Genomic DNA, 144179 nt, shown 5'->3' on the forward strand with positions numbered 1-144179 from the left:
AACATTTTGTGAATCTAGTCATCTAGGTCTCAAAACCTGTTTTTGACCAACCCGCCCACCCCCCCCCAAAAAAAGCAAAAGCCCCCAAAAACAAACAAACCATGAAATCATGCATGGACTGAACTTTGTGAAAGCGGGTCCCAGTGCATGCAGAAAGAATCAAAACATTAATTTGAGGATCAGGATTAGGAGCCCTAACCTAAAGTCTACTGCATTCATTGGGGTCTTTCCATTGACTTTAATAGACTTTATATCAGGCCCTAGGTGCATTAGCCAATTGGGGTAAGCATCAAGTGCAATCACTGGACACCCACAGCAGCAAAGGTGTCATCAGGACCTCTCCTAAGCTTCACAAATTTACATGGAAACTTTGAACTAGGGAGAGTGAACTAAGTCAGCTCATACCATACCGTGTTTAATTTACTGTTAAAGTCAACTGAGAAAATGATTTTTTCCTTCTTCTATACTGTCCTTACTTGTTTTTTTCTTTACAGTTCTGTCTCATTAGTAGGTGCCTTCTGCAGAAAAAAATCATGACCTTGCTATATTTGGTACTTTTTACCATGCTGCAGTATGCAATCTTTAATTACTTTCCTCTTTGCATTCAATGACACATTTTATTCAAAACCAAAAAAACTAAGCAAACAAAGGGTGGCTTTGACACTTGCTTTCAACATAACAAAAAACAAATCCAAAGGGTTTCTTGAGTTATTATTCAATGTTCTGTTTATCTATTAATGATGTCTCCCAATTGTTCACCTTATTTTCCTGCTAGTGTTGTTTTAGCATTGACATATGTTATGAATCAACACAGAAAAATAAGCAGCAATGGAATGGAGGGAGAAAAAGTAAAATATAATGAAATCTATTAACAAAATAACTAAGAGACGTGCAGCTGCTGAATACTGAAAAGTTCCAAGATTCAGTTCAGCAAATGCCAAAACTAATATTAAAACACTGCTATATATTTGCCACTGCAAAGATTGTAAATATAAATGTAAATGTTGTGCTAATGATTTTAAATAAACCTAAAATCAAAGAAGAAATCACTGGAATAACTTACATTAACCAAACAAGAAATTATAACAAATAACACCATGTCAAAGCTCCAGTGCAGTAATGATTTTAAATTAGAAAAGCAACATTTACAGGATAGGTTGCTCATTTAGCATTTTTAGGATCTGTCAATAAGATCACTTTTGGCATGAAATAGCCTATTTATTTTGATTAAAGGAAAATCCCTCAATGAAAATGCTCGTGAACAAATACCAGCAGGGGTTCCTGACTTATTCAATGCCTAGTGAATTCCCACATAAGAGTTTGCAGGAGAAGCAAACAATACTAGAAGATCTGAAAATGTCAATGCAGTTTGTTGATAGCCTGTTCAGATTACTAAAGAGTTCTGTTCTACAAAGGTTGGGAAGTTAAAGATCTGATTAGGTGCACTGTTTCCAGTTATTTACAATGTGCTGTTTGATGGACAGCACCAGTGCTCTCACTTCCTGAAATGAACTTTTTAATGAGCCATGCTGACTAGTGCAGATATCAGATAAAGCTTGACAAAGGTTAGCTTTTTTTTCTTCCTTTTTTTTTGTGAGAAAGCAGATATCTATGAACTGCTTTCCTCCTGTGCACAACACATGTTCTCAGCTATGAGATGTACATTGGAGACATCTGGAGGCAAGGGAAATCTAATTTATATTAGGAAAATCATGATTGTTGTAATAGAGAGACTGCTTTGTCAAATGCCACTGTACTAAATAGAAATGCATTATACTTAATATTATAATTGATGTTGGCTGTCATGAGGGTTGTAAGGTGACCTTCAAAGAAGTGAGGCATTTTGATTCAGTTCAGCAAACTGAAATTTTTCACTTAGATTGTTCATTGGGTTGACTTTACCCAAAACTAAATATTTTGTTTTGATTTTCACAGTGGAAACTGTCTGGTTTGGGCCAAATTTTTCATTTTTTCCTGTTCTGTTTTAGTCAAAATTTTCCTTAGGGGAAAAAAAAAATCATTTTTGACCAACTGTAGAAAACACCCTTATTCCACCTTGACATCCAACCAAATGTACTCCATTTCTAGTAGCTCTGAAGCACTTATACTGCTATGAATCTCATTATTGGTTGCTGTTAGGGCCTCAGGGATTAAGAGTGCTGATTGGCTAGGGACAGTTTAGTGGTGCTTTTAGAAACTAAAGTGTATTTTGTCATGCACTCTAAATACAAGCAGGAGCAGCACAGGGCTCCTATCTCATTTTGGTGCTGTGCTCACATATTTGATGGACTGAAATGATGAAATTTCATCCTGGGTTAAATCCTCAAATAGTGATACAAAGCTTAGGCCTTGACCCAGGAAAGCATGCGGTGACTGTCTAAGTTATAGGAGCCTCTGTGAGGTCCCCTATGGGCAGCTGTGCTGCCCACAGTCTCCATCCACAACATGCCCCTCCCACACGCCCTAATTAGGGCTTGCAAGGGGATCTTCAGAGGACAGCCTGCAAAAGACAGGCTATCTTCCTCAGTTCCTGTGCTGGAGGATTCTCCCCCAGCTATACTCTGCTCCCACCCATTACACTGTAATGAACAGACCAGAGCAGGGATGAGAATCTCACTCTTAGTTTCTGTATTTTGACTCTTCTAATATGAAAATGGCTAATTTCATATAGCTGAGCTTTTACTTCCTGCTTCAGCAAAGTATTTAAGTATGGGCCTAACTTTAAGACTATTTTGAAATCAATGGGACTATTAATACTCACAGTAAGACATCTGCCTAAGTACCTGGTAGGGTGACCAGATGTCCCGACAAAATCGGGACCATTCTGACATTTAGGTGTTTGTCCCATGTCCAAACCAATCTTTGTCCCAATATTTTCTTTTTTTTTTTTCTCCGCTGGCAGCACTCGGCTTTTTATTTTCCCTCTGCCGGCAGACCCCCCCCCCCATGTGTCCCAATATTTTCTCCCTCTCATCTGGTCACTCTAGTACCTGGTTAACTGGGGCCTATATACACAGTATATATTTTAAATGATCAACCACTACATTTATGTTTAAGGCTGTTGAAATCAATGGTCGTATTTCTACTGAATTCATTAGGTATTGCTTAAAAACATCATGCCTGATTCTAGTCAGACCTATTCTAATTATGGAGTGCTTATCACCATAATTTCTTGAGCAAATGTTGGTTTACATTGCTGTAAATCAGGAGTAACTACCAGAAATTAATGGAGTTACCACTGTATATGACTGGCATCAGAAACAGTCCTATGCTGTCTATCAGAGTTATATGAACAATGGACAACATTTTGCACAAATATCCATTAGAATTATTATATGAACTCTTTACAGTCATACTAACACCTCTTTGTTTGTACCTAAAGGCATTTCAAGGAATGAGTTTTACTAACAGAAATTGTCACAGTTACAGGTACCTGTACCTGTATTCCAACTTCATGATATACCAAGTGCACCCACTCTAGATTCCTGCTCCTCCACTGTCACCTCTCTCAGGCAGAGACCTTCATCTCTCTCCCTCCTGACTGGCGTGTTTTCCAGGTTTCACAGTTCCCTGACTACACTGTGTTATACCCAGGAAGCCAGACTGCCTAAACAGTCCACTGTCTGCACTTTGCTTTCTCTCTGAAGGCTATGAACAGCTGTAACTGCTAGCAGTTATAAGTTACCACACAACTCTTTATAAGCAAGCACACAAAGATTCTTATGGTGAAGCCCTTGCAGAGAAAACATATTAAAAATAATAAAATAACCTACATACGTATTGATAAGATTACCAGAGATCATTTCCCAGCTCCAACAAGGGCTCTGGTAGGTGTCCATCCTTCATACCCAACAAAGCGATTTTCCTGTGGTTACCAGTTCATGACAGTGTTAGCTCAGAACCAGAACACCCATAAAGAGTTCCATCTTTCCTTTGTATAATGTGGGCCTTTGATCTTCAGATTCCATGACCAGATAATCAGCAAACTGGTCCTCTCCTCAGGGACTAGCTTCAAAAGCCCTTTGCATAAATGGGTTTTTGCATAAATGGAGGAGATTACATATAATCCCGACGCATAATAATACATAAACCATTAATTCATTACAGTAGACTCCAAAGCCACTTAATCTTAATTCAGTAAGGTCTCCCAAGGATATGGCAGGAAATGGCCCTACCTGTCACTGAAATGTTTGTAAAAAAATATTTTAGAAGTCTCATGTTTTTAACTGCTCATGTGCAAATGTCTGTTTTTGAAGTGCTAGTATAACAGAACAGAAATCCTTACCATCTGATTTATCTCACTAATCACAAGTAAACCACACAGCTCAAATTATGACATTGGTCACCAATTTATGAGTAAACTAGACACAATATTTCGTTTAAAAATATGCAGAACTGTGATTCATATATAACGTTTTGAGAGCACAAAAAAGGTTATTCTGAATAAGTGATTTCACAGAGATTAGTCTCTCACATGCAGTTTAATAACTTGGATCCAGTTATTCCCTTGCTTTATTGGCCATACATTGAAGCTTGCTACATACTGGCAAGTGGACTCGCCAACTCATTACATGCTCAGCAGGAACCCTGCATTCATACTTAGGTTGTTAGCCTGTGCAGAAGTCTGTGCTACCATATATTCACTACTGTCATTACCCATACTAGCTAGATGAAAGCTTACACAGGTATGCCTACCTCTGCTACAATCACATCATAATTTTCAGTGTAGATATACCCTTACATAGCACTCTGCTTGTCTTTCTCAGCAAGGAACCTGAACTCTGAAAAAGGTTTGATGGTCATCTTTGTATTCTGAAAATCTGTAATCACTTGATATTGCTCTAAGATGTCTGTTTCTTCACGTTCCTTGGGGAATCTACGTATATTAATGCTGTCCACCTCTTGCTGACCAGCTACAACTGTGGAAACTTAACTGTCCTTTAAAAGTGCATTTGTGTATTGTCCTTCTTGATCTGTTTATGCACTGTGGCCCAGGTATCTGCAGTTCCTGACTCATCTGTAGTTTCTTACTTTTTACTTGACTGTTTGTCTTATTATCCCCATTCCATCTTATCTCCTAATTCACAATTTTCAACACTCAAAAAATAGACCTTATTATAGTTCTCTTGCTTATTGTCAAAGAGATTATGCTAATACAGCTCTGGCCCTCCATGAAGCTTTACTTTATTCAAAGCAACATGACAGATGTGCCTACAGCCAGCAGTCATACCCTTAGGTCAAAGTAGTGATTGTCCCTGTCTGAACTGATTGGCCTTTTACTCAGACTTTTAGTGTGAGGGCAACTGAACTCTTAGTAGCAGGTGAAGATGAACATTGTCTATACACAGTCATCCTGTATAAGATAAGAATCAGAATCAAGCAACAGCTGGCCATGGTACACCAGTGAAAAACATATTTTATACAACATATATGTTCATTTGCCTTGTGTTTAAAATTCACATTTCTTTCTATTCCCAACACTGACAGACTTCTACACTTTATATCATTTTACACAGATTTTACATGTGTGCAAGCAATACATTCAAATCTTTCCTCTGTTCTACCAAACATGAACAAAATAAGATAATCAATCTTATATGGAAACTTGGGTGACACAACAGCATAGTCATGGATATTTAAACTCATTTGGAGCATCACGGTTGATGTCCATTTATCACTGATCCTGGTACAGGTACAATAACTATAAAGGATACACCTTGGAACAATGTGAAATTATATATCCTGATCTTCTACTATTGCTATTACAGGCAAATTTGTGTTAGTAAAATTCTATCAAATATCTAATCTCTAGTCCTTATGGTAATCGACTGTAATTAGACTGAACCTTGCATCTACAAACATGATTCTGGCTGTTTGACTACAGTTGCTATCACTTCACTACAGTTATTTTAAAGATATTAATACACATGGGACCAATTTCTTACCATATTTTGGACCAAAGTCTGTTTTTTTATTTTCCCACTTCTACCCATCAAACATTGACACAGAGACCTGTCATTTACTTCTGTATTTGCTGGACCCTCCAAACAGCTGGTGCAACACGGCATTAATGGTATAAAACCTAATTAGAAAGGGTCCAACAATACATAATTTGTGTTTTTTTATATAAGATGATTAACATTGTTTAACTCCAGATTTGTTTTTGTTTAAATAATTTTATAGCCCGTGTATTAAGAAATTCTGCCTAAATACCCTACACTGTAGGTAAGAGGGCTGCTTTACAACTTCAATTTGTGATCTCTTTTTGGAAACATGTTGGCCTCTTTGCTGCTGTTGTTGTTCTTAGATATCATAGCACTGCCACTGAAAAATGGAGGCTCCTTTGAGGGATCAAATGAGACAGAGGAAAATGTACAAGTTACAATAACCCAAAGTCACTTTAACATACTCAGTTCAGACTTTCTGTTCCCATGAGAGAGAACCTCACTATTTTGTATGTGAATGCATATTATAAAAGGCTATATGCTCACTCCTTTTCTTCCTGTGTTCTATTGCATAAACCCTCTTTCTTTGAAATTTCATACTGTATTTCTAGGTTCTAAATCATGCTGTTAGGCTTCTCGAGGATGTATTGAGGTCTCAGCGATTCACTTCCTAAGACAACTGGGCATACATTAAGAAACTAGATTGAAACTCTCAATGTAGTTTTACTAATCCTATATTTAATACTAAAAAACATTATTTTGCTATTAATATTACCATAGTGCCTAGATGCCCCAACCAATCTCCAGGCCCTGCTGTGAGGGTGCTGTAGAAACACAGAAGGAGACATTCCTTGTCCACAAATGTTGATAGTCTATACCAGGGGTCGGCAACCTGTGGCACGCAGCTCACCAGGGTAAGCACCCTGGTGGGCCGGGACAGTTTGTTTACCTGCCGCGTCCACAGGTTCGGTCGATCACGGCTCCCACTAGCCACAGTTCACCACTCCAGGCCAATGGGAGATGCAGGAAGTGGCGCGGGCCGAGGAATGTCTAAACAGACAAAATAGTTGAAGGCTGGGAGAAAGAAATGATTACAGATAGGCAGCTGAAGTCTAGAGTAACTTTCAATGGGACTTAGTCACTTTTGAAAATGCTGTCATAATTGACTTACCCAAGGTCTCACAGAATGTCTGTGGCAGGGGCTGGAATTGAACCCAGATTGTCTGAGCCCCAATCTTGTGCTTTAAACACAAGACCATAATTATTCTAATTTAAAAAAATCTATTGATTTATACTACATATTTTGAAAAGCCAACCTACAATCTTACTTGCCCTTTTTGTGCAGATAAATACAGAAAACATTTTTCTAAGATTGTTTAATGCATTGCATTTCTTTTTAGACAGTAGCTTCTGTCTGTGAATATTATCACTTCTGAGTTCATTGCATTTCACTTCTGTAGATTGAATTCCATGAGCCACTTTTCAGCCCATAAGTGTTTTCTATCCAAATCCTCTTGAATGTGTTAGCTATGTTATTCTGAATGTGATGTTACTGCAACAATCTTATGTCAGCTTTAAATGTGGACATGTTTGAAATTTTACCCTGCTCAGGATCATCTATATACTAGGCAAACAAAAAGTGGTCTTAACATGAAAATGGGGAAATATTTACTAACTAAAATAAAATTTGTATTTTCCCCCTTTTTGCCTATTTAATGAGAGGGCAAATATGATCCCTCATCATTAAATAGCCACACTTTTAATTTAACTTGCATCTGCATGTCAAATAAACTGCTAGAAAACAAATTGTGTTTGTTTTTATTACAGCTCTATGGGCTGTGGGTGAAATTTAAATGAGGGACTGTGGGAGTGAATTGTTTTTCAAAATCCAAGAACTCAAATGACAATACATTTTTTAAGCATCTAGGAAAATCAAGTCAAAGTAGTAATGAAGCCTTCCTTGTCATTTAGGGAGTCTCCACATTGACTTTGCTGGGAGTTGGATCAGGCCCTTGTTTCCCAATTCCGCAAATGCTAATGTATATGCCTACTTTTAAGCATGTTTGCAGTGTTGTTGTAGACTCATTGACCCCAGGATATTAGAGAAACAAGGTGGGTGAGGTAATATCCCTTACTGGACCAACTACTGTTGGAGAATAAGACTAGCTTTCTTTACACCTAAAGACGAGCGGTCTGTAAGCTCAAAAGCTTGTCTCTTTCACCAACGGAAGGTTGGTCCGATACAAAATATTACCTCCCCCCCTTTGTCTCTTTAATTTTAAATATGTGAGAACACCCATATACTGAAGTGTTTGGCGGACTGAGGCAATAACAATCACAGTGGGCTAAAAGTAAGATAATGATCCCGCAAGCTGCTCAGTGTGGGAAGTCTCAGGTGTCCTTAAGGACCCAACTGGAGTCAGTGGGGGTCTTTTGTCTTAGCATAGAGGTCCACCTGCACAAAACAGTTTGCAAGATCATGGTCTTAATTGGTAACCAGCTACATTACCTCCCGCTTTTCATGTCATCTGAAATGTGTTTAAGAAATTAAATCTCTCTTAGCTGCACATTTTCTATGCTTTGTGTAATCATTCACCTACCACTATTTCACACTCCATTTCTTTTTTGGCTATGTGGTTCTACAGCCTGTTCCAATGAAATACCTCCAGTTTTAAGCTTTCTCCAGCTGGAGTCTAGACCCTTAGGGTTACTCTGAAATACTTTAATAAAATCAGAAAATGGTTAAAAGATGGGAACGTCAAAAGAATGTTACTTAGGGAAAAAACATGTTTTGATTTTCTAAGGCACATGGCTTATGGACTGTAAAATGTCAGTTCAAGCTTCATATTATGTAAGTACAAAGAATGCAAGTCTTCACTGAGAAGTTTCACTCATATGGAAAACTACTTGTAGTAAAATTTTATCATTTTTAATAAACAATTATCAAGTAGGATCTTTAACCTACAAAAAATACTAGAGGATTATAGGTATGACTAGCATCTCAGAATAAAAAAGTCCTTAACCCTTGATGAGGAAATGTTATTGAGTGAAGACGGTTTTTCATTTTTCAAATTTCAACTTTTCTATCATAATTTTTGTCAATATTTTAATGAAAAAAAGATTAAGTTACTTGAATGTAAACTGCAAAATAATTTACATTTTGCATTAACACAATATAAAGGAGTTTTCACATTTTTTTCTTTATGTATGAACCCACTCTATTTTTTTTTCTATATACTTTTTGAGGCAAGGAGGCCAGAACTGAACACAGTAGAATTCAACCAAAATCTGAAAAATGCACTGACCCTCATATCTTCAATTAAGGTTAAATACTAAGACGCAATAGTGCTGTAAAATGTTAAGATCAGATCCAAAAATTCATTGAAGACAATGGGAATATTCCCATTGACTTCAGTGGGCTTTGAATCAGATACTTAATGTCTACATTTAAATAGGAAAAGAGCTAAACATCTTCATATCCAGGCTGTCCAGAGGATTCAGGAGGCCTGGGGCAAAGCAATTTCGGGGGCCCCTTCCATAAAAAAAAGTTGCAATACTATAGAATACTATATGATCATGGGGGCCCCTGCGAGGCCCGGGGCCTGGGGCAAATTGCCCCACTTGCCCCCTCTCCCCCCCTGGGCAGCCCTGTTGATACCAATCTAATTTAATTATCAAAAGTTTTATACTAGATAGAAAGAGGAAAAGAGCAGAGTAAGGACTATGACCCAGAAAAGCAAATGAGCAGGGACAATCGCAGCACAGGCCAACAAATCAAGCTTTCAAATCAAGTTCATCATTTCACAGGGTGATGCCAAGGACAAAAATAAAGAAAGACTTGATATTTTCTGTAGCATCACTGGTTGGAATGTCCTTTGCAGTAATCTTGTGGTTTTATTGGCATTGGGTCAGTCTTAGGTCACCTACTCATGTCAAGTCCCCTTAAGAATGAGGCCTAATGTGTCTATGCTGAAATCATACAGACCTTAGCCTATAGGCCTTGTATTACAGCCCTGATTTACTTATATACCTAATACACACTCATCACTCATCAATACTTGTCAGTATTATACTCCTATAGTGATATCCTACTTCAGGGTCAGCAACCGTTGGCACGCGGCCTATCAGAGTAATCCGTTGGAAGGCTATAAGACATTTTGTTTCCCTGACCGTCCGCAGGCACGCCCCCCCCCCGCCCACAGCTCCCAGTGGCGACGGTTCGACGTGCTGGCTGCCGCGTCCTGCAACTCACATTGGCTGTGAACTGCAGCCACTGGGAGCTGCGGGGGGCTGTGCCTGCAGATGGTCAACATAAACAAACCATCTTGCAGCCCACCAGTGGATTACTCTGATGGGCCACATGCCAAAGGTTGCCAACCCCTGTCCTACTTATATCTATTCATCACACATTGTCATGAGTTAACCATGAAAATAATACAATTAAATAATAAAATGAACTAATTAGCTACAACCATAAGGGTTAGACTTTCTTTCTTTTTTCCTTTCTTTCTTACATAACCACATACATAATCTTCTTTCTTTCTTACATAATCACATGACTCCAGGTGTTGCAACTCTAGGCATGTGGTTTTTTTTGTACCATGGATTAATCTGGCTCTGCCAGAGTGTGTGAACCCCGATGGGTACGGTCAAATAGGGGAGCCCAGTGGAGTCTAGCAGTGCACATATGGTCATACCTTGAACAATCTACGGTGAGTAGATTGGACTGATTGGACTGATCATATCTCAAAAGAGTGGAGGTTAGAAGACTTACATTCCTTCCCCTCCCCAAATTCAAGTCCTCATAGTAGAATTATTCTATGGCACTAAAGCAAGGAAATACTTATGCTGTACTCCAAACTAGTAAGGTCTGACCTGGAATTCTACATTCAATTTTGAGCACTACATTTAATAAAATTAATTGGAGAGAGTTCAGAAAAGAGCAAAAAAAATAATAAAAGGTTTGAAAACTAAGACACACAAGAAAAGGTCAAGTGAACTGGGCATGCTCATTCTAAGGCCAAAGAAGACTGAGAGGAGATATAACTGTCCTCAAATCCATAAACAGACATTTTAAACAGGACGGGGACCAATTATTCCCTTTAGTCAGTGAAGACAGAACAAGAAGTAATGAGCTCAGGCTGCAGAAGGGAGATTTAGATTAAATATTAGGAAAAACTTTATAACTACCATAACAGTTAAGCCACAGAATGAGCTGCCAAGGGATGAGGTAGAATTGCTCTCAGTAGAGATATTCAAGACTAGGATTTGACACCCATTTATAAGCATGGTCATGAAATCAATCCTAACACAGTTCAAGAGGCTAGACCAAATTATCTTTTTAACCCAAAGCATTACTGTGAAGGAGGAAGGGCAGTCATTTTGGCAGTGACAAAAACAGTTTTTGAACAGCAGGCTGAGCTTTGTCCATGCTGTGACAAAGCTATTGCTGCAGCTTTGGTAGGTGGGTCACAGTAATAAGAAAAAATGAGTGCAGAGCACAAACCTGATATTTCTTCTTGCTGTTATGAAGTGGCTGCCCAGATACATACTGCATCTCAGCATACTGCTTGAATTTTTCTTTTATTTGTAATTAATGTATGACTCATGAAAGGTTCCAGACCAATAACCATAGAGACCGAAGAGCTCCTTTTGAGCACAGAATAGATACAGCAACAGAGCTCTGAAATCTTCCCCATAATGTTCACCAATGTGTTTCATCCCCAATTGAGAAGATGAGATGGAATTTCAGTCTCCATATACATTCAACTCCCCTCTGAGGGGGCGTAAAGGATGTTTTAACCCATTGTTCCCACTGCCCTTTGCATGAAAGTTTTTATCAAACACAGTTTTAGGAGGAGGAAATGGGGGAATTTTAAAATATAACTTTGCAAACATAGGCCATAGTCCTGAAGTTAGACCCATTCATGCAAACCCCAGAACCCACGTAGAACCCTGCTGAAGTCAGTAGGGTTCCAGGTGGGAAAAAGAGTGCTTCCACACCAATCTCATTGCACGACGAGGGCCTCACTGGTTCTGTTTTTGAATCATTCCCTTCTCTCTGGGTATAGAGCTGTACAGTTGGGCCTCAACCAATATCCTGCATTAAGTCCCTAACACTTTGACAGGACTCAGAATCCAAACCCAGATCCTGATCTGATAGCCTCTTTTTCCTTTCACTGGCACTTGTTTTACAATTGAGTAAATCAATTCCCTTCAGTAGAGTTACTCTTTATTTGTATTGGAGTAAGTGGAATCAGACTCAGGTTATTCAGTTTGGAGCTAGTCCCAATCTCTGTAATGAGGTGAACCAAAACCCCACACCTGAACACTCCTGAATTGGTTTTTGTATCATGAAGCCATATCTATTAAATAGATATATTTCAGTTATTCAGCTACATTTCATTTCTGACATCTGGCCCACACAGTCGGGCATCTATTGGACAATTTTATTCTATTTTCCAAGTTTTTACTTTTCAAATATTACTTTTAGGTCCCCCGGCCCCTTTTCTGTTATTTTCAGGTACTAATACAGTTTCATCTGAGTTCACTGTTCCACATGTTGTCCATCTTGCTGGAACTCTGTCAGTGATCTGTGAGGCAGGCAATTCTGCCTGTCAGCTTACCTCACAGATCCAGTGAAACTGAACACTTCAGAAGCTGAGCTCAAGTGATTCTTACCTCTGAATTGTTCATTTCCATGACAGACATGGACTATGCTGCAGTACGCTCTGTTATTTTCTTTTTATGCACAATTCTGCTGCATGGACAAAGAATAAACTCTGGCCTTTTAGATGATGCTTTGAACCACAGAAAGCTAGAAATATACACATTTGTATTTCTTTTTAAGGGACACCCCTGGCAGCATGCAGTGGTATAATTCACAGCTAAATGAGTGTTTGGCTTTCTTCTACTATATTTCATCCAAGGCAGCGGGAAAGTGTTTGATTTTTTCGCAAAATAATTTTTTTTAATCCTACTTCACAGGTAACACTTTTCCAATACAACTTTTTCTTCCTGATTTTGTAGCCTATCACATGGGCCTAACACATGATGAATATACAGGAAATGAGGCAGTAACACAAGAAACCTATAGGCCCAAACATATAAGATATTAGTTTCAGCTCTTAGCATAAGAATGAAGCCTACCAGCTTTAACATAGTTATTCAATAGAGTTGATATAAGTGAAGTAACCAGCAGTGATCCTAAGACAGTGGTGGGCAACCTGTGGCCCATGGGACGCACGCGGCCCATCAGGATAATATGCTGGCGGGCTGTGAGACAGTTTATTTACATTGACTGTCCACAGGCACGATTGCCTGCAGCTCCCAGTGGCAACATGGGCTGCAGGGACGTGTTGGCCACCCACCAGTGGATTACCCTGACAGGCCACAGGCGGTCCGTGGGTTGCAGGTTGCCCAAACACTGTCCTAAAACATAAGCTGGCATAAGATAGGTTTTCAATCTATGATTTTGCTGGAACAAAGTACAAAAATACTTTTACACTGATAGGTAATTGCAAAAAGTCAGTTGGTACCAGTTTAGGTGCTTTTAGATAGGAACATCAGTAGATGCCCCACTGCATATTGCTAGAGCAAACAATTGATGTATATGCTAATATGCTCAGGAAAATTAATATGGTAATTTATAGGATGAAGACACCCAAAAAAAACCAGAATCTAGGGATATTTCATAGCATGGTTTTGCATCCCTGCCCACTCTGGCTAATAGCTATTAATGGACCTATTCTCCACGAACTTAACTCATTCTTTTTTTGAGCCCTGTTATAGTCTTGGGCTTCAAGGCATCCTCTGGCAAAGAGTTCCACAGGTTGACTGTGCATTGTGTGAGGAAATAGCATACATTCTGGAAATTAAAATAATGCTATCATAGTCGGTTCAGCACAAAAGCTGGATGAAAAGCAACAGAAAAAGGGCTAAATTAAAAAAAATCAACTATTGAAAGAAGCGGAGAGAGAAGAGAGGAAAAATTTGTTCATTGAGAAGGTATCTTTTCAAGAATGCCGATACATCACAATAATGCAGTCATCATAGATATCCTAGACATGTAAGAGTGGAAGGGACCATGATAAATCATCTAGTCCAGTCCCCAGCACCAAGGCAGAACTAAGTATTATCTAGACCACCTCTGACAGTTGTTTGTCTAACCTGTTCTTAAAAAGCTCCAGAGACGGAGATTCCACAACCTCCCTAAGTAATTTGTTCCAGTGCTTAACTGCTCTTACAGATAGGGTGGTTTTTTTTCCTCTAATGTCTAACCTAAATGTCCCTTGCTTCAGTTTAAGCCCATTACTTCTTGTCCTGTCCTCAGTGGTTAAGGGGAACAATTTATTACCCACATCTTGTTAACAAACTTTTATGTACTTGAAGACTATCATGTCCTCCTCTCAATCTTCTCTTCTTCAGACTAAACAAACCCAATTTTTGCAATCTTTCTTTGTAGGTCACGTTTTCCAGACCTTTAATTATTTTTGTTGCTCACCTTTGGACTTTCTCCAATTTGTCCACATCTTTCCTGAAGTGTACTGCACAGAACTGGGCAAAATACTACAGTTTAAGAATGCTGAATGTGACAATTCAATACCAGAATATTGTCTGGGCTCAAATTATGATGTCTCAAGACCTTAATCGATTATTTCTCTTTGGAAATAAAATAACTCACATATGTCATGAGAACTCAGAAGAAGTTGTATATTGTCTCACATCACTATTATAATTCTCAAGGGTCAACAAATCTCAGATAAATCTCCCTTTCCCCACTGGATCATGAAAAATTACTTCAGAAACTTGTCTATGGCTCTTCCCTTTTTCTACTGGACATAGTCTATTTTTTTTCCTGATGCTTTGGACTTTTCTTTTCTCTTCTTTTTTCTACAGAAAGTGCTGTACTAACTTTCACACAAAGATTCACAAACCCACCACCTTTTCCAGGTATTTTGCAGATCATAGTTGTCTAACTACGTTGGCTTTTTTTTTTTGTTATCACTGTAACCCGTACCCTCTGTGAATTTTAGAAAGATAAATAAAGCACTCCATTAACAATTAGCCATATAAGAAAAACAAGAAAAAGTAATAATGCTCTGATATGATTATATCATTTATAAACCTCCTTGTCCAGCATCAGTCAGCTCTTATCAAAAGGCCATTGGAGTCAATGGAAAGACTGTCATTGGCTTTGATGACCTCTGGATCAAACGGGTTCAGAAGGAGAACAGTGAATTTAAGGGCAATCTGTTTCTCCTTGTTTTAGGTACATTCCAGATTCCAATTATTATACTGGACTTCTGAAAAACTATTTTGAATCAGGAGTACCTTTAGAATGTGAAGTATATTTATTCATCTTTGCTTATGTCAAAGACGAAGCAGATATTTTAATTTTCCACCAACCGTGGTAAAGAACACTGATAATCAAGGCCAAAGTCTGGCTTTCTACCCTTAGCCATGCAAGGTGTGAGTAATTCAGAGAAGCTTGTGTACTTAGCAATGGCTCTTACAGATGCTTCAGAAAACAGCAGTGTGTAGTTCCCCAGCACATGACACTACTCACCAGTAGATACAAAGGGGCAGGGAGTCTGATTTAATCCCCTAACTAGTTTACACATGCCCCTAGGTTAGGGCTTGCAGAAAACCTCTGGTTAATGTTTTGTTGAGCCCTCTCCTAGAACTTAGGGAATGTTAAGTGACAGTCCTATGTGTCCAGGTGAGCTGGATGGTGAAGAGCCACCCTGCCTCCATCACTCCCTTGTTCATACCTTCTGCCCCCTAGTTTACCTCAAAAGCAAGCCACAAATTAGCTCATAGAATCTACATATAAATACAGAAAATTTTAACAAGTGGCTAAAGAGATCTATCTTTGGATAGTTTTATTAATGTTAATTAATTCAACATTTTTATTAATGAGCATATTAGAATATAATTATTAATCTTAATAATTGTAATGGGATCATTTAGGCATTGCCTTAAATACCATCTTAATGTTCCAATTCCACTTTTGATCTCTGATTCATTGCCTATGTATACTGACTAACAATTCCTTAATTTCTGCCAAATCCCAGAAAAAAAGTACTGTTGGCTTTTATAACAACTTCTCAGTTTTGGTGAGGCAACAACAGCTGATTCTATTTTCTTTCAGAACAGTATCTCTGATGGAGTCAGAGTGGGGGGTTGAGAGAAGTGATCAAGGGTGGGATATATCATTTGTTCTTTTTCGGACCTGTGTAGTATTCTCACATCAGGGAGTATTAACATGCTAGCTCTTTTGTATGACATTTTTCTTTGTTAGCATCCTGCTTTGAGAATTCTGTCCTTATCCTGGAAAGATGACAGTTGGCATATGATTGTTATGGCTTGGGGATTGGTTGGATTCATCTTCGTTTGTCATTCAGTAAGTGCTGTATGATGAGTATTCCACATGCCTAAGGATAACATTGAAGGTAAAGAACTCTTTCTGTTGTCATAAGGTCTTTTCCCTACAACAATTTTTAAACTGATCCCCATAGCCCTTTTAGAACATTTGACTCAAATTTGGCACTCCAAAAGTTCAGTTTTCCCTATTACCATTTTATTCTCCTTGATTGTATTCTTTAATACAGAATGTCCTTTACTAGATTCCTCCTTTCCTCCTCCCCCATGTCTTCATGGAATAAATATAATGGTGAATACTATGTTGTACTCACACAGCTTCTTCCAACCAACATTCTCAGAGCTCTGTACAAATATAATCTCTGGCCCTTTGCATAGGCTAACAAGTGGTGGAAATGGATAGGGAACTTGCCCCAACCCTTTAAATACCCCATGCAAGGGCTACGGCCCATGGCAGCCCTTGTGCTTGGAGGAAGACAAGCAGTATTCTCTCCATGTATTCCTAGGGGCACACAGTAGTCAAAAAGGGACAGAGAGGAAGAGGATAAAAATAAACTTTCAAAAGGTTTCACGAAACAGAATTGTATCAAAATGGCTGATTTCAGATAGAAGGTCTCAGGGTTTTATTTTTCCTTTTTATTTTTTTCTTACTATAGTTTGGAAAGACTGGAGAGCCCTGCACTGCAAAAACCTTCTGGACAGAACTTTCTCAAAACTGATATGTCTCTGGTGAAACATTTCAGCTCTGATGACATATTTCAACAAAATTTCATTTAAACGAAGATGTTCTGACCAGCTCTAATGTCATCCTTGCATGTTAGCTTCAGTGCTCCAGGCTGTAAATACATCTGCTCTATCATTTTATTCTACTTTGGGGCATTCTACTAACCCAAAGCCATTCTCACAGTTCTTATGGTTTTGAAAGTTCAACTTATTCCTTATTTTCAACATATCTTCATATCATGAGTTCACTCCATAAAGCTCTAATGATGCATGCTAAGCCTTACTGGGTAACAAGCCCTGCCCCCCTACCATTGAGGGCTTTGAGAGTACTGTATATGCAACCAAATCTGTATTTTCAAACCTGTATATAGCTAGTTTAAATGTAAAATCTCCAGGAATGCACTAAGTGCTTGAATCACGATATAAACCTGTAGGGCATTCTGCTTTTTTCACTGTTGTTTTATTTAATAGACTATCTTTCCTGACCACAATCAATAGAGACATAATATCATCATGCACTTTATATGATAAGCTGGATAAGGTGAATAGATATGTGATAAGGTGAATAAAGGACATAGAACTGTCTTTATAATTATTATAGGGGTTTATTTAAGATTTCTGTCTGCTTGTTATCATCTGAACTCTGGTTCGAGATAATGAATACATATTCAAAGAAGACAGTTTCTGGAATTATCATATTTGTAATATGTCTCAGCTATTTAAACCTAAACAAATCTAAGAACCAGGTCTTGTCAATCAGTGGACAGTATGTCTGCTCCTAGATAGTAATCATAATTATAAATCATACCTAATGCTGATGTACAGTGCTGAGACAAAGTAATTGGACTTCATGATCTGCACTTCCGATAAATATCTAATTAAGGATTGCCCACAGACCACTTTATATACCAGAGTGAACAGAAATAACACAGTTTGGGGCAGAAATATTACTCAAACACGATAAAAATAACTTTGCATGGATATTGTTTTCCCAGAATAACTCTGGTTCTGTGGTCACAAAACATTTCTCCATTGCTTATTTCATTCATTGACTCACTCACTGATCTAAATCATAGGGCTGAATTATACGTTAGCTTTGACATACGCGTCACAGAGAGAGTTTCTTATCCCCAAAGTGTAATAATAATATTATAGTCATGCTTGAGTAATCTCCCCATAAAACATATATACTTATGGAAGACCCTCTTTCTTCTCAGGAGTACAGGGACAGTCCCACTGACATATTAATTGCCCAACACAATTGAAAGCACTAATTTCTGTGGCAGTATATTCATGTATACAAGTATTAAGATGAATTTCTTCAAGCAATCTTTGAACTTTCTTTTTAAGCCAAAGAACGGTCATATGGCCACATTCATAAATCAGGAGTAAATCCTTATTCTACTAGTAAAGCAATATGACTGCCTTATTGTTCTCATTCATAGAACTGATTTAGTGAGAGAGCCAGAAATCATAGCTTAATCCACACTGTAGGCCAGGTCCTCTGGTCCACTTGAGCTGAGTTCAGTCTAAGAGGTGGGAGGAAAAGATGGCTTTACACTGTATCCTTGAGATGATTCTGCACTGTCCCTATCTTTTGGAGTAGTGCAAGGATGATGAAACAGCAGTATGAAGGGATGTCCTTCAAGCACCAATGCCTCAGAACAGAGAGAACCTTGGAAAGCCCCCATCAGTTCATGGGGACTTAGCTGTATATTTACTATAGTTATTATTTTAAATATTCTTAAAGAGTTATATTATGATGGCAACCGAAAGGTCCCAAGTAAGATTAAAGCTGTGCATTGACAGGTGCTTTACAAACACAGATAATCCTTCTTCCCGAAGGCTTACAATCTTTAAAGCTTTATAAGCTTATATTGTTAAAACAAACAATAACTCCCCCACATTTTTTTCTAAATTAAGGATAAGTTTCTGTGCTGTGCCTCTAAGCACAGAATTTGTAGCACAGTGGGAGGAGAGCTATGGTGACTTTTGCACCTTCCAATCCTGAGCTGTTTCAATGGCTGGAGAGTCCCATGAGGTGGAGATCTATGGAGGCCTGTCTAAGTTACAGAATACTCCTCAGGCTTCCTTATGGGTGGCAGCACTGAAGAGATTCCAGGCAGCACTGCAAGCTGTGTGCCCACCCTGCCATCCCCAGACCCTCTCCTGGCACACCTGTGAGTCCCTACACCAGGCCTTGCAAGAAGGCCCTCAAGAGGCAGTACTCCTGATGTTCTCAAAGACCATGGACTGGGAAAATCCTCCCTTAGCTCCTCTAAACTGTCTTTTTTCTAATTAGCTTATGCTATAGATTTTAAATATTGTTTAACTGTTGGTAGATAAAATTTGAAGTTTTAAAATTAAGACACCATGTAGCTAGTGGAACCATTCCATAATATACAAAAAGTGATATGTTAAGCATCTGTAACTTTAAAGATGTTTGATATGGGCAAAATTATAAAGCAAGTGAATATAGGGTTAATAATGGAATTCTGTCTGCATCTTCAATTATGGAGCTATGCGGTGGCTCCATATTCAGGATAACATGTAATCTTTGGTAATTCAAAAACAGCTTGACTTATTTTCTGAAAAATAAAAATCAAAACTACAGTCAGGTACCATTTTGCAACAAATCCCGTGCTACCAACAATAATATAATTATTAGATAAACCACGAATTAAAACCTTATGAAACTGAGACTAGAACCCAAACCTATATAACCCTCGACATGAGCTAAGGCAAAAACTTTCTCAAATTAATGAAGTATAAGACCTATATGCTTCCAAGATACTGTGTGCCCAGAGGGCAAGTTCCTCTTGCACACACTATAGATATTAACTGGTGTATTCAACTGCAACAATAAATTTGCTGAATCACAATCTATTTTATTCAAATACAGCCTATGCATGACTTTGTGAGGCGATTTAACAATCTGCAAAGTATGAAGAAAGTAACAAGCATTTTTTTTTTGAAGGAGAGGAAAACAGCTGTGTGCCAGGACTCTGCTGGGAGTAAGGAAGACTCAGGATGGTAAAATATCTGCTTTCAAGCTTTCAGGGGTGACAGAACTGATTACTGGCCTGGGTGACCCAGATGGCTGTAAAGCAACCACTGGGGAATTAAAGAAGGAGGAAAGGCATACTTTAATCTATGGGTTTAGGAATGTCATTTAACATGTAATTAAGCAAACAGATGGGTTGAAGAACTAAGTAGCCAATGCCCTATCCAGAAAAGCTAACATCATGGCCAGTGGCCAAAACTCTAACTTCAAACTCGCAAGGCTCCAGGCACCCCAGGCAGAGAACAGGGGGTCTGAGCCCCAAAGAATAAGCAACTGAATCAACTGATTGCATGCAATTTGATCGTACTGTGAAAATGTATTGAGTAAGGTAAGTAAGAGGCGATCTCTGGGGTACATTGAATGTTACCTTCCAGGAAAGGTTTAGGCTGGCAGAATAAAGGTAATAATTAGAGATATACCAATCTCCTAGAACTGGAAGGGACCTTGAAAGGTCATTGAGTCCAGCCCCTTGCCTTCACTAGCAGGACCAATTTTTGCCCCAGATCCCTAATTGTTCTCCTCAAGGATTGAACTCACAACCCTGGGTTTAGTAGGCCAATGCGCAAACCACTGAGCTATCCCTCCCTCAATGAGTTTGCTGGTAAAGCTGACTAACTGGTGTGTCGTGGAGCTGATACACAGTTAAAGCTCCAGCAAAACTTTCTCTTGCCAATGCACAGGGATAACACAGTGCCTTATGGTTCTGATTGCCCCAAGAGAGTGTCACAAGCTCTCAGATGGTGGGCGTGTGAAATGTTCTTGACTGCTTGCCCTTAATGGAAACACTTTGCACATCTTCAGAGAAAGTTATTGAGCATGCCCCTTCCTCTAAATGTCTCTGGGCCAATCTAACTGAGGGTCCTTCAGAGATATAGATATGTGCAGAGATATAGATGGTTCTGCAAAAGTCCATGTCTCCTCCCCACTGTTTCTCTCCCCTCATTAGACTAAAGAAAATCAGTTGCTTCATTACAAGTACATGGGTTACACATGCTTTATATAACTCTAAAACAGGGGTCGGCAACCTCTGGCACACGGCTTGCTAGGGTAAGCACCCTGGCAGGCCGGGCCAGTTTATTTACCTTCCGCGTCAGCAGGTTCGGCTGATCGCAGCTCCCAGTGGCCGCGGTTCACCGTCCCAGCACATCCCTTGTCCCACATCGCTTCTCGCAGCCCCCATTGGCCTGGGACTGTGAACCGTGGCCAGTGGGAGCCACAGTTGGCCAAACCTGCTGACGCGGCAGGTAAACAAACTGGCCCGGCCCACCAGGGTGCTTATCCTGGTGAGCCACGTGCCAGAGGTTGCTGACCCCTGCTCTAAAATCAGTGAGTCCAATTCTCCATTGCATGAAAGTAGCTCACATTTACTTCAATGGGATTTCTTCATATGCACATGTTGGAGAATCAAGGACAGCAAGACTTGCACACTTGGTCCAAGTAAGTGCAGCAATCCAAACTTTGATCAGCTCCTAAAGATCCATATTATCATCAGAGATGTTCAGGCTCTAAAATGAGTACATCAGTCTTGGGACTAAATTGAGGTTTCAGTCAGTCCACTATAAATCCAAAGTAACTTCTCAATTAGGTTAATGGAGTTAGTGTTGGTTTGCATCAAAGTAACTCAGAGCAGAATCAGGCCCCTTGTTTTTATATTTGTTGCAAAATATATTACACTTTATACATTATGTTACCAGTAGAACTGGTCAAAAATAACAACTATTTTTCATCAGCATTTGCCATGAACATCTTTTAGTTTTTCTCTACTAGTTTTCAAGGAAAATCCAAAACTGAACAATGTTTGCTTTTTTTTTAATGTAATAGTATTTAGATTTTGGTAAAAATCTCTTTTCAAGAAATATTTTCAATAAAAATAAAATTTACTGAAAACTGATTATTTTTACTTTTTTGAATTTTTGGTTTCTGTTTTTCCACTGTGGGGAAAAATAGACTACTTAGTCAAACATGATTTTTTTCTGTCAAAATTTCCATCAAAATTGTTTTGATGAAATTAATTCACCTACCAAAAGATGGCTCCTTTCCATTCCTTTGGATATGACCTTTTATGATGATTTTTCCCAGACCTCTGGACCAATCATCACTAAAATGTTAAAGGTGGACTTGCAAAGCATAGGACATAGTTCATTCTTGTAGCATGCATGAAACCCAAACATGATTTAATTTCCTGTTTCTTGCTAGTGTATTAAATTTTCTCATCCTTTGCAAAATAAAACCAAATAAAATATAAACCTTATATATTCCATTTTCCTGGCTAGTATGTAAGCCTCTCTCTCTCTGTCTTTCTCTCTCTCTCGCTCTCTCTTTCTCTCTCTCACTCGCACACACACACAAACTTGTTCTCATTTTTAGTATTTTATTAGTGTATAATATTTTCAAATACTTCACACTGCTTCAGGGAATTGTATTATGTTGTACTGCAAACAAACAGAATACATTGCTATATTCTTACTTCTGATTTGTACACTAACCTGTGCCATTATTCAGTTCCACAACATACTGACAGAGGCAAATACTTAGTTGAGTAAGAAAAAAAACTCCTCTTGTACTAAACTAATATTTGAGGTAAATCATACCAGCCATCAGTTCTTTGATGTGTAAACAGTAAGGACTTCTGGGAATTCCTGTTAGAGCAGAATGTGAAGGCAGCATGGTGAATTCTGCTCTGGGAATAAACAGGCCAAGCTTGGCTACTTGACACTTAAACTTATCCAATGGGCTTTAGTTCAGCTTGTCATCTGTCCATGAGAATTTTGTTCATATTACAATAGAAACACATATAGTATTGTTCAAACTGAATTAATTTGGTGCAGAGGACTAATACCACTAGGAAGATTAGATCTTAGAATATAATTGCTTCCTCCACACAACTCTGCCATTCATCATTTCACAAGAATATGGGGTGGTTGTTTATGGTGGGTTGATGAAAGATCATTCACTTAGATCAATCACTTGGGTTTCCCTCAACTGGATTTGAGGCTTCATTTTACCATCTTCTCTCCCTTTCTGCTTGGAGTGGGCTATGGGGGAGTGCCCTCTGAATATGTTCATTTCTGTAAAAATATATATTCAGTCTGGGTATAACTTTTCCTCTTTAGGACTCACTTCTCCCTCCCAATAAAGATGATGATTTCATAATAAAATAATCATTATCATCATCATAAAAAATAACACATTTATAAATGGTTAGTTCTTAATTTTTCCTCAAAAATATTACACAATCCGTTCCTCTAATGATAATTCAATATTAACCTATGAATGTGCTGGGCATATGCATGTTGATGGTGATTGGTGATTGGTCAGGCCACACAGTAATATTCTGAATGGATGTCAGTAGGGCTGCAGGAAGCGGCATGGGCTGAGGGCTGTGCTGGCCGTGGCTTTCCGCCAGCCCTGTTGGCCTGGAGCAGTGAACTGCGGCCAGTGGGAGCCATGATTGGCCAAACCTGCAGACCCAGCAGGTAAACAAACCGGTCCAGCCCACCAGGGTGCTTACCCTGGTGAGCCACATGCCAAAGGTTCTGACCCCTGTTCAATCCTGATTTAATGGTGTCCCGTTTGCAAATTAATTCCAATTCTGCAGTTCCTCATTGGAGTCTGTTTTTGAAGTTTTGTTGTTGGAATATTGCGACTTTGAGGTCTGTAATTGAGTGACCAGGGAGGTTGAAGTGCTCTCCAACTGGTTTTTTAATGTTATAATTCTTGACGTCTGATTTGTGTCCATTTATTCTTTTGCACAGAGACTGTCTGGTTTGGCCAATGTACATGGCAGAGGGGCATTGCTGGCACATGATGGCATATATCATATTGGTAGATGTGCAGGTGAACGAGCCTCTGATAGTGTGGCTGATGTGATTAGGTCCTATGATTTTTGTCTCCTTCTGATAATAGTCCACCTTAATTGATTACTCTCAATACAGTTGGTATGGCAACACCCATTTTTTCATGTTTTCTGTATATATATATATATATATATATATCTTCCTACTGTATTTTCCACTGCATGCATCCGATGAAGTGAGTTTTAGCCCACGAAAGCTTATGCTCAAATAAATTTGTTAGTCTCTAAGGTGCCACAAGTACTCCTCGTTCTTTATACTGACCAGTGTACAATTTTGTTGATCCATTTTGTCCTCCTTTTTAAAAATAGATACTATGTTTGCCCTTTCCTGTCCACTGGGACCTCACCCATCCTCCATGATTTCTCATAGATAATTGCTAATTCCAATACTGCTCCAGCTAGTTCCTTAAGTATGCTAGGATGAATTTCATCAGGCCCTGCTGACTTTAATATAGCTAACTCATATAAAAATTCTGTAATTTGTTCTTTCCCGAATTTGGATTGCATTCCTTCCTCTTTGTTGTTAATATTAATTGTATTGAGAATCTGTTCACCATTAACCCTTTTAGCGAAGACCTGAAGCAAAATAGTCATTAAACACCTTTGCCATCTTGATCCCATCAGTTATTAGCTCTCCTTCTCTGCTAAGTAGAAGATTCTTTCTTTCTTTCTTTCTTTCTTTCTTTCTTTCTTTCTGAAACAATACATTTGATTTTTTTTGTTTTGTTGCATTACTTTTTCCAACAGATGGTTTATAGTACCCATGATGTCAGCCCTATTTTTCACTCCTTTTATTTTTACCCAGAGACTAAACTGGTCTACCTTTCACCTCCTTCTGGGCCCCGACACAAGTGAATATAATCTTGCTGTTCAATGTAACACCTTCTCCCTTGTCATCATGCTGTTCTTTCTGAACAGGCTATACCCTTCTATGCCTGCATTCCATTAATGAGATTTATTCCGCCAAGTCTCTGTGACACCAATTAAGTCACAGTTTAGCTTATGGACTAGTACTTCCAATTCTTCCTGTTTATTCCACATACTCCTCGTGTTTGCGCATAGGCATATCAGATGATGAGCAAATTCCTCCACTGATTTCCCTTTTGTTGCTCTTATTGTAATTATTCATGTCCCCCGACCCTGCTGCACAACATCTCCCCATTTGTTAAGGTTGTCATTTTATGCTTGCCTGTGGGATTTTGTCACCTGCTCCCTTTGAACCTAGTTTAAAGTCCTCTGCACTAGGCTGGCAAGTCAGCATGTGAAAATGCTTTTCCCCTTTGTGGTCACATGGAACCCAATTCTTTCCAGCAGACATGCTTCCCAGAACATCATTCCATGGCCAATGAATCCAAAGTCCACCCATCAACACCATCTGTGCAGCCATGCATTCATATCCAGAATGCATGTATCCCTACCTGAGCCCTTAACCCTCAGCTGGGAGGATGGACAAGAACATAACCTATGCCTCTGCCTCCTTCATCCTTGCTCCCAGAGCCTGTAGTCACTGCTGATCTGCTCAGGGTCATATCTGGTGGTATCATTAGTGCTTACATGGATGAGCAGCCCAGAGTAACAGTCAGAGGGATGAATGAGACTTGTCAATCTTCCTGTAATGTATTAGACTTGGGCTACAGGCAGGCAGCACACTTCCTGGGACATCATATCAGAATGGCAAATGAATGACTCTATCCCCCACAGAAGGGAATCCCTGACCACCAGCATGCTACAGCCCCTCTTGGGTGTGGTGGCTGTGAGTCTCCCAGCTTTAGGATAAGGTGGGTCCTTTTCCTTGACCATTGGAGTCAGCTCCTGACCTCTTGTTGCCAGTACAGCATACTGGTTATTTATCTTGATGAACAGGGGACCTGAGTGAGGGGTGGGGCAGAATCCACTGCCTGAGGTGGACAGCAAGCAGTCTCTTCCGGGGAGAGCAGCCAGTTCTCCTTCCTTTTCTGGTGCTGCTGTAGTCATTGGTAGTCAACTAGCATCCTCCATCAGAGATGTTTCCATGTGCATCCTGTCAATGAAATCCCCTTTTCCCAGTGTTCCTGTTTCCTATTCCTGCCTCCTCCTTCTTAGCAGGCCCAAATATACCTGTAGTGCATGCCCCTGGTCCCACCCCTTACAAATTATGGCCATGCTGTTTTGGAGGGTCGTGAGTCTGGTGTTTTGGTGCCACCTCTTTTGTACCCCATGGGAGGGGTAAGGAATGAGGTTGTGTACTGGCCAAGGCCAGGCCTTTCTTTGGCTTTTAGTGTTTCTTATACATCCCTCCCCTTCCCACCCTACTTGCCCATCCTAACTGCTTGCTTGACCTTGGCTTGAGAGGGAAACCAGGCAGCCTTTCAGTGTATGCTATTATATTACACTCCTACCATACTTAGTATCACTTTTAATTCTATCCCCTATCTTTTCTCATTGTGCTAACAAACCCATCTGGCTGGGCAGAAACAACACACAATGTCTTTGTCCGTTGTTCACACATATTAGTAAAAATATAAAAATATCAAAAAGTCAAACCCAAAATTCTACCTCAGGCTAACAAACAGGCCTATATACTAACACCATGTGAGAAGCCATAAAAATAAATATACCCAGAACCGAAGTCAACATTAGCTGAATGCTCATTTGCAGAAGTAATAAAAGATTCCATCACCAGGTATATAAGTAAAATAAACAAGGCCTACAGGCTTTAAGTCTGAAACATGATTGCATATCTAGTTGAACGAGAGATATACCTGTACCAGTAAAGTGCCGATATTCTGGAAAATATGTCACAATGTATCAGTTAATATCATAAGACGACCAGTAGTAGCATCTTGGACAATTTGTTTGAACGCAAGTTGCTATAGTAACTATTTGACGTAAATGCTAGTGAGTAACAGAGGAACTAATGAGGTAGTCTATGATAATGGGGCACCCCTAAATTAGTGGTATGTGGACTTATGTATACAGAAAAGAGGATTGTAATTCTTACACATATGTATGAGTCTTATAGACATAAGCATAACTCAAGATCAAAATTATTGTCTGGCCTTTGTGCTGGGGGGGAAGGGAAATGTTAGGATGACAGCCACTGGTGATGATGACAACAATGACGGTAATGATGAGGAAGATAATGACTCACATTCCAGGGTCACTCAGTAGGAGATATGAAATATGAGATATGAGTGATGCTAGTCATAGGACTAATCATTTAGCTCTCCCTCTCTCTTTCTCTCTCTCTGCTATTGTATTTCAGTGTTTGCAGGATGGTTTATTTGCTTAGTGGATTTGTTAATAAAGGGATTTGTGATAAATTGCAAGTCTTTCTTGTGTAATCCTATAGTGTCTCATTCGTGATGTTGATAACAATATCCCTGAGGTGGAGTCCTCAGGAAACTGAACCTTTACAGACAACTGTGGTCTAAAGATTAATCAATAATCGATACATCAACCCCTCAGTAAGGCTACCAAACTGAATGGTAAGTACCCAGAACAGAAAGGGCTCCTCTTTTGCCCCCCAAAGTTAATAACGATAAGACATAGACAGTCACCAGAGATAGACACCAGCTGGCTAGCTCCCTTAGTCTCCTACCTGCCTTTATCTTACCTGGAGCAATTTACCTCAGAAATTTAATGAGAAAACACAACTTGGGAATAAGGGGGAAAGAAGCAGAAAAAAGTACTGAGGAACAACATTTTGGCTGTTCAAGGCCCTTTTCTGGAACATAGTCACTAATTATCTGATCATCCGAATATCAGTGAAATATTTTTCTATCTGAATATTTTTAATAACTCATAAAATACTCTGCCATATTTGGTTGTCAGAAAAGCATTCAGCAACTTATTTTAGTCATTAAAGTCTATTAAAGAATACCCACAGCTACCAGACCACTGTTTCAAAATTATGGGTCATGTAGTATCATAGTACAATGATGGCTCCTAATTCCATTCAATTGCAAATGAATTTTCAAATGGACTATTCAGACATACATGGGTAAAGAATCCCCCATGGTTTCCACACTGCTCAGAACTCGTAGTAGATAAATACTTTTATCTAGAACTCTGTCCTTTCTTAGTTTTAGATAGCATTCAATGTGTATACATAGTTGTGTGCGCGCTGTTATTGAAGCCTTTGTCTCTGTACGTAACTGCATCTGTTTTGCTTAGTTGAGTGCTTTTAAAGCAATATTTTTGTGCGGTGAAAACTGGCTGTAACTTTTTACATAAGGCACAGTAGAAAATAATTAATACATACTTATTATTATTTACTCTCAACTCAACACCCTATGCACTGGAGAACACAGCGCTTACCATTTTAAAACCACTATCCCATTAGTAAACTGGAAGTTGCTGCCCACTGGAAGTAACTGCTAAGCCCCCTGAAAAAGACTGAATTCTTGCTGCAGACCAACCCATCTTCCTTTTGAGGCAATATCCTTTAAAGCATTGGAAGTCAGTCACTCATTGAACCCTCCCTGAGTATGAAATGGAACCGTTATGCAGGTGCTCCTTCATACCTTGCACCAGAAAAGCAGGTGGGCCTTCTCTGTTGATACAGATTCTGTGAAGAGCCACTCCTATTCTATGACTCACTTTCCCATATGCAAGATGGAGATGATATTCCCTGACTTCCACACTTTGTCCTGGAATCTATAAATTCTGGCCAGGTGGGGCTCATGTCTCACTATTTTTATGTACAGCACCTAGTATGATGGGGACCCAGTCACAACTGGGGGCCTTTGGTGCTAGTGTAATATAAATAAAAATAACAACTATAAGAAGGGGGAAATGTGTGTGTATGAGGAATGAGAGAGGAGGGAAGCCAAGGAAAAACGAATAGAGTTACTGAAGTTAAGCAATACATATTTCAGATGGTAGTCATTTGCATTGTCCACTGTACTACACCATAAGTGCTTCCAGAACCATATAAATCATTAGTATTAAGCAAGACCATTTATACTCCATAACATCATGGGACCCAATTCTATGTTAGTGACACCTCTATGCCATGGCAGTGACCTGTGATGTTATTACTCACCAAAAAGTAAAATACATTAGTGTCCTTCTGACCTTGATTTCAGCCAAGTCAATGGCAAAATACCCACTTGTCTTCAATAGAAGAAAAGTCACAAATATCCCCTCCATCCCACTACCCTAATAAAACGAGTTAGAAATTTTCCTAACTTTCACCCTAATCATACAGCTAATTTACTAATCATACAGCTCCACTGACAAAGCTCAGTAAAATTTCATTCATTTGGTTGACAGTTGTGAAATTTCACTTTTGCTGTGAATTTGCTGAGAAACTGAGACCTATTTTCCAGATGCTCTTTATTGTCAAGGATTCTTCTGCAGTATATTGGTGCACATAATTCTGTTTTAATGTGTGGTTTTGTATTAGGTAATGGTAGAGATTAATGTGATGCGAGCATTCCTTGTAATCCCAGGGACAAGAAAGAGGGTGTGGGAGAGAAAAGATGGAATAATAGAATCTTTCATTTGCCTTAATTTGCTTCTTGCCAGAATAAAAACATCAACAATGATATTAATCATCATTATAATAACATCAACAAGGATAATAATAGAAAAATAGATAAATAGTAGTAAACTAGGATGACTACAGAAAAAAAGGAAAGACAAAACACATGACTTTTTTTTCTGGGACACCACTTTCTTAGTTATTTCTGCCCAGAGTACAAGAAAAAAAAATGTCTGGATAGTAACATCTTTTAGATTATTAATTGTGGATATGTATGACATGTTCACTGAAGCAAGAAATGTATTCTTTGCCTTAGCATTCCCTATCCTTGCCCAAATATTTAAGCCTTTGCAACACAGACCTATGTGATTTGACTTTATTGGGTATTAGTATGAGATTTGGGTTTGGCAATATAGTGGTAGAGAGACATCCCTATTGTTTTTTTGGTGTTCCTTGTCAGTTATTCACTTCTTTGCTTTTTAAGCATGAAAAGTATGTAGAATATAGACAGCAACATATAGGGATATGGATCCTCATTTTCTAATAAAAGAATAATTAACTACAATATTTGCAAATGCTGCTGTATTCACATCATGTTTTATTGATATAGCTTAGGCAAATAGCCAAACTGTATGATTTTTGGATTACAGGGACACAACCTATAAAGATTTAATAGATCATTTTCTCTTTCACATGACCTTCCAAAATTATTTAGAAAATCAGATCCAAGTTCTTTACAGAGCGGCATCAATTATAACTCCTTTCACGTACTTGTGCTCTTTAGTTCCATAGTGCTTCACAGTACCTAAACACAGTAATTATTTATATTCCAGCTAACTTACAAAGACTATAAAGCTTCTCATTTACCTTCCTGATTCCCTGGATGATATGGTAATCCAGATGCTGGTTTCAGTGTGTCCTACGGTGACTCCTGTGGGAGAGGTCAGTTGCTCTCTTGAAGCCTAAACTTACAAATGCTTGCATCTCCTTTCATAGCAAGGAGGCAGATTAAATGAGGAAGGAGTGTACTGTTTTTCTCAGTTTACTCCTATAAATCACAGAATTGCCTTTCTTCTCTCCCTTTGCGTAAGGAAGGTAAGATCAGAGAGCCTGATCTGCCAAACCTCAGTCATGTGATCACAGCCTCAGACACACAGGCGTAGTCCCCTTAAAGTCAATGGGGTTACCGGTGTATATAAGGACTACTAATGTGAGTAAGGTTTTGGAGGATCAAGCCCCAAAACTTCACTACAACTTGCATATGGGAGAGCTTGACAAATGTATATTGCACAATGACAACAGGTACTGAGTGACAGGTTTCAGAGTAGCAGCCGTGTTAGTCTGTATCAGCAAAAAGAACGAGGAGTCCTTGTGGCACCTTAGAGACTAACAAATTTATTTGAGCATAAGCCTTCATGGGCTAAAACCCACTTCATCGGATGCACACAGTGGAAAATACAGTAGGAAGAAATATATATACACAGAGAACATGAAAAAATGGGTATCGTTATAGTTGGTATGGCAACACCCATTTTTTCATGTTCTCTTTGTATATATCTCTTCCTACTGTATTTTCCACTGCATGCATCCGATGAAGTGGGTTTTAGCCCATTAACGCTTATGCTCAAATAAATTTGTTCGTTTCTAAGGTGTCACAAGTACTCCTCGTTCTTTTTGCAGTTACCCAGTGATTTCCCTTAAAATAGTTTTGCTTAAAGCTCTCAGTCAGAAGACTCTGTAATTATGCTTATAGGCTGTTGCCATTTGAGCTGCAGCATGAAATTATGAAAGAGGTTCCAGAATTATTAGCAGCCTAATTGCAATTGTATGTATTTGAATTTTAAATGTGTTTATTGGTCTGAATCATGAGTTTTATTAGGGCTAGACTGGAACATTTAATTGAAGTAAATGAAAGCTGCCCCTGACATGTCTGCAGAAAAGTCCCTTAACCCAAGCAGACAGCAGCTGCTTCTATTCCTGCTGGAGTCCACCTTTTCTGCACCATCAGTTTTTATGCCTGTAAAAGCCAATCACTGACTGGTGACAATTTTACTTAAAAAAAAAATCACCAGAGTTGTGAATAGGGATAAATGCATCATTTTATATTTTGAAACAGTAGGAATCCCTGCAATCTGAACATGTAAACCAAACTCTGAACATTAAAAACATCTGAGAACAGTTCACATTTCTAAGTATAGGCTATGAAATTGATCTCTTTCCATCCTGCCTGATGAAGTTCCATTTCATATAGCAAACTGTGCCTCTGGCACTGCTGGTTTATGTGGGTACTTTGATGTACGAGTGTGAGAATCCCATCAAACACTGGAAAAGAGGTTCTTTGTGTGGGTATATTCCTAGTACTGAGTTGATGCTCAAAATTTACAGGCTTTTTACCCTGGTTTTATCTAGTACATGACTAAGATATTGGCTTTCCCCACCACTTTTCCCCACCTGTTTCTCAGTAGCAAAAGAAAAAAAAACAGTGGGGAAAAAAGGGTAAAGTCAGAGGAAATATAGCTGAAGATAATGGCATTAAATCAGGCTTTTCTTATATTTTTTCACGTTTGAGCCTGGAATTTATCTAATCTTAGGAATCTTTTATACCGGTACTAACAAAGAAGAGAAAACATAGGAAAGAAGAACAAAGGGGTAATTAAGTGATTTTATAGGCACTAGGCATGAAAATGCTATTAGGAACCCCAATTAGCATTTCCTCCTGAAAGTATTGTCAATTATTTTCCTTGTAAAAGGCTAATTCCTGCTTACCTAACTCCCACAAGCAGTACTGATAGTAAGGAGCTTGTTTACCTGTGTAAGGCACAGAATCTAAAAGAGGTGGATAAACATCAGAAGCTTCTGAAGGCCACATAGCTTGTTTTAGAAGCTTATGACTGGGGGAGGGGAGTAGCCTCTTTCCTAGTGATGAATTTAAGTGAACAAAGCTATTAAAGTTCTCAGTTCACCTAATAAGATTCAGTGTTAGGGTTATACTTTACTGTAAGTATCAATGTGTCAGCCATGAAACATTATTTTTTAAAGCACTGGGAAAAGTAGAGAAAGAGTGTATGAGAAAGAGAGTGGGGAGGGGGCACAAGCACTGAGGAAAAAAAATCCAAATCATAATTCTAAAGTGTAGTTTTTCTTCTTATTTTTCACTTGAATGTCAGAGAAGAGGATAAAGAGGAGTACTGTGTGGGGTGCTGTCCTGTATGGTAGACTGAGTAATAAAATGTTCATGAAACTAACCTTACAGTTACCTACACTGATTATTTCATATTTTACCATCAAGTTTTGTGAGCATCAGCTAAACACTTTTCACTGCTTAATTTTTCTCCTCTGTTGGCTTTAATTAAGCTTGCCCTAGGGGCAGGCTCAGCAGCCTGGCACATTTAGAAATGTGCTTTTAAAACAAGTGAACTTTGCTCACGACAAGACAGGCTTTCTCCATATTACACAGCTCACTTAATCGGCACAAATAACAACCGTAATTTCTTTTGAAATGTATCTGAATGTGAGTATGTTTGGAAAGGTGAAGAAGAGGGGAAGACATTTGAAAAGAAAACATTAAAACATGAAATGGGACTTGGGTTTGTACTATGATGCTAATCCAACGGCAGTGGGTTTACACTGCATTGGGATAAGTATAAATCAGAGTACAAAATCTATTTGTCAAGGCTTTGCTGGCAGTTTGGAAACCCAGATGAATAAAGCCAGATTGCCTGTATTACAGAACTTCGATACTGCAATTAAAAAGTCAGTTTTTAAAATCAAGGAACATCACAATGATATTGGACATATCTTATCACAACATTCAAAATGACACAGTGAATTAAAAACACAAGGAAATTTTACCTATCACACAGGGTTTCTTGTTATCTTAAGAACCTTAATACATTTTGACGGTCTGTCATCAAGCAACCAAGCTTTTAGGATAGCTTTCCTGGCTTAAGCTTTCACAGCAGCTGGAGTCCTACAAAAGGAACACCCACTGCACTAACATCACCATTCTTCCCTTTAATGTTCTCCACAGGTTACCAACATGAAAAAGCAGCTACACTTTCTCGCTTTGAGAGTCTGATTAAACTATCTCATACTGTTTGTATGACCAAAAATGTGTTAAAAAAATATAAAAGCCTGCTACATCAAGGGCTTTCTCTTCACTGTATTCATATACAATGGAAAAATCAATGAGACGTTTGACAAAAAAAAGTATACTTTCAAACATTTTTTATTGTGTTTAAAAATTAATCTAATTTAAAAAACAGACTTAAAGGTTTCTGGTGTTGGATAAGTTTGCCACTTACAAAGAATAGCAAAAATGTCTTGACACAACAAGTTGAAAGGCATAGTCCAGGGGTCGGCAACCTCTGGCACGTGGCTCGCCAGGGTAAGCATCCTGGCAGGCTGGGTCAGTTTGTTTACCTGCCATGTTGGCAGGTTTGGCTGACTGCGGCTCCCACTGGTCAAGGTTCACCGTCCCAGGCCAATGGGGGCTGCGGGAAGCGGTGCGGGCCGAGGGATGTGCTGACCACGGTTTCCTGCCTCCCCCATTGGCCGGGGCCGGCAAACCATGGCCAGTGGGAGCCATGGTCAGCTGAACCTGCCGACGTGGCAGGTAAACAAACTGGCCCGGCCTGCCAGGGTGCTTACCCTGGCGAGATTGATTAGACTCTTCCTGTTGGTATGCATACTTCCACCTTTTCATGTTCCCTGTATGTATAAATATCTCCTGTCTGTGTGTTCCATTCTATGCATCCGAAGAAGTGAGCTGTAGCCCATGAAAGCTTATGCTGAAATAAATTTGTTAGTCTCTAAGGTGCCACAAGTACTCCTGTTCTTTTTGTGAATACAGACTAACACGGCTGCTACTCTGAAATCTTCATTAATGATCTGGGTGATGGGATGGATTGCACCCTTAGCAAGTTTGTGGATGACACTAAGCTGGGGGGAGAGATAAATGCGCTGGAGGGTAGGGATAGTGTCCAGAGTGACCTAGACAAATTGGATGAAATTCAATAGTGAGAAGTGTAAGGTTATGCATTTAGGGATGACTAACAAGAACTTTAGTTATAAGCTGGGGACGCACCAGTTGGACGTAACGGAGGAGGAGAAGGACCTAAGAGTCCTGGTTGATCGTAGGATGACTATGTGTAGGCAATGTGATGTGGCCGTTAAAAAAGCTAATGCGGTCTTGGGATGCATTAGGCGAGGTATTTCTAGTAGGGATAAGGAGGTGCTAGTCCCGTTATATAAGGCGTTGGTGAGACCTCATTTGGAGTATTGTGTGCAGTTTTGGTCTCCCATGTTTAAGAAGGATGAATTCAAACTGGAACGGGTACAAAGAAGGGCCACTAGAATGATCCGAGGAATGGAAAGCCTGTCGTATGAAAGGAGACTTGAGGAGCTCGGTTTGTTTTCCTTAACTAAAAGAAGGATAAGAGGAGATATGATTGCACTCTTTAAATATATCAGAGGGATAAATACCAGGGAAGGAGAGGAATTATTTCAGCTCAGTGCTAATGTGGACACGAGGACAAACGGATATAAATTGTCAGTCAGGAAATTTAGGCTTGAAATTAGACGAAGATTTCTAACCATCAGAGGAGTGCAATTCTGGAACAGCCTACCGAGGGAAACAGTGGGGGCGAAGGACCTCCATGACTTTAAGATTAAGCTAGATAAGTTTATGGAGGAGATGGTATGATAGGATAACGGGCTTAGTCAATAGGTCAATTAAGTGCCACACTGGTAATTAGTACAAGGGTCAATGATAGGATATTGTTAGCCTTTTTCCAGAGGGTATGGCTGGAGAGTCTTGCCCGCATGCTCGGGGTTCAGCTGACCGCCATATTTGGGGTCGGGAAGGAATTTTCCTCCAGGGTAGATTGGCAGTGGCCCTGGAGGTTTTTCGCCTTCCTCCGAAGCATGGGGCAGGGGTCGCTTGCTTAAGGAGTGGGTGGATCGGCTTATGTGGCCTGCATCTTGCAGGAGGTCAGACTAGATGATCATAATGGTCCCTTCTGATCTTGAATTCTATGATTCTATGATTCTATGAACTTTCTTAGAAGAGATTCATTACGTTCATGCAAATTTTGGCATCAGTAATACATACATTGCTTAATGACCAGGGATACGTGTACTCTCCCCACATAGACACATACAAACAAACATGAGTTTCAGGGAAGGGTAGCTTGTCACCAGCATCAGCAGATCATCTCCCTGGCTCCCAAGATCTCCACAAATTAATTATTCTAAAGCCATTCTGTTCAATTCACATTTCTGGCTCCTTCTACTTCCTGGCTGCAAGTTGGGCTCCTCCTCTGATTCCATGACCCCCTTCTGCATGGTTCTACGGAGAAATGAAGACAGCATGAACTGTAATTCAATTACCTTCTCTCCTTGCATAGAACACTAAGGAGCCAGACACAGCTGTAGGAAGGTCCTAGCAGGGCAGGGAGACAAAAAATAAAACGTTTGGTGCCTGACTGAAACAAAATGGCCAATTCCATGACAAAAAGCCTGGGTTTTGAAACTTGGAAAATGGCTGACTTCTATATCCTTCAAATTGTGAAGCTCATGAGGCCAAGTAAAATGAATGGGGCAGATCACACCTCTCAGAGCCATTGTTCCAGCCAAACTGCAACCTCGAGTGGGAACATTGAATTCATGTACACTCTCTTCACATTTTCTCTGAAACCACATGGGCCACACACACACACATACACAGAATATGAATTACAATTCTGTGAGAATAAATTGTACAGACTGTGGGTTTGAATTTCAGAATCATGGAATGCACAGGGCCCTGCTTCTGCCTAAATACTCAAATAAATATTTGGGGAAGTTCTGCATTACAATCACTGTTTTATGATTATGCTTGGCTGAATTCAATTTATATTATTTTATTATTTCAGTGGATAAAATTGATGTTTATTTTAAGCATTTTTTTCAATTTTTATTGATTTAAATTTTCACAGACATGGGAAATTATGGAGATCAGATAATGGGAGGATCAGACAATAATTTAATAACAGTAGACATAAGATTTAAAAATTAAAGCTTCATAACTGTTAAAATGCAAATTATCAACATCACAAGTCAAAATTTACAATGTAAATATCTTTAAATCAAACTCTAATAAGTTTTCAAGCAGCATTTTTCTTACTTTGTCTATCTGTATATTTTGATTATCGTGGAAGGAAATATTTTTCATCAGTTTGGGTGTGTGTAAGGTGAAATTGACATTTACCAACATTGACCAATAAAAAATCTAATCCTTCCAAGCTTCCTTATGATAAATATGAAAAGCAAGAATGTGTGGTAGAGACAGCTGCATGAAAAGAACATTGCACTTATCCTCAGCACCCAATACTCTTCACCTGCCTATGATAAATCTATTCCCTCCCTGCCTCTCCCTCTATCTCAGCTCATACCTTATTTTATTTTGATGTACATGCATGAATTTTTTTTAAACGGTGAAACTGAAAAAGGGAATTGACTGGAACAAAATTGTTATCAAATAAGAAAAGGCCAGGGAAAATTCATTTAGTTTTTTAAGGACTAAAGTACCAACACTGTCATGTCTACGAGTGTCTTCAATGTAATATCTTGTGACTTGCAGGTAATATGCACTGCGTGTGATGCAGAGGTTGTTATGGTTTCAGGGATTGCTATGACTTCTGCTGAATGTAAAATCCCACATAAATACAGCACATAGAGATGATCCTTAAGCTATAACTTACAAAATGTAACAGCCTGCCTGTATGTGTGTGTGTGTGTATCCTGTTCTCAGTTACACTGCTGGTGTAAATTCAGAGTAACTGCACAGATTTCAAGGGGGATATTCTGGACTCAGTGTAAATGAGAGCAGAATTTGACTCATAAGGTTCTCTCATTAGAATATAGCATTCTTATTTTTCAGCTGATACTGACATTTTTGGGCTTGTGTGGTAGCTAAAGCTTGGTGAATTATGCAGGTAAATAAAAAGGAAATGACTAGAATTTGTGGTGTGTTTTGCTTTTGGAAAGGAATGATCACATACGGTGTGGATAAATGTTATTGAATTATGGTTTTAAAGTGAGCTTTTCAAATGCACGAATGGGAAGTTAGGTGCCTGGCTGTTATTGACATCCAGTGGGAGATGGGTGTCTTACTGAGCTTTCAGATTTTGATCACTGAATCAATGGACTTTGGATCAGACCCTAAGGGCCTGATTCTGCTCCCACTATAGGCAATGTCAAAACTCTCATTAACTTCAGGGGCTAGGATAGGTCCCCTAAATGTATTCTTCCCTCATATAATTCATCATTTACATTAACACATTTATTTTTCAGAAAATAGACACAGTTTATGTTTTGCATAGTTTACATGTAAATAAATTATGCATTTCTTATGAATTCATCACCACTATTACCACTCATTTCTAGATAATCAGATTGCATCTCTAATGTTCAGTTTAATATTCTGGTAGTTTTCCCTCCTCCTCGCTATGTTAGTTATTATTGCAGTGCATAAAATACTCTTCCGGCTCCATCCCCCTTTTCTATACAACACTTGCCATACACTCCTGAACATTTTAATAACTTTCTTTCCTCATAAAAGTTTTGTATTACACCCTGAAGGTAAAGTAAGATAAAAAAATCTAAAGTGTAAGCTGGAGGGAACCTACAATGAAAACCCATGTTTCACACTATAATGTACTCACCTCCTTTTCCATAAAAGGCCTTATTTTCTGCTCTTCACTGTTGACAGTACATTCTTACAATAACAAGAATGAGAACAGTATTTGAAATGGTTGTTGTTCTTGACCCTTTCCTCTCATTGATTTGCCATTCTATAGCAAATTGTTTGATTATCTTATCATTCAGTGAAGAAAACACACAGTTCCAGATGAACAAAGTTGATTTTTTTTCAATCAGTGGTAACTGTCTGAATGGCAAGAGTTTAATATTCATACTGAGTGGATTGAGCAAAAGGGTTGAATGAAAAAGAAAGGCACCGAAAATTAATTCAGGTTTTTGGTTTAAGTATTTTTTAATATAAAATGAAATAATAATCTATTATTGTTACCAAGTATATACTCATTAAACCTTCATGAATTGAAAACATAATTTTCAGAGCACCTTGCTTTTTTGGGGATGTTATCTACAATTATCAGAAAAGTAAGCATTTCTTGACAAGAACTGCATTTTTTTTCTAAGTATAAATCTCATGTTTATAAATAAAATATTCATTTATTTGATGACCACTCAAAATTGAAATATGAGTGATGATCAGGTTACACCATATTGCTGATCCTCCATATATTTTATTGGGATGTAAGATGCTATTATTATTAGATCACTTTTCTGTACACTGTCAATGAAAAAGGTACATTAACAATGAGATGCCCATATCTTTATCATTTTTCCTCTATACAAAGCTGGATTTTTATATAAACTTTGTGAAAGATGACGCTGTAGATTTCAGTTTTTTTTCCTAGTTCAGTTATACAGTATGTGGGGAAAGGGTATTATGAAATCAAATATTTAGGTATTGCTTCATTCAGTGTTGCAGGACTTGACTGACTTAAGACACTGAGGTCTTCTGCATGGCCCCCAGAGTGCAAACTATGTAAATGTGAGTTGCAGCACACACTAAAGTGTTGTGTTCTAACTGCCCAGTATCAAACCTCCTATCTCCGTTAATGCAAACTAGGTACCATCTAGTTTGTGCTACAACAGTGCAACACTTTAGTGAACGCTTCAATACTCACCCCTGTAATCTGTATTGCTGGAGTGTGTAGTCAAGTCTTAAGTCTCATTTTTAAAATGGATTTAGGAATTTAGAAGCTATTGAATTCAATGAAATTTAGGCTCCCCTAAGTGACTAGAAGTTACTTTAGAAAATGAGACTTAGGCTCCTATGTCACTTAAGTGGTTTTGAAAAATTTATCCTTATTGTCAATTAAGTGGAGGAGGCACAGCTTGGGTCCTAACATCATATGGATTCCAGCGAACCTCTGCAATAGTGAGTTTGAGAGAATGCTATACATTCTTGTAGTACGCTAAAGCTATCACTATCAGTTTGATCGTGATGAAGCTGGAGGAGATACCGTGGGCACACATGGATGTTTTGGAAGTTATTACTATTTTGAGAGATGTTTCCTGAACATATAATGGAGAATGCCAGGTGAAGCAGTAAAATGTCTCAGAATGGTGAAAACATCTGTGCCACCACTATATTAGAGAAGATTCCCTCCCAGTATATTTCTTCTCACAGTATGGCAACGTCCTTTGATCAGATTTGTTGGATTTGCTTTACTTTTTCTATCTGGTTTAAGTAGCATTTCATATGGCCACAGGTATTATTTTTTTCTGTAAGGAGGGATTGAAGCAAGATGGAAACTTGAAATGATATTTTTCCAAGTAAAACACACATAACAGCTCTAGAATATGCAGCAAAGCCCTTACCAATTCCGTATGTGCTTCTCATTTTGCATCTAAGTTGCTCAGTGCTCTTTATTGGCAAGGCTGTTTCTTCTTTTCATTTTTTTTTAAATAGAGCAATTCTTAAGTCTGGTAGTACTTCACTATGGAGCCATATGGGGTGCCATATGGTATTTTGTTTGATGATTGTGCCATATTCAATACCTTACCCACGTGCATGGCTGTGTAATCAAGTGTTTTATCTTTAATTTCCTGAACTGATATGTAGAAGGTACTTCAGAGTGTAGTAGCAGATTTCTGCTTTATTCGGCTAGCATGAGTTAGTACATCCTGTAGTTAGCCCATTATTTGACCTCAGAGAAGATGGACAATGGAAGATGCCCTCTGACGGGGGCCGAATGAGAATTTTGTATGTGGTTCTGGGAATTTTATTGGGATATACAAACTTAGGGCTGACTCTAGCTTTTTTAAAGAAGAAAGCTGTTAGACTGACAGAAACACTGGCAAAAGGATTCTTACATTTAGGGGGGACTGTCAACCTCAAATACTCTTCCTATGGCCCATGAATGGCAAAGGAAGTGATGACCAAATGTTCAGGGACTTCAGGATTTTCTCAGCCAGGGAGTTGTATTTTCTTTTAAACACAGGGATGGCTTCAGAGGAGACATTAATGGAAGACCTGGACCTGAATCAAATGCTCAGATCTGGCCCCTGGATTTTGATCCAACCACTGTAGCCCCAAATCTTCAGATCCAGCCAAGATGGCCTCCCTGCAGATTCAAGTGGGTGCAATGGTGGCTTTATGCAACATATTTGTGCTCTCCTAACTCTGGTGCTGTATAACATGAACTAAGAGACAGTTCCTTGCCCCAAAACAGCTTAAAATCTAATTAAGAGAAGGTGCAACAAGTGGGAGTAAAACCAAATAGAGGAGGGGGAAGAGGATGAGAGCAACAGGAGTAAATGATAGCATGGAATCACTATGTGTATGCCTATTCTTTTCTATTTTCTATTATTTTATACACAGGTTCTTATACTGTCCTCACCCCGGTATTTTGAAGTGCCTTGAAAAGTTTTGACACATATTTACTATTAAGATATATAAACAAATATATTAAATAAATACTAGTAATTTAGCCAAGCTAGTAACACAAAAGCTAAGGTTATATAATTGGTTCCATTAAATCTGTTGTTAACACTCCTCCCATCAGTTTCCTCAAAGCACGACCTTTTGTATATAATCTCTTGCTAGAGAATATGTTTCCAGGCAGCATTTTAAGTCCATCCTAGATATATGAGACTTTGAAAAATCTGGTATTCTAGACATTTGGAAAGAATGTCTAATGTTTTCAGTATAGCCATATCTAAAACAATAGCTTCAGGTAATATTTTCAAAAGAGCTTAAAGTCTTGGAGGCTAAACCCGATTTACTTTCAATGGGAATTGGGCTTCTAAATCACATAGGCTCTCTAAAAAATGTTACCCTTTATCTAGAAACTCCAGACATACTTTGGTCAATGGTTCTGGATGAGATCTGATGCAGGAGCCATTCTTATAAGGATGGCTGCAAAGTTTAGGAGCTTTTTGTTACATAGTTTTAACTCTCTAAGAAATCTGCCAGGGCTACAGAGTGCTGAATAAGAATGGTGAGGTTTGCAATTTCTTCCAGAACACAGGGCAGTTCAATCTAGTGCCACACACACAATGAAACATAGGTTCCACTATCGCCTTATCCCTGCACTGTAGCCCCACCCCCACACAGCAAAATGAGACCACCTCTCCAGCCCAGAAAGGTGGAGTGGTGGCAAGAGATCCCCATCACCCCATGGGAGCAGTGTCAGGCCCTCTCAGGAGCAGTAGAGATAGAAGCAAAGCCCTCCTTTGGGAGTGCAAGAGGTTAGAGCAGGGGGTTCCAGTATTTATCCCAGCTGTTGTAGTGGACAAAGTGGACTTAAATTGACTGTGAATGAGCTAGAGCATTTTCAAACAGCCTTGCAGTGTAATCATTTCAGTGCATAAAGTGCTGTATGGTATGTGCCCTGGCTATCTGCTACACTACCTTTTCCCATGACCTGCTGAGGCAATCAAGTTTTCAGGAAATGAAAAAGATGGTGGTTGGGCTTCCTCAGTGGGCTGTACCCAGCTTGCCCCTTTTACTGCTCTGATACATCCTGAGTCTATTGTCCTTTAGGACACAATGCAGGACCCAACTCTTTTCTTAGAAATTTGCCTGTGGGAGGGATTGTGGCTTGAGAGAGAGGGGCTGGATATTTGTGGGCAGGGAGAAGGATAATCTCTAAAAAGAGGTAGATGTTCTGCATGTATAACAAATGTGGTGACAATCTGAAATCTTTCATGCAAACTGAATTGAGTTTAAAAATTATAGGGTATCCTATCACAAAAATGTACTCTCAGCATGTTTTAAGGAAAAATAGGAAAGGAGGAACATTTACTTCGTTCATTGAATATGAACATTAATATATTATGTGTGACTTAATGAGAGCCTGGTCTATTTGATCTTTCGTTATATTACAGACAAATAATACTGTGCCAGCACACTGGCAAATGGAAGAGTCACCTATGAACCTTGGTCCTGGCCTTAAACTCCATTGCCCAGAAGATGAGGCTGAGCAGAATTTAAAAAACATGGAGGAACTATATTGCTCAATAATGATCTTTCCATTTGAGTAAGGACTGTGTTCTCACAGGAGCCTTTGACAGTCTATCTTGGACCCTCCCAGAGTATGGGAGCTGGAATTTGTGCCTGTTCATCAGCTTTTTCAAAAACAACTTAGAATTCATAGAAAAATCCTATGGCTTAAGCTTACAGCTCTTAGAAATGCTTAGATATTTTTAAGGTTACAAATCCTTTTAAACTCTTTTTTCTAATTTTTCTCTACTGTGGGTGGCTCGGGGAATAAGGATGATACTTTGCCTCAGAAAAATTTCCCCTTTTTGTGAGAGACAAGAGGTTTGAATTTACGAAGAGAAGCTCATGTACACAAGTGCACACACTGCAAAGCCGATTGTTATGAACACATGGAGATTGCTTGCTGTGCAGTAAAGTTTTATTGCAATTATTTCAATTTCATATAGCATGCATCAGGTCAGTACTGCCCTGATCCATGGCAGTAGTAAACACACAGGGATGATGAAGGAGGCCTGATAAAGAGAGTGTGAGTCTCAAAAACTCTCATTTAGTTATAATCTTTAATTAATTCAAGAAAGGGAATCGCTTACAACATTCACTGTTCTTCTGTGTGCATAGGCATGCACAGGAATGAGGTTACAGAGAGACACATAATCTATCATAATCTATTTGTATTATTATTAACTAATTAATGTAGACACCTTCTTAGTTTCCTATCAAACACAATAGTTCTCCTTGTCAGATATGAGGAGCTACATTAAAGGGCTGCAGCAATAAAGAACCATTAATGTTCACATTTTATTTTGTCCCTACAATGGTGAAACTGCTCCATTGTGCCAACAATTTTAGAGGAATAGTAGGAATCAGTTATGAAGTTTTTGAGTTTAATAAAATATTCTCTTTCTCTGGAACACATTGTGGTAGTTGGGCACAGTTCACAAACACAGACGTGCCATCATCCTACGACAGGTAATCACTGGGCTACATGTTCACATGAAGGCTCATATATCTGCAAAAATTCATGCACAAAACTTCACAAGTTCATGCTCTACTATTTTCAAGTTACACTACAACAAATCTCAATGTGTGCAGGATATTTGCCGGCATTTCGGGAACAGTATTTGTAGCTGTTACAGTAGTTATACAAGCAATATGAATTAAATAAATAAATACAAATAAATAATAAATCTTCTGTTCCATATGTCCATATTGCTCTCTTTTCCTTCGTGGGACAATGTGCAAGGTGGTTGTGGGGGAATGCCTGTTAGTATTACCCCATATCTCAATTACCTCCTAATTAACCCTAAGAATGTCAAATGGGATTCAGAGAATGCAGCAATTTTAAACAATTTGTACTGGTTTTCTTACAAAAACTGGTAATGAAGTGTTAAGATTGCATACTGGAAAGTGAGGGATTTGAAAAAAATGCATTCTGAGAGACAGAGAGAGACAGAGAAATGAATTTGGTCTCTGTTCTCAAAGAACAAACAAAAATTCCAGTGCAGGGCCTGGATAGAGACATGCAGGAACCAGAACAGTTGTTTTTAAATTTGTTTTCTGGATCAGAACAAAATGATGAAATTTGAAATTTCCTGCATATTAACATTTTCAGAAAAAAAATGTTTCAGGTCAATTCAAATGTTTCATTCACTAAAATCAAAATATTTTGTTTTAAATTTGACTTTTGTTTTTTATATTATAATTGACAATATCATTATAAAATTTACAATATAATATAACAAACTTTGAAATGAATAAGTAATTTTAAAATAAAAATAATCACAACAAAACTTATCAAAATGTTTCATTTGGATTTTTAAATAATGAAATATCATCAGAATTGATATGCTCTTGAGGAACATTTTGATTTCATAGAATCATATTTTTGTTGCATAAATTTTGATCTGCTCAATTCTTGAAGTTCTTTTACCAAAATTCAAAATTAAATATTATGAACTGGGAAACGGAATCATTTAAATTAAAAAAGAGACAAATATTAGCTGACAATCGTATTTCATGAGGAAGTCTGGCCTATGCGGATTTGGATAATCTAAATTGTTTGAAACATTTGTCAGCATCTAATAAGAAAAGATCACAAGGACCTTTAATACCAAATTGTATAACATGCCTAGAAAGAGAGAGAAAACTTATTGTTTGAATTTACGCTAGGCTATGCAACTTGATTTTGTGTTTTATTAGACCCTTTATATCACAATATTCCTTGGTGCAAGATCCATTCAACTATTTAAAATTACATTTCTATAGAAAGAAAAAAAAGGCACACACACTTCATAATATTTTTGGTTTGAATTTGCATGAATTTACTTCATGTGAATATTCATGTGAATATTTATTGTACAGAGAAAGTGAGAGAAAGAGGCTTGTGTTGTGTTGTTTGTATATGTGAAAAATATAAGATCCTGGAATAAACCGTTTAAAGGACAATAAAACACACCATAGCTCTTGCTCTTTTTTCATGCTGTCCCAGATGCTTTGTTACAATTAATTAAGAAAACTGTGCGTTTAATTACCTGAGATGTGTAGTTAATATATAAATAAAGGTGAACACAGAGGGCTGAACACTGAAGTCTGTGGGTTCAGGATCAGACCCCATACACTAAGCACGCTGTTAGAGATTTAATTTATGTTTCCCTTTGCTATTTGCCAATGACCTTGTTGTAGTTGTTTGTTTAGTTGGGTTTTTTTGGAAGGAGAGTGCGAACGAGAGAGAGAGAGAGAGAGAGGGTGGCACAGTAAATTTACAACCTTTTATTCAGTTTTTTGTATTGAAAAAAGAACTGTCCTTACTGCAGTGCTTGCAGTCTGAAATGCACTCCATCATTCTACCCTGAAACTCTGATAAGTCCAGATGTGTGATGGCCTTCAGCTCTAAATCAGGCTGTGTACTTCTAACATGACCTTCCCCGAGGCATCACAATAATATTTCTAGCTTTGACTTCCTATACACAAACTAAATTAAGGTACTTTAGACACATCTTCCTTAGCAACTCTACATATTGTACAGAATAATGAACATCAAAGATTTTTCAGTTTCTGACTTACCCATTTCCGAGCTTGGATCGTAATGGTAATGATGTGTTTATTCTTTAGATCAGAACAAAGAAAGGAAAAAAATACAATGGAAGAATAAAGAATTGCACATTCTAAGCATAGCAAGTGAATAAATAGAATACAAACTTCAGTAAATTCTTTGCTGCATTTATAATCTCCTTCAAAGAACAGAATAAAGTAAAAAAAAAAAGTAACAGTAGTACACTGTTCTTTGCACAAATTCCTGGAATTACTTATGCCTTCCTTGTCTTTGGTATGTCTATACTGGAAAAAAATCATAACATTTTTTACTTCTGGAGCATGTCATGGGAGGGGAATTTTAAAAGAGGGACTCAGGTTTAAAAGTTGTTTTGTTTCTGAACTTAGATGATTATTTTAAATGAACACAAGATGGTTTTTGGTTTTTACAAATAATTAATGCTCATCTCTTGTATCTTACACAGTAAAGCCAACAGCAAAGCCCCAGGAAACAGTGATATGTGAACCTCACAGAGTATCTGATCAATGTTCCATTCAATGAGATTCAATTCAGGAGGCCACAAAAAAGGCAGTAGACATTGGCAGACCTCTCTACATCTATAAATTCCCAGCTTTTGGAATGAGGTGAAGATAGGTAGTGTAGCCAGATGCGCCCTCCCACCCCATTTGCTCTTTCGAATGCTGTTTGTTATGCTGTTACAAAACCACAAGCAGCAGCGGAAAGTATGTTAGATGCTTACTTAAAACTACAGTGCTCTATATTACCAACTGTATTCATGCTTATGAACATGTAATCAATTGATGTAAGGAATGAGTGAGATAGTGAGAGTGACATTCAATGGCAAAGCAAAGAAGCAAATACTGTCTTTTATGGAATCATGGTATTATCATGGTGAAGGTATAAATCTCAAGACGGGTGGCCAGCTGGGGTTACCAACAAGGAAATGTAACAGCATGCTAACCTCAGGAAGGGGGTTACATCAGAACCAACATCCGCACCTGCAGCCTGCCAGCATGAATGTATTGTGTGTCTGAGTATAAGTGCACACATAAGGGAAGCAATAAGGAAAGCGATAAATTAAGACTCATTACTGCTTGAGTTCACCCTTTGTGGATATTTCCTGGCTGGTTCCAGGAACGGGTAACAGGTAGTGGGGACAAAGCTGCTAGAGGCAATGATAATCTTTGACTCTCTGACTAGATAGCTACCTTGACATCCACTTGAGCTTGTGAGGAGCATGATATGGAAAGTGGCTGGTCGCCAGTCCCCCTTCTCTACCCACTTCTCATGCCTACCATCCAAAAAATTGTCTGTCATGGAGCTTTTGCAGGTTGGAGTTGCTTCACAAGGAATGTTTCAGTATACAAAGCAGGGATACAATTCTGGTTCCATTCCCCTTTCCACTGTGCATGGGAATTGTGTGCCCCATTTTATTTTTATTTGCTCCCATCCATATCTCCTAATAGATCATAGGATACTAAAGTTTTTAACTGTTGCCTTAATTTCAGATTATGATGGCTGATTCCTTGTCAGATTGTGAGCGTCAACCATTTGAGTCATATATGGTAAGCATCAATTATGGGTATACTGAAGATTAGCCATTTTAAATAGCATATTATTTAGCTAGTCAAACGTGCTAATATAATATAATGTGCATACAAGATACAGCAATTTTTGCACACCTCCATTCAAGGCAAATGCTTTGACCAAACACTGAAATATTTTGCCCAGTATATTTTTTGTATATTGCAAATGTTCAACAGGGTGATTTAGATGGTTTTTCCTTAGATTCTTAGATTACTTCTGAAAATTGTCTAAGACCAGCACACAATCATGATAGATTTATTAAAGACAAGTGATGTATTAAAACCTGGGAAGTTATATTTTAACTTAAAGGTAAATTAAAACCATAAATTTAATGTGTGCACAGATGAGCCCAGTCTTAGCAAACAGTAATCACTTGCTATTTAATTTTCCTGGTCTGGATTGCTTCAAATCATGACCTGACGATTCATTCCAGCTATCTTCCCTACCCCCATATGCTTGACATTTTGTTCATTAGGACTGGCTTTCCTGATCATCACAATACAAGATAAAGTGTTTTATTAAGGAGAAATGATGGTGTTGCTTCTCCATAATTGAATCTGGAAGATGTATTTGCTGTTCTTTAGAGTGACATATTCGGGAAGCCAAATAAACAACCTCAGGGGAATGGCTTTCTGTGCTTCAGAGTTGCAGGTAGTCTAATACTTCACCAGTGTTTTTTGCAGAAGAAAAATTTGATGCTTTTGTCCAAACAAGCTGGCTCACCTGATAAATAATCATGTCATATAGAAATATATATATATATTTGTTAAAATGCTTTGAAAATAAAGTTTAGTGTACTAATTCAAAACCGATAGGATATACAATGGCTCATCCATCAAACTGTATTGTCTTACAAAGGCTGGCTTTCAGGACCAGAGTTTGAGTAATTTTTTGTGTTTCTTTTTCTTTCTGGGGAGATAAGGGCAGGGAGCAGGATGTAAAGGAAAACAGATGGTGTTTAAAATCAGAGTTTAGAGAAAGAGTCATTATCTAACAGTATAGTAGTTGTGGTTAGATGTTCAGCTGCATGTGTGTGTGTTCCCCTTGTGTGCTGCCCCAGCTCTGTGCAGATAGCCGGTACAGCAAACCTCAAGCGAACACCCCAATGACCACAAGATCCGTTAAGATACACAGTTTTATTATCAACAGGTTTATTGTCCACAAAGCATGGTAATGGCACCTGGCAGACTTTACAAGAAAATTAAGACAATGGACACAGCTCATGAATGGCAGGACTTTCTATTTCCCCCTTCACTGGACAAAGATATTCCCTCTAAAATACATTTTTATATCCTAATACAAAGAAGTTATGTACTGCCTCTGACATAGTTAGTTACTGCCCCCTGATGTGGCTAGTTATTACCCATCACCGTGTATATATTGGTTTAATTAAAACATCTCTATTATGTATTGTTATCCTATACCTTATTTTTTAGGAGGGTCAGTGTGTTCTTGTTATCCTTGGGGAATGTTTTTGTACCATCCTTAATGTTCTAGTACCACTTAAGATCGGGATGTGTTTGCGTAAGTACTCTGTGCTTAGCACTTCTTAGGAATGAGTATTTCTGCAATGTTAGCCCTCTTCTTGAACAAATTCTGTGAGCAGGTCCTGCCTCATACCAGGCCTCTGATACAAGGGTTTATGTCTCAGGCTCTCTTCCTACTACATTAGTGTTTAACATTATTTTGGAGAAGTTCTATGGACTGTGTTACACAGGAGGACAGACTAGATGATTGCAATGGTCCTTTATAGCCTTGGAATCTATGAATGTATGAAAAGTATATATCGCTAGCCATAGTCCTGGCATGCATGGAACTCCTTGCTCCCTCCCTCCCAGAAAGGAGGACCATCCATATCCAGAGCACGATCCCCACACTACCTCCTGTGAAGGCAATCCACAGGTCTTGGGTCCACACAAGGGGAGTAGGCATCCTTCTCTTACTTGCCTAGGGTTGTATTCTCATTTACTCATAATCACTCTATGGTGAGCATCCCACTTTCAGAGAAATCCCTCATGTCAACTATAGTTAAGATGGATCCAACGTAGTCTTGCAAAGAAGATGGTGGTGGGACACCAAATATCAGAGCTGTTGCAAGCGGATAAAGCAGGGATTGGCAACTTTTGGCCCACTGCCCACCAGGGTAAGCACCCTGGCAGGCCGGGTCAGTTTGTTTACCTGCCGCATCCTCAGGTGTGGCTGATCGCGGCTCCCACTGGCTCCAGGCCAATGGAGGTGGAGGGAAGCAGTGGCCAGCACATTCCTCACCCTGTGCCGCTTCCCGCAGCCCCCATTGGCCTGGGACAGCAAACCACTGCCAGTGGGAGCCACGATTGGCCGAACCTGTGGACGCAGCAGGTAAACAAATCCCTGGGACAAACCAATGAATGGTTGACCCTGGCCTTCGGAGCATGCCTTGCAATCTGTGGGTTTTGGAGCATACACATCAGGAAGGTAAACCCCACCTTCCAAGAGAACAGTATGGTCGAATCTAAATGAGGAGATCCTTATAGAATTAAGCTCCCTCTGAGCTCCTACCCCTAGGATTTTCAGAGGAATGGGCAATCTGTCTTATATATTTTGTATTTTCAATGCTGTGTTCTTAATCCTTCATTTCTGAGAGTTATATAGCAAGTACAAAGCAAAGAAAGGAGTATAATGTATTGGGTGATAAAAATCAAGGCCTGGGAGGCAAGATATGTTTCTTTTCCTGGCTCTTCACCTAATATGTCTGTGTCTCAGTTTTGACACCTGTAAAATAGATGTAATCAGACTTATTTAGCTCAAGAAGTAATGTGAGACTTAATTAATTCATGTCTGCAAAGGACTTTGAGATTCTCAAATGTGAAGGGCTATACAAGTGAAAATTACTAAGTATCATTACAATCGAGAGACCAGTGCACTATCCATACTTAAAGTTGCAGTCAGAATTCTATTATAGGGATGATTTCCAAATACGGGCACTGTACAATTTTGGATAGGAAAAATCTTTCAGGTCTCAGTACTGCTGTGATTACTCTCAGGGGATAATAATTTATTATTATGAAAATTCTTTATATGTTTTGGATTAATATTTCTAAGATGCTTTGTGTTCCCCTAAGCACATTTTAGACTTCAAACTTCATTTTTACACATTAATACATTTAAAACTTCAGAAAATCTCTGCAAAGTGCGTATCACACACAAACTGTGATGTGAGAAAGGTTTATGGGCACTAATGTGGTATGATCTTCATAACCCATTGGTGATTTCACTATTCATGAATAATGTTGACATGTTCAAAGTACAGCATCAGGAATTCCATCTATAGAGAATGGGAGATTTTCAAAACAAAAACAAACAAAACTTTTAGGTGCCTAACTTCCATTGAAAGGCAATGGGAGTTTGAAATCTCACTGTCATTTATGCCTTTGAAATTCTGCCTCTGTATCCATCTCTCTTTATACAATACCACCTTCGCTATACAAATGTCATGCGGGATATTCAATTTTCTTTTCCTTACTCTAGTTCTGTTGCTCACCATGGTGAGCAAAATGGATAGTGCTCAAGAATAGTATCATAAGCACATTATTCACTCAAGACACTCTCAAACCTGATCTGTGAACCATCGGGACACATGCCATTTTCATTTCACAGCAAGACTTGTTGTTATTTTCCCATGTCTCTTGTTATGGCTTCTTTTCTATTTATTTTATCTTTTTGTTATAAATGTGCTATAATCTGCTTATTTTTTCCTTCTTTTTAAAACTTATTTTCTTTCCCTTTCACAGATCATTTAGAATATGCAGGTATTTAATGTGAGAAAAGCTGTCATGTTAATATATGCCTGTGTGAAATGTATGTGTGTGCATATATATCCATCTCTGGTTGCAGCCAGCTTCTTATTCCAGGGCCTATTTTTTACACTTGCATAACATTGTGCTGAAAGCTCTTTTTGCCTCAGAAACGCTATGGACACTCTCCTGCTAGAGCAAATGTTCTTTGTAAGTTGTTAGTAAAATGATAAAAATGGAGTCAAAGAAGTCTAAAAACTGACTCTGATACTTCTGCAGAGATTGGAAGCAGCACATGGCATGAGGCTTCTAAGGCTACGTCTATACTACCCGCCCGGGTCGGCGGGTAGCGTTCGACTTCTTGGAGTTTGATATATCGCGTCTCATCTAGACGCGATATATTGAACTCCGAACGCGCTCCCGTCGACTCTGGAACTCCACCACCGCGAACGGCGGTGGCGGAGTCGACGGGGGAGCCGCGGACTTCGATCCCGCGGCGTCTGGATGGGTGAGTAGTTCGAACTAAGGTAGTTCAAGTTCAGCTACGCTATTCACGTAGCTGAACTTGCGTGCCTTAGTTCAACCCCCCACCCCTAGTGTAGACCAGGCCTAAGAAAAGGTGGGTAGGTGGGTGGTGGAATTTAGCTCTTTCTCTGCATAGCTCCTGCTCCTGCACTCACTGTATTTATCTCCTCAAGGCATAATCTTTTCTTATATCATATTTTTTAGTCATTCCCTGTAGAAAGCTATGTGACCAGAGTCCCAGAGGAGCCATGCTGAGGTTACTTAATTTGGGCAAACTGCAAAGAATGGGGCAGATAATCCCCATGATCAATATTCCAATACTTAGATCAGGGGTTCCCAAACTTGGTTCATGGCAAGCCCTGGCAGGCTGTGAGATGCTTTGTTTACCTAAGTGTCCGCAGGTACACCTCTTGCAGCACCCAGTGGCCTAAGTTCGCCATTCCTGACCAATGGGAGCTGCGGGAAGTAGTGGCATGGCCTGCGCCGCTTCCCTCAGCTCCCATTGGCTGGGAACAGTGAACCGCAGTCACTGGGAGCTGCAAGTGGCTGTACCTGCAGAAACTCAGGTAAACAAAGCATCTCACAGCCCACCAGGGGCTTATCCTGAACAATATGCGAACCCTGACTTAGATTTACCAAGCCAGCACAAAACAGCTTCTATAATACCTTCCTGGTTACCCAGAAGTCAACAACACAATTCCCTTGAAGCAGCCCAGACTTAGGCCTCCACCCAGACACTCAAGTCAAATATGATGAGCATTACTGAAAATTTTATTCATCGTATAAGAAAGTTCTATCAATCCCAAAGGATCAGACACATTACCTCCCAGGTTAATGAATATTTCATATCTTACTCAAATATTCATTTACAGCCAATTTTTATTAACTAAACTAAGATTTATTAAAAAAGAAAAGAGAGAGAGTATTGGTTAAAATATCAGTATATATGCAGACATCAGTACAGTTTTGAGATCTTTTCCATAGGAGAGATGGTGAGCTTTGTAGTTGCAAAGATTTTTTTGTAAGAATTAGTCCATAGGTTATAGTCCAATGTTCATATTCCAGATGGGACTGGAGACCTCAGTCTTAGAACTCAAGCTTCCCCTGCATAAAGCATCAAACAGATTGAGATAAAAAGGATCAGGACCCAAGACATCTTTATACAGTTCCAGGCCTTCTTTTGACAGCATTGAGTCCTTAGGCAAACAACAGGCAATCATGGAGACTTTGAAGTAAACCTATTTCCTAAGCATCACCAGTAATTAGCTACAGGGATTAACATAAGGTATTTGCCTGTTTGCCACCATTTGCAGATGATTTGCTATACATTTCAAAGAGAGTGATATCACTATGTTTACACAGTTCATTTAAATATTAAGATTTCTTTTTGATCTCTGAATTAACAGAATACAGCATAGACAGGGACCGTTTGGTTACATTGTTAACCTCTAACAAGATATGAGTATACACATACAATTAGTATACCTCTAATTTCTAACAATACAGGTTTGCATTTCAGAGTTCTAGCCTAGCTAACTCTGAGATGGCCCTAATTACCATTTACATACTTTTCTAACATGTCTCTAAAGGTTGAATTTGGGTCATTTATCCTGCAGGATGCTTAACCCTTTCTGGCCATATGTCACAGTGTGGTTGAATGATGTTCTCATACTAAGCTTCTTAAGTATGGATCCCTCCCTTTACTCTCTCTGTCTGTACTTTTTTCCCCCAGTTACTGGAGAAAATTGTATGGAATTTTAAAATAAATAATCTGTAGGTGTCTGTAGGGTGTCTGTGAAGGCATCTCAAGGAAATCCCTCTTTCTGGACCCCATGTAATGGCCAAAGATTGCTCCCTTTGTATGCTTCCTCTGTGGGAGCTGAGAGAGAAGGGTCAGAGGGATAGAGACCTGGTCCCAACTTTCTGCACATCAGCTTATGGAGGGGGTCTGGTTTAGGAGAAGTACAATCCTTGTACTGGGAAGCTCAGGGAGTGATTGTGCAATGATTTTGTAGTCCCTGAAGCACAATCCCTCCCTGAGCTGCCAAGAAAACATAAGGCTCTCCTCTTACTGCGCCCATCGGACACAGCCTAGACATGGATATTTGTTGGGCTTTTTAAATATGTGTTTTAGAATTTGCATATAGTTACATGAAGACTTCCCTAAGGCAGGTTATACCATAATTGTTCTGCATGGGGTCTCTTGTACCTTCCTCTGAAATCTTTAGTACTAGCTACTATCAGTGACAGAATATTGGGCTAGATGGACCTCTGGTCTGAAGCTGTATGGCAATCCCTATGCTCTTAAAATTCCTCTGACTTTGGTAGTAGTGTAAAAGATAGATAATGCTGTTGTCCTCTCCTTTCCTGTTAAACATATTCCTTCTATAAACTATCTGTCCTTGTATTTATACATCCCAGTCTTTTTCTTGATTTTCGTCTCAGGTAAGTCAATGTAACTTTCTCTTTAAACCCATGCAATTTTACTAGCATTCTTTGTAGAGGAAATTGCCAGACTATTATGAGACTTTTCTCTTTATATAATGAATGGTGACCTTCGTATTAAAAGCTGATGTTGTTGAATCAACACATATCATATAAAGCAATTATTACTGTATAAGAAATGGTGAGCAATGCTGCAAGTGACTAAAAGTAAGAAAAATAGAATATTGCTAACCCTATAAAATGTAAGTTTACAGCTTATTACAAGTATATGGCTTGTATATTAAAACCTGCAAACTTTACTAAGTGATGCACTTCAGATATATAATAATGACTTCAGGGTGCTCTATGGTTTCTAGTTTAGTCATTTTTCATATATTAGTATTTTAGTGTTCCTGAAACTTAATGTTTAAAAGTTTTCATGGCTTATTATATTAAGTACAGTAGAGGGTAAGTTAATCATTGCATTCTTGATGTGCATATGTCAGAGTGCAATGTGACTGGTATTCTAATCTGAGATGTAAGAGGACCAAGTTCTCAGCTGGTGTAAATCAGCATAGCTCCATTTATTTCAATGGAGTTTAACTCACGTATAGCAGCTAAGGATCTGACCAATGATGTTTTAGCTATAGTACAAAATTTTACATGTGCTTTGCAGCATTAGAAAATAAGAATGAAAAAAAGTAATTAAAAATAATAAAATATGACAATGCTTGACTAAATTAAGCCGTGAAATACAGTAACAATGTTTTCTCTTTTATAAGATCTTTGCATAATATGCCAAAACAATAGAAGCTGAAGTTTTATATAATGAACAGTACTGATCAAACATGATAAGTTCTCTTCAAAAACACTGCTAAAAGGAGTAAGAAATAAACTGCTCCTGGAAAATGAAATATTATTCATTTAAAGAATAACTTGTCAACACAGACCAAATTTAATGTCATCTCTTAATAGCATGTATCATGGCTGATGGATGGCACACCATATTCTGTACCACAAGAATTTCAAAAGGAGAAAAGCAAAATGTAGAAATGGTGATGCTTAGGAAAGCCCAACCAGCAAGCAATAGTACTTTATTTTAAATAGCAGCAAACAGATAAAAACTATCAATCTTACAGAGGAATTCACTAAAGCCAATGGAATATATATACATGAGATACATGCAGATTAGGAATACAAGGAAAAGGTGGAATATGAAAGTACCAAGAAGAGTAATCATCATTTGTTTGTCTTTTTGTCTTCCTCCCTAATAGATTAGGGGCTACTCCCCCCTTCTTTCGCTAAGCAGATTTCAATTTGGCATACTCTGTAACAGTTGAGCACACATAAATGTCCATATCTGGCATACGTAAGCATTACAACATTACAACGGAGAGTATCCAGCCCTTTCTGGATTTTGGAGGATCAGTGAATTACCTATCACTGTTGCTAATTTAACGTGATTCCTTGCCCATTCTTTGGCTCTAATAATCATTTCTCATTCCATGCTCAGTACTTACACTACCATCACTTGACTTCACTATTGTTCTACAAAAGGACTTTCCACTTCTGATCCAAAATCAAATTTCTTTACCTTTCACAACACCTGAATAAGAAACTATCTGCAGCTAGAGAGGCGCAGATAGTATCAATGCTCCAACCTTTTTCTAACACTCACCTCACTAGATCAGGGTGCACATTTGATGGTGCTGCAACAGTGGAGACATCTTCTGTGGCAGGACAGAGAGATCTCAACTAGTATCAGCAGAGGCAGTATTCCATGTGACTCTTTCCTTTCCTGGAGAGGAGGCTATTTATTTACCCTTCACTCTTCCCCTTCCTTGTTCTGCAGAGTATGTGTTTGTGGCTGTCATATGCTGTATATGGGCCTGGACCCTGGGACCTGTTCCATGCTCTGCTGCTGCCATTGGCTCCTGTGAGGTGGTGGTAGAGAGTGTGGTAGATGCTGATCCAATTTTGTGAATAGGTGAGGTAGCCATTGTAGGCTCCCTATTTCAGCCTCACCATTCCCACTTTCCATCTACTTGTTGGCTCTCTGGTGATGCTGGAGATTCAATTGATCTCATGTTTAGGAGTCAGGAAGAGATTTTTCCCAGGTGGCAAAAATCAGCCACACTGCTGTGTGGGATTTTTCACCAGCATCCAGGAGGTCTGTTTTTGGGATTTAAACACCAGTTGTCACAGAATGGTCAGGTTTTGGTGTGGTTGGGTGGGTTAGCTGGTGTCCAGTCAGAAATCCTCAATAACCCAGTGGAATGCTTGGGCATTGGTCCTGAGAATAGAGTTGCCTGGTGATCATGTGTGACTACATCTCACACGGTTTGTGAGTCTCCTCATCCTAGCTATCCTACCGCCCTTACTTCCCATTATTTCCTTGCATAGCCATCTATGCTGTGCAATGACTCTGACCCCTAGTTTACAGATTTTAAGTATGAAATGGTACTGTAGTTTATTTCATCTGTAATAAACCTTCAAAAATCTTTTAACATAGCTGTGTCCTTGGCTTTGATGTTCACAAAGTAATGTCTTTTGAATTCAATTTTCAGTTTTCATTTAAACATTTTAGTAGTATAGATCATTATAGCTTCTTAAAGTTCATTTGTGTTTTAATAATCCATATGAGTTCTTGGCGTCTGTGTAGCAGAATCATGCTGTGAAATGTTAATTCTTACACTATTATGAAAAACTAGTTTTGTTAATTTAAAAAAAAATCTCATTTAGTTTCTTTATAAATGCTTTTTTTGCCTTAATCACTGAAAGATCTCCAGGCAAATTATGTCAAATTGCCTTACTTTTCTTGCTAATACAGGCAAAGGAATAACTCATAACAGCACAGCATTTATTTATGTTACTTCACGTATTTAAATGCAAAAACATTCAGCACCTTCAAAACAGAATCAAGGAAATAAGGTGTGGGGTGAATCACATTGGAAATATATACACATTAAACCTGCTTTGCATAATGTTAGATAATAAAAGCTTGTTACTGCATGAATGTCACAATCTGGCCAAAGCATGCTCCTGGAAGAAAATACATTGAATATAAGTATCATTTCATCGATCACATATGTTAAATTCTGCTGGCTTTGCTTAAACTGATAGAAAAGATAAATTTTCCTCCACTATGAAAATATTCTTTTCAATCAATTTAGCATATTGTCTTCCTAACAAGAACAGACATATTTCAGACATTAATATATGATTTTAAGCTTGGACTCTGCAGAATAACGATATCCTGACATAAATTGCATGGGTGGGTGGAAATCTGGAAACTGAAATGGATTTACCAAGAAACATTTTGTTGGAAACTTAAGCATTTTTAAATTAGCAGGTCTCGATAACTTGCAGCCAAGAGTTTTAAAAGGGCTGGCTGAGGAGTGTGGTGGCTCTTTAATGTTGATTTTCAATAAGTCTTGGAACACTGGGGAAGTCCCTGAAGACAGGAAGAAAGCTAATGGTGTGACAATATTTAAAAAGAATAAACGGTATGATCCAGGTAATTATAGGCCTGTCAGCCTGACATCAATCCCAGGCAAGAGAATGGAGACGATGATATGGGACTCAATTAATAAAGAATCTAAGGAGAGTAATATAATTAATGCCAATCAGCTTAGGTTTTTGGAAAATGGATCCTGTCAAACTAACAATATCTTTTGCTGAGGAAATTTAAGTTTGGTTGATAAAGGTAATGGTGTTGATGAAATCTATTAAGAATTTTGCAAGGCATTGGATTCGTTATCACACAATATTTTGATTAAAAAACTAGAATGACGTAAAATGAACATCACATACATTAATGGATTTAAAAGCTGTATAACTGATAGATATAGGACATATAGTCATATAGCGCTCAAGTATCAATTTTAACTCGTTATATTTTAACAAGTTTATATTAATAGAATCAATAAGTAGCTTTTTAGTAAGCTTTAATAAGTAAGTTATTTTACCTCTGTATTTGGCAACAGTGTGATTACTGCTGGAATACTATTTCCAGTTTTGTTGCCCATAATTCAGGGAGGATGTTGGTAAATTGGAGACGGTTCATAGAAGAGCCCCAAGAAGAATTAAAATATTAGAAAACATGCCTTATAGTGATAGACTCAAAGAGCTCAATCTATTCAGCTTTACAAAGAGAATGTTACAGGGTGATATAATAGGGTCAGCACCCACCTCTCACGAGAGCCCACTCTGGTTGGGTGCCTCAAAATCCGGATCACTTTACCAGTAGCTGGTAGTGGGAAACCGGGTCCTGGCTTCTACTCTGGGTTGCAGCCCAGGGACCCTATAGATCAGGGATCAGCAACCTCTGGCAAGTGGCTTGCCAAGGTAAGCACCCTGGTGGGCTGGGCCAGTTTGTTTATCTGCCACATCGTCAGGTTCAGCCTATCACAGCTCCCACTGGCCGCGGTTCACCGTCCTAGGCCACTGGGGGTGACGGGAAGCCACAGCCAGCACATCTCTCGGCCCGCAGCGCTTCCCGCCACCCCCATTGGCCTGGGACGGCAAACCGCTGCCAGTGGGAGCCCTGGTCCGCCGAACTTGCCGACGCAGCAGATAAACAAACTGGCCCGGCCTGCCAGGGTGCTTTCCCTGGCGAGCCGCATGCCAGAGGTTGCTGACCCCTGCTATAGATAGCAGCTGTTCATAATGTCCCTTTAAATAAACTGTGTTGCTGCTATGATTCCCTGGGCCACTTCCCCATGACTTCCACACATTCTTCACCCTTAACTCAGGGTTTTGTCCTCGTGGAGTTGAAGCAGCCAGCCTAGACCACCAAACGCTATCCTCCAGCTCTAGCAAGGAACTGATCTCCCTCTGGCCCTGCAGCTTTTCTTATACTAGCCTGCTGGGCCCTGACTGGCTGCATCCCACACAGCCGCTCTAGGCAGCTTAGAGGACCTCTCTACTGCCCTTTTCTGGGGTGGGATGTGGCAGGGTCACAAGGCCTCCAGCTGGGGGCCTAAGGGCCTAGTGCACCCCGTCACAGGTGACTTGATTACAGTCTATAAATATCAATATAATGAACAAATATTTCAGCTCTTTAATCTGGCAGATAAAGGTACACCATGGTCCAAAGGCTGGAAGCTGTAGCTAGACAAATTCAGACTGGGAATAAGGCATAGATTTTTGACAGTGAAAGTAATTAATCATTGGAACAGTTTACCAAAGGTTGTGGTGGACTATTGACAATTTTTACATCAAAATTAGACATTTTGCTAAAATATATGCTCTAGGAGTTTTTTCCAGAGAATTTCTATTGCTTGTGTTGTACAGGAGTCACAGTAGATGACCACCATGGTCCCTTCTGGCCTTGGAATCTATGAATTTTGGAATCTATATGAAGGTTGATGTGGGGGTTATGTTTTTCTATTACAAGTAAGCTATGAAGTGCAGTTGTAATACTAAGATATCCTAATACAGAGATATCTTGCATGATGAATACAGAGATGACTTGCATCCGAAGAAGTGGGTATTCACCCACGAAAGCTCATGCTGCAAAACGTCTGTTAGTCTATAAGGTGCCACAGGATTCTTTGTTGCTAATACAGAGACCGAATCTAAATATAGGGATAGGCAAACTATATATGTTAGGGTTGGGTTCCTCAGCCACCACAAAGTCCAATGACCTTGAGAGAGCTTGTGTCAAAGTTGTTGCCACTTTATACCCTCTGGTGGCTATATGTGTCATTGTGAGACAGGTGCCTCAGTTTTCCCCATGCCTTCTTTTTCCTATTTCATCCTTTAGCACAAGCTGGCCCTTCGGCAAAGCCAGGTAAAAGAGCTCAACACTTTGCAGGGCCTCAAGGGGTATGTCTACACAGCAAAGAAAAAATGCAGTTGGCTTGTGCCAACTGACTCAGGTTCATGGGGCTGTTTCATAGTTGTGTAAACTTCCAGGCTTGGGTTTTTCTTTGCTGTGTACATATACTCAAAGTTCTTAATTTAAGTCCAACAGAAAATAGCAAAATCACTGAATCTTCAGCCCACCTGAGTTCAGCTGGTAGCCTTCTTTGCAAACTAGCCCCAGCTTTAAACCATCCCAAACCAACCCTAGTGCCTGGGTTACACTCCAACCTCACAGGGAGTGCCACATGCTCCCAGGGTTTCAGGCAGACTGCAGTCTCTCATCAGACCCCATTTCCAGGCAGGCTTCCAGCTCAGGCCTCAGTCTCATGCCTACAAAGTTCTCTGTTGCTCTTATTTTAGAGCATGTCCTCCCAGACTTTTTCTTGGCCAGGTCCCTTTGGTGCTGAGCCTTCCAGGCTTCTCTCAGCCCTTCTCTTAAGAGAGGAAGCTCCCAACTGCCTCTCACCTGCATCTCCTCCCTAGCCCCTCTTCTGGCAGCCCTTTGCTCCTTCCTTAATGAAGACCCAGCTTCTCCTGAACAGCCACTATGCCCAACACTCCTCTAGGGATAGCCTGGTTGATTAGATGGCCTCTCAGGACTCTTTAATCTTTTCATCACCTGGGTGGGGGTGGAATGTTGGGCAGCTGATTCTTTGCCCTGCACAGCTCCAGTCCTAAGGGACCATCCAGAACCTAAAAATGTCCAGATCACAGTGGCCTAAAAGCCCCAGTCAGAGATCTCTTATTATCCTGTTCATTATATCAAAACCTATTAAATACACTCTCCTTACCCTCAAGAAATTACAATTTACATTACACCATACCACAGCAGGTGAATGAAATAAGCCAATAGCGGAAAGGGAGGCAAAAAGTGAGGAAGAGGATGTAATAATAAAAGGTGTGTATCTTGGCATAATGACAATTAGTCATAATGTTCATTATGGTACAGTTGCTCTACTTCACTTTGTCTAGGCACTTATACCTCTACTGGCCAACACTACCTCTGCAATATAAATAAAGCTTTGAACTGGGCTTTCATTACATTTACTCTTGTGTTTCAAAATTATGAGAGGTAAATACATCTAGTAAGGTTTGAGCCACCACAGTAGGATTCAGTTGACCAGTGCTCCAAAACTGGTAATGGCCCCTCTGGCCTGGTACAGATGTTGTATCTTACTTTACTTGCCTAATTCAGATTTTAGTATGCTATTGTCACTCAGCTCTCTTAATGACAAACAAAAATCAATTCCTGCCAAGAACATGAACATTTAGTTATGTAACTATCTTGAGTGCAAACTGAGGGATTCAAGATCTAATTTCAAGAAATCTAGATCTACAACCTGGAATTAGCAACTCTGATATAAACAGTACTGCTTACGCTGATGATGATACGAAAGATCCATATGCACCACAAATTTCGTAGAGACAATTCAGGGACTGAGACAATTAATTACTATATTAATTTAGCTGCAACCTTAGATAACCTACGTTTGCTAGGAAATTTTCAGCATTACTCTATTTTTAAAATGTAATATGCTGTTTAAGGATAGTTTTAGTACACTTTTCAAACAAATGAACTTTCACCTGGGCTTTATTTGTATCATGTAGGCAGGGTAATAGAAAGTATCGCAGGGTGTATCAAAAGTTATAGAAACATTGTATAGGATATTGTCTTATCTGAGAAACAGTCCATGATAATAAAAGCTTTATTAATGGATATGTGTTTGGATTCCATAAGCTTCCTTAATTTGACACTTCCAGGCTTTTGAGTGCTCTCTTGCCATAGATATTTCTCCCCAAATGTCCTAGGTTTTGTTTTTGTTTGTTTGTTTGTTTGTTTGTTTGTTTGTTTGTTTGTTTCAAAGAGTTAAGAGAAAAGAAGAAACATAACAAAGAACTTCACTTTCCTGTAATTCAAACCTCTGCTGACTTAAAAAAAAAAACAAAAACAAAACAAACAAACAAAAAACATGGCAAATAATTAAAGTAAATTCCTCCTGAATGGTCTGGTCTACACACAGTAGAAAGCAAGAGTGCTCCTGTCATGTGCCCCTTAGGCACTGTACTCCCCCAAAGGTGCTTCAGAACATGCATTACAAAGTAGCCTTTCTGATCTCCTTCACACCTTACAAGCTTCACAGGGACAAAACCAAAGGGCACCTTCTTGTATCCTTTTCATTATGAGGCTAAGTGAGCCATGCAATCATGAACAACACAGCCTTCCCTAGATGCTTAATAATCTAATTTAAGCCCCAGTCCCGTAGTGAGATCCACACATTGGGCTCATGTAGAGCCCCAATGACTTCAGTCCAACTCCTTGTGGAGCAGGGGTCTACTAAGGCACAGCTCAGTGCATCGGGGCCAACTACTATACAAAATATACTTTACATGCACATAATGTGATTTTCCAATGGCCACAAATGGTTCAAATTTAAGCCAATGTTTATTGGAACTCTCAAATATATTTGTCTTCAATGACAGCTATTCATTTAATGCCAAAATTCATCTTTCAGCTACCAGTCATTTTACCAATAAAACTGTTCAATAAGGGAACAGAAGATTTTTTTTAATGAGCACATGTGTTTTCTTTCCCCTCTTTCTTTCTATTCATAAATAGTTAATGGTTGAGGAACTGAATGCAGGAGTTTAGAATGGAAATGCTCCCCAAGTCGTAAGAACTGTGGTCACCGCAGCTGACATTAATATGCAGGAATAGGATTAAGCAAAATACTGTTCACTAATCTAAAAGTTATTTGACTCCTTCCTTGTAGTTATTTTTCTGCTATTTTTTCTCTCTCTTTCTGTCCTCTATTTTCTTTCTTTAAATTTCATTTTAATATTTATTCTCACTACTTTATTCATTCTCTCACCTTACTTTCCCTGTCTCTTTTCCACGTTTCTCTCTCTCAAGCTCAACCTCTATCGTCCTTTCCCCAAGCTCTCCTCAAATTCTTCTGTTTCTACCTTTTGTTTAATCTGTTCTCTCTGATCACCTCATTTGCTTCATGCACCCATGTTTTTTCATCATCTTCTCTGTTCTATTCTCTTATCTCCCCTAGCTCTCCGTCAGTTCATCCTCTCCCATATTCTCTTTCCAGTCCCCATTGCTCTCTAATGTCCCTGTTCCCTCATCTTGCTTGAGTGATATGTTGTCAGCCCTCCCTAATTACTATCCCCCTCCGTTTTCTTCCCCATATCCCTGATCAAAAGCATTTTTTATGTCAATGAGTGGCTTTCCATTTATGTCAAGAAGTTTTGGAATCAGGTCCCGTGTCTTCATCCCTTCTTCCTTTCCTTTTTTCTCCACTATGTTTCTCCCAGTTTTCTTTTCCTTCTTATAACTCTCAAAACTTTTTGCTTTCCCCACTTCAAACTGCTGAAGTATTGGCTCGCCAAACTCTTTAGATAAATCACCATGACATGCAGTGAAACTGCATTTTTGCACATCTCATTGTAGGTGCAAGACCAGGAAAAAAAACATACTTGCAAAGTTTTTAAATAATTGAACATCTGCAACAGAGAGGATCTGAATGAGAAGTGAAAAATACAGACTGAAGAATTATGGAATGATTATATAATTACTCATCAGAGTTGAAAGAAGATGGCACCATAATATCCTAAAAGCCTGCAGCTTGCATAACTTGGCACATCTTTATGATTTTTTTCTTGTACTTTATACAAACAAAACAAATAAAAAGTTTTCTCTCTGATTGGAAGAGAGGCAGCTTAGGGCTAAGTTCTTGTTAACTGCGGGGTATGCAGCCAAATAGCAGTAAATTACTTTCCCCCCCTAATTAGGGTACATAGATCACCACTGCTCTTTAAATGTTTTTAACCAAAATAGGGTGTGTGGTTTTTTTAAACTAAGGGGAACAAATGTTTTATTACCAGGGAAAAGAGTGACAAGACTTTTTAGGAGAAGGGCTAAGGGGGAGTGAAATATTTTGCATTTTTTATGATGAGCTTGAAAATAAGCCCAGTTAGGTGCAATATTTCTTAAGGTATCTGAAGGTTCCATTCTGTTTGAAACAATCTTCTAATAAGAACAGGACAATATGGTATACAATTACTTGGCAAAAATACCACCCCTTTTGCCAGCACAAACAGATTTTGAATCACTATTTCTAATTCCTTTTCATGTCTTCAACCAGTCTCCATATTGAATCACTTTGTTCCTCTGTCAATCAAGCAACATCAAACACTCCTCTTCCCCAGTTTCCCACACTCACACTTCCCCTAATGGACTCATCACTCTTTCCAAGACTCATGAGGCAACCAGTCCTTACACACATTTGCAGCAACTTCTAAGCAAAAAGCACTGTTTCTCCTTTAAAATGCATCTTGTTATGCTGTTGCTTCACTGTGCCTCTAGCTCCCCCTGCATCTGCCATAGAATCTCTTAGTTTCTATTGGGTGGGGAGGTCTCTTCCCTCCCCGGGGACATCTCCTTTCATTCCCCTAAGAAAGGAAGAGCTCTGGTCTTTCTAATCGATCTCTCATATTGGGAGGGAAAGACTATTTCTTTTCTTTCCTGCAAGGAAAATAACTCTTCCATTTTCTTTCTTTCCTTACCCTTTACTCCTGTGATAGCAGATGAATTCCTCGCAGTAACCTTTTTCTCTTGTTAGAGAAACACATTGTTTTACCCTGCCAGTTGCATTTGCTGCAGTGCTCCCTACTTTATCATACAAAACAATGATTGCTTATTGTTAAGTCTCCACTCCTCCGTCTAACCTCAGACTAAGTGAACTGCATACAGTTCAGGGAGCGCCTTCTGAAACTTAGGGAAACAGCCCTGGGCAGGCAAGCAGCAGTCATGGGAAACATAATCAGGATTAACCAATATATGTGCCTGATTTTCCACTGAGATACCATTCCAGTTTTGTAGCTTTTACACACCCTTTGCAAAACTCTATATAACTTGCAAGGTGTAAGGCACTGGAAAATCAGAATTGTCTATATATTCTTTCTGTGTAACCCTCAGGTATCTTCTCTCAGTGACATTTAAAGCTTTCATACATCCTTACAAGTTCTTTCAGCAGGTAGACCCACATCATCCTTCCACTTTGGAAAGCTTCTCTTCATGAGAGTCTGTGGGAGCATAGAATAGTTCCTAGGCTAAAGAGGTCCCATACTAAGACCTGCCTTATCTCCAAGACTCTTATGAAAGAGAAAAGCAGCTAGGAATATGCTTGAAAATGGTTCTGGATTATGTTTCTGGTTGAGGGCTCTGTAGCAGTCAAATTATCTTTCAGTTATTTTCTGACACCCTTGAACACTTCATTTTTATTTTAGTTTTTTTTCTAGAGTTCCTATCACCTTGATAGCTTAGTAAAAATCTCTCATGAATTTTTCTTTCTCATCTCCTTCTCAGTCATTCTAGCCTCCTAGTTCATCTCCACATATTCAATTTTACCTTCTTTACAAATTTTCATCCCTTTTCTTTAAGGAGAAATATCATCTTAAAGTATGGGTACTAATGTCTGTATGAAATCTCTTAGCCAATCCAGTGTGCACTAGATATTTCCAGAAGTCTGAGAATTTTAATTCGAGCTAGCTGTCCATATAAGCAGAGTGCTGTGCTTCTCTTACTGAGCACAAACTCCCAATTATCTCCTCCTAGCCCTGGGACATCAAAAACTCTTTTTCCTTCCTAGTCAATGTGATTGGCTCTATATTTCTTCAGGCAATTTTCATCTTCTTTTAGAACATTTTCTATCTTTTTCTTTTTCTCTCCACACATTAAGTGCCTAGGTTTTAATGGTTTGAGCAATAGGCTGTGAACAAGAAGTATCCTGGATTCCAATCCAGATGAGCCATGGTATGTGTTATTCTCAGGTACCTTACAGTCTATATAGGTACATATAGTCACCATCACCACTATATCTAAGAACTCAGCACACATTAATATAAGTATCTTCCCAGCACACCAGCAAGAGGATATTATGATTCCAATTTTTACAGATGGGGAATGAAAGCACAGGATGATTGATTTGATCAAGGTCACATCATAAGCTTGTAGCAGAAGTGAATTAACCCAGGTCTCCTATGTCCCAGACCAGTGCCAAAAACTGTCGGTTATATATATGTCCATTCACCTATTCTGGCACCTACCTAGTTCATCATTTTTTATCTTCTTTAACTAAATCTATGATCTCTCATTTCTACTCCCACTTCCACTGTGGTTTTTAATTTTTTTTTAAGCCTGATATTGACTGCACCCCTCTTAGTCCAGAACATCACCTTACAAAATGGAGGATATGAAGACATACCCTGAATCCTTATGTAACTATCACAGTTGCTTTACAATCCTGCAAGCTCCCAGTCAGTTTTTTTTTCAGTACTCTCCAAGAGTAAATGAAAAAATGTTGGGACTGTAATATAATGTAACAAAATCTGCTTCATTAACAGGGTTGGGACCATGCTTTGCTGGAACAATATAAAATTCTGAAATGACAAATGAAGCTTGGTTCATTTAAAACACAATTTCATATGAAGATCTGTTTAAACTGGCTAAAAAGAGTTTGTGAAGTTTAAAGTGTTTGCAATTTATTCTAATTGGCCAAGCCCCCATCATTCTCAAAATTTCCCTTGCCTACTATTATTTTCTTGGCAAGACAGGTATTCTTGCAACAGAGCAAGTGATGTAATTCCACAAGGCTTTCAAGTGCCTAACTCCAAGAGCAAAAGGCAAGGGAGGTATTATATTAAATAGAACTCTGACAGAATGAAGGTTTGTTTGTTGCAAGTAACAGTGAATGTATAACAGAAAGCAAAACAGAAGTTCACAGTCCATATACAAAGCAGCATACTATTTTATGAGCAAATTATAGTCATTTGCATTCTCAGTGAGCAGTGGTGTTAATTGACATGAATTAGCAAAAAAAAAAAAAGAAGTCGGTTCCAGGGAGATTATTTTTATGACACATCCCCCTCCTTTTGCTTTTCAGACATGCTGTACTCTGGACAGCTCTCCTTGCATGTGACAATCAAAATCATACAAAAAAGTTCAGGATTCTGTTTTACTAATGATGGGCTAATGATTGTCAAAATTCTGCGGCTGTATGCTTTTCTGGAATAAAATGGCATATGCAGAATGGAACCCTCTTTCATTTCTGCATAGCTCATAGTAAGCCAATGTATAACTATTGTCATGGATTTTAGTTTGCCTGGAACATGGTTTCTTTTGTAGTCATTCAACTCTATGTAGTCAAGAACAGCATCTTTCTCAGTAGCATGAAGCCTGCTTCATAATTCTAACTCATATAGTCATTTATGCCTGTGTAGAGTGAGTGCTAAGTGGGTGTAAAATGCTATCAAATCAAATTACACCCACTTTGCACTGATGGAAATTACTATACAGGGGCAAGGCGAAAAACAGGTTCAAGGTCACCAGTCAAAATTTCATTTGATCAGATGTCAGCCTCCAGCCCAGTGTTTGGGTCAAGTACTGCAAGCTGCACCGATCAAAACTTTTTTTTCTGATTCCTTTGGCCAGTGGCTGTTGTTGGAAGCATTTCCAAATTACTGTATCTACAAATGACTGAACTTACTGGCCATGATTTATTTTTGGCATATGACTTCATAGAATGTAACTTAATATCATGAAACCTAGCAGCCTGAACTGCCCTGTTTGCAGAGGTGATAATCTCATGAGAAATGTTTTAGGCTCTGAATCCAAGCAATTTACCATGAAAGTAAACTGCTAGTTCCATCTAATCTAGCCTCACTCTTCTTCTTCTTCTTCACTAGCTAGTCCTGGTCTGTTAGCTTTTTTTTCCCCTCATCACACTTTGCTGCACAGCTTAATAAGAAAGTATCAAATGAGCATGCCCCTGCTAAGCTCCTAAACACTCCTAAGAACTCTGAAAAGAGTCTGAAGCAGCAACTGTGTAATAAGCATGAGTGACTGGGAAATTCACCAATCTCTTTTTAGTGTATGGTTCTTTGATGGCACTCAAAAGGATATCTATTTTTTTTCCATGAGACATAGCAGACATATCTATCTCACAGTGATTTTTTTTAAATAGATGGCAGAGTGTGCACAATGATCACATACAAGAATTAAATTAGTTTGCTCCACAGCACAGTTTTACAATGTTACCAATTGCTAAATCAAGACTGGAATGGGTTACCTAGGGCGGTGGTGGAATCTCCTTCCTTAGAGGTTTTTAAGGTAAGGCTTCACAAAGCCCTGGCTGGGATGATTTAGTTGGGTTTGGTCCTGCTTTGAGCAGGGGGTTGGACTAGATGACCTCCTGAGGTCCCTTCCAATCCTGATATTCTATGATTCTTGATTCTATGAAAACAGTAATTTCAACAATGTCAAACCTCTAATTTTGAGAACTCATTTTGAAACTGAGGGGCAACTGTAGGCTATGACCCCATGATCTTTCCTATAACATCAGTGCAGAACTTATGAAATAATTTCATTTCACACCAATTGCTATGCAAACTTCTAGCTAAAAGATGCATTTTGGATATTCATTCTTGAGAGGCCTTTGTATTTAAGTATTGTTCTCAAGTATGTCAAGGATGAGTTCTAGGCTGATGGATTTATCCAAATTGATCTTATTAATGCTTGGATTATTTTTTCTGCATAGCAGAGCTGGTCAAATTTTTTTCGACATAACAGTTCACTACTGGAAAATGCAGTTTTGTCACAATCCAAATCATTGAAACATGTCAACTTGACTAGATTTTTGACAGAAATGTGTCAGAATGAATTATTTCAACTTTCTCATTTCATTTTGATAATGTCATAATGTTTCATTTTGATAATGTTGAAATATTTCATTTTGATCAAGTAAAAACATGTTTTTACTATCATTTCATTTTATTTAGATCATTATATTATAATTATATTATATTATCATGGAAATGAACCAACTTTTCATTCCAATTTGGAACTAAAACAAATTTTGAAATGTCAGAATTTCCCAAAGAACAGAAATTCCATTTTCCAACTAGATCTGCCTGATAGGTTCCTCCTCAATAAATATAGGTATGACATAACTGTTGATTACATCTGGAAAATCAAATTTTTATTTTATATAATGAATACCATGGGACAATACACCAAAAATTTTTTTTGGTGTATTATTATTCCTTAGCATTTGTATTGCAGTACCATCTAGGAGCTGCTGTCATGGGCCCTGTTGTGTTAGACATTGTACAAACATAGAACAAGTACTGAGGATAGTTTTAGGGTTGTATACAGAATTTTCCTCCCATGCATTGGGTAGCATTGGAGAAACATGAAGATGTTTGTTTGAAAATTTAATAAGTGGTCAATGAAGGTCGATGTCACTGGCAGAATAGAGGCAGCAGCCAACTTCTTAATATAATGTGAGATGACAGGTAAGTGGGAACACACCATGAAAGACCCGAAAAGTGAAAACAAAACATTTGTAGTTGATGCAATAGAGAAGAGGAAGCCAGTGGAGGGATGCAAACATTGTCATGACATGGTCAAATTGATGAGTTAGGAACATTATCTTTGCAGCAGTATTTTGAATGGATATAAGTGGGGCAAGATTGCTTCCCCTCCCCCCCAAGGTCAGAAATAGGATGTAGCAGTAGTTGAGATGTGAGATGAGGGACTCAGTGAAAGTTTTAGGTGAGTGAGTGCACCGGAAAGGCCATATTTTAGAGATGATATGCAGGCAGAATAAGCAAGATTTAGACAGAGCCTGAATGTGAAGATCTAGAGAGAGGGCCTAGTGAATTGGCACCCAGATAACAGGACTGAGTGACGGGGATGATGGTGGTGTAACTCCATTAAAGTTCTTAGAATTTCACCAGAGATTAATTTGGCCAACTATATCTACACATGTTTACATTAATCTGTAATATGGGGCCCTGGATCCTGCAAATGTATATGCTTGTTGGGGTCCCATTTGAGTCAACAGAGAACAAGGGAATGCCTGAAAACATGGGAATATACATGCGGGTCTAATTGCAAACTTGGTGCCACTGTGTCCCATGTTCAGTCTACTGGAAATCTGAAAATCTGTTTGCCCAGGATTATTACAACATAGAGTAAACACCTTTTCAAACAAATATGCTGATCAAATCATCACAGAGACTCATGAACACTTTAGGGTTATTTTCCTACTGTCCTGTTCATCTGCATTGAATCTGTTTGGCTCAGTCCATAATTGGTATAAATCTACTGCTTGAACTTGGAAAATAGTGAAAGTATTTGAAGGCGTAACATGGCAGGTCTGAGTTGTGAGCAAGTAAGATGTTTTTAGCCACAGTTGTGAATGGACTGGTAGGAAGTAAGATGAGAATGGAGTAGCCACCCTTATGGAAAAGACACATGGAACTGAACAGGGATTTAACCAATAGGATTCTTTAGATATTAGTCTGAAAACCTGTAGAGTTTCATAAAAATATATATCCTCCCTACATTGTTGACCATTTCATAACATGAACTATCAGAGAATTATTATTCTATTAAATGCTATAGGGATAATTTTTTTAAGCTCTACTGAATAGACAACATTTTTTATTAATTTCTCTAGGACTTTTTGATAGGATGAGAAAGAAAGTTGCAGTAGTCAAGGAGAGAGTTAATAAAGCTATAGATAAGCATATTACCCGTAAGCACATACAAGGAGGGGTAGATTTTAATATGTTGTGGAGAAAGAACTAGTAAGATTTCATGATTCCCTAATTGTGCAAGGAGAAGAGTATGGTAGAGTGGACAATAAACAGGATAACATTTTGTAAGCCTTAGTGACAGGAAGAATCATGGTAGCTTGTTAACATCAGTACAGCTCGAAGGAAGAGAAGGCTTGTGAGGAAAGAGAATGAGCTTGTTTTTTTGCATATTGAGCTTTGGCTGATGGTAGTACATTCAAGATAATATGTCAGAAAGCAGTGGAAGAAGTCAAGGTTGGAGAAGTAGATATATGAGTCATCATCACAAAAATGGTAGTTGAAACCAAGTGAGTGGATCTGGCCACCGAGTGATAAGGTATCCAGAGAAAAGGAGAAGGTAACATAGAATAAAGCTTTGAGCCACAAACACAGGCAAGTAGGAGAGAAAAGGAACTGCTAATGGAAATTCTGAAGGAGCAGTTGGAGAAGTAGGTGGGAAAATCACAAGCATATAAGGCAACAGAAGACAATTAATTAATTCACTGCTTTGCTAGAATTCTTGTGTTGGCTGGTACATGATATTTCAGTGCAATCTGGCTCTAACAGCCTGGAAATAGAAGGCTTATCCAATTAATGAGTATTAATATTGACATAAATCTGGACAGGAAAAACTATTGTTAAGGAAAGTTGAGTTGGCAAGTGGATAATAGTGTCTGCTTCTGCCCACTGACAAGGAATCTTTAGAATTCTTGTTTTCCTTGGATGTTTGGTTTTTTGCCCTCCCTCCCCATCCTCTGTTGCTGTTATCTGTTACTTTGACATATTCCTGCTCTTTGCTTTGTACATTTTTAAACGATTGTTTATACAGACACTTTTATTTAGTTTAATACCCAATATTCTAGATTAGGACTCGAGAGACCTGGGTTCTAGTGCTAGCTGGGCCACTAACTTCACATTTATTTTTCCCCTCCCACCCTTTGTCTATCTTGATTATTTAGATCAGGGGTCAGCAACCTCTGGCACACGGCTCACCAGGGTAAGAACCCTGGCAGGCTAGGCCGGTTTGTTTACCTTCCACGTCGGCAGGTTTGGCTGACTGCAGCTCCCACTGGCCACAGTTCATCACTGCAGGCCAATGGGAGCTGTGGGAAGTGGCGTGGGTGAGGGATGTGCTGGCTGCCATTTCCCACTGCCCCCATTGGCCTTTGATGGCGAACCGGAGCCAGTCGGAGCCATGATCGGCTGAACCTGTGGATGCAGTAGGTAAACAAAATGGCCTGGCCCGCCAGGGTGCTTACCCTGGTGAGCCGCGTGCCAGAGGTTGCTGACCCCTGATTTAGAACGTAAGCTTTTCAGGGCAGGGACTGTCTCACACTAAGTTTGTATTGTGTGTAGTGCAATAAGGCCACAATCTTGGGTGGGGTCCTTAGGTGCTAGTGGAACACAGACATAATAATAATGAGGTGACCTATGTTAGCAACAAGAAGAAAGTCAGGGAAAGTGTGGGACCCTTACTGAATGAGGGAGGCAACATAGTGACAGATGATGTGGAAAAAGCTGAAGTACTCAGTGCATTTTTGCCTCAGTATTCACATACAAGGTCAGCTCCCAGACTGCTGCACTGGGCAACACAGTATGGGGAGGAAGTGACCACCCCTCAGTAGTGAAAGAACAGGTTAAGGACTATTTAGAAAAGCTGGACATGCACAAGTTCATGCGTCCAGATCTAATGCATCCAAGGGTGCTGAGGGTGTTGGCTGATGTGATTGCAGAGCCATTGGCCATTATCTTTGAAAACTCATGGTGATCGCGGGAGGTCCCGGACGATTGGGAAAAGGCAAATATAATGCCTATATTTTAAAAAGGGAAGAAAGAGAACCCAGTTAACTACAGACTGGTCAGCCTCACTTCAGTCCCTGGCAAAATCCTGGAGCAGGTTCTCAAGAAATCTATTTTGAAGCACTTGGAGGAGAGGAAGGTGATCAGAACAGTCAGCATGGATTCACAAAGGGCAAGTCATGCCTGACCAACCTGATTGACTTCTATGATGAGATAACTGGCTCTGTGGATATGGGGAAAGCAGTGGGTGTGATATATCTTGAGTTTAGCAAAGCTTTTGATACGATCTCCCACAGTATTCTTGCCAGCAAGTTAAAAAAGTGTGGATTGGACTATAAGGTGGATAGAAAGCTGGCTAGATTGTCAGGCTCAATGGGTAGTGATCAATGGATTGATGTCTAGTTGGCAGCTGGTATCAAATGGAGTGCCCCAGGGGTCGTTTCTGGGGCCCGTTTTGTTCAACATCTTTATTAATGATTGGATGATGGGTTAAATTGCACCCTCAGCAAGTTCGCAGATGACACTAAGCTGAGGGGAGAGGTAGATACACTGGAGGGTAGGGATAGGGTCCAGAGTGACTTAGACAAATTGGAGGATTGGGCCAAAAGAAATCTGATGAGGTTCAACAAGGACAAGTGCAGAGTCCTACACTTAGGAAGGAAGAATCCCATGCACCACTACAGGTTGGTGACTGACTGGCTAAGCAGATATTACCTCACCCACCATGTCTCTGTAATACCCTGGCACCGACATGGCTATAACAACACTGATTGACACTTATCTGTCAGCCTAGGCAAGACATGAGCCAAGGGCGCTGAGGTGTATCCAAAAATCCTCCTCACTCCAGGCCACACAATTTTTGTTTATAATGCTTCCTTTTCAGATTGCACTCCTGTAGAGAAAGGAGTAATAAACCATTGCCGGCATCCCACGTTTCCTTGGGAGAAGGTACCAGTTTGCCTATACTGGGGTCTGGGTTTGGAAGATTCTCTACACTCTGAAGGCAATGGCACCATTTGTGTGTTTAACGTTAACCCTGCACTTAAATCTTCAGTCCATTTCAGGAGTCTGCCCTCAATGCACATTACAACATAAAAATGCATTTGCTCTCTACACTTTTTTCTGAGTCACCGTGGTTTGCAACTAGAGAGACAATAGGACCCAGGGCTGGGGCTGCATGTTTCATTCTCCCAAAGTTTTAAAAGTTTTAATATCAGCTCAACTGTATTCAACACTTACACTGTTAATGGACACAAAAGGAAATAACAACTACTGTTTCATTAAAGAATTAACTTTTCCAATTAAAGTTTAGCTTTTTTAGTCAATTTACATAGACATAATCCTAAAACAAATAGAAATACAGTTTCTCACCATTACAGCTTTCTGAATCATAATCACGATGAGCTTATCCATTGTCATAGTTACTGGAGTATAGCTGGGATAAAAAACTTGATTAGACAGACTTAATGGGGGGGGGGAAAGGCCAAAATATTTATTTAATGAGAAACTCTAAGAGACAGAAGAATACCAATAATTGATTTTTTTTCCTTTTTGATAGCCATTGTCTAGCAGAAGTCATGTATGTATAAATTATTTGACTTCTCCTAGACCAGGGGTTGGCAACCTCCAGCACGCGGCTTGCCACGGTAAGCACCCTGGCAGGCTGGACCAGTTTATTTACCTGCCCCATCGGCAGGTTTGGCCGATCGCAGCTCCCACTGTTCGCGGTTCACCGTACCCAGGCCAATGAGGGTGGAGGCAAGCCGTGGCCAGCACATCCCTCAGCATGTGCAGCTTCTCGCAGCCCCCATTGGCCTGGGATGGCGAACCGCGGTCAGTGGGAACCGTGATTGGCCGAACCTGCCGAAGCAGCAGGTAAACAAACTGACCCGGCCTGCCAGGGTGCTTACCCTGGCGAGCTGCATGCCAGAAGTTGCCAACCACCGTCCGAGACAGTGGCTCTCTCTTTCTCTCTATATATATACATAATAAACACACACTGTCCCATCAGTTAAGGTCAGTGGCTCTTGTTCTTCATCTCCAACGTTCTTGTCAAATCTTCAAAGCTGACATCTGTCTTCTTCATATCCTCCTTCAGCATCTCAAACAACCTTTTCTAGGTCTTCCACACTATCTTTACCTTACATAATCAATAATGCTAATAATGGGTAAATGACTGTAATCTGAACTATGGAGTTTTGACCAGCATCTCTATAATAAACCACAAAATAAACTGGAGAAGTTAAATGCCACTTTAACTGACAGGCAATGGTGTAGATATGTACAATTTCATAAAACTCAAAAAAATCATTGTTTTTGGCACACAAGTATAAGACAGTGTGACAGCAGATAATGCTGCTTTTGGAGAATCCTGGTAGGAATACCAAACAGTTATTGCAGAAGTACCCTATTATGCAACCCTTATAAATGTAGATGACTAAATATGGATTTAAGAGCCTTACTGTAGGGACCCAAGTTTGAAGATGTTGGCCTCAGATTATATAAATGCTGAATAGTGTATCAGGAATGTCAATCCCACAATTCTCTATGTTTATATTATTCTATAACTTTACATAAATTGTAGGGCTGCAACATTTTGGGAGAAAGTAGCTAGCAATTGTGGTAAAGTGGGACAAGCATATATATATGTGGCTGAATGATGCAACAATTTGCTACAAGCATTGACAGGTGAATGTGGCAGATCTATTGAATCATTATTTGTGGAATTAATTGAAGGTGCTCTTCAATTATACAGGATGATCTTTGCAGTGTCCAAAATAATGATTTAATATTTCCCTCATTATGAAATTTTTAATTTGTTAGAAAAAGTTGAGTGACTGTCATTAAAGTCTCTGCAGATTATGTACCAAAGACTTGTTTTTCAGTTGAGACATTTTCAGTCAAGGTCCCATGGTATATGCATTCGAAATTCCAGGCCATACTGTGTGCAAACACCAGAAGGTACTGTGATAGATACAGTCCCTCAGTTCCTTCCCTCTCTTGAACTTTTGCTATGCTCCTTTGAAGTCAGCACTTCAGAAGCCGAACACAGTAGATGAATGGCCTCTATCCCCGCTCTCCCTCCTTAGTTACAACAGCTTGGCAAGCTCTGGACACTTTCTGCCTGATGACTCAGAACATATCCTGGATACTTCTGCAGCCCTTTCTCCCACTCTGCACATGAGCTACCATACACAGTCCTTTCAAAAGTCTGCTTTGTACTCAGAGGATGAATTAGGTTTTAGCAAGCATTACTACTAACTGGCTTTCAATGCCCTCTGAGTGATTCAATACTCAAAATGAAAAACATAATAGCCCGTTCACAGCACATTTCATAAAGTTATTCCTCACCCTAGGACCAGCTGGATTTGGAGCAGACAGCATGCTACTGTGTCTTTTACATTTTAATTGTTGTTTCAATATCTTGTTTTCCCCCACAACCACCCATGGAAGCTATTGCCTTTGCAGAAGCTACATTTAGGTGTTTGGGACTTCATCGCAGGAGGTGGGAATTCAAACATAGTGGATCAATAGGAAGGCATTATTACCTTGTTTTCAGCTTGCACAAGGGAGGCAATTTGCATAAATTAAACCTTTGTTGCCCTTCTACCTAACCTCTTCCTCTACTTTGGAAACTCTGAAAGTAGTCAATAGATCTGCAGTTATTCGGGCCTGGCAAGAAGCATCAGTGGCCTATCTGCATACCACAAACACAGGTGAAATAGAAAGTGTAGACTATATTCTTTTATTCTGGTGTCGGATTCAGCCTAGCTCTTATATCAGTATTCAGTGGAAGAGGGAGTTAGAATACCTCTCACAGAGCCCATATAAGTGCTAAGCAAAATTCTAGCTCCTGTAATCAAGGAAGGGAATCTCTGGCTTTAGTTCAGGTCTCATAAAGATGGGACTAAACACAAAGTTTAGGTCTTGACCTGATCTTTCTCAAAGTTCAAGGTATTCAGACTCAAGGGTTTGTGATCTGTCTGATCTTGAAGTATAATAATTTTGGGGAGTGAATAATTGTCTGTGCTGCATGACTAATTTAAATAATGTCCTCTTCTAGAATTTTCTGTAGTGTTGGGGCCAGATTCTCGGCTGGTGTGAAAATAGTGTCACTCCATCAACTTAACTTTCAAGGGGGTAAAAGGCATGCTATATGAGGACAGATGCTAGAAAGAGTCACAAGTGCAAACTCCCCCTCAGAGGGCAAAAATGTTAGACAACTCTTGTATATTATCTTCAGTTGTGGAAAAGGGAATAACAAGAAACACCACTGTGAAAGAGATTCAGGGAAGAAACTATTTAAATATTAGCTCAGTTTTGCCATTGTCCAGAGACTTGGCAACACCTCCACATTAAGTTAATGGGATATTAGCACAAATACTCTACAGTGAGTGAATTCATTCCTTTATGAGCACTCAGATGTCAATGTGAGGGACACAGTATAAAAAAACAGAATAGGATAAAATAGAAGCTCTTGGACTGTAGAAGGGTGGAGAACACAAAACACCTCCCAAAGTAAAGCCCTGGTGACAGTCAGTTGTTATCATGACCAGTCAGATGTGCATGATTCCCTCATTAGCAAAGAGCCTTGTGGAATGGTGGCTCATATTGGCAGTCCACTGGGTGTTGCTGCCAGCAGTCAATGTGCAACTATTTCCCAGAAAAACTTTGTGATTTAAAGAAAAATAAAGTAAGTGAATGAAATCCTTTTACTGAACTTTGCAGCTACAGGTGACATTAGCTTTATCAAACTGAAGGCAAACTGCAGCAATTTGGATCAGCACCTCATAGATAATAAAAAATAAAACATTTCATTCAAGTTTCAAGCTTTCCCTTGTCTTCAATGACTTCCATAAATCTGTTCCCCCCCAAACCTGTTCAAGTACATCCTAACATTCCTGGGTGGCCCACATTTCCTTGTAGTCCCATCAACACATTTTTGACCTAGGAATTGAAGGTTTCAGGATAGATAGATGGTCAATATTATAATATCAGGAGTAAAATAGCTCTCCATCCTTTCTGTTAGGCTTTTGAGCCAGCTTTTCTGAAAATCCTGGTCTTTGAAATATTTCTGGCAATGACCCAGTTGTGGCAGTTCACTGGTCCTATAAAAGGATATTAAAGAATCATATTTGTATTCACACAGAGAATGAGAAAACTTCTGTAAGTTCTTCCAGCCACAATGGGACCTATAACAGTGGAGAGAACATGACTTAGAATACTTGGCTTACTGCATACTTTAAAGAGATTTTGATGCAGGAATATGAGAAATAAAAACTAAATATCTTTGTGGGAATATCTATATATCTATTGTAGGTACTTATATGGCCCCCTTTTCCTAAAGTATCTGAGCACCTCATAATCTTTAATGTATTTATCCTCAGAAAACTCTGGTAAGACAGGGACATATTATTATTCCCAGTTAATAGATGGGTAAAGCAGGTGCAGAAAAACTAAATTACTTGTCCAAGGTCACTGAGAAATACTGTAACCGAGCAGAATACTGAATGTAAGATTTCTCAGTCTTACCTAAGAATTTTTCTCCATTGGACCATTCTTGCTCCCAGGGAATGGTCCTGGTTTGTGAGAGCTCCTGCCACAATGACTTTCTTGGATTCTCAGTCCCATGGAATAAAAATAGCTGATACACATTTCCTGCAGACACATTGTGCAAGAAATTGTTTCATCTCAAGATCCACTGTTAAAACTATAGGGCAAGGATGTAATATAATCCAAAAGGAAAATCTACCTGAATAATCAAAGCTAGTCACTAAAGGTCTGTCTACACTGCAGTGTAAGCCCTGGGTGAGTAGAACTTGAGTTAGTGGACGCCGAGTTTCTTAACCTAGGGTTTGAGTATCTACAATCATTTGAACCTCAGGTTAGGAATTGTTGAACCCTGGGTCTCATCCTGGGGCTCCAGCATCTAAACTGCATTATGCAGGACTGAGTCCAACTACCCATTTCCCAGAAATCTCCCAAAATGTGGCTATTCAAGCCCTTTTTTTCATGGAGGAGCATGGAAAAATTTGACAGTCCTCCACAATTGACTGTCCAAGGGATAAAAATCAGCCTGTGGGATTATGGGATACTTTTGGCGGACTCCAAGAGCACCAGTCCAGTGGGACTTTGTCTACACTGCAAAGCAATAGGGCCTGAATGATAGGTCATGCTTGGACTTTCCACCACAGGGTGTGCTGGCACCCTGGATCCTAGTGTAACGGGGTGCGTCCGGGGCTCAACCCTCCGAGGGGAGGAGGGGAGCCACACCGGCCCGCTGGTCTCATGTGGGCTCTGCCCTGTCCCTTTAAGGCTAGACAACAGAGTCAGAGTCTACTGGGGCTCCGGCCTTTGGCTGCAAGGCGGAGCAGGAAACAGTACAGGGGAGCTCAGGCCTCTTGCAGCAGGGCTGAGCAATAAACAGTACAAGGGAGCTCAGGCCTCTTGTAGCAGGGCTGAGCAGTAAACAGTACAAGGGAGCTCAGGCCTCTTGTAGCAGGGCTGAGCAGTAAACAGTACAAGGGAGCTCAGGCCTCTTGTAGCAGGGCTGAGCAATAAACAGTACAAGGGAGCTCAGGCCTCTTGTAGCAGGGCTGAGCAGTGAGGTGAGGGGGATAACTGCCACCCGTGAGTGGGGTGGCAGGGGGGACACAGGCCCACCCACTCCACTGTGTCCCGGCCCGGGGCCCTAGGCAGCGGTCGTTACCGCTGACAGTCAGTGGGGATCCTGACCGCAACACACTGACATGGGTATTGTCTGGTCAGCAGCCTGACTGAGGTCGGCTGCCCCCGGGGCACTTCCAATATCCCCCTCGGGGCCTACCTGTTCCATGGCATCCGGTCCCGGGAAGTCCCACTGCATGGGTTCCTCACAGCCCAGGCTGGGGGGTAGATCCAGTAGTTCCTCGGGGAAGTCCGGCCAATTCTGCTCCGGAGGTTCCTCGGGGTAACAGCACGGTAGCGGGGAAGTTCCTGGTGGCTCCTCTTCGTATGTGGCGCGGGGAAGCTCCGGCAGGTCTTCCCAGTAGCGAGCGAGGGGTATCTCCGGCCAGTCCGGGCAACTGCCCTGGACTCCAACAGCTCCCCCGTCAGGAGCTCCCTCAGGCAGGTTTGCTCCCCGCGGTGGCTGGGCGCCGACTGGGCTGGAAGGGCCGGCTTTTATACTTCTGGGCCACCGCCTGACCCTCTGAGGGGCGGGGTCACCACTCTGTAGCCCCGCCCCTTCCGGTGTCCGGGGCTCAACCCTCCGAGGGGAGGAGGGGAGCCACACCGGCCCGCTACACCCGCCCCCCCAAGTCTGGCCCCCACTTCTTGGGGCCAGACCCTTCCATTTCCCCAAGGCGGGATAGCAAGTCGGCATTTGCGTGGTCCTTACCTGTCCGATGCTGGATGGCAAAGGCATAAGGTTGCAAGGCTAGGTACCAACGTATGATACGGGGGTTATTACCTTTCATCCGCATTAGCCATTGGAGGGGCACATGGTCCGTAACGAGGGTGAACGGGGCACCCAGGAGAAAAAACCGGAGGGCGTCACAGGCCCACTTCACCGCTAGGACTTCCTTCTCAATCACGGCATAATTCCGCTCGCAGGGGAATAGTTTCTGGCTTAGGTATATTACCGGGTGGTCCCCCCCATCTACTTCTTGGGACAGGACCGCCCCTATGCCTGTCTCCGATGCGTCCGTTTGGAGGATAAATGGCTTGTTGAAATCCGGGCTATACAAGACCGGTTCCTGGCACAGGCAGTCCTTAAGTGTCCTGAAGGCAGCTTCGCACTTGGCCGTCCACCTCACTTGTCGGGGGCTATTTTTGGTGAGCAGCTCAGTTAGGGGTGCTGCGATCAATGCGAACTGCGGGATAAACCGCCGATAATACCCTGCGAGACCCAGGAATTGCCGCACTTGGTGTTTCGTCGTTGGCGTGGGACAGCCCGCGAGGGGTTTTGGGCATAAACCCACAAGGGGTTTTATTCGTCCTTCTCCCACGGTGTCACCGAGATAGGTGGTCTCCTGCCAGGCTATCCTGCATTTCTTAGGGTTGGCGGTCAACCCTGCCTCCCACAAGGTTCGTAGGACCGTGGCGACCCAGTCGAGGTGATCCTCCCAGCGGCGGCTATAAATCACCATGTCGTCCAGGTAGGCGGCCGCATACTCCTGGTGCGGCCGCAGGAGGTGGTCCATCAGCCGCTGGAAAGTCGCTGGGGCACCATGGAGGCCAAACGGCATCCTGTTAAATTGATAAAGCCGCGATGGGGTGGCAAAGGCGGTTTTCTCTTTGGACTCTTCGTCGAGCGGGATCTGCCAATATCCTTTGCTAAGATCCAGGGTGGTGATAAATTGTGCTTCTCCAAGGCGTCCCAGGAGTTCGTCCACCCTGGGCATCAGATAGGCATCAAAACGAGAGATGGCGTTTACCCGCCGGAAGTCTATACAAAATCGGCGGGTGCCGTCCGGTTTGGGTACCAGAACCACTGGACTGCGCCATTTGCTGTGGGATGGCTCGATGACCCCCAAGGCCAACATGGCTCGGACCTCCTCTTCTACCTCTTGATGCATCCGGTACGGTAAGGGCCGGGTGGTCTCTCGTATCGTCTTCCCTGGCTCGGTTTGGATCGTGTGACAGGCCAGGGTCATGTACCCTGGTACCGCTGTGAAGGTTTTCTGGAAGGCCTGCAGGAGACATCTAGCCTGCTTACGCTGCTCCTCCGTGAGCGAGTTGCCCAATGGGGGTTCTTTCAAGCCCCCCGTCTGGGTCGCATCCGGGCCCAGTTCTGGCTCAGGCGGGCAAGAGTCGATTAGCAGGCCCTCCCAGTTGCACCATGGCTTTAGCAGGTTGACATGGTATAACTGGGTCTTTTTCCGTCGGTCGGGCTGGTGAATCTCATAGGTCACCGGCCCCACTTTCCGAGTTACCTCATAAGGCCCCTGCCAGCGGACCAACAGCTTTGACTCGCTGGAAGGTAGGAGCAGTAGGACCCGGTCCCCGGGAGCAAATTCCCGGGCCTGCGCCTCTCGGTTATAGTTTGGTCCCTGCCTCGCCTGAGCCGCCCTCAGATTCTCCTGGGCCAGGGTCCCGGCTTGAGTTAGGTACTCCCGTAACTGGAGGACGTACTGGAGGAGGCCCTGGGTTGGGGAGGCCGACTCTTCCCACGTTTCCCGCATTAAGTCCAGAAGGCCGCGGGAGTCTTCGCCCATACAATAGTTCGAATGAGGAGAACTTGGTTGATGCCTGAGGAACCTCCCGGATGGCCAGCAAAAGGGGTGGTAGGAACTGGTCCCAGTGCCGCAGTTCACCCGGGGGGAACTTCTTCAGCATGTCCTTAAGGATGCGGTTAAACCGCTCCACCAATCCATCGGTTTGCGGATGGTACACGGACATGTGGAGCTGTTTCACCCCCAGGAGCTTGCAGACCTGTTGGAGCAGCCGGGACGTAAAATTAGTGCCCTGGTCTGTTAGGATTTCCTTGGGCAACCCTACTCGGGCAAAAATCTTTACCAGTTCCCCCGCAATCGTCCGGGCGGTGATGCTTCGCAAGGGGATAGCCTCTGGGAAGCAGGATGCGTAGTCCACGAGGACGAGGACATATTGGAAGCTGGTCGCGCTCCTGGGGAGTGGGCCTATCAGGTCCATGGCGACCCGTTCGAAGGGGGTTTCGACCACTGGCATAGGGATCAAGGGCACCTTGGGTACCTGAGGCGGAGCGGCCAGTTGACACTCCCGGCAGGAGTTGCAATACCGCTTCACATCTTGGTGGATGCCGGGCCAAAAGAACAGCGCCAGGATTCGGGCGAGGGTCTTTTCATGCCCTAGATGCCCAGCGGTGGGCACGTCGTGGGCCAACTGCATCACTGCCCTTCGATGGCAGCGGGGTACCAGCAACTGTGTTTGTGGGTCTCGGGTGCGAGGGTCTCGGTCGACCCGGTAGAGCCGATCCCAGCGTAGTTCAAAATGGGGCCACTGAGTGGCCCAGTGAGGATCCACCACAGACGCGTCGACGGCCGCGAGTTGCTCGTAGGCCCGGCTAAGTGTAGGATCCGCACACTGGTCGTGGCAAAAGTCGGTGTCGAAGCGGGGTTCGGCGAGGGTTTTTCCCGGCGACCCACTGGCTTCTTGGTCTCCTCCTTCGTCCTCCTCACCAGCCTGCTCCGCCTCTGGCGGAGGTGCCTGGGGTTCAGCTGCCAAACCCGGTGTCGAACGGAGGACCTCCTCGAAGGTGGGCCAATCTCGTCCCAGAATCACGGGATACGCCAAGCAGGGTGCCAAGCCGACTACTACCTGCCGGGTGATGCCATCCACCGTTAGCTGGGCCCAAGTGCTTGGGTAGGGTTGGACGTCTCCATGGATGCACTGCAAATGGATCGGCTTCAGATGGGGGTCGGCCGGGGGTCCCAAAGTCTGGCGAACCAGTGTCTGGCCACACCCAGAGTCAATCAGGGCCCATGTGGCTTGGTTCTCAACCATCACCGGGATTGTGAGCTTGGGTGCCTCTGGCAGTCGGGCCCGGCCGTCCCATGCGTAGACCTGCCCGAAACTGCAGTCCATTTCGGGACAGTCTCGTTGTATATGTCCTGCTTTCCCGCATCTAAAGCAGGGACTGAGCTCGGGGCGCCCACTCCGAGGGAGGCCTGCTCTGGTACTTCGGGGGGGACTTCGACGGGCCTTTGGAGTTCCCTGGTTGAAGACCGGAGTAGTCAGCCGGGGAGCTGCCTCCAAGCGCGGAGTCTGGGATCCTGGTCGGGAGTCTGGCCCGTGGCCCGGGCCTCGTGGGCTGGGCAGGTTTGACATCTTCCTCTCATCACGGGGCCGTTCGGGCCCTGAGATAGGTGGCCGGAAGGTGGGCCCTATAGAGGCTTCAGCGGCCAGGAAGCCCTCCATCAGCGCGACGGCGTCAGCTAAGGTCGTCGGCCGGTGGCGGAGTACCCAGGCCCTTCCCCTGGCCGGCAGGGTATGAATGAATTGCTCTAAGACCACCTGCTCGGTGACCTCCTCCGCCGTCCTGACCTCTGGCTGCAGCCACCGGCGGCAGGCCTCCTTCAAGGTCTGGGCCACCATCCGGGGACGGGCGCCCGCAGGGTACATGTGCCGCCTGAATCGCTGTCTAAACGTCTCTGGGCTGACGTCCAAAGCATCCAGGACTGCAGATTTTACTCGGTCATATTCTCTGGCCTCTTCGGTTGCCAGCCCGCGGTAAGCTGCTTGGGCCGTCCCGGTCAAATAGGGGGCCAACAGAGTGGCCCATTGGTCTCTCGGCCACCCCGCGATGAGGGCCACCCGTTCAAAAGTGACCAAGAAGGCCTCGGGGTCGTCATCTGGGCCCATCTTGGTCAGGCGCAGGGGGGCCGCCGAACGTGGGCCCCCCCCAGCGCCCTCCCCCGCTGGCCAGTCGGTGGGGCGGGGGGCGGGCCCCAGGAGGTGCTGCAGCTGGTTCCCCAGCTGCTGTACTAGCTGCTGTTGCTGCTTCAGCTGAGCTGCCTGCTGCTGCTGCTGGAGCTGGGCGGCATCTCGCTGCTGCTGCTGTTCCAGCTGGGCGGCATGCTGCTGCTGTTGCTGCAGGAGCTGAGCTGCCTGTTGCCACTCCTGGCTTTCCACCAGCAGCTGGAACAGCCGGTCCATATCCATTTTCCTAGCTAAGAGGGGGCGAACTGCCGCCCTCTTACCGGCCCCTTCTCACAGGGGCAAGGGATCAGTCCCTGGTCAGGTGCCACCAGTAACGGGGTGCGTCCGGGGCTCAACCCTCCGAGGGGAGGAGGGGAGCCACACTGGCCCGCTGGTCTCACGTGGGCTCTGCCCTGTCCCTTTAAGGCTAGACAACAGAGTCAGAGTCTACTGGGGCTCCGGCCTTTGGCTGCAAGGCGGAGCAGGAAACAGTACAGGGGAGCTCAGGCCTCTTGCAGCAGGGCTGAGCAATAAACAGTACAAGGGAGCTCAGGCCTCTTGTAGCAGGGCTGAGCAGTAAACAGTACAAGGGAGCTCAGGCCTCTTGTAGCAGGGCTGAGCAGTGAGGTGAGGGGGATAACTGCCACCCGTGAGTGGAGTGGCAGGGGGGACACAGGCCCACCCACTCCACTGTGTCCCGGCCCGGGGCCCTAGGCAGCGGTCGTTACCGCTGACGGTCAGTGGGGATCCTGACCGCAACACACTGACATGGGTATTGTCTGGTCAGCAGCCTGACTGAGGTTCGGCTGCCCCCGGGCCACTTCCAATATCCCCCTCGGGGCCTACCTGTTCCATGGCGTCCGGTCCCGGGAAGTCCCACTGCATGGGTTCCTCACAGCCCAGGCTGGGGGGTAGATCCGGTAGTTCCTCGGGGAAGTCCGGCCAATTCTGCTCCGGAGGTTCCTCGGGGTAACAGCACGGTAGCGGGGAAGTTCCTGGTGGCTCCTCTTCGTATGTGGCGCGGGGGAGCTCCGGCAGGTCTTCCCAGTAGCGAGCGAGGGGTATCTCCGGCCAGTCCGGGCAACTGCCCTGGACTCCAACAGCTCCCCTGTCAGGAGCTCCCTCAGGCAGGTCTGCTCCCCGCGGTGGCTGGGCTGGAAGGGCCGGCTTTTATACTTCCGGGTCACCGCCTGACCCTCTGAGGGGCGGGCTCACCGCTCTGTAGCCCCGCCCCTTCCGGTGTCCGGGGCTCAACCCTCCGAGGGGAGGAGGGGAGCCACACCGGCCCGCTACACTAGCCCTTAGTTAGCATGTTTTTTTGTGTGTCGACAAAAAGGGGGTCAGGCTTTTGCCTGAGTTTGAACACTGGGCTTACATTGGAGTGTAGACATAGCCTATGACTTGTTTCAGTGCTCCCTGAAATCAACGGAAAGCCTTCCATTGACATCAATGGGATTTGAATCAGGACTCATGGTAGTACATTCTGATGTTAGCACTACAGTGCATGCTCATTGTTGGTAGTGACATACTCACAACTGTTCAGGAGGTTCACAGAGTGATCAAGCACTTGATTACTACCTAGAAGCTATTAGTGAACTTCAAACAGCTTGAAGCATCCAAACCATCAAAACTAAGTAACTTTAGCAACTTCAATGTGGATCTTATTGTATTTTTAATAGTAGCAATTTTAAATCAAATATTAAAGGAATAGTAATTCACAGGTTGTTAAAGTGTTGGTGTTGTTAGTTACCAGAAAGAAGCTGAGGGAATATATGTATTGTGTACTATGTGGGAAAAGAAAAAAGAAATGAATAGAGCTGGTTGGGATTTTTTCAATGCTACTTTTTAGCAGAAAATTCTGAGTCTCAAAAACTAAAAATGTTGTGGAAATATATTGCTTTAAAAAATTTTAACAGGAAGGTTTCTTAGATCGAGGATGGAATTTCTGCTCATAACCTTCTCTGGTCATAACCTTCTCCTCTTCCTACTTTGGTCAGGAATATAAGTAAACATGAGAGAGACCAGAGGCAGGAAATATTGAAATCATAAAAAGAAGCCTCTGCTCTCAGTATTTCTGGGCCTCTTATATAAACAGAAGCAATTTGGATATGTTTCAGATAAGCAGACATATTTTGGGTGCTCATTAGAGCTCAGTGAATAATTTATAAATAATAATTTAGTTGATGAATTTCAACTCTCTTCGGCTCACAAATTGTCCATGAACAGATTGTGATTTTCCTAAATTAGTTCATTATTCACAATCATTCACTGAATAATTTCTGTGAATAATTCTAGCTCTGTAGCTTGTTTGTGGGCAATTGTTGTGAACATTTAAACTTTCAAGCTGTTTTGGTTTGACATATAAATCCCATAGAATATTTCTATTCCCTGAGTACAACTCTTGGAATCAAGTTTCCAGTAAAAACATCCCTGATATTTAATTATACATTCATTTGCTATCTTAGGCTTCTTTATAGTATCCATGACCATAGCATCTAAGGCCTGGTCTACACTAGGACTTTAATTCGAATTTATCAGCGTTAATTCGAACTAACCGCTCAACCGTCCACACCAGGAAGCCATTTAATTCGAACTAGAGGGCTCTTCTCCACCCGGCAGGTGGAGTCGCACTTGCTAGCTCGAATTAGGCTTGGTGTGGATGCTAATCGAACTTAGCAGCTCCGGGAGCTATCCCACAGTGCACCACTCTGTTGACGCTCTGGACAGCAGTCCGAGCTTGGATTCTCTGGCCAGCCACACAGGAAATGACCCGCGAAAATTTGAATTCATTTTCCTGTCTGGGCGGTTTGAATCTGACGTTCTGGTTGCACATCGGGGCGAGCTCCGCAGCACCTGCAACGATGCAGAGCTCTCCAGCAGAGGAGTCCGGGCAATCCCAGACTAGAAAGAGGTCCCCAGCATGGAGTGACCGGGAAGTCCAGGATCTGATCGCTGTGTGGGGCGAGGAGTCTGTGCTCCTGCGCTCCAACAAGAAGGTCTCTAAAGCCATGAAAGACAAAGGATACAGCCGGGATGCGATGCAGTGCCGCGTGAAAGTGAAGGACCTAAGACAAGGGTATCAAAAAGTCAGAGCGAGCCCCAGACATGCCGCTTCTACGAGGCACTGCATGCCATTCTAGGTGGGTCTGCCACCAGTGCCCCACCAGTGACGGTGGACTCCGAGGACGGAATAGTGAGTTCCTCCCTGTTCGCCGATGGGGAAGATGAGGAAGGGTCTTTAGAGGACGGCGCAGGCGACATCGAACCCACTCCCGCTTTCCCTGACAGCCAGGATCTCTTCATCACCCTCACAGAGAAACCAGGACTCGGAATCAGGGAAGGATCAGGCGGTAAGTGCTACAAACAGGGAAACATTTATTTTTTAAGAAACAGGGATTTATATAAAAATAGAAATACTATATAAACATTTTTAAATATGAAACTAAACAAACAGCAGGTCTACACAAACAGCAATGGAGCAATAGTCCTCTGGGGATATTTCAAAAAGCTCTCAGAGAGCAGCTGGAAAAGCCTCAGCAAGAGGTTTCTTGGGAGAGGTGCTTTATTGGGTGCTCCGTTGAAGCACACTCTTCCGCGCCATGCCATCCTCAGGTAGAGGGGACCATCGCCTCTACGAGCATGGCAGCGTAGGGTCCTGGTCTGTGCAGGGCTTCTATTAACATCCGCTCTCTCTGTGTGCGCCTGACACGCCTCAGGGTGATGTCGTTGTGGAAGTGCTGCATCTAATTAGTGGAATTAGTGTACTGTTACTATTGTGCATGGTAGACTTTTACTTTGCATAAGAATGACCTCGCTTAACAGAGTTTTACTTTGCATAAGAATGACCCTCGCTTAACAGAGTTTTACTTTGCATAAGAATGACCTCGCTTAACAGCCACTTGTGGCAGGCCTCAGAGGAAAAGCATACAGGGTCTTTCCGTTCACTGGCGGGAGATGCCGCTCATCTTTTCTGCTTTGCACATTGCCTCCAGCAGGAGAGCACAGCTAAGCACTAACTGATAAGCACTCTGTACTGTAAGGCTTACCAGGACTTTGTGCAAGAGGGATGCAGCTGTCTCTCTCGCTGTGCGCTCCAGTGCAATGGCGCCGCCAATGAGCGTATTCGAAATCTCGGACTAGTTCTGAGATCTCCTGAGACTTGGTTCCCTCTTTGGTCTTGTTCACTGAAACTGACTAGACTGTGTTTACTGTTGGCAAACATGTATGTGTTCAAGGAAATCACCTACTTTTTCACATCACACAGCTTGGCTCCTTCCCGGACTGCCGCAGAGGCTGGCTCGGATTAGACGCAGAAAGAAAAAGACAAGGGACGACATGTTCCAGGAACTGATGGCCAGCTCCAGAGCGGAGGCGGCAGAGCAGAGACAGTCGAGGAGAGCCTGTGTCAGCAGCATCGCACACACCTGGAACGGGAGGATAGGTGGCGGCAGGAAGACCAGCAGGCGACTCAAACGCTGCTTGGTCTAATGAGGAGCAACGGACACGCTCCGGCGCCTTGTAGATGTTCTGCAAGACCGCAGTCAGGAGGAGAGAGCCCCCTGCAGTGCATCTGCAACCGCCCTCCAACGCCAAGAAGTCCTGTCCCCTCACCCAAAGTGACAAGACGGAGGCGGTAGGGGCCGTGAGAACTGTCCCTGCACCGCAGCACACCGATAATGTTAGAGACAACTGTCGCTGTAAATTTGTACAAGCTCTTTCTTTACAGCATCAACCAGTCCCAACTCCAAGTTCAAACCCCCCACTGTGTATTACATTATTAAAAGCGGTTTGGTGTTACTGACTGTTTCCGTCACGTTTCTGGTGTCAGAAGACTTTCTGTTGTTCTGTGGGGGGGGGGGGGTAATTGTAATGTCACTGCATAGCCCACAGTGCCATGCTACAGACTTGGCTGCAGGGTCAACTGCAGGGCACACACAGACTGCAGTCACTAGGCACCAGGGACCGTATGTGTGGTGTATGCTGCCTCTTTCCTTGAGGTGTATGCTTGTGCAGGGTCCTGGTGCCTGACATCCCGAATGTAAAGGCAGGCTTCCCTTCACATGCATTTGGACCGTAGTCACGATCCTCCCGGTGCCCCGAGCCCCAAAAATAGACCTCATCCAGGGGCAGATACTCACCCTTCCCCACACCCTCACCCTTCCAACGCCCAAACCCACAGCCGTCATGGTAACCCCTATCCAAGGTTCCTGCAAACCCACCCATCAGTGCACACCTTAACCAGCACAGAATGCTTCCATGTTTCAACGAATAAACAGAAATGAAATGTCAACGAAAGATTTATTATTAATTACTAAAACATGTCCTTAGTTTTAAAACGTCCTTGGGAAGTGGGAAAACTTGGTTTATGATCAGGCTCTCTTAAAATCAAGTGGACAGTCACAGGTTACCCTGCTCTCAAAGCCTCCTGATGCATATCGCTTCCGCTGGGATATTCTCTCAGCACGGGTGTCTGGCTGATCGTAAACAGCAGCCAGGCGATTTGCCTCAACCTCAAGCGGCCAAAAAAGTCTCGCCCTTGCTCTCACAGAGATTGTGGAGCACACAGCAAGCAGCAATAACTACGGGGATATTCTTTTCGCTGATGTCCGAGCGAGTCAGTAAGGTCCGCCATCTCCGCACACTCCACCACCATTCTGCACTTGCTCAGCCGGTAGTTGAAGAGTTCCTTTTCAGTGTCCAAGGCGCCTGTATAGGGCTTCATGAGCCAGGGCATTAGCGGGTAGGCCGGGTCCCCGAGGATCACTGTAGGCATCTGCACATCCCCAACCGTTATTTTGTGGTCCGGGAAGAAAGTGCCTGCCTGGAGGCGTCTAAACAGACCAGAGTTCCTGAACAATGAACCTTTCCCGCCCACCCGACGTTGATGTTGGTAAAACGTCCCCTATGGTCCACCACAGCTTGCAGCACCATTGAAAAGTAGCCCTTTCGGTTAATGTACTCGCTGGCCTGGTGGGCTGGTGCCAGGATAGGGATGTGAGTCCCATCTATAGCCCCACCGCAGTTTGGGAATCCGCCATCTATGATGGCCTGGACATTTCCGACAGTCACTACCTTTGAAAGCAGTTGCTCAACGATGCGTGGGCTACTTGAATGACAGCAATCCCACGCCAAAGTGGTTCGCTACTGACCGGTAGCTGTCTGGCGTGCAAGTTTCAGAGGGCTATGGCCACTCGCTTCTGCACAGTCAGGGCTGCTCGCATCCTTGTGTCCTGGCGCTTCAGGGCAGGGGACAGCAAGTCACACAGTTCAAGGAAAGTGTCACGCATCCTGAAATTTCGCAGCCACTCTGTGTCATCCCAGACCTGCAGCACTATGCGGTCCCACCAGTCTGTGCTTGTTTCCGGCCCAGAATCGCCGTTCCACACCATGAACTTGACCCATTGCCACCATGATCTCCACTGCCCGTGCTTTGTGAGAGGTCTGTGCCACTCTCGGTTTCTCAGCATCTGACTGTGGAAGAGGTGGACGATAACGTGCGAGGAGTTGACAACGGCCATAAGTGCAGCGATGATCGCAGCGGGCTCCATGCTCGCAGTGCTGTGGCGTCCGCGCTGTAACCGACCAGAGAAGGGCGCGAACAGATTTCATTGACGGTTCAATGACGACACATTTTTCCCCAGCATGCATTGGGGTGAAATCCCACAATTCCAATGGGCAGCGGGAGTGCGGGAACTGTGGGATAGCTTCCCACAGTGCACGCTGGCCCGTGAATGTGGACTCAGAAGTTCGAATTTGTGTATTTAGTATGGATACACAAATAATCCACAAATTCGACTTAAGTAGATTCGAAATAGTCCTGTAGTGTAGACAAGCCCTAAGGCTTCTATCCTGCAAACACAATTTGATTCCAATGTGACTAGGCACAGGTCATTGTTTACAGCAGTGGTTCTCAAAGCCGGTCCACCTCTTGTTCAGGGAAATCCCTTGGCGGACCAGGATGATTTGTTTACATGCTGTGTCCGCAGGTTCCGTCGATTGTGGCTCCCACTGGCCGTGGTTCGCCGCTCCAGGCCAATGGGGGCTGCAGGAATGGTGGCCAGCACATCCCTCGTCCGTGCCGCTTCCCTCAGCCCCCATTGGCCTGGAGCGGCGAACCACGGCCAGTGGGAGCCACAATCGGCCGAACCTGCGGACGCAGCATGTAAACAAACCGTCCTGGCCCGTCAGGGGCTTTCCCTGAACAAGAGGTGGACCGGCTTTGAGAACCACTGGTTTACGGACACCTGTGGAGGGGGGGGTTGTTTTATTTTGTTAATATTATTTAATAACTTGCATTATGTTGTTTCAGTGAATATATCTTTCATTATATTCACTTGCCAGCGAGAATATTCATGGGAAGTGAAAACAAAGAGAACTTGCCAGCAGGAATATCCATGGAAATTGAAAACAAAGAGAGTTTTAATGCAGTTGAAGTGAATTCTGCTGTGTTTTAAGCAGGCTGCAGGAATTCGATTTTTATTTTGTTATAATTTCATGGATAATGTTGATATTTATTTTTTATTTTTTTATTTTTATTGATTTAAATTGTCACAGTTGTGGGAGATTATGGGATGGGTCAAAGGAAGGGGATGGAGGGGTCTGTGGCACTCTGTACCTCAAAGCAGCACCCAGGAACCCCCAAATCCACCCTGTCCTATTCATAATTGATATATGGTTGTGATATTTCATACAAAGCATGCCATGCAAGATATCATATGAAAGGTCATGATCTGCTGAAACCCATTGCTATATCCAAATATGTATATCATTAATGTGTATAAAATTATGAGATTTTGCTATATGGTTGTTACTGAAATATGTCATAAGTTTGGCAGTCTCTACTGCTAGGTGATGAACCACTCCTAGGCGGGTGTTAAATGACCCTTAACCAACAAGGGAGTTGCAATTAAGGGATTTACAATTCAGTGACTGTTGCGCAAGCACCACACAATGGGGACTGCTCAACTCTATGACTCAGTTGCACAAGATCATCAGGGAGATTGCTCAATCCTGTGATTCAGCGAAGCCCACCAGGACATGTCTGGGCAAGTGTCTTCTAGACAAATGGACTGAGGATATAAAATACGGGACAGTGGCATCATGCTCTTGTTTTTCTCTTCCTCCACCTACCTTGGAAGCAACAAGAACACTGGAAACATAGAAGACTTCAACTGAGAGACTGGTACAGGTTAAAGGCAGAAGCCTGTGTATTATGAACTGTAACATCCAGTGAAGTGAGAAAATTGCTTTCTAAATACTGCCTAGTGTAATAAGGTTTAAGGTTTAGATCAGGGGTCGGCAACCTCTGGCACGCGGCTCACCAGGGTAAGCACCCTCGCGGGCCGGGCCAGTATGTTTACCTGCCATGTCGGCAGGTTTGGCCCACCGCGGCTCCCACTTGCCACGGTTCATCGTCCCAGGGCAATGGGGGTGGTGGGAAGCAGTGAGCAGCATATCCCTCAGCCTGCACCGCTTCCCGCAGCCCCCATTGGCCTGGGACGGTGAACCGCAGCAAGTGGGAGCCACAGTCGGCTGAACCTACCGACACGGCTGGTAAACAAACTGGCCCGGCCTGCCAGGGTTCTTACCCTGGCAAGCTGCGTGCCAGAGGTTGCCGAACCCTGAATTAGATTGTGTGCTTATATTTTATTTTCTTTGGTAACCGTCTCTGACCTTTTATGCCTACCACTTATAATCACTTAAAATCTATCTTTCTGTAGTTAATATATCTGTGCTATATTTAACCCAAAACAATGTATTTTGCTTGAAGTGCTTGAGAAATCTTGGCTCAGGTTACAAAAGCTAGTGCATATCCTCTCCACATTGAAAGAGGGGCAGACTGGATAATAAACGTGCACTGGTCAGGCTTCTAACCAGGGCAAGACGGTACAGCTCTGGGGTGTAAGGCTGGGTAGCTGGAGGGAATTGGCTGGTGCCTTTCTCTGTGTAATTCATGAGTGGCTCTGGGAGCATTCATCCAATCTTGCTGGATGTGGGGCTCCACATGCTGTTGTGATAGGATGACCAGATGTCCCAATTTTATAGGGACAGTCCTGATATTCAGGACTTTGTCTTATATAGGCATCTATTACTCCCCACCTCCTGTCCTGATTTTTCACACTTGATATCTGGTCACCCTTTGTTATGAGTGATAACAGCAACTGGAGTGATGTGCTGCTTGTCACTAGAAAGGCATTGAGAGAGACAGCCTAGGCTGGAAAGTTAAGGTGGCACAGCGGTACCCTATTTCTAGGCTGCTCTCCAGGGATCCCATCACACAGTCAGACAATAATTATTAGTGATAGTAGCTGCTCAGATTCAACAAGTTAAAGCTTTATAACAATTAAAACATAAATTGTCAACAACACATGCCAAAATATACAATGTAAATATCCTTAAATCCAGCAGTAAGATGTTCTCAAGCAGTATTTTCCTTTGCCTATCTGAATATTTTTATTAAAAGTGGAAGTAATGCTGCATCAGTTTGTGTGTGTATACTGAAATCAACATTTATCAACTTTTATTGATAAAATCCAATTCTTTCAAGATTACTTTTAAGGGATAATGGTGGATTTTTTTTTGGTGCGGGGGCAGGAGGGAGTATTTTCCAAGCCCTGGGGCTAACATGAACAAAAGATTTTGAGGGTCACTCTTAATCTTATGGTTTATTATATAATATGAGTAATTCATGATTAGGCCCTTTTAAATCTTGAAATAAGATTAATTCTTTTGACCCAGGAAGTAAATCGCCTTCTTTGGGCACAAAAATAGGTGAGAGGCAGCTGTATTTTTCAAAAGGGAAAACACTGGCTCAGCATGCACTCTTGCATTTAATAAATCTTAAAAACTTATTTAATTAAGTAATCTGACTTTCTAGAAACATTGCCATAGTTATTTTATTATTTGCTTAACAGAGCCATCTAAAAACATTTTTGATTTTTTTTTCATTTTTGTCAACATTTTATAATATTTTGTAGTTTCCAAGGGCCAAATCTTGCAGTTCATTGAAGTCAGTTGGAGTTTTGTCTGAATTATGGTTTGCAGGATTAGGTCCCAAATTGCAGAAGCACATAAACATTCAACATTGTCAGGAAAAAAAAATTTGATTTTTAATTTGCACAAATTCATTCTCCACAGCTTCAAAGTTCATTGTGTGCATCAGCTCATGCTCAGTAGCCATCAGCTATAGAGAATTCAGGCAATGCTGTGATATATACTGTCACTTCTTATTACCTCAAAGTAATAACTTGGTTTTCAGTGCAGAGCCTTTGCTATGTACAGTTTTCAGCATCTGACACTTCTACTGCTAGGGAGAATGTTCTAGAATGCATTATCACTTAGAAACTTTCATAAAGTTCTTGCAAAGTCTTGTATAGATTTAAAGAGGAAGTATTAGAAAAAGCGTAAGGTATTCCAGTAAATCTCATTTAGAAAGGCTGTAAAATTTTAAGCCACCATTATGAATTTTCATACATTTCTGTGTTCAATTACCTTTAAAGCAAGAGGCCTGAAAGATTGAAGAACTGGGGGTTGTTTCTAATTATCTGTAAATTTTTCCAACCTAAATATAACCCAGAGCTTTCTAAACCAAGCAAAAAATATCTCAGTCTCTTTTCTTTTCCAGTGGTGAGCTGATGAACATCATACTACAAACACATCAGAAATGTTGGCCCAATCTTACAAATAATTACATATAGATGGACCCCTACAGGTGTGTGGAGGCCAGTAGGAGACAGTGAGCTTTTGCATGGGTCCAGGGGTTCCATCAGCACATAGTAAAGAGAAGGACCAGGGCCTGAGGCCATGTCTACACTAGCACTTATGTCAGCAAAACTTGTCACTCAGGGGTATGAAATAAACTGGTTTGAGCTCTCTCCTGTTGGCATAACACAGCTATATGAGCACTCTTACAGCGGCATAGCAGTAACGGTACAGCTGTGCCACTGTAAGCTTGTAAGTGTAGACATGACCTAAGTCTCCAGTTCTTCAACAGCAAACTCCATTTAAAGGAAGACTTAAAAGAATCACCAAAGGACCTCGAGGTATTTTAGGTCTATTACTTTTAAAAAATAATTATGTGTAAGATGCTACCATCAGGCATTCCCATCACATTTCCACCTTTCACACATTCTCTAATAGGCGTCAAAATTATTTAAAAATATATATGAGAAAGAGGGAAGGATTGTGCTATTCAAATATTATCTTATAACAATGCTCTTTGATGGCAACATGCATGTTATAAAAGATGTGGGTGTTTTCCCTGCAACTAAGGTTTATTGTGCAAAAGAGCTTTGAGGTACTTTCCCCCCCATTTTATCATCTATTTCTTTAAGTTCTGTAAATTATTATTTTTTTATTTAGTTCTACTTTTGCCATAGGTCACAAACTGCTGTCAGGGAGAGACTGAACTGATGTACACTGGGAGATTATATCAGTGCAGTTTAATCTAGTATGTTATTTTAGTTAATCACAATAGTTCAAGCCCCATTTCATATTTGCAATTTTAGGGCAATATCAGAAACCAGAATTTCTATTCCACAAGGAATTCTGAAATTTCAAACTTTGTTTTCATTCTGAATCAGAATGAAAATGTGAAATTTTGAAATTTGGTATGAAAAGAAAATTCCAAAATTTCTATCTGGAATTCGTGAATCATTTTGTTTTGATAATGTTATTACGCTTTAATGTAATATAAAATATAAAACATTATATTTAATATAAGCATAAATATAACAGAAAACCTTAAGCAAAATGAATTGAAACAATAAAGTGGGAATGAAACATTTCAACATTATAGAAATAAAACGGTTTGTCAGTATTGAAATGACACCTGAAATTCAAAACTATTTTTTAAACTTTTCCCCATAAAACACTTAGCCAAAATGTTGAAAAATGTTCAAAAATTTCAACAAAACTGCATTTTCAAATGGAAAATTGTTCTACTGGCAATTTTTTTTATCAGTTTTGTATATCTTAGGGCAGAGGTCAGCAACCTTTCAGAAGTGGTGTGCTGAGTCTTCATTTATTCAATCTAATTTAAGGTTTTGCGTGCCAGTAATACATTTAAACGTTTTTAGAAGGTCTCTTTCTATAAGTCTATCATATGTAACTAAACTATTGTTGTATGTAAAGTAAGTAAGGGTTTTAAAATGTTTAAGAATCTTGATTTAAAATTAAATTAAAATGCAGAGCCCCCCACACTGGTGACCAGGACCCGGGCAGTGTGAGTGCCACTGAAAATCAGCTTGCGTGCCACCTTCGGCACCCGTGCCATAGGTTGCCTACCCCTGTCTTAGGGATTTGCACCAATTGAAGTAATCACACCAATGCAAATTTCTTTAATGACAATAAAGTCTTAAAGAAAATATAACATAATTTATTTAAGTCCTCAAATATGTAAGTTTATAGTGTTCTGATGTTCTATTTAGTTTATAAAATGGTTTCCACAGCTTCAGTAAAGATATAGGTTTTTTTATTATTTGTTTGTTTTTAATGCATTGGAAGGATGACAGGAAGTCAACGAGTTTTTAAGTAGTGTAGTTAAATAAGAATCTACACTCCCTGAAGTCAACAAATATTTCAAACAATGAATGAGTGCATATTCTACGCTCGCCTCCTTGAGACAGGGAGAAAAAAAGGACCAAATAAGAACAGGAAGAAAAATTAGTTGTCAGGTGAGCTCTCAGGGCATGGAAATCAATGATTTGTTTTGTGCTTTTGCCTTGAATCTTTTAACAGAAGTGCTTGAGTTCTCTCCATTAATCTGAGCTACCTAGTATTATTGACACAGCCACACAAAGGCTGTAATTTGAAAATTGTATAATTCTTTACAATGGGTTTATTTTGGAGATTTTTTTTAATCTCAAGAAGGACATTTACATATGTTTGTGTTCAGACAGCTGATCAAGAAGTAAAAGTTTAGGAATTATTTAATATACATATTTTATAACTGGACAGAATACTCAGGAATACACTATCTGCCTGACTTAGGTATGTATATGGTTCACATTTTGGTAATATGAGAATTTCTCACAATCTTCAACATATTTATCCTCATAAGATCCTTGTGAGTTTGGGAAGTGCTATTATCCCAGTTTCACTGATGGCACAGGTCTACCAGGTCCTAAGCTACTGCCCTAATAACTTAGTCCATCCTTCCTAGGAATTTTCTACTTTAGCAGTGGCCTAAGCAAGAAGTAAAATTTGGTTTTCAGCTACACATGTTATATCTCCAGAACAACTGGCCTTTCCCTAGTACCTGTAGAGCACATCCTGCCCTTTTTTGCCCTTGTGTGTTGGGAGAAGATGTCTCTTTTTTCATGAAAGGACTGATTAAAAGCCTGTTGAAATAAAGAGAAAGACTCCTGTTGATTTTTATAAACATTGTTTCAAAGCCCTAATACAAAACAAGAGCTCCAGAAGGCATAGGGCCTAGGAAAGAATACCATCTTGGGCACCAGAGCCTCAAATAGGTAGCTTGCTGACTAGGTGGAATGATATCTAGCCAGTCTTTCTTTCCTTCTCCTCTACACTGCTAGCACACTTATTGCAGACTGGAGGTATAGGGTAGCTGGGTCTGCATGATTTTCAGGGCAGCAGAAAAGTGTGCCCAGCCACATGTCTCCTGGGCCTGTTCTTTGAAACTGTTCCCTGTTTGGTATGATTCCTGTATGACAGGATGTATCTGCCAGCATCCCTATTCCCCCAGCAACACTATCCAGACCAGATGAAGTCCTGTTAAGCTTTGATGATATCAGACCTACATTAATAAAGTATTTTAATTAGTTTGATGTCTTATTGCCTACAATACTGCTTAGAAAGCTTGATAAAAGAAGACCTTGGGTTTCCATTAATCACATGAATGAATATGTTCTTAAAATTTGGTAGAAATTCCCATTATTGGTGACCTACAAGTGTACAAAAGGGTGTCACTGAGGCTGATAGAGAATGGGTGTCACTGCTAATAGAGAATGACACGCCCTTGATTTTTGTTGTTCCATAAATCCACACATGAAGAAAGCAAAAGGGAATTTTGTCCAGGTGAGCCCTTAATTCATTCAACTAATGTAGCAAAAGATTGCTAGCCAGCTTGTAGCTCTTTTAGAAATTCAGAAGTCTCATAGGATTTACACGTCATTACTTAGCATGTTCTTCATATCTCTTCATTATGCAAAAATGCATGCTTGATTAGCTTCAGACAGTTGCAAAGCAGGGGGCATGTTTGGTTGCCATCAGGCACTGCAGGTACCAACATAATTGTCATCTACTGTGAAGCTAGAAGAAAGGTTTTATCACAGTACATTTCTCATGTGTTTGTTCACTCCATTAAATTGTTGTCCCCTGTGATGTTTATCAAAACCTAAACACAAAGAGAGCATGCTAGTTGGGGGTAGGAGGGAGGGAGGGAGGGAACAGAAGGGGAGGGATATGCATTTTTCATTCAGTCTGCTCATGGGTGGGTATGTATAGTATTTTGTCATGTATAGCCATACCACTGGACCACTGTCTGAGTTGCACAACCTCCCTGTGAAGGTTACATTGTGAACACTGCCAACAAGTGTCAGAAACCACAGGAAGTTAAGGACAGGATAGAACCATAGAATAATCATATTGTCAGAGACCATCAGTTGTTGCACCATATAATTTCAATTTTAACTCTTTTGGTTTGGTTTACAGTGTTGAGAGTACCCTACTCTTAAATAGGTGTGGAACTTCATCAATCAGCAAAGACCAAAATTGTTGTTAGGATCTTTTTTTTAAATCAAGGTCTAAAATTTTAGCAAGTGTCTTTACAATAAGGGGAAGGGACACAGGATTCATTTTCCTGGAGATCCATTGGGTTTCAGTGTCATCCAAGAAAACTGTGGGACTGTTATAAAAGAAGGAGGTTCTAGTTCTAAGAAATGTCCAGAAGAGGCCAGGATCCTTGGGGAGGAAGAGGTGTCATCAGATTGCTGTAAATTTCAAAGAAAGAAGTATGAAAGAGCAATAGGTATCAACCAGACATCTAATCCTTTTGGAATTCATCCATCAAGGATAAACACTGCTCATCTATATTTGTTTGATATCTTTACTTAACTGTAGGGGAACTGCATGTGTTTTCCTTTTATTTTCATGTTATCTTTCTACTATAGACACAGGACAAAATCTTGGAAGGTATTTTTTGTGGTGCTTACTGGCAGATACCACCATTTGCTGAAATCTCTGATGTTTAAACACATTCTTGCTTTGTAATATAAAAATTCTGGAGTTGATTGAAACATTTTTTTAAAACTTATTTTTTAACAAAGAAAATTGTGAAGGTTATGTTTGTTTCCCCCACCAAAACATATAATTCCATGGGAACTATCTGTTTTCAACAATTCTTGTTATGTATTTGTTGGGAAAAAAATCAACCGAAAATTGAAACAGGCAGGTTCTTATTGGCTACACTGCTGCTTTAAATCTGTCTATGACCCCCTGCTAAAGTTTATTCTATAAAATGAATACATGCTTTGTAAGAAAGTACAGTAGAACTAGCTTATACAGAACTCACTTATATATATCTATAAAGGCCCAGTTAGTTTCAGTGTATTCCTATGGTGTTTGGCCCCATTTGTAATGAAGAATATCTCTGGATGTGATTCATCTGGGATAACTAACATGTCAATTTTATTTCTGGGTCCTTCAATGACTGAAGAGAGAATGGAAGGAAACTGTGTCTCTGCTGGTGCTGCTCCCTTGGCTCCTGGAGACTAAAGATGATCAATACATTCTAGTTGCCGTGGTTTTAGCTAATGATTTTTAACTTTAACGGAAACACCTTGCAACGTTGAAACAAGCAAACAATTTAGGGCTCAAGTGTGAGCCAGTGAACATGCCCACACGGGAAAGAAAATAGTTTAAATTGTCAGGGAAAAAGGCAGACTCTAGGGAACTGTTAATCCCACTCCCAAGCAGGTGGGTGTGAAATGGGCGGAGCTTTCATTCCACAAAGCCCCAGGCAGCACAATTGAACTGGCATGGAGGGGGAAATAAGCTGTGAAAGGCATATAACTGGCATAGGTTAGTTGCTTGGTTACACTTGCTTGGTCCCTGGTCTATTCCTGGGACAGCACAGCTACACACCATCCCTTACTGAGAGCTCATGGTGATTCCACAATCTATCCCTTGATGATTTCTGATGCCTCAGTGATTGTATCCTTCTATAAAGGCCAGAGATGTACTCAGATGTACTGAAATTATCAATGTATCTAAGTAAGGAAAGAGTAAGGACATCTGGATTTGATCCATAGCGAATTCAACATGTGAAAAAAGAAATGTCTTTTTTTTACGTATGTCAAAGTTCCACTCTTTTTATTTTAATTATTTCTCCTAAATTTATCTGCCACCATTGTTATCCTTTATTTTTATAAGAGCGGCAAAGATTCCTGTGGCACCTTATAGACTAACAGACGTATTGTAGCATGAGCTTTCATGGATGAATACCCACTTTGTCAGATGCATGTGATGCATTTATTTTTCTCTCCACCCTTGTTCTTCACCTTGTTCCAAACAAGTTAAAAGCCAATCTATTGCTGAGTTAATTGTTGTACAAGTTCAGAAATAATAGGGGTTTCCTATTATTACTAGGAAATGGAGTTAAACATTTAGAATTTCTTCCTCCTTTTTTGCCAAGAAAAATAATTTTATTTTAATGTTTTTAAAGCCAATTTTATTTAAAAAATGTTTCAGTTAAAAACTTTTTGATCAGCTCTGCATTCATATTGTTAATTGGAGTACTCCACATAAGCCCCTTCTAACCCTTTTTAATTCTATGACAACTAATCCTAATTATTATAACCTCTCTTCTCATACCTCTATCACTTCTCCAGTGGGTAGTAATTTTTCTAATGACCATTAGTTTTGGAGTGAGACCATCCCTCATTTTGCATAGGTCACCGAAGAATCATCAAACATTAATAGTTTTCAATCATTGCAGACAGGGCCGGCTCCAGACCCCAGCGCGGCAAGCACGCGCGTGGGGTGGCCCTTTCCCGGGGGGGCGGCAGATTGGGTCGGCGGACCTGCCGCAGTCATGCCTGCGGGAGGTCCACCGGATCTCCGGGAGGACTGGACCTGCCGCAGGCATGACTGCGGACGGTTCGCTGGTCCCGCGGCTCGGCTGGACCTCCCGCAGGCACGCCTGCGGCAGCTCAAGCAGAGCCGCCGGACCTGCGAACCGCCCGCAGCTGCGGGAGGTCCAGCCGAGCCGCGCGACCAGCGGACCCTCTGCAGTCATGCCCGCGGGAGGTCCGCGGCTCCGGGGCACCTCCCGCGCATGACTGCTTGGGGCGGCCAAAAAGGTAGAGCCGCCCCTGATTGCAGACCTGGGCAAGGTTGATACCTACTAACCCAGAGATGAAAGTCCCTGTATTCTATTAACAACTCCCTGAACCATTCAGCCCTTATTAAATGAATACAAATGTATTTATCAATTGGACTTCCATCTTCCAATTCTAATTTTCCATATTGGAAGCTGCTGGACTTAAAAATAAGAAAGTATTTGCATCTATCAGCTATCCACCCCCCAGCTGCAATATTGCACTAGTATGTCCACAGTTAATGGCCAGTTAAGTTTTATACTGCAAACAAGTGTTTACAGGAGTCATATCTTCCTTATTTTATTGCTTTAAAATTTCAAATAATTTCCAGGTTTGATATTTATTTTATAAGAAAACATTTGTTTGTTACAAAAACAAAGCAAAAAAACAGACAAAAGAAATTGACATCATCTAGCGAGAATCAATAGTAATAATGATCCAGACTAATTAGAGTTAAGGGTCATCTGACATTTCTTTTGTAAATCTCCTATTTCAGGAATATAACTCAGCTGTTTCAATTAGTATTAGTCTGAAAGTTGGCATAGAAGTTGTGAGCTAGATGCATTCTCTGTTCTTCAAAAAACAACAACAAAAAGGCTTACATTATTTAAGCCATTGTTTAATGACTATATAACCGCAAAATAATTATCTAGTTATTTTTCCATCTAAATTGAAAGGCTTATTACAGGATCTGAAAGCAAGTTATAAGGTAATTGCTTTTGAACTACAGTACTTGGTAACTTCAAGTATAATTACTAAGTAATTTGCAAAATATGTAATTACAATGGGCCATATGTTCCCATGGCTTGTGAGCCGCACAATGAGGAATTGTGTCACAAAAGTGACTCAAAATACCTTAAACAGGATATAAGTGTCTCAGCAGTATTCATGCTATAACAGTTCAGGCATCTCACACAATTCTCAATACTTCTGTTGAAGAGTGAAGTGAGAGTGTGGTTATGGGAAGATGGGAGGAGTCAGCTGAGAAATACTTTGTACCATATGTCTGCCTCACAACCTACCAATGAAACATGAGGAAAGCATTGCAAGTTAATACTGTCTGAGACAGTACAATGCACTGACAACACAGATTGCAGATGGCCAAATTACCACTACAAACACCTTCTGGCATCTGACAGCTCACCAGATGCTAGAGAATGTCATTTGCTACTTAATCATTTACCTGAACAGAGATTAGGGAGTTCTTATTCTGAATTCCACAATGTTCATATTAGTACATTGTCTACATCTCTACTGAAGGAATTGTGAGGAAGGCCAGGTCCAATGGTGTCATGGATGTGTCTAGATATTATGATGGAGATGGTCCAGTCTTACTACAATAGAGATGGTATAGTACCTGGGATAGATTCACTGGTAAAAACTGTGGCTGCTTTGTACCACTATGACAGCACAAAGATCATGTGTATACTAGGAGCAGTAGAATACTGATATACTATAATGGTAAAGCACTCCTAGTGTGGATACAACTGTACCAGCAAATCTGCATTTTATACCAGTAGAGTAAAACTAGCCTTCATGAGCAAAACAAGCTATACCTGTAAAAGTGCATCTTTTGCTACTACAGCTGTATCTACACCAGGGGATTTCGGTGACACAGCTATTTCAGTCAGGGATCACACCCGACATAGCCAAAATTGTTGTAAATCTAACTTAAATGACGTGGCTAAGATGAGTTAATGGCTGCCTTGAGAGACTGGAAAGATGTAGAGCTGCTCTTTCTTCTGATACATGGATATTTTCATATAAATAATAGTATGCCCAATTAACAGATGCTGCCCCAGCTTCCTGTGCAAGCTTTGTCATGCTTTACACACTTGTTTTCCTCTTACCAGAAGTCCCTATGTATTTGTACAAGACTTGCAATTTAATTAGAATTGTCTGTTGATAAAATTCTATCTACTGAGTTCTTCTTCTTCTAGAAACATGATAATCAAAATATGCCAAAATAGCTTGGAAATTATATTAATTCATTTCCTCCCAATTTTAATAATTTGTCCAGCCTTTTAAAAAGGTTTAACCCTGTCCCCCAGTTGTGATCTTAATCAGGATTTTATTTGCCTTTTCCATAAGAAAAAGAAGAAGAAAAAAAAACAACCCTGCAGACATCAAAGAAACCAAATTGCAAAGCAACAGCTCACCAGACTTTGTATAGGCCTAAAAACTTTCAGTGTGTATTCTCTACTCACTTTATTTCATAGGTATTTCCATAGAAAATTTTAATACATGACTTCAGATGTGTTCTCCAGCTTTCTGCATTAAGTACTAAACCAGGGGTCGGCAACCTCTGGCACGTGGCTCGCCAGAGTAAGCACCCTGGCAGGCTGGGCCAGTTTGTTTACCTGCCGCATTGGCAGGTTCAGCCGACCGCGGCTCCCACTGGCCACGGTTCACCATCTTAGGCCAATGGGGATGGCGGGAAGTGGCGTGGGCAAGGGATGTGCTGGCTGCGGCTTCGAACCTCAGCGAACCGCAGCCAGTCGGAGCCGTGAAACTATAATTTTTCACAGGTGGTCGCTAATTATATTTTTCTTATTTCTGGGTGCCAGACTTGATATCCTGGTGTCTGATTTGCAGGCCTTGTCTACAGTACGGGCTAAATCGGTGCCACTGCGATTGATGCAGCATCATTGATTTAGCGGGTCTACTTAAAACATGGTAAGTCGACGGGAGAGCCACCTCAACGAGAGGCAGAAGCCATGTCGATGGGAGAGCATCTCCCGAGGACAAGTTGATGTAAGCTACGTCAATTTCAGTTAAGTTACTTACATAACTTACATAATGTAACTTACATAACATAGCTTTTAACATAACTCTTCGTTTTTACTTACATAATGTAACTAGCGTAACTTACATTGACTTAGAGTGCTGTGGTAGACTAGGCCGCAGAAGTGCAGAGCACTCATAGCTTCAACTGAAGTCAAGGGGAGCTATGCTTTGAACATATAAAGTTCTATGTATTGCTAAATGCCATGAAAAATCATGTTCTAGATGTCTCAAACTGGGTACTCAAAATTATTGAACACTTTTGACTTTAATCTCTTTGGATCTCAACTTGCACAGGCAATCTTAATGCTGGTATTTCCTAACTGGTGAGTACTTGACTTTGAAACTTTAAAGATGTTCTTTTATGGTAGTATATTTGTGTATAATAGGAATATAAGAAGGTGTAAGACAAAGTGTGTGGAACGGAAAGGTAACTTCTTAACCTGCAAGCACTTAAACCCTAGTGTTAGTTGCTTTTCCTGCTACTCCCTGCCTGCCTCTTCACACTATAAATTATTCATTTTGCAGAATCACTGAATAGCAATTTGCTACACATTACACAACTTTACCACTTATATCTCTTTTAATACCAGTTCAGGCATGTTCAATTCAAATGTTTGATCTTCATTGTTTGTGGTGTATAACTGGTCTATTAAAGTCACATGGTAATGTTTCTTCATGAAGGATGACTGAAATATTTTAAAGAGGCAAACACCTAATAAAGACTATAAAATAATGTATCCTCTTGTTCATAATGAATGCCCTTGTGGATATTTGTATATTGGAAGTCAAACAAAGAACAGCCATCCCCCAAATATTCATGTGAATAAAAATCCATTCACATGAACGCTGATAAATCATGAATAACAAGGGAGCACAAACATGGGAGAACTGAACAATATCCAGTTTATAGATTGATAAATATTAAGGCTCAAGGGATCATTAGATAATGAACTCTGAAATCCTCTAAAAGACAAGCCACAGTTACGTCTTGACCTTCTCTTTGTTAAACAAAATGGACTGAGCTTGAGTCTCTCACTCTAAGGCATATTTTCCAGGCATGTTTCTTTCTAGAATGGGCACAAGAAAAGGACATGGTATTCCAGCAGCAGTTGCACAGTGCCAAAGACAGCGGTAATATAACCTCTCTACTGCTACTTAACTCAGTCCTAGAAGCAGCTGGCTTGGAGATTCTATAGATACTCCACTCTGTCAGGTGACCTCTTATCTAGGTCTTGTGAGGGCAGCATGCAAAAGTCCCCGTTCCCCTGAAGGACAAATCTGGCAAGAGATTCAACCCTGCACTGAATCTTAAGAGACTTTGGCTTTCTTGCTCTATTGACATCAGAGCCTATGTTCTATCATGTCAACAGAATTCTAGACAACACTGGACTAACTCCGTCAGCAACAGCCAGCAACCAGTGGACTTTGACTCCACCATTCTCCTTGGCCTTACCATACCTTTCACCCTTATTTTATGCTTACCTGTTCCTTCTACCCTGTCCATCCCCTTCCTCTCCTTTTCCTCCTTCCACTCCCCCTCTACATCAGCTTACCCCATCTTCCTATTTGCCTCATCTACCTATGCCATTTCCACTCCATGCCAAAAAGTATTTGTATATACTTATCAGTGTGACTTTGAAACATCTAGGTAACCACATAACTGTAGATTCATAACCTTTGTGCTCTTTTCCCCTGCCTCATACTATTTTTTCTGTCACTGTTATTTTTTTATGTTTTAATCTCACAATGGGGAAAGTGTTTTTCTTATTAGGTAAGCTTTTGTTAAAATGTAAGGACAAATGGACACAAGATAGTACTGGGGAGGTCTGAATGAATAGCTGGAAGGCTATGAAAGAGATCTCTGAATTCAGAATCAAAACCAAATCCAAAGAGTTCCATTTGGAAGCCTTGGGCCTTTGAATACCTCTGGTACCCAACATTTGACCTGCTGTGACTTACCATTTAGCTATCAAAATAAGTCAATTTATCAGTAGGCACAAGAGGTCACGGTTTCTGTGTTAACTACACCTTTGGCCTCCCTCCTGGTCATCCTCAAAGGTCTTCCGGTTTCTCGCTCCCAACCATCACCTCTCTCCAGCAGAGACCCATATCTTTCTTTCTCCAGACGAGGGGTTTATGCTTACAGTCCTTCTGTACCTCAGTGTGGTTTCCCCAGCAAGTCTGACCAGTCTGCTTTAGAGAATTACTGTGATTTTCAGCTAGTTGATTTTTCAGCTGGTCCTGAGTCAATTTTACAAGCATCTGAAACAAGTGACATAGGGAACCCCTTCCATATACATATATTCTACCATAGAGTGATGTAATCTACTCTCCTATAAGATTTGCACTATTGTCTATTGCAGTCTAATATTTAAAAGAGTTCTTATGGTGAGAAAAGTGAATTTAAAATTACGCTTTCAAAATCTGCTCTGTGAGTGTATTCTGCATCACACCTGCTTACTTTACTGAGAAAATTACAATTTTGTTACTTTTATCCCCCTGTTTGCTCTGCAAGCCAGCATAGCTAAAAGGGCATGAGCTAGATTCTATGAGTATTATCTATCATCAACTTAAGCCTGAAGTTCTAACTGCAGAATCTTTATTACTGGTGATGATGCAGAAGTCAAAAAGTAAGCAACTTGGCATTCATATGCCAAGGTGAGTTTGCAAATCTTGTATTTAGAAGAGTTATCTTTTCATTTGTAAACAAAGTACATTTTTATCTTGAAGATCTCAAAATACAATTAACAAAGTCAAATTTTCAAACATGGTCAACACCAATTTAGAGACCAAAAATGAAGATTCATGTAAGTGCTGAACTGACACTTCAATCTGATACCTAAATGGAGGCTGAGCTCTTTTGAAAAATCTAGTCCTGAACCCTGTTTTGCCATTTCAGAGTCATTTTTCTGAGAAGACCCTCACTTTAAGACAGATTTTTTGGACATGATTTATAGGAAGGTCTGATGACAGAAGCTTGACAGAAAGATGAGCTGTGAAGTTAAACCATTAGTCTCAAATTTCATCCTTGTCACTCCTCACTCTAAAGAGCAATTTTCACTCTTCAAATAATATTTTTCCAGGATAATTCCATTTAGGTTTTATTTGGTTTTGCATTTCAAACCAATAGCATTAAAATATTAATTTTGAAACAGGCTCTTTCTCCACTATGACTTATATAATTTTTCTTGATAAATATATACACACAAAATTATAATAAGCCTTGGAAATCAGAGACTCTTTCAGCAATAAAGGAATGGATTATGTCTCTGACAGAGGCTGCCTCCTTTGAAAATATCTGCATACTTCAACATAAAGAGAGTAATATTGTGAGCATCTGCAGTCCATTTTTAAATACACATTAATAGCTAATTCTTGTTCGGTGTTTACAGATTTCTCTGTCTGTATTTCTCCCTCACTTAGACAAAGCTTAGGGATTTAAAAAACCTGAATTGTACTAATAATTGTTTGGTCTTACTTTTTTTTTTTAAAGCAATGATGTGCTCTTTTATTTACCCTTTAGCTCTCATGAATGAGATGAGGACATTTTATACCTTTTAAAAATTGTTCATGACGAAAATTGTCATACTTTAGTAGCTAAAGTTGGGTATTTCAATCCATATTTTGACACCTTGTCAGGCTATATGAACTGGCTCAAGACCATGAGTGCCAACTTCAGGGCAGACTGTCGAAACAGGGCACAGACCCCAAACTGGTTGTTAGTTCTATATGTTGATTTCACCAACCAATACTACTCAAGTTAAATAATGACCTTAACGTGGAGTCACAGACTGTCCCCTTGTGTACTCTGGTCTACCTTACCTCCCAGGCAAGTCTGCCTTTGTGATAAATGATCCCTTACACTAAAAATCACATCAATATTTAGGTTACTCTTTGTTCCATAGGGCCAGTCACTTACCCCAGGTCAAGTACAACCTAGATCTCTCACAAAAGACAATGCTTATAGCCAATCCTATAAAAAAATCTAGCTTAAAGAATATTAATTAGGAGAAAGAATTAAGAGAGTTATTTACAAGGTTAAAGCAGGCAAACATACACAAATGAAATACAGTCTTAGGTCCAAAATCTAATAGTAGCTGCTAAAATATGCAAGCTCTATATGTCCTTTATGGCTAACCCAAGCCAAGCAGCTGGGGATCCCTTGCTTATGCTTAGAAATATTGCCCCCTCTGAATTATAAGCAGCGTAGTGATGATAATTCCTCCTTGACAGAGATTTTTATGCCCTTGCCCCAGCATTCAACCTGTGAAGGGATGAGGGCTTGTGCATGTACCCTCTTCATCGGTGTGGAAGTAATTAACAGAGTATTTTTTTTCCACTCATGGTCAACTATAGCTTGTCTGGTGTCTATAGGCCTTCTTTTGTAGGAAAGAAGATGACATCTCTTATGTTAAACTAGCATTTCATATTTGGTAATGCTCTTCTCCTGACTGTGGGGTTTTACAGTTTTAGCAAATACTTTTATAGTTACATATACTATACTTAAATATTATCTTATAAAATGGGATACCAATGTTACAAGTAAGTTTAATGCATGCAGCAGCCTACAAGCATTTTATACATCCTTATAACTCTACTATCTGTTTTAACAATACTAACACACAGGTGAGTCAGACTGTTTTCCAGCTATGAATTTGTCAGTGAAGTTTAGGATCCTTGACATAAGCTGGCACCTGGTCTGCCAGTGTCACACAACTAAATAAAAAAGGCATGAATTTTGCAGAGATCTATAGCACTGGCAACTCCTGTTGAAGTTATTGTTGTCCATAGGTGATCAGCAACTAAGGAAATTAGGTCTAAATTTAGGGACCCAAATATGAAAATGTTGGAATCTATATAGCACTTTGTGAAAATTAGCAGAGATCGGTAAGGGCCAATGAGACCCAATGCAGAACCACAAACCCCAGAAAATATAGAGTAAAATCATATTTATAGATATATTACCTTCTTATACATATACACTGTCAGTCCTTAAACAATATTTGTCACTGTCCTGTGAACAACATTATAACAGCACTGTTATCAATATAGACAGCTAGTTTAAAAGCCTGGATAAACACTGAAAGAAAGGAGTTAAATCATATTTAGGCCACATCTTCTCTCATCCAATTCCTCTTTGGTATCCATTCATCCCAAGCAATCCAATGCCTGGCAGCTGCCCTACTTGGACCAGAGATGAAGGATAGTCCAGGGGTTAGGACAATAGCCTAGGACACAGGAGATATTATTCCACCACAGGTTTCCTATGTGACCTTACGCAAGTCACTTATGCTGTACAGTGATTCTCATTCTATTTTTGATCCAATTAACATGTAATTATTTAATTAAAGTGGCCTAACTTCAATAGGAGAGATTGAGGGAGCCCCACATCAGAATATCCCATAGTCCAGTGCTTAGGGCACTCACTGAGAAGTGGCAGATCCCTATTCAAATCCCTGCTCATCCGGCAGAGAGAGGGACTTAAATTGGTGGGGATCTCCCACAGCCTGCGTTAGTACCCTAGCCACTGGGCTCAATGTTAAAAGGGAGTACTGCTGCCTGCTTCTGTTCTATGTGGAGTTAGGTAGCCTCTGAGCAAACCTACTGGATATGTCCTCATATGCGAGTTAGGCAGAGGAGTGACTATATTCCCCTGGTTCATGTGAGAAAGGTATCCAGGTGTCTGGAGTGAAGCAGCATTGTGTCTGCTTAGAGGCAGGAACATAGGAAACTTTTACTGCAAAAACATAGGCTCTGAGTGAGTTTAAGTGCCCACAGGCTTAGGGAGCAGCTAATTTTATGGGAATTTCATGGATTACAGTGGGTCTCAGGTGCCTAAATCTGTGGGTTAGGCATCTAAATTCTGTTGTGGATCTGGGCCTAGATGCTTAAAAGATGGAGAGATGCACCTGGTGGGCTTTTCAAAAGGGTCTATGGGTAATGGGAGTTAGATACCCAGGCACTATTGAAAATCCCACTAGGTGCATCTCTCCATCTTTAAGTGTCTAAATACCATTACAAGTGTGGAGTCTAGTTTCTGCATCTCAGTTCCTCATCTGTACAATGGGGATAATAATACTTTCCTACCTCTCTAGTGGTGCTGTGAGGATAAATACTTTAAATTATGTGAAGCGCTCAGATATTATGGTAATACGAGCCATAAATAGATTCACTGTCACCTGTTGTTTTGATCTTGTAGAATGAACTAGCATGGTTCACTAAGCTGAGGGTGGGGATGAGTATATTATAATAGGTTTGTTTCTCATTTTGTCATTCCTTATGAATATCTCTCACTTAGGAGACCTAAACAGCTTCTTCATGTTGACCACTTTTCTTCTTGATAAAGTAGTGAGATCTGAGCTTGGAGAATACTCACAAAAAAACCCAGCTGTTACTAATTTGAAATTGTAAATACATTTATTTGGCCTGATTTCGCATTTCTTAGGTGTTTGCTTACCACAAGTGTTTTAGCAAATAAACTAACTGGCAGAAACCTTCACTACATTTAATTTTCAGGAAATACTTCGGACTATCCACAGAAAATGAATATCAAATTCCAATATTCATGGGAATCATAAATGTTCCAGTCAGGAACAACCTCCCCACCCCCCACAATGTGACATATTGGCATGATCCTATTAGGCCTTGAGCATTTCCTGAAAGGTGCTGGTTATTCTCAGCTCCCAGGAGTTCAGTACCTGACAGGATTTGGGAAGGCTGACAAGAAATTATGTGTGAAATTTACTTCTCCTCTAATTAAAACACATATAGGGCCTGATTGTCATTTACAGCAAGGCCTCTTACACAGCCCTTAAAGAACATAAATTACTGTTATGTTCACTTTAAGACTTCTTTACACTTCTAGACTGGTGTAAAGGTAACTTAGTGTAAATAAGAATCTGGTCACAATATATACAATTTGAGGGAGTTCCTGAATTCCGGAAAGGTGTGTGTGTGTGTGTGTGAGAGAGAGAGGGAGAGGGAGGGGGAAGGTGGTATATGTTGGGGGCTATGCTTTCAAAAGCGTATCTCAAATATAAATTTTTTGGCACTCTCAGTCCTAGCAGCCGAATTCTTTCCAGTGTATTCAAGCTCTATACTTTTCTGTTATTGCTTACCATGAGTATGTTTAGTAAACAAGAGTCACTTGTGAATGATATGTACGGAAATCAAATTTAAGGGTAAACTTAATTATGTCCACAGATGGTGAAGCATAACTGATGACAGCAAGTCACTATAAACTGGAAGTAGCTGTGTCTAAAAACATATTATCACTAGCAACAACATAATGTTATAAATAGTCTAGGTAACTATTTTGTAAAAATGAGGCACTAGTTAATGTCAGTTCTTTACTGAATGCACTACTGTATGTCAACTATTTTTGTTTATTTGAGTTTCTTTTCCAGTATGTGTTACACATTCTGCCTTTATTACTGCTGCAAAGAATCAACAGGGGAACTATTTTCTTAGGAGTAGGAGAATATATAGACCATTCTTTTCATGAAAAAATAATTGGGGCACTGCCACCTGAATTTCATGGGAATTAAGCAAGAAAAATAAGAGAACATGCATGATTTACCATTTCCAGGAATGAAATTCTTTGCTGTTGTTGTTTCATTTGACATTTACATAAGAGTGTAACTACAAAAAGATACCGTCATTTCCAAAGGGGCAGGCAGCATTTATTCATCATATGATCACAGGCCTTACGGAGGAAAGTAGCATTTCAAGGCTTTACAGAGTATACATAATTACAAGGCTTGTGAATTTTTAAAGATGTCCCAGGATTTTTATGTGCTTCAAGAGCAATAATTCTACTTTGCTACATTGACCAGCTAAGTCTATGCAAAACTGAAGCATTTCATGCCTCCCATGATCATCTGTTTTGGCAATTGACTACCTGGAAATCTGTGGGAGGGGAGGATCTTGAACAGCAACTTTTCCTTCAGCTCCACATGGTTAGTGATGTTGTGCTGGGCAGGGATCATAAATTCTACTTTGGGTCATTTCTTCAGGAGCTACTTGAAGTTGGCTAAGTGGTCATTGTTACCCCCACATTACTTCTCTCCACTCAAGAGGTAGCTCTTAATCCTTGCAGGAAGGAAATAACCTCTCTCTTCTCCTTTCATGCCCTGGTCTCAGCCTTGTATGGTGTTTGTACAAACTTAGCTGAAATGTAGAGAAAACACAGAGAAAATCTAATCGCTTGCATACATTTTTTCAGCCCCTTATTCACATCTTCCCATCTAAGTACCTAAAAATGGAAGAGACCTCAGCTGTAATGAAGCCACACTAGGCAGGAAGCACAGCACCACTCATGTGGCATTGACTAGAGCACAAGGAATGGGCGGGGGGGATAGCCTAGGGAAACACAAAGAAGGATGCTAGATGCTTGAATGTTAGATTCAACAAAGAAACTTAGGGGTGGTGATGCTGCGCATTGCCACGCCTAACTTCTAGGTGTTTAGAAACTCAGCATACTAGGTGCTTCCCTGCCTATTGACTAATATATATTGGGCTAGCATAGATAGATAGATAGATAGATAGATAGAATGACCACACTACTCAATATATATTATCTGCATCAGACACATATCGGTATGTGTTAAGCATATAGCACCAATATAATAGCAGTAATATAGTCTAAATTGTCCTATGCTTTATATATAACCCTGCTCACTTATGCTAAGTAACCTATATACCCTTGCATTCACTTACACTTTGGCATAAGCAGCTAGGGAAGCTGTCAAGACCAGAACAGGAGAATGTTTTCCCATAGCAACAGGAAGGGACTTACTCTCGGAGATTAGAGTTAAATCTAGTTTCAGATGATGTACACCAGGGAGTTGCAGCCTTTGGCATGTGGCCCATCAGGAAAATCCACTGGCAGGCCGTGATGGTTTGTTTACCTGCAGCAGCCACATGTTTGGCCGATCGCAGCTCCCACTGGCTGCAGTTCGCCGTTCGAGGCCAATGGGGGCTGTGGGAAGGGGAGTCTAGAACATCCTTCAGCTGGACTCTCTCCAATCTGTCCACATCCTTTCTGTAGTGGGAGGCTCAAAACTGGATGCAATAATCCAGATTTGGCCTCACCAGTGCCGAATAGAGGGAAATAATCACTTCCCTTGATTTGCTGGCAATGCTCCTACTCATGCAGCCCAATATGGCGTTAGCCATCCTAGCAACAAGGGCACACTGTTGACTCATATCCAGTTTCTCATCCACTGTAATCCCCAGGTACTTTTCTGCAGAACTGCTGCTTAGCCAGTCGGTCACCAACTTGTAGTGGTGCATGGGATTCTTCCTTCCTAAGTGTAGGACTCTGCACTTGTCCTTGTTGAACCTCATCAGATTTCTTTTGGCCCAATCCTCCAATTTGTCTAGGTCACTCTGGACCCTATCCCTACCCTCCAGCATATTTACCTTTCCCCCCAGCTTAGTGCCATCTGTGAACTTGCTGAGGGTGCAATCCATCCCATCATCCAGGTCATTAATAAAGCTGTTGAACAAAACCAGCCCCAGGAACGACCCCTGGGGCACTCCGCTTGATACCAGATGCCAACTAAACAGCGAGCCATTGATCACTACCTGTTGAGTCTGACAATTTAGCCAGCTTTCTATCCACCTTATAGTCCACTCATCCAATCCATGCTGGCAATAATACTGTGGAAGACCATATCAAAAGCTTTGCTAAACTCAAGATATATCACATCCACTGCTTTCCCCATATCCACAGAGCCAATTATCTCATCATAGAAGGCAATCAGGTTGATCAGGCATGACTTGCCCTTAATGAATCCGTGTTGACTATTCCTGATCACCTTCCTCTCCTCCAAGTGCTTCAAAATTGTTTCCTTGAGGACCTGGCTCCATGATTTTTCCAGGGACTGATGTCAGGCTGACGGGTCTGTAGTTCCCTGGGTTCTCCTTCTTCCCTTTTTTAAAGAGGGGCACTATATTTGCCTTTTTCCAATCGTCCGGGACCTCCCCCAATTGCCATGAGTTTTCGATGATAATGGCCAATGGCTCTGTGCCTGTGCACTCTCAGTCACAAGGTGAGACCTGCATAATTTAGCTCTCTATGTACAGCTGTAAAACTAATGTTGCTATACATTGCCAGTGCAGAAGTACAGAGAAGATTCTAAATTAAATATACTTTATGCAGCCTTTTATTAATAGTTTACTCTCATTTAACGTGTACTTGTTACCTAGAAAAGGAAAATTAGACTGCATGAAGCAATTACAAGGAACATTCAAGCAGAAATATATTAATGGTGAATAAATCTGCAAGGTGAAACAACTCTACAATTTCAAGTACCCATATAATTTCAAAAACAAAGGAAAAGAGAAACAGTATATACACAATGAACATGTAGAAACATTGAGAAAACCATCACATCACAGAAAACACAGTGGATCCAAGAGACAACTATAAGAAGGAATGCAATAGGTTAGTCCCAGATTCCTCTAGAGAGAAGTGTGTCCAATGGATGCTATAGGCATATCCTAGCTGTTCCTCTGACTCTAAGTTTATGCATCCTTGTTAAAGTGGATTTGCTATGGAGCTGTAAAATCACATCAGATCAAGCCCAGATATTTGATATGCTTTTACTGAAATACCCCATATATTATGTTGACTGGAATCCAAAATAAATATATTCATCCCGATTATACAATTTATAAAATTAAGAGTAATCCTTAAATCTGTGTTAAAAGTGCAAGAGTACAAAGTATATAATATCAAACCACACACATTTCCTTTTTCATCTGTTCCCTGTTTAAAAGGTGTGGTGAGTGGATGCCACCCTGCAGGTGAGTCATAACACCTGATTCAGTGTCCATTTTAGTCAATGGAATGATTCCGATTGACTTCAGTGGGTGCTGGATCAGAACCACAGAAAAGGATATTCCTGATCTCAGTCATTGTGCCTCTTTGTTCTGTAGCTCAAAAATGTGTTGGACTGTTTGTTCATGTGTCTTGTAATAAACTTACAGACGCTCCCTGACTTATGCAAGCATTCCGTTCCGGAACGTCTTGCATAACTAGAATTTTGCATAAGTCAGAAACGTGTCTCCGACCATTACACAAAAAAAAAACCAACAAAAAACAAAAAAAGCCCTTCCTATTTCTGTTTCCGAAAGCTCAGATTTGCGTGCGTCGGGTTTACATAACGCAGGGAGCATCTGTATATCTAATTTCTTGCTACTACCAACCCAGATCTCGTTGAGTAATATTGCTTTCCAGTATATTCACTGTATATTTCTGTTTGTGAGCATTGGCCCATATTCATTGCTAGCTTAAACTGTTGCTGGCCCAATGACTCCTATGGAGCTTGAGTGCATTACACCAGCTGTTTTAGGTGTATTAGCTTTAATTTTCCCAGGTTCAATACCGGCTTGTTATTTCCTATCCATTCCCAAAGCTCCCTTTGCATCATTTCTCTTCACTCACTGTTTCTGCAACACCTCCCAATAAGCTTCCACCTGTGAATTTCATTAATGTGCTACTTACTTCTACTTCCAACACATTACTGAAGATGTGAAATAAGACACTTTCTAATATTTCCTAATATTGATCCTGGCAGCACTTTACATTAGATACACCCTTTCTTCCACCACCAAATAACACAGACTATATATCATTACACTCTTCTTGAAACCCTTCAGACAGTTTTCAATCCAAACAATTGGCAGTGTTCGTATCTAAGATAATTTAATTTATTATAAGTAGGATTTTATGGGACACTATAATTCATGTTTTCCTAAAATTTAAATATGGGATATTTTCTTTATCTAGTAAAAACTAATGAGATGTTTGGGATTTTTTTTTCTTTATACATCCAGCTTCTTGTTGATCATAGTACAGAAATAGATACTTTTGGGCAGCCCCTGCCTACCAGGCTGAGTCACATGTGGAGGAGATGGGAGACTGCAAGGTGCATTTCACTCCCCCACATAGGCTCTCCATATTGTGATTCACAGTGAGGAGGGGAATGCTGGTTTTGAGGGGACACTGCTATTTTTCCCACTCAGTTGTGTGGGCAAAAGAAGGAAATGGATGGGTAGAACCTTGACTCTTCCCTACCAATATTCTGGCCCCAACAGCACAAAGGAAGACACTATCTGTTACTATGGTGGACCAACAGCAGACAACTTCCCCTTACTAAAGTAAAGGGAGGGACCAAGAATGGAATTGTCACATTTCTGTCCCTGATCTGCTCAGCTATGTATTACCACTAAGCCAGGACAGATTTAAATCTAGGCTTTAGTGATTTATTGCTTTCAATATTTGTTCCATTATTTTATTAAAGATAGACAATGTTGCTAGAGTTAATTTTATTTCTAAAAAAAAGTACCGTATTTGTTTTTCTTTAGTCAGTGCCTCCCACTTCTTCAACACGAGTAAGAAGAATTGTCATTGCTTCGGTATATTAGTTTGATTATTCCTTTAGCAACTTACAGAGCCTGTAGTATGGACCTGAGAGTTTGTATATATTCATATTTTCCTAGTAAGATTCCAAAATAAAGTGTATTGATGTGGTTTTGGTGAAATGGCGCTCTTGTTATTCATTCTTCAGATTTCTCCTCCCCCAACGCCCAGCCCACCCTTGCTTTTGGTCTGTTTTTAGATCTGGCTATGGAATGAACACTACATGAATCACAGTGGCCTGGGTGATGTACAAAGATCAGTTGGCCATGATAATACTTTAAAATCTATTTCCTTTTAGTGGCAGAAGGGAAGGGGGGAGGTGGTACAGAAGAAGCAATTTTGGAATTGGTCAATAATTGTCCAGCAAAGTTGCATTTATCTTACTAACTGAATATGGTTGTCGTCTCAACATCCAGGAACAGACCCGCTAGACAGACCTAACCAGAGCCCTAAACTGTAAACCTGCATCATGAATTGGGTGGGATTGCTCTTGAATGTCTCCTATCCTTCCTTTATGAGAGATCCCAGAAGGTAGTTTAGGTAGTTTACAGTTTAGGGATCTGGTTAGATCTATCTAGTGGGTCTGTTCCTGGATGTTAATATGACAACCATATTCATCTGGTAAGATAAATGCAACTTTGCCACAGTTATCCAATAACTACTAAATACTCTGCACATAAAATATATGTTGGTGTGCCTCAAGACCTGCAAGAGAGTTGGTGAGGCTCAGTGGAATGAGTAGAAGGCTAGTGACTAGTAACTTTTGATTTGTAATTCCAGCTCTATTACTGGCTCAATCTGTGTCCTTAGGAAAATTACTTAACATATTGGTGTTTCGGTTTCTCCATTTGCATAATAGGGTGTCTACACACTTTTTATTTCCCACATGTGAGATTATAGTAGATATTGTTTGCACAGAATTAAGAACATTAAAGACGTGTAATTATTTACTAAGTAGTAGTATTGGTTGTATTAGTAATGTTTAATGTTTATTGATATTAAGAATCCATATGCTACAAATTGAAATTGATCATTCAGATATTCATTTCAAAATCTGTGATTTTGCCAAGATCATATATGCCCAATTTAAAAAACTTCTGATAGTCTATTACTCTGAGGTCAATTCTGGGATGCTGAAGGATTTTTCATTACTAGACTGTCACACCTGGCTAAATTCAGTCTGTTCTAGGTATAGGTCTGAGGAAATTGCAGCTGAAAAGGATAAATGTACCAAGAGGGTTCTTGATAAATGGTTATTTATGACACCATTTGTAGTACAAAGAGGTACCAGCAGTGTGGGACCATAAACAAATCTATGTTAAAACTTCCTTCTGCTTCAAAATCCTGTCTTAGCAAAACTGCATGTTCTGAAATGCATTTTCCCTGTCTTTATCTTTGTCATCTAGTAAACTCCAGACAGAAGTTTCATATTAGCATTTGCATATGAATTTCCAGTTTTATTTACAGCCCATTATGTAAGATTTGTTTACAGTCCATTACATTCTGATAAAGTGTCACTTCCTGGATTTATGGCTATTTTTATTTGATTTGGGAATACAAATCAACAAAATATGAACAAAAATAAGATTTAATAATTGACATAGAAAGAGAGGATACCGAATCATGTTCTATGGACATAGTCTCATTGTACTTACTGTGATGGAGCAAGGCCGGATGGCTACAGGAAAGTACTCAGGAACAGGTATGTTAGCCCCAGGCTAAGCAAATCCCTAGTACCATGGGAACCAAAATGGCAGTTGCTCCAGGGTAATTAAGGCACCTGGGGCCAATTAAGAACTTTCTAGAAGGCACCGGAGAGAGCTACATTGATTGGAGCACCTGCAGCCAATCAGGGCAGGCTAATCAGGGCACCTGGTATAAAAAGGGGAGCTCACTCCAGTCAAGGAGGAGGAGCCAGAGGAGAGAAGTGCGTGTGAGGAGCTGGGAGCAAGAGGCACAAGGAGCTGAGACTGAGAGGGTGTGCTGCTGGAGGATTGAGGAATTATCATACAATCAAGCATTATCAGACACCAGGAGGAAGGACCTGTGGTGAGGATAAAGAAGGTGTTTGGAGGAGGCCATGGGGAAGTAGCCCAGGGAATTGTAGCTGTCATGCAGCTGTTATAAGAGGCACTATAGACAGCTGCATTCCACAGGGCCCTGGGCTGGAACCCGGAGTAGAGGGTGGGCCCGGGTTCCCCCCAAACCTCCCAACTCCTGATCATACACAGGAGGAGTTGATCCAGACTGTGGGTTCCACCAGAGGGGAAGATCACTGAGGTGAGCAAATCCGCCAAGAAGCGCAGGACCCACCAAGGTAGAAGAGGGACTTTGTCACATTACACACTCACTATTTTCCCTACAAGCATAGAAAAAGAATGAAAAAAAAACAGGGCTGTCAAGCGATTTAAAATATTCATCATGATTAATCACGTGAATTTAAAAAAATTGTGATTAATTGCACGATTAATTGTGCTGTTAAATAATAATAGAATACTATTTATATAAATATTTTTAGATGTATTCCATATTTTCAAATATATTGATTTCAATTACAACACAGAATACAAAGTGTACAGTGCTCACTTTATATTTATCTTTATTATAAATATTTGCACTGTAAAAATAAAATAAATAGTATTTTTCAATTCACTTAATACAAGTACTGTAGTGCAATCTCTTTATCATAAAAGTTGAACTTTCAAATTAAGAATTATGTACAAAAAATAACTGCATTCAAAAATAAAATAATGTAAAACTTTAGAACCTACAAGTCCACTCAGTTCTACTTCTTATTGAACCAATTGCTCAGACAAACAAGTTTGTTTACATTTGCAGGAGATAATGCTGCCTGCTTCTTGTTTACAAAAGTGAGAACAGACGTTCACATGGCACTGTTGTAGCCAGTGTTGCAAGATATTTACATGCCAGATGTGTGAAAGATTCATGTCTCTTCATGCTTCAACCATCATTCCAGAGGACATGTGTCCATGCTGATAACGGGTTCTTCTCAATAATGATCCAAAGCAGTGCAGACCAATGCATGTTCATTTTCATCATTAGAGTTAGATGCCAACAATAGAAGGTTAATTTTCTTTTTTGGTGGTTCAGGCTCTGTAGTTTCCACATCGGAGTGTTGCTCTTTTAAGAGTCTGAAAGCATGCTCCACACCACACCCCAATCAGATTTTGGAAGGCACTTCAGAGTCTTAAATCTTGGGTCGAGTGCTGTAGCTATCTTTAGAAATCTCACATTGGTACCTTTTTTGCATGTTGTCAAATCTGCAGTGAAAATGTTCTTAAAATGAACAACATGATGGGTCATCATCCAATACTGCTATAACATGAAATATATGGCAGAATGCGGGTAAATCACAGAGCAGGAGACATACAATTCTCCCCCAAGGAGTTCAGTCACAAATTTAATTAATCCATTATTTTTTTAACAAGCGTCATCAGCATGGAAGCATGTCCTCTGGAATGGTGGCCGAAGCATGAAGGCGCGTACAAATGTTTAGCATATCTGACATGTAAATACCTTGCAATGCTGGCTACAAAGCGCCATGCAAACATCTGTTCTAACTTTCAGGTGACATTGTAAATAAGAAGTGGACAGCATTATCTCCCATAAATGTAAACAAACTTGTTTCTCTTAGCAATTGGATAAATAAGAAGTAGGACTTCGTGAACTTGTAGGGTCCAAAGTTTTACATTGGTTTTTTGACTGCAGTTATGTAACAAAAAAACCCTACATTTGTAAGTTGCTCTTTCACGATAAAGAGATTACATTATGGTACTTGTATGAGGTCAATTGAAAAATACTATTTCTTTTGTTTGTCATTTTTACAGGGCAAATATTTGTAATAAAAATAATATAAAGTGAGCACTGTACACTTTGTATTCTGTGTTGTAATTGAAATCGATATATTTGAAAATGTAGAAAAATATCCAAAATATTTAATAAATTTCTATTGGTATTCTATTGTTTAACAGTGTGATTAAAACTATGAATAATCACAATTATTTTTTAAATCGTGATTAATTTTTTGAGTTACTCACATGCGTTAACTGCGATTAATCGACAGCCCTAAAAAAAACATTCATTCTCCCTATGCCCAATATTTTGAATATTTAAATTTTTCAGAATCCTGCAACTGGGTTTTAATACTGAAATATTCATAGAATCATAGAATCATAGAATTCAAGATCAGAAGGGACCATTATGATCATCTAGTCTGACCTCCTGCTAGATGCAGGCCACATAAGCCGATCCACCCACTCCTTTAGCAAGCGACCCCTGCCCCATGCTTCGGAGGAAGGCGAAAAACCTCCAGGGCCACTGCCAATCTTCACTGGTTTACAAAATGTTGTGAGGCAACAATGGCTTTTTTATCCATCTGATTTTCCTCTGCTTTTGAGGCAGGGCGACTGGAGCCCTGGAAATTGACACTTGCTGGGCTAGCTTTATTAGAACAAAATCAACTTTACACTATACATTTCTACCCTGGAGAAGTTCCTTACAAATATATTGAAGAAATAATTGAGGACCCTTGCTGTTTAAATTCCAGGAATTCCTTTAAGCACACTTCTAATGTCCCATCAAAGAAATAAACAACAATTGCACAGTTTATCTTGGGTGGCCTGAAGCCAGTGTAGTTGCATGCATCCAGGAGAAAATGGCTAGTATTTTAAACAATTGTACTGGCTCATTTTTCTGGCAGCTGTAGTCTGTTTTTCTGGTTCATCTATTACTGTTCTATTCTGGGCTCATGTTTGCCCTTAATGTTCAGTACAAAAGCTAATTGTTCTACTAAGCAGCTTTTCTGAGGGTTTTGCTTTTGTAACTTTGATGCTTCATGAACTGAATGGCAAATTAGAACATAGATAAATTATCCAAATTTACAAACATTAGTTCTCCTTATCATGTAATGTTAAACACAAGGCATTTTAAGACAACATATATATCCACAGACATTTACAATTCTGTAAAAAGCGACAAAGAGTCCTGAGACACCTTATAGAGTAACACCTGTTACAGAGTAACAGAAGTATTGGACATGCGTCTGACGAAGTGGATATTCACCCACGAAAGCTTATGCTCCAATACTTCTGTTACCCTATAAGGTGCCACAGAACTCTTTGTCGCTTTTTACAGATCCAGACTAACACGGCTACCCCTCTGATAATTTACAATTTTGTTATTCCACGACTCATGTATCACCTCCATATGGACTTTTGCTGTACTAACCAGCCAATGAGTCTGTTCTGGATACATTCTTCTATATAGGTTCTTATACTGCACTTATCATCGTAATAGCTGAGTGCCTTCCAGTGGTGCATTAAGCAATGTCGCATGTTTGTTCTCTCTTTCCAGGGGGAAAAAATTGTGTGCAGTGGAGTGTGTTGTTTTGGATGTGTCTTTTGCAATAGTGTTCACCAGTGTGTGTTACTATGAATATTGTCAGTCACTCAGCTAGTATATGGATGAGTGGGGGGTGGCTGGGAAGTGAAAGGTCTGTGACGGGGTGGACTGAGCCCAGAGGTCCCCTGCTGGAGGTCTCAGTGTCCTTCCACACCCTGTCCAAAAGAGGAACAGAAGAGAAGACCTCCAAGTGGCCTAGATTGGCTACAGGGGAAGCAGCCAATTAGAGGGGCTGCAGGAGCGGCCAATCAGAGCCCAGTAGGTCCATATACAAGGAGCTGCAAAATAGACAGTAGTCACTTACTTCCTGGAGCTGGGAGGGTGAGGGCAGGCAGGCAGAACAGCAGGACCATGGACAGATCATTGTGGACAGGAACTGGGGGAGTGAGAGAGCTCCTGGCTGGCTTCTAGGAATGAGCTAAGGCTATGTCTACACTACCACAGTAAGTTGACTTATGCTACACAACTCCAGCTATGTGAATAACGTAGATGGAGTCAATGTTCCTTAGATCAAGTTACCGCAGGGTCTAGATCACTGAGGTTTGATGGTAGAAACTCTACTGTTGACTTACCTTACTCTTCTCATCGAGGATAGAGTTCAGGGGTTGACTGGAGAGCGATCTGCTGTTAATTGGTGGGTCTTCACTACACCCTCTAAATTGATCACCAGTGGATCAATCTCAGAGTGTCGATCCCAGCTGCAGTGTAGATGTGGCCTAAGACAGTTGCCAGCAGGGACTGTGGGAGCAATGAAGAAGTTCCTGGCTGGCTGCTGGGACTGAGTAAGGAATGAACCAGGGAAGGGCCACAGGAAGATAGTGTATTCAGGGAGGAAGCCATGGGGGTACAGCCCCATACCAGGGCTGGGCCTGCTTAAAGACAGAGCCCATGGAGGGCTAAAGAGACAGCAATCGAAGAGTATGGAGACAGGCTCCTTGTGGACTGTGTACCCTGGAGGGGTCTGTTCTGATTCATATACAGAGAGTGTGTGACTCAGCCAGAGGGCTGAATCACTGAAAAAATGCCTGACAAAACAACTGACAGGGGTCACCATAAACTGAAAGACTGCAGACACACCTGACCAGAATGGGACACTCGCCAGAAGTGGGTGCCACCCCATTAGAAGGTCATGGAAGTGTAAAAAGATGGATGAAACAGTGTCTTTGTATTGGATTATTGAAATTCAGGATTGAAAAACAAATCTGAATAGAAATATGTCCAGTGTTGCATGCATCCATCCCCACAGCACTTCTTCCAATAGACCAGCTTTAAAAAACGATGTCGGGTTCTGATTTTGCCAGATGTGAGGAAAACAATCTCCTGAATTAAACACAATCAATTCTGGGAAAGACAGCTGGTAACCCCCAACTAGGGATAGAGAGAGATGTTGAACTGGTGTTGCGGCCTATGTGTACCCAGAAGACCAAATAAATGGGATCCTTTCTAGAGATTTTTTTCACTTATTTTTGAAATGGGTGAGTTCTTAAAAGAAAAGAGAGAATATCTTAAAAGAAAAGAGAGAATAACCGAGGCCGGGTGCTGCACAGCAACCTCTAGCCAAGAGGGGACCCTCAGGGTGCAGCCACCCCTGCTATATTCCCCTATGCTACTCCAAACAATTCTTAATACAGTAGAGGTTTTAAAAAACATTTGGATATGTGTAAGTCTGTGAGGTTTAATTAGGACACCAGACAACATCATGGGTTAAGAGTTACTCCTTAAATACAGAAATCCGCTACAAGATACACTATGGAATCTGTTTGTTTCTCCATTTTGAACTCTGGAAGCATCTGAAGTCTGGAAATCTTACCAGCCTTGGCAGCTTTCATTTTATTTCTCTATGAAGCGATGTTTATTTCATCTCCACCCAAACCCCACCCCAGGCCACCCAGAACTATCCTACACCAGGGAGAGGATTAGATCATTAGGAATGAATGACACACGTTGAAAATTCATTGGATTTGGTCCATGGACATAAAAGGGAAAATCTGCATGTTTTCCCTCCGTGAATATAGGGGTGTTTTTTTCGAAGGACATATTTGGAATTTCTGGTAAGCTAGATATTTGATTCCAGAACATTCTGTCTCCAAATGTTAGGATGTGGCTATGCCTTTTAAACAGTGAAAGGGCAGAACAAGGGCTGAGTTGTCTCTGATGAGCTGCATATACTAGAAGATATTGGCATATTCCTGGACATGCATGCGGTAAATTAGAAGAGATGAGAAAATAGAGTCCTTTGAATCAAATGATTATTTAAGATGTGCTCCATTGTACATACTAATAAAGCATTATTGTTTGTATTAATTTAAGTGAAATTTATGGCATAGTTGATGATATTTATCAGCATGATACTCATATGGAAATTTAGCTAATAAGAAAAATAATGAACCCCTGTGCAGTTTCAAATTGCTTAGTAGTGAGGATTTAATGTAAAATTTGCAATTTGTTTTCATGCAAGATAATGCAAAATGTGCAAATCTGGCTCACATTTATATGCCTTATCTACACACAATGGAAAGTGCATGCTCATTAAAGCTTCATTTAAAGGTGCAGAAAAGCACATACTATAATAGACTTCTTAGATATCATTAGTCAAAGTAAACAGGATAATTAGAGGTGTTTAAACAGGACATCAGTTAAAAAAAGTTTGGGTAAATGAAGAAATCATGTGGTGAACTACACATCCATATTATTTTTTTTTAAAAGCAGGAGAAAGGTGATTAAATATGACATCTGTTCTCTATTATTTTCACAAATCAGCAAACATGGACACGTCATTGTTTTCTATTACATATGTCTTCAAATTAAACTGATTTTAATCAGAGCTATTCAGAATTGTAGCTAGTCAGACTCCAGAGGACTTAAAGAGACATCAGCCTTAAAGAAGATGTCCCGGGATATCTCACAAGCACATCTGACGGTAGGGGACTGACAAAGGGCAGTGTTTGTATGGGTAGGGTGACCACCTGTTCAAAAGACAAAAACTGGACACATGCAGGAGCCCCGCCCTCTCTGTGGCCCCACCCTGCTCTTCCTCTTCCCCTGAGGCCCCACCCCATGGCCATCCTCTTCCCCCAAACTCCCTGCTTTTCCTCTTTCCCCTGAGGCCGCACCCCCAGGCCAGGCTAAAAGCTGGAGCTGGTAAGAGCCATCCAGGGAGCCTGGATGACTGTTTATATATGAGTCTGCTACCAGAAATAGTGAAATGGTGTGGGCTGCTGTGCCTCCGGAATGCAGGTAACATACCCAACATTTTTACTTTGTTTCATCAGACCTAATGCAGATGATTAACCTACCCATGGGCTGGCTTGGATGACAATTAGCTGGCTGAGATTCAACCCAGATAAGACTGGATTTTTGTTTGTATGGTGGGAGAAGGAACAGAAAGAAATGCTAAGAGCTTATGGGCTGTTTGTTTCATCTGCCCTTGGTGGGAAGGTAGCAACATCTATTTCAGGGGTTGGCAATCTCTGGCACGCGGTTCGCCAGGGTAAGCACCCAGGCGGGCCAGGCCACTTTGTTTATCTGACGCGTCGGCAGGTTCGGCCGATCGTGGCTCCCACTGGCTGCAGTTCGCCATCCCAGGCCAATGGAGGTGACGGGTTAGGGTTAGGCCCATGCCGCTTCCCACTGCCCCCATTGGCCTTGGACAGCGAACCGTGGCCAGTGGGAGACGCGGTCAGCCAAACCTGCCAATGTGGCAGGTAAACAAACTGGCCCAGCCTGCCAGGGTGCTTACTCTGGCGAGCCACATGCCAGAGGTTGCCGACCCCTGATCTATTTATTTTTTATGAGGATGATGATATGACAAGTCCACAAGAATTTTGCAATACATACTAAAGGTTTTCTTTGAGACGCCCCAAAGGTAAATGGAATAAAAGTGAGCAAGGAGAAATCTAGACTGAATATTTGGGAGCCTCCTATTTGAGATCTGTTCACTTGTTGGATTAGTCTCTGAAGGCAAGTGGTGGAATCACCATCTCTTGAGTCATTTAATATTATTAGATTGGCCAAAAAAATTAAGACAGAACAGCTGGATCCTCTGCTGATGTAAACTGGTGTGTCAACATAGGTTTTATAGTGCATTAGATGGACTTGATAACCTCAGTGGTCTTTTCCATCTCTAGTTTCTCTGATTGAAATTGTCATATGTACCCCCTCAAGTCAATACAATTCTAGACCTGCATGGTTATAAATAATGCCACTAACAGCAATTCTTCCTTTCATCTTTCTTGTCCATTTACATTTTAAACATTTCAGGCCACGTACTATCTTTGACTATGTGTTTGTAGCACACATAGATTTCAGTTGGTGCTTCTAGACGCTAATATAATGCAAATACATTTAGTATCATCATCAACATCAGTGGACAGATATTAGCCCTGATAAAAGAAAATGGACACTGTTGAAAATGTTAGCGGTCACCCAGGAGATCTATAGTAACTTTGGGCCAGCTTGGGTTACACTAGCACTCAGTATGCTATTAAATAAGTCGTCCCATTGATTTCAATAAGATCATTCAAGGTGTAAGATACTGTTCGCTATGAGTGAGGATATCACAATTTGGCCTCGTGTTCATTATGGTCCTGATTTAAAGCCCAGTGATTCAAAGGAAAGAGATTTCCTTTGACTTTGATGGGCTTAGGATCAGATCTAAGGTGAAAAACAGAAAAAAAGTCCATCCTTCAGGGGGAGAAAAAACAAACAAATCATTTGCTAGCATTTTAGATCAAGTTAGAGCCACCAGTTCATTGAAACATCATATTCTACGTATTTCAGAATTATCTAAAACTTCCAAATCTTATAACCATGCATGGCACATGTTGACATGTTGTACAGTTTTCTCCAGTTCCAAAAGTTTTCACAGACTTAAAACCAGGCAAATTTCAACAAACAAAATTTCATTGTAAATATTTTCCCCAGCGCAAATATTTTGGCAAAACACTATAAGAATGCATGCCCTGCTGCTGACAGCGATACACCTGTTCTGTGGATAAAGCGATGATATATTAGATGTTTGTTGTTTTTATCTCCACTCGCTGGAATATTGTTGTCACTATAGTTAGCATTGTCTGTCAATTTGAATAGACCACTTGTGAACATAGTGTTGAAAATAAGAGCATGAATCATCATGTGCTGTCATTTATTCAGCAGCTACAGCTCTTGCTGAAAGCCAAAAGAGACTCCCACAGTTATACACTAGTAGACAGAAACCTTGCTTTTAAGTTAAATCCCAAAATGAGCGGAAATTTTTTAAAATGTGTTGGCAGATCTGCTCACATCACTTGAGTGAAACTAACCTTACTATCAGGCACTGAATGCCCTTCAGTGTAGATCCAAATTTACCAATATTCCACACAAATCTGATTATTTATTATTCTAGCTTTCTGAGATATGAGTCAAGGCTGTGGCCTCATTATGTTAAGCATTATACAAATACTTATAAAGAAACTATCTTTACTCCAATGATCTTACATTTTAGGCACTGGTCCTGGAAAGAAGTAATTATGTGTTTAATTTCACACGCAACGTGTAAAATTAAGCACATACTTTAGCTGTGCAGTTTTGAGGCTATAGTTCCACTGCTTATATTTTGCAAACTGCACAGCACAAATGCTGTCTCAGGAAAGAAAACTTTCTATATGTTAAAGAAATTATTCCTTATTTCCAAGGTAATATATCACAATGCAGATCTGGAAAAAAAAGAGGTGTTCTACTCAAGAGTGCCACCAGCTTTTTTGGCGCCCTAGGCAGCGGAAGGTCCCACCCCCAAAATACCGCCAACATCCGGAGCGGCCGAAGATCCGGCCGCCATGGTCGCCACCCCCCAAATGTTAGCACCCTAGGCGACCATCAAGGTCGCCTAATGGGTTGTGCCGGCCCTGGTTCTACTATTCTGCATGCTCTCAGTCTTCAAGATACACAGAACCCCAGGATACCACCTCTGAAATGGTAGCACTAATGTTGCATAACAAAAGGGCAGTGTCAACACAGGTATATGTACATAGTGCCACACCCCACCCAGCATAGTATATGTGGACACTTGGCAGAGGTGAAAGTAACACAGGGACTTCCCGGTACAGGGGCCCGGCCTCGGACGGAAGGGGTGGGGCTGGGGGTCAGCCTCCCCCAGCCAGCACATCTGCACTGCCTGGCCCATGTCTCCTGGGGCGATTTAAAAGGGTGCCATAGCAGTGCTTTAATGTCGGCTGCGTAGGGGCCGGTAGCAGCAGCCACTTCTTACCTGTATGCTGTATCGGCCCCCTACTGGCCCACTTTCACCCATGACATGGGTGTAGCTAGTCAGACTCCAGAGGACTTAAAAAGTCATGGGGAACATGTGTGAGCATGTGCACGGACAAGTAACAAAGTATGTGTGCTAGTGCAGACATAGCCTTTGGCATTGTTGCTGTCTTTGACATACAAAAGGGCCTTTCTTAGTGCAAGTAACTTCACTTTAGAAAGGATTCTGGAGCCTTCCAATTTAGAATAGATGTCTGCTATATCTTACACCTCAAAGAGTGAGGCTGACAAGGAATGCTAATTAAGAATGATTAAGAAATTTTATACCGTTGTTGGCTTACAATACTTTCTCTGTACAAAGAAACAAACAAACAATCAAAACACCAAGGAGAAATGTTGAGCGTGTGTCTTTCCTTTGAAAATATCTGGATGTTAGGTTGCTAGCTGTAAAGAGAAGCTAAAATATTTATGTATTACTATGCATTACTGTGCTGTATGCATATTGCTTGTAGTTATTTAGGGCCAGATTCTGTTTGGTCCATTTATGGGTATGAAATAAGGCAGAGAGTGTTTCCATCCCCTCACAGCCTACGTAAGGACCAGGGAAAATGGCTGGAGAACTGCTCCCTCCCTATTGTCCCTTGGGTATCAGGGCCTCAAAAGTGGTGGGGAGGGGCAGGGATGAAACAGCTCTATGCCCCCTTCCCTAATCTGTACCAGTTTGAAAAACTAAGATGGCGGTGATAGATGCATGAGACAAAGGGATGCAGTAGCAAATGCTTTCAGCCTGCCTACTGAGGAGCAAAGGGAGGTATTCAATATACCTGGGGCAGTGTATCTACCAACGTTCTTCATGGGAAGTGCAGTTCTGCTTAAATGCCATGATCTAGTTTTTACAGATTATGCAGATTACCAGTTGAATGATTCAGACAAAACACAAGTAGCATATTGAAGAAGCATTTTTTCTATCTCATCACTGTTCTTTATCCTCACCCCCGTCTTATCTTCATTATTATTTCTTATCATTTCTCCTTCATACACTTCTCTAGTCTCTCCGTAATCCAAGTCAGAGGCAAAACTTGGTGGAACTTCAAGGAATCCTTCAGTTGGTAGCCCATACTGGCTCCATCCAGTATGGACTACCTGTTTAACATGTTTTTGGATGGACCAGGCAGGTTGAGCAATCTGATTACATGTGAAAATATTTGCTTGTATTTAATGATACCAGAAACATTATTTACTTCAATATGCATCCGGCCATGACTACTGGATAGATGCATAAGTAATAATATCCATCTAACTAACTGCAGGGGGGCTTTGACTTGACCATAGCAAATGCAGCAACTCCTATCCTCCTTTTCAGATAAAGTCTTAACTCTGTGTGTGGGTGGATGGAGGCTTCCAATCTGGCACCAGATTCCTTTGTGGTGTTTGGAGGTGCGTTCTGGTGGTGCATTCTGTGGTGCGTTCTGGTGGAGCCCTTTCCCCCTTGCTTGGTTGTTGTCTATTGTGTTTTTAAGTTACCCATCACTCTATGTAAATACCAGACAACAGTTGGAGATTATCTTTTGAGCATACTGTCATCAGTGGAGTTATAATGATTTTCCAGGAGAGGATCTGGCCCATTCACTCTTAAATGCTCATAGGACCCTTCTCCCAGTATGTCGCGTCATGGGAAGAGGGGGGAGGAAGGGTGTCCCCTCCTACTGGCTTTGTCAGTTTCTTCCCCAGCTTTTCCCACTCTTCCTGGTGGTTCTTTATTTTTCTGTACAACTACCTTTTTTAGTAATGGTAATCATACATTTTTCATAGCATTACTGACCAAAGGCAATTTTGTGTGTGTAAATGCTGGTATTTTGTCAAACTCCACCAAACTTTCCCCCACCCCCGACCTATTAATTTGAAATAGTCCTCAGCTTTCAACAGCAGAGTGTTGTCTTTAACATACATGCCATGGGGTATGTCTTTTACTTATTGATCCTTCATGAAATCATAGAAATTAGAGCTGATACAAGACATAGCAGGTGATCTAGTCCCTCTCACTGCCAACGCAAGCTTACTTCTACAGTGTATTTTCTAGTGCAGTGGTCCTCCTACTGCAGCCCTTGGAGCTGCTTCTGTCACAGTGATGAAGCCTCAGTTAGTCTTCAAGCAGTGACACTTCCTGCTACTTGTAGGGATTCAGGGACCTGAATTGCTTCTAACCATCCTCCTTCTCTGTAGTTTGTGTTTGGAAGATTTAGTTTGGTGCCAGGCTTCCTGGACTACTGAGGAATTTTGCTTTGTGGGGTCACAGAGGCATATTTCCCAAAGTGTTAAATTGGCTTCTGCAGTGTGGGTTTTTTGACGTTCCCTCAGCAATCAGAAAGTCTGGTTTTCTGAAGTTTCATAAATGTTCATGATGCAACTTTGGTGGAAGTCTACCATGGATGCTGAGGTTTGCAAGGCCCATGTGGCAAGTGGACATCCCAATTGCTGTGTCTGCTTGAGGGGTTGGTGGATTAAACAGGGTTGGGTTTATGAGTGTGTAAGGATTTGTACATCCTTCATTTTTTCATCTAAGATTTGCATAAGGAACTCAACAGGGAAATTTGAGTTCAGGGCAGGGGGCTGCACCTGGATAGCCTCCTCTTCCATGGTTTAAGGAGTTCAGACTTTGGGATAGGTCTTGACTAGGATAGTAAGGTCGTTTTCTAGAACCAGGTAGCTAGCATGTTCTCACAAACACATTTTAAAACTTTAATTTTGACAAGACAAGTTGTACTTTACCATACATTATCTAGCAGGGCTCCAACAACTGCTTTGTTGACACTACAGTTTTAGAACATCTCCATTAGAACGTGATATTTAATATGTTCTAGAAAAACACCTTGTCATCCTTCAGATGTGATCCAATATAGAGCCTGCACTGGACAGGTATCTCCTGGGCACCTTCAAGGCTGATTTAATCTTTTGATTCTAATTAGCTATTTAAAAGTCAATAAAGCCTTATTTCAAAAATGTATTCTTGTTCTGTATCTTGTTCCACGTGTATCACAGCCTAATAAATTCCTTAAACTTATTGACACAATGCATTTTGCTATCAAAGTCTATCTTTTTAGTCCAACATTTGGCTAACGTTTTTTAAGCCTTTTAACCTCTTTATTTTATAGAGCGCCTTCCTGCCTGTATTGTGTTTATATAGGTATGAGAAATATATTTATTCTGCTTTTATCAATGCAATGCTGTCTTCAAAAGAAGATCAGTAATGCCACACTCTGGGTTTTGCTCTCAAGAATGAGCAACTCTTATTCCTCTTCTCCTTAATTGTACCTTGCATGGATCTGTAACAATGTACTATTTCTTTGAAGACAGGTCAGGTTCCTGGAGATAGAATGACTCTTCATGTCTGTTCTTAGGGAAGAACTGAAATAGAGATATTTTCATTTGTATGGTAAGTGCTGTTGAGTTAGATATGCATGGCTTTTATGTAGGAAGTAATTGGTGGTAAAACTCATAGATGAGAGCACTGAGGATCTGAGATTTGAAAAACTTTAAAAGAAAATGCAGAATAGTTTTCTGTGTGTTGAGTGGTAGTCCTGCTAGCTGGCTTGTTAGCTGGCTTGTTGCCTGATTCAGTGTTCATTTATTAGATGCTAAAACTTGTTTGACTCAGGATTAATAGATTTCCTCCAGAGGAGCACCAAGGATACCACCCTGTGAGGGACTCTGAGGTCAGACAGTCAAGTCTTTGAAGAGGATGTCTTGAGCCACAACAAGTGCCACCTACACAACTCAATCAAAAAGGATATAATGAATGGTGCAAATATATCTGTTTTAAGGGCTTGATTGTCATGTTTTTAATCAGCAAAGCAAGTGAGTGAGGGAAAGTTTTCTGTTTTACTCCCTTGCTTGGCCCTGCAAACACTGTGACTCCACCTCTGAGCTGGCTACTTGCCTGATAGTCCGCTGAATGAGCAAGTGGGTGAAGAGGGATCAGAGACGGACAGAGCATAGGTGGTTGGCTAGGTACACGGGGGGCAGGGGGCGTGGGTGTAGGATGTTCCATAAACAGGGAGAAGTACAGTAACTTTCTTTTTACTCTTAGTAAAAGAGGATTAGATGAGGATGTCAAGGAATTCTGACTCCTTAAATTGCATCTCAGTCTCTGATATGATCCTGGGGCAGTGCTGCCTCTGAATCAGTGCAGACTGTAAACTACACTTCAGCCTTCAGTGTTTCAGTTTTTCTGTTTATTTGCCATGGTTTTGCAAAGAACCAAACAGCTTCAATCTTTCAAAAGTCTTGGGAGATGCCTGCAAAGATAAGATAACTGGAGAAGTTGGCTCAACAGACTGAATCCTGTATTCAGCTTCTTCCAACTTCAAAGGACTTCCCAGTCTGCTGATTGGCATCCACAATCATCAGCACTGTCTCAAAATCACTCATTTTGTGAGAGTAATTGATCCAGAATAAAGACACTTTCATTCTGAAATAGAGTAGCCATACTGGGAGCAGCGCCGGATTAACATTGTGGGCCCGGCACCAAACATATTTGTTGGCCCCCAAGGGGCAAGGTGCTGGGTGGGGCGGGATAGTCAGTCTTCAGCGTGAAGGGCGGGTTGGGGGCAATGAGGCACAGCGTGGCAGGAACAGCCCCACTCTGTGCAGCCCAGCAGGAGGGCACTGTTTACAAACCGGCAGCTGCCAGATGCACACTGGCCTGCCCAGCCCTGTGCTGCCAGCTCCTTCCCCTTGAGGGCAGGCTCACTCCACACCACCCCTCTGCCTAGTGCCCCACCCTATGTCCAGTACCCCCTCTCCCAGAGACCTCCACCACAGATCTCTATGCCCAGCCCTCACCCCTCCCAGAGACCTTCCCTGCTTGCCTCCAACCACAACTGCACAGCACCCTGCACACCACACTGCTTGCCCAGCATCCCCACCCATAGACCTCCCCACTCCCCACCTTCCTCACAGTCCCACCATCACAGCTGCACAGCACCCCATATTCCTGAGAGGATTCTGCACCAAAACTTTAAAAGTTCTTCTCAAATATTTTAAAATTCTCCAAATTGTATTTGTCAATACATAAATGTGGAGGCTCCAACATGGCAGTGGGGAGCACAGGCCACTGGTTGCATAGAGGTGGGGGAATACCCTGCAGCCTCCCCTCACCCCACGCCAGGACAGGGACTCAGCAGTGAGGCTGCACCCGACCCTGACACAGTGCAAGGGCCAGGCCTGCCCCAGAAACACCCTGGGGCCCTGCCCTCCCTGCCAGGCACATCAGATGTGGGTGAGTAGGCTCGGCCCGGAAGCAGGATCCAAGTACAGAGGGACTTAGTGTGGGGGATCCAGGTGGGGGTGAGAGAGTTCTCTGTGGGGCAATCTGGGTACGGGCGGCTCAGTGGGAGATCTGGATTCACAGAAGCAAATTGAGGGGTTCCAGGTTCAGGGGCAATGGGACTTTGCAGGGGATCCAGGTGAAGGTGTTTGGGGCTCAGCAGGGGAGGTCTAGGTGCAGGGGAGGTGGGGTTCATTTGGGTGGGGGTCCAGGTGCAGATGGCTGGGGCTCAGTGAGGAGGGTGTCTGGGGGGGCTCATCAGGGTGGTACAGATGCAGGGGAGGTGGGGCTTGTCAGGGTGAGGGTTCGATGGGCCAGCTTAACAGGGCAGTCCCAGCTTCTGCCCAGGGGAGGTTGCATGCTGGGCTCCAGCTTCTCTCCTGCCCCCATTTCTCCTATCCCCTTCTCTTCCCCATCCCCACTGCTCCATATCCTCCCCTTCCCACCCCATTCCTTTCCCCTGCTTCCCCTATCCCCTTCTTTTCTCCATCCCATGCCCCTTCCCCAACACTCCATCTCCTCCCCAGGCTTGAGGGGTAGGGGGTCTGACCCCTGCTGCAGTCCCCCAGGACACGTATCTCAGGGAAGGGGCTCGGGGGTTAGGGGAGGGGCAGAGGTGGAGCAGAGGCTGGGGCAGCTTTCCTGGTCAGCTCAGCTGGCCAGGGGATCAGGCTGGCCGGGACCCCTTCTGATTGTGGGTCTGGCGCCATGGTAAACCCGGTACTGACTGGAAGCTATTCTGGAATAGCTATTGCAGAATAGCTTACTCCAGAATACCTATATTGATCAATTTCTTGAAGAAGACAGGACTCAAGACTAAGGCACTTCATCCATAGAAAATACTTATGGCAAAACTCTTGATTAGTGCACTTCATGGAAAGGTTTTATTCCTTCTGAGCCCTTCTATGCTGAAAAGTCTGCAGGAAGCCAGTTTATCTCCATTATACAAACCTCACTTGTATGAATCTCTACTAACTGACCATGAATGAAGTCCTGGAACACAAACCAATTTTGAACAGCAAGGGATTTCCACTTAATTGAGGCTTTGTTGTATTTCTTTATGCCCCACTCAACAGCTCTATGGTCACCTGGACACTCCATCCAATTCCTTCTCATTTATCTGTGAAGTTTTATCAGTTTGCTGAATTCTGGGGCCATACCCTAGGTAGCTTTTGTGGCAGTCAGTTATTTACTTCTGTCCATGGACTGGACCAGGTGGCTATAGTTCTAGTTTAAAGCACAGGCCAACTTTGTCTGTGAAGAGGATTTATTACTCCATTTATGCAAAAAGAATGGTATGTTAGAACAACTACTTGGTAGGTCTTTTCTCAAACTATGTGTGATATTTGGAAGGGCACTGTGAAGCTAAAATATCCAAAACATATCCTTGAATAACAAGATCTAATATCTGTAAGAGTTTGAAATTTTGTGACTGAAATAACATCTATGTTTTAAGATCAATTTGACTAAAATAATCACGTAGCCCAAGCAGAATCAAGAACACAATCACTAGGAGGTTCAAGAGTTTTAAAATTAATTTTATATTTTGTGGGTGAGGGGGGAAATAGCCTATAGTAGACATTACATGCCATTACCCAGCACTTAGTAATGACTCGGTACACAGCCTGCTTTGTACTAGGATTTAGATTTGTTTTGATCTGTAGCAGGCACTTGTTGATAGCTATCACTTGTGTGAGTTTCATTCAAATATCTGCAAGTAGCACATCTCCTGCAGTGATGTGTTCTGAATGCAGGCATTGAACTATCAATAAAACATACCTTTATATGACAAGTGCTAACTTTTTTTAATTGGCATGGTTAAGGGATTTGTGTGACGATATGAGCTAAACTGGAAATCTGACCGGCTTTCTCACTTTTCGAATGAATGCATTGTTGTTTTAAACAGGCATCTGTATGTATAAACCAGGGGTCGGCAACCTCTGGCACGTGCTTACCCTGGTGAGCCAGGCCAGTTTGTTTACCTTCCGCGTCATCCAGTTTGGCCGATCATGGCTCCCACTGGCTGCAGTTCGCCATCCCAGGCCAATGGTGGTAGCGGGAAGCCGCGGCCAGCACATCCCTCGCCCGCACCGCTTCCTGCTGCCCCCATTGGCCTGGGACGGCGAATCACAGCCAGTGGGAGATGCAGTCAGCAGAACCTGCTGATGCGTCAGGTAAACAAACTTGCCCGGCCCGCCAGGGTGCTTACCCTGGTGAGCCCCGTGCCAAAGGTTGCCGATCCCTGCCCTATATATTTGAAAGTATGGAAATATACAATAAGACATTCAAATGCCCTGAACTCTGCCCTTTGGTGATTCCCTGAGATTGGGGGCGGGGGGAAAGAAAGAAATTCAAATCAAGCATTATTTATCCAAAGCAAAGAGTTTTACCTCATCAGTGACCACAAACATGACAATGCCTTACTCACACAAACGGCTTTCTGTACAAACATATATTATCCACAGGAGGGGGAAAAAACCCATACTTCACAAAATCCTGATTTGACAAATGATTTGTTTTGTTCCAGGTTCATCTATCTGGGCTTTTACTCAAAGCAGCATGTGGCTTAGGCCTATTGACTTAATTGGGATTTAAGCATATGCTTAGAGTTAAGCATGTGTGTAAATGCTTTACTTAATTGGGGCCTAAGACTTTATGGTTACTCCTAATTCATGGAACCTCTATCGGGTACAACTCTCCTTAATGTATATGAGTTGCACCTCTTAAGATAAGGACAGAATTGGGTTCATGTCTACAACTATCTGAGACCTTTCTGTTGTGTTTATTAAAGTGGTATCTAAATGTCAACATAATGGATGTGTCTCCAGTGATAAAAGTATCTGTAAATACAGAGCTTGCACAAGTAAGAAAACTTGTAGGCCCAGATTATGAATTTAGCAAAAAGAGCTAAGGTTAATTTGGTGTCTGAGCAAGTCCCTTACAATTGACATCAAACATACAAGTCTATACAAGTTGTACAAGTGTAATCTCTTTCCCACATTTGATATTTCTACTTCCATAAACTGCAGACTTTTTAAAGCCTTAGGAAAAAAGATGAAGATGGGGGAATGGCAGGGATGTACCCACAAGACCAGTACAGTGATTTTTCAACATTTAATATGTTCACAGTCATAGTCTGTGATTTTCACATATCTTGAGAAAAAAAAATCACAGAATCGCAAAATAACACATTTTACAATACAGAGACTTGATCTATAAATATGTAATTGTGTGAATTAGGGCTTGCAAAAACAAATCCTTCCTAGGAAAGGATCAACGGATAGAATGGAGAGTAGTATTATTACAAGAACAGAATTAAAGTTGTTTAGGTGGCTGAAACATTTTTTTTTGCATATCTGAGTTTCTTTTACATTTTACCTACACAATAATTTTCCTGTTCTTCCTTTTCTTTCTTTCTTTTTAAAAAAGCCACCATGTTCCTGTAAGGATGGAGTTTTTTACCCTTAAGTTACTGATCTGTATTGCAGCCTTAAGTTCAGCTTAATGAAAAATCTTGTATGAGAATTTCCTTAGGTTTGCGGGGGAGGGTGAGAGTTAAACTAAAGTTTAATCTATTTTTTTTTCAAATATAGCCTAATCAAGAATTTTCAAGATTTAGCTGCAGGGAAAGTTAGAAGTGAGACTGCATCTCTCATGATGCACCATCATTTCTCTCATTTCCTCTCAATCGAGCAGCATCTTGGTTTCTGCTACAACCAGTAACCTCACCAGAAATATTTTCGCCCCCAAAACCTCGCTGCATATACACATACTCACCCCTTTTTAATGGCAAATATGTTAAGGCCACTATAATTTTTTGTTGTTCTTCCTATTTCTCTTCTGCTTCTCCCACACCTCTACTCATCTCCCTGCATTCTGTCTTCATTCTTCCCAAATCTGTTCTCCCTTCTTTGCCCCCTGCACTTTCCTTTTTGCCTCTATGCCCATCTTAGCCCCTCCCCCCAACTTGTTTCTATGGTTGCTTCATGTTCTCTCCTCTATGGGGCTGTTCAGAATTGTCCTTGAAAGTTTGGCAACTTCCATGTATATGATCAGAGCTCAGGTTATTTCTCAGGTTAACAGAAGCTGCCAAATCTATTAATTTCCCACTGATCCGGTGGTAAATATGGTAATAACTACGTTGTTGTTAATAACTACTTTATTTCAAAAGCAAATTTAATCAAAAGCTCCTAATATTTGGAAGATTAAGGGTCTCTGCAAAGGTGTAACTTGGTGAGTTTTGAATGTAGAATGGGTGAATTTAATACACTTTTTTTTTGGCTAGCGAGGCAGAAATGGCCAAAGAAAGAAGACTTATAGTTTGAAAATGGATCATTTGTGAGGGATTGTCATTTCCCAGACTTATACATTGCTATATTTTAAACAATCTCCAATCATAAATAAATTAGGGAAATGCAACCTAGATGGAGCTACTATAAGGTGGGTGCAAAACTGGTTGGAAAACCGTTTCCAGAGAGTAGTGGTTCACAGTCATGCTGGAAAGGTATAATGAGTGGAGTCCCACAGGGATCAGTTGTGGGTCCTGTTCTGTTCAATATGTTCATCAATGATTTAGATAATGGCATACAGAGTACACTTATAACATTTGTGGACGATACCAAGCCGGGAAGGGTTGCAAGTGCTTTGGAGGATAGGATTGAAATTCAAAATAATCTGGACAAACTGGAGAAATGGTCTGAAGTAAATAGGATGAAATTCAATAAGGGCAAATGTGAAGTACTCCATTTAGGAAAGAACAATCAGTTGCACATATACAAAATAGGAAATGACTGCCTAGGAAGGAGTACTGCACAAGGGATCTGGGGGTCATAGTGGACCACAAGCTAAACAGAAGTCAAGAGTGTAATGTTGTTGCAAAAAAAGTGAACATCCTTCTGGGTGGTATTAGCAGGAATGTTGTAAGCAAGACACGAGAAGTAATTCTTCTGTTCTATTCTGCTCTGATTAGGCCTCAAATGGAGTATTGTGTCCTGTTTTGGGTGCCACATTTCAGGAAAGATGTGGAAAATTGGAGAAAGTCCAGAGAAGAGCAACAAAAATGAATAGGTGTTAGGGCTAGCCATGTTAGTCTGTATCCACAAAAACAACAAGGAGTTAAAGACTAACAAATGCATCTAAAGAAGTTGGTTTTTTTACCCATGAAAACTTATACCCAAATAAATCTTAGTCTTAAAAATCATAAAAGGTCTAGAAAATATGACCTATGTGAGAAGATTAAAAAAAAAAAACGGGTTGATTTAGTCTGGAAAAGAGAAGACTGAGAAGGGACATGATAACAGTTTTCAAGTATGTAAATGGTTGTTACAAGGAGGAAGAAGAAAAATGTTTTTTTCTTAACCTCTGAGGACAAGAAGCAATGGGCCTAAATTGCAGCAAAGGAGGTTTAGTTTGGACATTAGGAAAAAATTCCTAACTGTCAGGGTGGTTAAGCACTAGAATAAATTGCCTAGGGAGGTTGTAGAATCTCTGTCATTGGAGATTTTTAAGAGGAGGTTAGACAAACATCTGTCAGGGACGGTGAAGATAATGCTTAGTCCTGCAATGAGTGCAGGGGACTGGACTAGATGACCTCTCAAAGTCCTTTCTAGTTCTATGAATCTATGATTTATTGACTGCCCCTCTCTCCCCAAAAATCAACATTTTGTTCCTATTAAAAGTTAGACTGTGGGATGGAGGTGTAAAATAGGGCTTATAATTGCATTATGGGTTCAGCATTAATGATGGCATCATGACCAACAGTCCAAGATAAATATTTACAAAAGGTATTTACCTAGTAAATTGTAGAATACACATATCAGTTCCTATCCTTCAGGCAAAAACCTGAAGAAACAGATGGGATTTCACTATGCACTGAACATTAATGAACTCAGATTTCATAATTGCTGCTCCAGAATAATATATGAAACCTTGAAAGTTTAATAAGTCACTGTTCCTGACTCTTTTGTATTCTCAAGCAGCTTAATTTTGGTGAATCAGAAATGGCTGGTTGAAAGTCAAGAATTAGTATGAGTACAGATGGAAGACCAGTTTCTAGGAAGAATAGGAAGCAAACAGGTCACTTACTGAAGCTTCATGCCTATAAAAGAGAATGGAACTTTTGAGAGAGGTAATATATTTTGAGTGTGGCCACTTGGTTAGACTGGCAGTAGATTCTCTTCAGAAAACTTTAAAATATATAGGTACCAAGTGGAATTTTCAACAGCTAGATCTTGGTGCCTAACTCCTAGAGAAATTAATTTTAAAGATTTAGCTGCATGTAAAGTATGAAGTGAGGCTATATCTTTCATGATGTAGTCTCATGGTCTCTCTCATTTCCTCTCAGTCAAGCAACATTAGAGTTAGGTGCTAAGATGATTTTGAAAATCTCAGTAGGTATCTATTTGCATTTCTAGATAATTTTTAACAGTCTGTCTGTGAGATCTCAATGTTTCTAGAAAACAAGATGTGATTTTAAATGAACTAAAGGCTAAATGAGACAATATAGATTTCAAATGGATCCATCAATTATTTAATCAGAGTAGGGAAAATTCTAACCACAGTCACCATAATGTAAATGTGGAATAATTCAGTTGAAGCTAATGAAGGATTTACACTAGTATGATTTTTTTCCCCTTAAAAAACTGGTGGTTGCAATGTGAAAAGTCACTACTGTGCTAGGCTCCAGACAATCCACAAGCCAGGAATGTGTCTGGTGACTCGCTGAGCAGATATATAAGGGTACGTCTACACTACGGGATTATTCCGATTTTACATAAACCGGTTTAGCAAAACAGATTGTATAAAATCGAGTGTGCACGGCCACACTAAACACATTAAATCGGTGGTGTGCGTCCACGGTCCGAGGCTAGCGTCAATTTCTGGAGCGTTGCACTGTGGGTAGCTATTCCGTAGCTATCCCATAGTTCCCGCAGCCTCCCCCGCCCCTTGGAATTTCCGGGTTGAGATCCCAGTGCCTGATGGGGCAAAAATCATTGTCGCGGGTGGTTCTGGGTAAATGTCGTCAGTCACTCCTTCCTCTGGGAAAGCAACAGCAGACAAGCATTTCACGCCTTTTTTCCCTGGATTGCCCTGGCAGATGCCATAGCATGGCAACCATGGAGCCTGTTTTGCCTTTTGTGCCTGTCACCGTATGTGTACTAGATGCCGCTGACAGAGGTGATTCAGCAGCGCTACACAGCAGCATGCTTTTGCTTTTGCATGACAGCAGAGATGGTTACCAGCCATACTGTACCATCTACCATACCATAAATTGGTAATAAGATGATCATGGTTACCAGTCCTTTTGCACTGCACCATTTGCTGCTGTCATAAGTGCCCCTGGCTGAGATCAGCCGGGGTGCAAAAGCCAAAATTGGGAATGACTCCCTGAGTCAATCCCTCCTTTTTGGTATCTAAAAATAGAATCAGTCCTGCCTAGAATATGGGCAAGTGTACTAGAGAACCACTGTATCATAGAACCAGAGAGCACAGCTGCTCTGTGTCAGATCCTGCTGAAATTATGAGCTGTATGCTATTCACAGGGGGTGCTCCTGCAACAACCCCACCTGTTGATTCCGTTCTTCCCCCAGCCTTCCTGGGCTACCATAGCATTGTCCCCCCACTTGTGTGATGAAGTAATAAAGAATGCAGGAATAAGACACAGTGACTTGTTAGTGAGAAATGAGTGGAAGGCAGCCTCCAGCTGCTATGATAGTCCAGACAGGACAGTAAGGAGTGTAGAGGAGAGGAGCCCAGCATCCCTCTGCTAGTCCAGGGGCAATTGAATCTTTTCTTTACACATGAAGGGTGGGGGCTGATGGAGCTCAGCCCCCTGTTGCTATGATGATGATGGTTGTCAGCCATACTGCACCATCTACCAGGAAAAATTAGGGCCAGGCGCCCTTGATTGACCTAAGTGATGCTAGTCAGCATGGTTACCAGTCCTTTTGCACTGCCCCATGTGCCAATAGGCTGATGATGAGGACGGGTACCAGTCATATTGCACCATCAGCCACCCATGGCGGGGGGGGGAGCAAGGATGTTGGTGTTGAGTGCTGCAGCATCGCATCTATCTGCAGCATTCAGTAAAGATAGGATGACATGTTAAAAAGTCAAGAGAGGATTTTTTTCCCTTTCACTTCTGGGGGGGGGGGTGCGTAAATTGCCGAGCTATGCCCTGACCCACCGCGGACACTGTGTTTGACCCTAGAAGCATTTGGAGCTCAGCCAAGAATGCAAATACTTTTCGGAGACTGCAGGAACTGTGGGATAGCTTGAGTCCTCCAGTCCATGAGCGTCCATTTGATTCTTTGGCTTGCCGTTACGCTTGTCACGCAGCAGTGCGCTGAGCCCCTGCTATGGCGTCTGTCTGGAGATTTTTTAAAAATGATTTTGAATTTTGTCTTCTGTAACGGAGCGCTGATAGAACACATTTGCCTGCCCTTACAACGATCACATCCGCATGGTCCATGCGGGAGCTCTTTCTTTATTTTGATTTTTAACTGCATCGCCACACGTGCTGATCGGTGCTCCACGCTGGGCAAACAGGAAATATTCAAAAGTTTGCGGGGCTTTTCCTGTCTACCTGGCCACTGCATCCAAATTCAGTTTGCTGTCCAGAGCGGTTAGTGGTGCACTGTGGGATACCACCCGGAGGCCAATACCATCGATCTGCGGCCACACTAACCCTAATCTGATATGGTAATACCGATATTCCTCTCGTTAGGGAGGAGTACAGAAACCGGTTTAAAGAGCCCTTTATACCAATATAAAGGGCCTCTCAGTGTGGACGGGTGTGGCCTTAAATCAGTTTTACGCTCCTAAAACCGGTTTAAACGCCTAGTGTAGACCAGGCCTAAGCCTCACAGGAAACAACAGCTCAGTCTGCTCAATGTCACTTCAGGGCTTGGAACGCTCTCCTGCCTGAATATGGCAGCAGATATCTAATTCTTAGCTTCCTCCAGCCTTTCTCTTGTTCTATCTTGAATTTGGATTGCATTCCTTCCCCTTTGTTTTTAATATTAATTGTATTGAGAATCTGTTCACCATTAACCCTTTCAGCTAAGACCTGAAGCAAAATAGTCATTAAACACCTCAACCATCTTGATCCCAACAGTTATTAGCTCTCCTTCCCTGCTAACTAGAAGATTCTTTCTTTCTTTCTTTCTTTTCTCCCCCAGGAAACAGATTACTGAACATTTCCTGTGCTGGCTTTTCATTGTTGTGAAGCATCATGCCAGGTGAAGTATATAAGGTTACTGATTGTAAGCAGCACAACAATTAATGTGTCAGGTCAGGAAATTTCACACTGAATAAAATCCCAGTTCAGTCACAAATATTAACTAGAGTTATAAATACTGAAGATGCGGCATCCAATAGCAGACATTCTTATTATATTTTAGTGAACATTTAAACACTTCTGGGATAAATCAGGGGTCGGCAACTTCTGGCACGTGGCTTGCCAGGGTAAGCGCCCTGGCGGGCTGGGCCAGTTTGTTTACATGTTGCGTCGGCAGGTTCAGTCGATCGCGGCTCCCACTGGCCACAGTTCACTGCTGCAGGCCAATGGGTGTGGCGGGAAGCCATGGCCAGCACATCCCTCGGCCTGCGCCACTTCCTGATGCCCCCATTGGCCTGGGACGGCGAACCGTGGCCAGTGGGAGCCGTGACCGGCCGAACCTGCCGGGCCAGTGGGAGCCACGATCGGCTGAACCTGCTGATGTGGCTGGTAAACAAACTGGCCTGGCCCACTAGGGTGCTTACCCTGGTGAGCCGCATGCCAGAGGTTGCCAACCCCTGCTATAGGACTACTGCCACTGAACTACTGTCCTTGTTTCTGTGCAGCAACCACAACTGACTCTTCTTTCTAGTTCACCCAGCTGACCCCACACTCCCCACAAAAGTGAGTGCCTATAATTAGATAGCAATGTCAGAAGCAGAACATTTTGTACCTACAGCTGTTTGGCTGATCCTTTTGTAGCATGCATCACATCCCAATTGCTGTATTTGGTTAAACAGGTGAAGAGGAGTTTATTTGGAAAAGGGCCTGCAAAACAAGTAAGGAAGATATTTTATTTTCATTTTTTACTTTTGTTTTTTATCTTTCGTAGTCTGCTAAGTGGAGGGTGGAAGGTGAAGGTGCTTCATAAAATGGTGCAGTAGTCCGATACGACAACATTTGATTAAATCCCAGCCTGACATTTTTAAATAGTTGATGTAATTGAAGTGCTGTGCATGCAAATCAATTTATTTTTTCCTGGAAAACTGACTGGTGAGTTTAATAAATAGATTTAAATAGAAGGTATTTGCCATCTTTAATGAAATGTAGTGTCTCTTTCCAGAAAAATACACATTTCTTGAAATGAAATACAATAAATTAATGGTTTGGAAAATAAGTATGATTTTTATCTATCATCACTCAAAATTGGAAATATTCACACTTAAACTTTGACCCACAAAACTTAGCTACCAGGAAACATTGCTCTTTATTTGTCAGATAAAAGCCCCTAACACATGTCTACAACATGTAGTTCATCATAGGTCTCAAAATGTATTTGTAAAGAGAAAATCAACATTGAGTAAATGTGTTTCTATTGGGTCCCACATGATTCAGTTCTTGGCCTTATGCTATTTAACATTTTTATCAATGCCCTGGAAGAAAACATAAAATCATCACTGCTAATATTTGCAGATGTGTGGAGGGGTAAATAATGAAGAGGATTAATCACTGTTACAGAGAAATCTGATCACCTGGTAAACTGGGTGCAAGCAAACAATACATATTTTAATACGGCTAAATGTAAATATATACATCTAGGAACAAAGAATATAGGCCATACTTACAGGATTGGGGACTCTATCCTGAGAAACCAGTGACTCTGACAAAGATTTTGGGGTCATGGTGGATAATCATTTGAACATGAACTTCCAGTGCAACGCTGTGGCCAAAAGAACTAATGTGAACTTTGGATGCATAAATGAGAGCATCTTAAGCGGGAGCACAGAGATTATTTTACTTCTGTTGTTCTCATTGCTGTGACCACTCCTGGAATGCTGTGTC

The sequence above is a fragment of the Mauremys reevesii genome, linkage group 1 (genome assembly GCF_016161935.1).
Source record: "Mauremys reevesii isolate NIE-2019 linkage group 1, ASM1616193v1, whole genome shotgun sequence".
Classification (NCBI taxonomy): Eukaryota; Metazoa; Chordata; order Testudines; family Geoemydidae; genus Mauremys; species Mauremys reevesii.